Here is a 144,179-nt window from a genome sequence, read left to right as displayed (position 1 = left end):
TTTAATGGTCACAGTGATATCTGAGTTTTCTGAGATGCAAGGCATTCCCTTCAGCTTTCCAGTACATGGCATGTCACAGAGCTTGGAGGTGATACATATCTTGGTCACAAATCCATGAGCCTATTCTGGAGAGTGGCCAGAATTTAGGAAGCATACAGAAACTTAGGAAGATAGTAGGTTTTGCCCATCAATAAGGCAAGCCACAGTACATTCATAAATTGCGCAGGATGAATGCTGGGAAGCTTTCCACTAGACAGGACACATCCATTGATGCATTCTGTTTTCTAATGTCTACAACCACAGACACATTGGGATACATAGAGGTAGAAACACTGGCCTTGAGCAAACGACTCACTAGAAACAGTTCACTCCAAACCAAACAAAGTGCCTTTCCTACATATTCTCAGAACATGAGATAAAACCACAAATTCAAACACACACCCACAAAGGCACCTCCTTTCCCCAAGTAGGTCTGCGACTATCTGTAGTGTCCTCCGACGGTGGGCCATACTATATTCCCCAGCAATGTCCTATCCTGTCTTAGATCTGGTCTCCTTGCCCAACTCTGTGAAGTTGTCAGGAGCCAGTGATGAGCCACTACCTTCTTTCTCAGGAAAGGACTCTCTTCAGAGCTTTCCTGGCATTTGGCCATCCTCACATCAGTAGGTACCAAGAAACGCTGACTGTCTCCTTGGTAAACCCAAAGAAGTGAGTCCACTGGGACTGGGACTGGCTCTGGGTGCCTCCCTACCTGGATTCCAAGTTCAGAGAGTTCCATTACCAAGGAAGTGTGGTGAGGTCACTTCCTGCAAGGAACTGAATGAGGTCACTGCCTTGGCAACCACTTTGTCCTAACAGTTGCTTCCAAGGGTCCCATGAGATGGAGGCTGCCCAATCTTCCTGTGACTCTTTCACAAGTTAGAATGGTATATAAACCATTGGCACCTGGGAACAGCTATCCACTCAGGCCTGGTTTGGTCCATCTTCCCTGCATTGAGAAGACAGAGGCTGATTCAGACACATGCCTTCATTCTGATCGGGTTGTTTGCCATGGAAGATGACTTTTGCTCTCTCAGGTCCTACATAGCTGCCTACCTCTTCTCCAGGAATAATTTCTGCATCAAACTTTGAGGTTTTCAGGAGGTGTAGGATCCCCTATATTCCTTTATTGTAAGATCAACTCTGTACCTGCTCTTCTGTAAAGTTAGATTGAGAGAACACTGTATGGTTAGGGTTAATAACATGTTTGATCTGGGTTAGGAATCATTCTGCTGGATGAATACTGGTATTGGGTACCTGCAATATTTATAAGAATATATAAGTAAAATATAAGTATGAAAACAGAAATCTGGGTAAGATTTGAAGCACAGAAGGGCATTGGGCCCTAGATTGGCATACAAAGGTTTGAGTTAAGTTCTGTACAGCTGTATCAGATAAATCAATATACAATGGCAAAGCATCTTGTACCTCAGATTATTGAATGTAGAAGAGAACATCCAGTCAAAAAAGGATAGTCGGAAGGATTAGGAAGAGAGTTGGTAGGTTTAAGAAGAAGAGTGACTATAGCATTTGGACAAAAAAAAAAAAAAAAAAAAAAACAGGAAAAAAAGTACCTGGACTAGTCACAAAATAAATAATGTATAAATTTTGAACAAATTCCATTAAAATGTTAAGTCAAATGTTAAAAATTAGAATTAGCCAAAGACCACAGAGAACTTAGAAGAATTAAAGTATTATTTTAAATAAGAAAAATATAAATATATTTAATAACCTACAAAACCAATGTGTTAGCTTGCATAATGTCAGTGTTAATTTTCAGTGTTTACCATGTTTTCATTTGAACAATATTACAAATGTACAACATTTTTAATAGGGTAAGTATAAAGGGTTAAAACAATTTTTAACTCAATCTCACAGAGATGTCTAAAACAAATTTAAATGTCTGTTACTGAAATCAAATTTATGAATGAAATGAGCTTTTTAATGATTCAACTATACTTTAAGTTGTCCTTTAAGAGGGGCACAGTGGCACTCGCCAGTAATCCCAGTAGCTGGAGAGGCTGAGGCAGGAGGATTACTAGTTCAAATCAATCAGCAACTTAGTGAGGCCCCCAGTAATTTGGTGAGGCTCTGTTTCTAAATAAACTACAAAAAAGACTGGAGATATGACTCAGTGGTTAAGTGCCTCTGAGTGGTACTGAAAAAAAATTTCCTTTAAATGTTAAAGGAAGAAAATAAGAAAGCAAGAATATGTTCAAAAGCAAATACTAAGTCTGATCTAATTATTTCTAAAATATTTCTTGATATCGTGGAAAAAACACATAAATTGGAAATCTAAAGAACTTAATACCACTTCCAGCTCTGCCACTAACCGAAAACCTGGCAAAGTTACTTCTCTGGGCTTCATGCTTCTTAGTTTTTATAAGGATTTGAAATGGACCATTCCTTATGGTCAAAAATCTGTGCTTTTAATGACATGGTTTGTAAGCAAATTAGGGAATAGAGTAAATAAGGACAGAAAAATAAGGGAAAGCATGACTTAGGAAATAAAGAGACAGGCATGAAAATCCAAATAGATTTTGGCTGAAGTGTATGATAAGCCATCGATAAGCCATCTTCTAATTCTGCATTATTTTCTACCAATATCATCAGTCCCCCAACATCAAATGTCCCTCGTATATCCTGCAAAGCAAGCTGATCCTACTTCCAATGGAAGTACCTCCAATTTACACTTTCTGGATGACAGAAGTTAAACACTATTTCTGCAGAAATCAATGATAGTTTTCAGCAGTATTCTTTAAAAGAAAAAAAAATTAAATAAAAATTTCACTCAAAAGAAATAAAATATAAAGACCATAACAACTCAAAATAAGCTAACAAAACTTTGAGTAGATGACCCATATGTTATGATTGATAGGTACAATTCCTTGGCATGACTGATAGGCAAGGTTCATTCAAAAATATCTTAAATTGCTTCAAAGTTAAGTAAGGAAGTAGTCATAAGAAATGTCAAATTACTAAAAACATGAAAAAACTTTAATCCATACAAATAATTATACCCTGCTATATGCTTAATGGTTGTGGTAAGAGCTTTATATTTATTATTTTAATCTGTTCTTGAAACAAACTTCACAGTAGTTATTATATACTTTCATATGTAATAACAAACTTGTATTGAGTTATTTCTATATAGTAGGCCATATCCTGCTATTGATTTAGACCTAATAATAACAATAAGAGGCAAATATTATTCTCCCCCTTTCACTGATAGTGACTCTCCTTACAAGTGACTTCTATAGTCTCTAGAAAAAAATGCAAATGAACTCTGCTTTACAACTAACTTACTCTACCAGTGTTTTCCAAGTTGTGAGTCTAAAGTCAATTTAACAGATTATAATTGACTTTCATAAAAAGAATACCATGTTTTGAATAAATTAAGATACTTTTTCAACTATATATGCATATATACATCTATGCATAGGTTTATATTTATGTTCAACATGAAAAAAACAGATTTCTCACTGTGAACAAATAATTTTCAAAAACACTACACAAAGACTGATGAACAGTGGTAGAACCCTTGCCTAGCATGTGCAGGTCTCTGGGTTTGATCCCTAGTGCTCCAAGAAAAAAAGAAGCAGGAAAAATAAAAGCCACACTAAACATTGGATCTAGTAATGTTAAAAGAACTAGTAATGTTAAAATCTAAAGTTGAAGTAATGGGAAGAGACTGGGGTCTCAAAAATAAACATTAATTCTGAAAACAAATTTAAAAAAATTTTCTCCATAGGCTAAGACTAGCAATGATAGAAATGCCAATACCAATACAAACAAAATCAGCCATCTTTATACTTAGTTTCATTTAATCCTCACAAAAATTCTATGACAGGTACTATTTTTCCCACCTTGTCCAGATGGGGAAACTGTAGTATAAAAGTCTGAATAACGTGGCTAAAATCACACAGCAAGTAAAAAGACTAGAACTGGAGCTTTTATAAAGCCTGGCTGAAACCAAACCACAAAGTCTTTTTCAAACCCTGTGCTTGCTAAGAGGAAATAAGCACTACTCTCAGTGTACATTTCCAGGAATAAATTTGTATTCTAGAATAAAAAGTATCATGTAAAATGGAAATGCCAGAATATACTAATTTACACAATCATTTGAATCATTCCAAGTGTCCTGAACAGATGATTGCCTACCTGGTAGAAACCCATCACAAAAATAATGACTAGTTTCAAAACCAATATGAAAAATTTCAAGGAAGATCATAAAGGGCAAAGAAAGTACAAAGCTTTAGTCCCCATGATTTTTTATAATAACATGGTTACTAACAGGCTGAACAAAAATATCCAACCATAGTGTACCATTTTACTATATTTTAATATATATTAATACATTTTAAATATACTTTAATAATAATAAGCAATCTTTTTCTTTTCTTTTGTGGTGCTGGGGATTGAACCCAGAGCATTGTGCATTTGAGGCAAGCACTCTACCAAATGAGCTATATCCCCAGCCAATAATAAGCAATCATTTTAAAGTGATGTTGAAAAATGTTTAATGAGGGCTGGGGTATAGCTCAGTGGTAGCATGTTTTCCTAGCAAGCACAAAGCCTTGGGTTAGAACCCCAATGCCACCCCCAAAAATAAAAAAAATAAAAATAAAATGACATGGTAATATATTAATAATATAATAGGAGAAAAAAACGATTGAAAAAGATTGAAACTATTTCATTAAAAACAAGAAGTATCTTTCACCATTTCTGTGATGAAAAGAAATCAGAGAGTGAGTCTGGATAGGGAGCTTCGGAGATGGCAAGTTATACAAATTTATTTACTTGCCAGGGCACATGCTCTTTGGTAGGTAGAATAGATTCCTGTCTCTATTTCAATTTTTCTCTTCTTTCTTAAAACTTTTCCTGAGTATATAGTTGAATTTACCTAAGTGCAAAATTCTATTGTATGTCTCTCTAGATATACATTTGTACATATAATCAGCCCTCTGTATCCATGGGTTCTGCAACCATGGATTTAATCAAGCATAGATCAAAAATATGCCAAAAAGATTTCTCCAATGCATGTTGAAACATAACTGATGATGATTTTGCTCTGCCTGCCCCACATCACACAGTAGCAACTCTCAGGAAACATGTTTTTAAAAAAGCTTGGATTAAGTCTGTATGTGATAACTAGTGATAATGAGCAATGATGATTATCATCTGAGTTTACTCTATGTGTCAGGTGTTATGGTAAACATTTGATATTCATCATCTCCTTCAATTATTATAATAATCATATAAGGTAGGTTCTATTACTATTTTACAAACACAAGGACAGTCTTGGCATAAGTAATTTTCTCAAATGATATAGCTAGTCAGTGGGGAGCCATTAAGTGGATACAAATCCAAAGGCCATGTTTTTACAACTATGCTCTACTAGAATCTGAAGAGAAAGCTTCCAAACAATGGCACCAAAATAGACATATGTGAATTATTTCTTAAATACAAACTCGAATATGAATTGTATTCCGATTTGACAAGAATTTCTTAGGACTGGCAAGTATCCTCATTTATAGTGTTTAAATTGACTCACTCTTCGAATAATCTTGTTATTAGAGCCACTGTTTCCACTAACTTCATTAACTCCCACTAACTGATGCACCAATCAGGAAAGAATGAAAAATTCTAGTGAAGGGAAGGGCATCACTGACAGATGGGCTATTTTTTTATTCTTATTTTAGTTGTCAGAGTTAACGGGCAAAAATTCATTTTATTGATTTTAGGTATATATATAGTAGGACAAGATGTAATTTTAAAATGAAAATTTTATGTGCTTGTAAATACTTTTCAATAACACAAGAGACTGATTACTGTTAAAAGCAGATACTATTTTCTACTGAAACAGACAGTTCTTACAAAATAATATAAACTCAGTAACAATCTAGTCTTTGAACTTCATATCTTGTATCTCCAAAATTCATGAAAACCCCCCAAAACCAAACTCACGGGCTGTCTGCAGTGAACAGCTAGAACTCTCTGCTGTCTGACACCAACAGGTAGAACCTGTTGAGTATTTAACACATTTTACCCAATTATTCCATAGTTTAAGTTGCAAACTATGGAATAAAATTAGTTCTCATCAGATCATTTTTTTTTTTTCACAAGAGTAGTTCAAGTTAAAGTGCAGCAGCCTGTTTTGGTTTCTTTGTAACAAAGGGGTTAATTAACTCCAGAAGTCTTGAATTAGAAACCATAGGACTGATGCTCAGCGCTCACAGGCACTCTCATTTGCAGAGCACTTTGCCAGTGTATCTCTGCAAGTCCCTTAGGTAGTCAGGACAGGTTTTACCTTGAAGCAACAACTGGGGCTAGGAGCTGGCTCCCAATGGAGCAATAGCACAAAGCTAATAGCTGAGGCTCCCCAGCCAAAAACTTTATGCGGTCATGAAGGAAAACTCCTCATTTGACAGTTAAGCCCAGAGACACACTTACATCTGCATCTGAAACAAAACATTCCAAATTTGGAGTCCAGGAACCTCACACTGCAAGGTGCTGGACAGTTACAGTCCTATGCCAAAGTCTGGGAATGAAGCCAAGATACCCTAGAAAACTTCCTCTCAAAACTGAAGGCAGAAGATCGCTGCACCTCCTGCAGAGAAGTCAGGCTAACCAATTCTCTTGGTTAGTACTGGAGTTCTTTCCGACTTTCACTTTCTCCCAAGTGACTGGCCCTCTTACCCCCTCCCCACCACCACCCACCCCCTCACCACCCCCCCACCCCACCCCCTCACCCCCCCACCCCACCCCCTCACCCCCCCACCACCTCACCCCCTCACCACCTCCCCCCCCCACCCCCCCACCCCCTTAACGCTTCCGTTTGTCAATAAGACCATCTGGTCCTCTAGACTTGAGGCGGCGGCTGTACCCCCCCCCCCCAGTAAGACCGGTCATCAAAAGCAGCGTCAGAGGGATCAAAGTTTTCTCCTCTAGCACTTCTCAGTCACCTCAGGCCCTGAAGAGTTTACCGCGAGTACTTCACTTCAATGTCCGCCTCCTGGCGCTTCAAACTTCACCACAAGATTCAAAACCAAGCCAGCGGCTCTTTTCATTGGCTGCCGTTCTCGTGAAGTCACTTCGTCTGAGGTTGCCTCTTGGCGCCAGGAGGCTCAGTGGTGTGGCAGGTTGGAAACGGCTTTTCTGTGTGTTGTGCTGTCCACATGCAGCGGTTTCCAGAGGCGGTGGCCGAGGTGGGCGGGGCTAGACCGGAGGTGCAGGTGGGAGGCAGCCACAGGGATCTTCACTTGGCCAACAGATCAGCAGCAGCAGGGCTGGGTCTCAGAGTTCAGGGTGTGAGTGAAACATTTTACTGTCAGGGGTTGGCGTGTGCCCTCTGTTATGTGGAGAGGCAGAACCTGTTGGGTATGGATTAATGGGTTTTGGATATTTATTTTCTTCTTTTCCCTCTCTGCTTAGTGAGGCAGGGCTCATGCCTCTGGGTGCCTTTCCCCCCCTGAATTAATTAGAAATCCAGGTCCCATGTTTAGAGGGGCCCACTACTTCATTTCTCAGTACTCCCGGGCCTACTACCTGGTTGAAGCTATTTGGTGTTTGCTTGCTTTTTACAATCTTTTAATGATGGCATTTGAAATAAATTTATTTAAAGCTATTGGCTTAGTTTGTTATTGGATGAAGTGATAATTTTTAAGTCTTAAGATTGTAGGTATTAATTCAGAATGTACACTTGAAAAAGACAAAAAGTACTTGGAAAAGAATGAGAAATATTTTTGCCAAGGTAACTCGTCTTCCTTTGTAAAGATATTTAAATTTTAATTTTATTGTATTTTTGCAGTGCTGGGGATTGAACCCCCGAGCCTCATGCATGCTAGGCAAGCCCTGTGCCACTGAGTTACTGAGTAATTTGAATTTTATTGTTCTTCATATTACTGTTATTGTATCCTTTCAGCAAATATTGATTGTAGATTTTAGGGACCCAATAGTACACAGTAGGGTGAAAATTCCTACCTTCTTGGAGTTCATATTCTAGTGATCCAGTATCACTGTATGCAAATAGGATGCAACAATGCAGACAATTATAGTGAAACAATGTATGGGAATATCAACAGATTATGGACCCTATGATTCTTCAGTAGGCTGAAGAAAATAGAGGCATTGTGTATTATATGTGATGCATGTTATATGATTGTCTCTGAACACTGGGAAGATCATCAATAAAGCTACTATTTATTTCTCACTAATATATCTATTTTAGCTAATGGAAGTTATTTGAAGCTGCGTTTGGCAATAAAATTGAGAAACCTTTTTATTTCATTTTAAATATGTCCTTATTGTATGGTACTTTAGCTCTGACATTTCAGGTATTTTTTTAGTCACTTTATGTATTTTCTTCTCTCATTTAATTATAAAAACATTCCATTCAATGTATATATCCTTACTTTAATTTTACCAAGAGAAAACAGAAGTTTCAGAATACCCATAAAGTAAAATACTTGAATTCTACAAACAAGCCAACTCAGAAGTCATTTGTTGCTGAAATACTTTTTAGGATAAGTGACAGTAAGATGATATCCTAATCTGAAAATATGCATTTCTTACCATATTCTTATAAAATTGCATTTATTTTTGGTGAATAAGTAAATGTAAGTATTTTAAAATTTCATCAGTTTTGACATGCACATTGTGTTGGCTTATCAGTTTTATTGGTGTTTCTACACCTCATTCAAGTATTAATTTTTCATTTAACTTCAGTTCAGCTACACTTGCCATATAGTAGTGTTGAGATGTAGACTGTATTCTTAAGGAATCTTATATTGGATTAAAGCAGACTGGTTTTGACATTACAATCTGCCACAGTCTGGCTGGGCACAAATAACCGGGAGGTCAAGAGCCACTTGTAGATTCAAGCAGGAACAAACTTTATTCCAGAACCCACTCGAACTCAACGGGAACACAACGGGAACTCCATAAGAACTCAAAAGTAGCGGGCATCCTAGGTAGCAGGAGCCACCTTATTTCCGGACAGCAGAGGTTTATATACACAACTGAATACACAGCTTGTTTCAATTTAGCATCATCCAATTACAGCAATCAGTCATTATCTTAATAATTATACACAGATTAACTTAATTATCATCATCTTAATGGCTCACTGGCATTACTTCTCAACCACTCCTTCTGGCAAAATTCCAGACACCATCTTGACTTGGTTGTGGCTCTCAACAACAATCAATGGCATACTGTGCCAGCTGACTAGTCTGGCAAGATATTAAGATATTAAGAAGGTGTAATATAGGAAAAGAAAATGAGTATTTTGTAATGAAATGAAGAAAAATAGAATCCAATCTTTCCAACCAGAGCTATGGAAACATAAGTTTCCACATTTTGTTAGAAATTGGAGTACTTTATAATTTACAGTCATGTTATTGGACCACTAATATATTTTCATAATAAATCAAAGATTAAAGGAGAAAATGGAAAATTAGATTTAAAGTTGCCTCAGACACTTAAGATGTAAAAACGAATTTAAACATGGCAATGGTGAGGTCTTATTTATTCCCCTCAGGAAGGTCCTTTGGAAACTTCAGTGCCTGCAAGAGTCTTTCACAGCTGGGGCTTCAAGCAACAGAAGGAAAGGCAGATGGTCCTCGGTTGCTGGGGCGGACCTGGGCTCAATTTGTCTGTCCTTGGAAGATTCCCCCAGGGCTGGGAACTAGACGTGTAGCCCTCTCAGGTTGTCCAGCACCATAGTGGTCGTCACTGGCCCAAGTTAGAGGCCAACTAAAAAATCTTCGTGCTTCAGGTGAGGAGAATGTGGCCGAGTTACCGGTGCTCTTTTGGAAAGCAGTGTGCCTTAGGGGAACTCCTAGGAGGTCCCTTGATTCGCCTGGGTACAGAATCCACGCCCCTCCTCAGCATGTTCCTTCTGGGTTTTCCCAGCAATTTTCTCTTGTCAGAGCATAATTCTTGGGCAAAAGGGTGTATTCTTCCAATTCTTTAGAACCTCTTTCACTTTCTCAGCATTTGGGTGCCAGCCTCCAGGTCGCGTTTTTTGCATTAAGCATTGCCTTTTGAAACAGGATTTCCATGCAGAGGAAAACTGATTAATGATGCTAATTTTTAGCACTGTGAGGAAGTAGTCTTCACAGGCATCACTTATTTTTTTTTTTTTGTTCCCACAATTAAAAAACTCACCTCGAAAATTTTGTGTCCTTAATTGCTAAACTGAAGTTTGTGGTAGACAAAAGTTCAATGAATTTGCTTTGGACATCATACAGTTTACTCCTGAGTCTAGATTTACTGATTGGGCTTGGTTCTCTGACCACAGGAAACTTAAAACAATCTTAAATGATTAAAAGTGGTGGGTTCTTAGATGAACACAGGAGGACTCTGGATAGTCTAGTAGGACACTGTTACAGAAAATTAACTCAATTTACAGCTTTCCCTCTTACATTTAAAAGAAAGTATTCTAGGAAACAACCAAAGAGAAAATTAATCATTCGTAGCCCTTTCTCCATGTTGACCAAGTTAGTAGGCAATCAATTCATGGTTAAATTTTGAGGCTTTGTGCCTTGAACAATGAATAAATATATAGAAACTGAATACAGTAGAGAAGAATCATATGCTGGCTATAGTATTTTTTGAAAATCTATTCTTGTACTTGTTTTTTCAAAAAATCCCATGCAAACTGAGAAATCCAATCATGCCTAATTTTGACTATTAGGAGCAATTTAATCTTAGTAGCATTATTATCCTTGCGTGTTCAAACATCTGCCCAATTTCTTTTTGTGTGTGCATGTGTGGATTCATGGATTTGCCTTCCTTTCTCTGGGGAGATGTATTTATGGACAATGCTTTAAAACAAATATGCTCAGCTTGCCTGTGTCATTAGGTTTTTGTATTATTTTGAGTATTTCAAGAGCAATTGCATTTTACAAATGACTCTTGTGTGCTGCTGAGCTATGGGGATGCATTCTCAGTAATGCATTTTTAAAAGAAGATTTTTAAAAGAAGATTTTTCAGCTTTATGGCTTATCTTTCCTTATCTGAGTTGCATTTCCAGGTAGCAAATGCAAGAATCTATTCTTTGCTGGCTTGGTATTCTGTTCCAACACCCTCGCTCCCAGCATCTCCCTGGATGGCTGGAGTTCAGACCATAAACTGGTGCATGAAGGATAAAACACTTAAAAGAGACCGAGTTATCCAAGGACATGTTGGAAATGGTTCACAGTTGGAGGAACAAAGTGTGCAATAATGTGCAGAGTTAACAAATCAATTACCCAAAGAAAGGGGTTGGGATTTGAAAGAAGTCACATTTGAGTGGCACCTGCTCATGGCCAATCATGTTCACTAACTTGCTACTCAGCTCCTGCATAACCCCACAACCCTCATGGTTTGCAATATTCGTGGCGGGGGGGGGGAGGAGATTGCACCCCTGGTCCCAATTTGAAATAAGTTATCATCAGACCTCAGTCTACCAGGGAGATTTCTCTGCCGTATTCTACAGCATCCCAGGAGCATAGGGACCCTGGCCAAAGACATAACCCACATTCGCTTCATTCGATTATTTAGGATGAAAGATTCCACCTTTGCGATCAAGTTTACATTCAATGCAATAACTGCAATAACTCTCTCTGCTCTCTCCCCCAACCTCCCAAATCCAGATTTCTGTCTATGTGCATGCTCCTAAGTGAAAAGAAAATTTAACAGAAATTTTAGTCACTTTTTGTACTCTTGATCCTCAATTTTATTTGAGATCCAAGTGGCGGTGAATGGAGCATGCCTTATCCAAAATGCACGAGGCCAAAAGAGTTTTGGATGTTTTAGAGGGCAGATGGGGTGACAGGGATTGAACCCAGGGGCACTTGACCCCTGAGCCCTATCCCCACCCCTACTTTGCATTTTATTTAGAGACAGGGTCTCACTGAGTTGCTTAGGGCCTCCCTTTGGCTGAGGCTGACTTTGAACTCTTGATCCTCCTGCCTCAGCCTCCCAAGCTGCTAGGATGACAGGTATGTGTCACCATGTCTGGCTAATCATTTTGAATTTTGAATATTTTTCAGCTTTTAGAATTTTTTCATATGCATCATTAGATATCTAGGGATTGGGACCCAAGACTAAAAACAAAAGTTCCTTATGTTTTGTTTGCATCTTATTCACATAGCCTAAATGTAATTCTGCACACATATTTTATACACCTGTGACCTGTCTCATGAGGTCAAGTGTGAAATTTTTCCTTTGTAGCAGGAAGTTGAAGCTTAAAAACTTCCCAATTTTGGAGCATCACCAATTTAAGATTTGGGGATTAGAGATACTCAACCTATAATAAATTTTAATTCTGTCCTTCCAATGCAGGGAATTGTTTTTCAATCCAAATTAAGTGTATCTTAGGCACTAGCAGAAACAAATTAATGGTTTGAGATGTGTTTCTGGCTAGGTGCAGTGGCACATGCCGGTAATTCTAGCATCTTGAGAGGGTGAGGCAGGAGGATCAAGAGTTCAAAGCCAGCCTCAGCCAAAGTGAGGCCCTAAGCAACTCAGGGAGACCCTGTCTCTAAATAAGATAAAAAATAGGGCTGAGGATGGGGCTCAGTGGTTGAGTGCCCCGGAGTTCAATCCCTGGTAAATAATAATAATAATAATAATAATAATAATAATAATAATAACAACAACAATAATAATAACAGCAAATTATAGCTGTGGTCCAAAATGGACATCGGAAATGTTCTTCCAATACTACATTACAGAGAAGAATAGTTGGTTTTTATTTCTCTGGGAAATGGTCTGCAACCTCAATTTATCTTATCGGCAAAGGTGATCCATGCAAAATTCAGTCTGGCATTTGGTTGTGGGCTGTGTAGTCAAACTTCACATTTCTTTCATTCTCTTAGGAGCCATGAACCCTTAGATTTTTTTTTTGGGGGGGGGAGGATTCATTGAATAGGAAGAATATCCACTGCGGAGCCCAAACTCAGAGAATGTCTGAATTCTTCACTTTCGTCTCATCAGCAAGACGCCACAGAGAGCCTCCTGTCTAATTTCCTTATTTAACATCACAGACACCGAGAGGAAGATGAAAGGCACAAATGCAGTGTTTCTAGGAAAAAAAAAGCATCACAAATTGGTCTTTTATTATATGAATACAACCAGTATGCTGCACTCCATGAGGCACTTGTGGATTCAAAATAGGAACTCCTTTATTATCTGAACTCCCACAAATGCCACCCATGCAGCCCTTCCAGGAACACCACACACAGGAAAATTCCTCCTCCAGCACTTCCCCAACCAATGTGAACTCTCCAGGAATCCCCACAGGAGAACTCTAAAGTAGCAGGCTGAGGCAGACAGCAGGGGTTCTGATATACAATTGAATACACAGCTTAACATAACCATCATCATCTCAATGGCTCGCTGGCCGCACCTCTCAACCAATCCCTTCTGGCACAAATGCCATGAGTCATTCCAACTCGGCTGTGGCTCTCAGCACCTGTGATTGACAGAAGCAGATCTCCATGTAATCTCTTGGGTGACCTGAGCCTTTGTTCTTCAGAGATGAGGGACCCCTTGATCCATGCCATATCGCCTGGTGCCAATGGAACTGGGGACCAGGGTTTGACCACAGGCATATTTTAAATCATTTCCTTTCCTGAGAGGGAGACAGACAAGCCATGTGTGTTTTTCCCCTAGTCCCCACGCTGGCTCAAAAGGTGAGTGTCCTTCCCCCTCCATTGGTTCAGCCTGCAGGTTGCTTAGCAAAGAGGCTTCAAAGATTGGAAGACTTCAATCTTCCTAGGACACAGACAGAGAAGCTCCTCTTGCAGTAGCTCTTCATGGGAGGGTCTCTGCTCCTGGATGTCTCTTCCAAATGTGTACCCCTGAGAGGTCCCCTGCACCCACTGTCCCCCAAACAGACAAGCAGGTAGGCTAGTTGGCAGCCTGTCACTCTCTGTGATTGCATGTCCTGTTTGGAGTGGCCAGGAGACTTCTTCCCACCAGAGGAATCCGGTGAAGATATTGGACTTGGGTGCTCTGAACAGAGGAGTGACCCACAGGACCATGCAGTTTGTGCTCTGAGCAATCTCCTCTTAGGGATTTTTATATATTTACATATGAATATGTGCAAAATTATATGAAAGTAATAAAATATAAATATGTTATACAATTAAATACATTAATTATACAATCATGTATTATTGTAATAGAATTTTATATAAATAACAAAATGAGATTAACACAATTGCATATATTAATAATGCAATTAGATATTGCATTTGATGTTTTTGGCACTGGGGAGTAAATCCAGGGGTGCTTAACCACCTAGACATACCCCAGGCCCTTTTCTGTATTTATTTCATTTGGAGATAAGCTCTCATTGAGTTGCTTAGCACCTGGCCAAGATGTTGAGGCTGGCTTTGAGTTCCCGATCCTCCTGCCTCAGGCTCCCAAGATGCTGGGATTACAGGCATGCTCCAACGCATCTGGCTATATATATATTATCTTAATGGTGTAATTGTATATATAAAGAATAAAATGATATATTAATGCAATTTCATATATTAATAATGTAATTAGGTGTTATCTTAATAGACTTTTGCATAAATAATAAAGTGTAATATTAGTACCATCACATACATTAAAAATATCATAGATCATCTTAACAATGCAATTATATATTGTATTAATATGATTAAATACAATATTAATAATACAATTGCATAATATTAAAACACAATTATCTGCCATAAAACAATAAAATATCCAGTGTTCAGATATACAGTCATATATAATTGCATATGAGGTTATCATATTAATCATATGTGATAATCATGCAAAAATTCTTTATAATATTAACAACTTAATCAAGGAAGATATTTTCTTTGTGGTATTTATTTTTATGCACTTTCTTTCTGAGGTAGAAACCGAAGCACTTCATGGAAGCAAGCTCACTCCACCCAGAACCCACATCCCTGAACCATTTCCAAGGCACCCACAAGGTCACACTGGGGCAGATATGGATTCTCCTGAGAATCATGCAGTTACTCACTTGGGGTGTTCAGATGGAAGAATCGGATTCCTTCTTCCTTCTTTCTCCTTTCTATACTTCCCTCACCCCAATTTCCTCGTCTCCCCGCTAAATATCCTCTGAAGGTATCCCTGAGAGATGAAGGAAAGGAGGACATAGATACATATTAGGGCATTTTTGTAAGATTTTTTTTTTTTTTTGCAGGAGGGTACCAGGGATGGAGCTCAGGGGCACTTCACCACTAAGCCCCGTCCCCAGCCCTATCTTGCATTTTATTGAGAGACAGGGTCTCCCTGAGTTGCTTTTGGCCTCACTTTGGCTGAGGCTGGCTTTGAACTCGCCATCCTCCTGCCTCAGCCTCCTGAGCCACTGGGATTATAGGACTGCACCACCACGCCTGGCCAGAATGTCGTTTTAATGCTGAATAGAATTCCATTCTGTAGCTATAGTACATTTTCCTTATTGGGTTATTTGTTGTTATTCTTGATATCAACATTATTCAAAGCTATACTATCACAGAAAACAAAGCCACATAGAACATGTGCTGAGTCTCTCTGCATTAGCATCTTTGGGATCCATCTAGTGACATGGACATGGTATCATTCAACCCACAAAGAGATCAGTTGACACCCGTGTAGCAAATTCCTCATCTTCTCATTATTGCCCCAGTCACGTAAATCCCATTTTTTTTTTTGCTAATATAAGAAGACCATAGTATAAAGGACCACTTGCATATTCCAGCTCAACTGACATGTATGTCATCTCCTACAAGAAAACCAAAGGTGGTCTTCTCCTTCCTCTGGCAGAGGTGACTTTTAATGGCTCAGGGTGCCCATAAGCCATATCTACAGCTGACCACGTGCATGTGTGCAAACGATCTAGTACAAGAAAACAGCATGTATGCCACACGAGGATAAATTGCATGGATTTACAATCATGCATGATTTTATCTATAATTACATATGTGCACATATAATCATTGATAACCCCATTTGTTCCAATGATTCAAAGCGGAAGGTCAGTCTAAGACTAACTATAACAAAAAAGGATTTCCTGGTAAAAACATGTTCTTTCCGCCTTCCATAAGCCAAAGCCAATGTATAAACCAGAAGCCATTGGTGTATACATCAGGGAACAGAGTCTCACCTCTTGTGGGTCTGGAGGGTATTTTCTAAAGCCATTAAAGATACTTTGTATCACTTTATGTAGGTCCTATAAATAGCTGTCCCAATAAGAAGATGGGACAATGATTTGCTCATTCATTCTCATCTCCCCACATCTGGAGGCAATATTTTGGGAGGGAGGAGAGCGCGTGGTCTGGATTCTGCCTGAATTCCATGTTCTCAGCTGCTTAACTTTGGATAATTGACTGACCTTCTTCATTGATTCCTCATAAGATTTTAGGATAGGAATATCAATAAGATCCATTAGTGATATCAACATCCTATGCATATTTATCTGTTTCTATTTTTTTCATGCCTATACATCCATATTTCAATGAGAAACACCTTTTAGCAAAGAAATAAAACAAAACAAAACAAAACCCATCAATCAAACACCAATTCCATGCCACGGGTTCCATGAAGCAACCAGAGCCGACCAGTAGGTGGCGCCCTCTGCTCTGTGTCCAGAGAGCAACCTTCTGAGGCGGGAAATGAGGCAATTGCAGGATAGCAAGATGGTGTGCCTGGGAAGAGTGTCACCAAGGGCCACCCTAGCGGCCAGATGTCCGGTGCCCATCTTCCTGCACACTCACCCCTGGCCCTTGCAGCACAGGAGAGTGCGCTGTGGAGTTGCATGGCCCAGGAGCACCCTGTGCTTGTGAAGAATCCCTCCCAGTTCCCTAGGCATTGCCTCCATCCCATCTTGGATCTTTTCCACCATCAGTGAAGAAGTGGAGATTTGGAGAAAGACGCGCCTGGGTCCGCCCCCTTTAATTCACTACAAATCGTCCCGAGTATCACACTGGGAGCTGGCAACGAGTCAGCCTGGGGTAATGGCCACTCTGCAGAACTGAAGGTGGAGATTTTGTTTTTCTTTTCTTTCTTTTTTTTTCTTTTTTTTTTTTGTATTTGCAGGACTGGGCTTTGAACCGTGGACCTCGGGCCTGCAAGAAAGGGCTTTATCAGGAGCTAACCCCAACTGCCCTATTGAGTTAGTCATCCTTACTGAACCCACTTGTAGAAAAAGATGATGATGACTTTGAAATGATGGGACGTGGTGTATACAAAGGTATCTATACATATAGTTTTTATACATATAGTTTATAATATGTAAATATATAAATAGATAAATTGACAAATACATAAATAGATAAATATATAAATAGTATTTTATACATATAGTTTTTATACATATAGTTTATAATATATAAATATATAAATAGATAATACATAAAATACATTCTATATTAAATATATGAGTATATATGATTTATAGATATGTTTACCTATTACATATCTATATATTTAATATAGAATGTATTACATATTACATATCTATATATTTGATATATAATATTTTATATATTCAGTATCTCTATATAAATGTATTTCTATATTTTATGAATTTATATGACATATAAAAAATACAATATATGATATTTATATAATATATAAAATCCATCAATGATAAATTTATCTAATATTTAAAATATATTATATATTTAAATATATAAATATATTTGTATATTTATATTTTTATATAAATATATTAAATATATAATATATTTAATATACTAAATATATTTAAATATATACTTTTATTTATATATATATATATATATATATTTAATATATTGTGTATCTACACATAAAATATGGGAACATTTATATTTTGATATATACACATTACATATGATTATATATGATGTATAAAAGTATTATGATTATAATTTATACATGTAGTATATAAATATGTATTACATATAATATGATAATATGATACATTACATAAAAATATATACAAAATTTAATGATATATTTTAATATATTATATAATAAGTGCTATTATATATGAATACATGTTCATATATAAATATTACATATTGCTCAACTATAGCAATATAATATATAATATTGCACATTGCATATAATATATATTATATTGCTGTAGTTGAGAAGTAAATATAATGCATATTATTATGTCATATGCATCCTATAAATACACATATATATCATATATGTATGATACATATTTTTTTTCTTAACTACAACAGTTACAAGCAATTGAGAACCAAAATAGGGTTTTAGTTGTTTTGCATCACAGTGAAAACTCTGATGTCAAAGTAATTTCTTTTCTCCTTTTATTAAAGATTCCACTTGAAAATTTATTATGTCTTATAATATATTGTTTTCCACTAAAGGAAAAAAAAAATTCGCCTTTCATTAGAATGTACTATAATCCTTTTTGATTCATTCTTTTAAAGCTAAGAGAGCAAATTCCACTACCAAATGATTTCTTAGAATTCTTTTAACTTCAGTGCAATCGAGGGACGTGGGTTCAAGTATTTTTGTTTTGTTTTGTGTTTTTGGGAGGGAGGTTTAGGTACCAGGGATTGAACTCAGGGACCCTTGACAACTGAGTCCCATCCCCAGCCCTGTTTTGCATTTTATTTAGAGACAGGGTCTCCCTGAGTTGCTTAGGGCCTCACTTTGGTTGAGGCTGGCTTTGAACTTGTGATCCTCCTGCATCAGCCTCCTGAGCCACTGGTATTGTCGGCATGTACCATTATTACTGGCTCTTTTTCTTTCTTTTCTTCTTTTTGTCATTCATATGAGTGCAGAAATGAAAGGGTGATTATTTCTGCCATATGCTGATTCTCAGAATGTGACCACCCTCGCCCCAATCAAGTTTTTAAAAGAATCAAGCTTTTAACTCATTTGTGCTTAAACGTGAGCCTGAGTTTCCTCAATTCACCTTTTGCAATAAGGGGAAAAGTCTGGCCTCTCCGGCCTTCTGAATACCTCCTCATGTAGCTAAATGCTCGGAATGACACTTGTGGTCACTACAGATGGAGCCCCCTGAAGAATAAATTAGAACACTCTCCTTTGCTCTTTAACAGGTGGAACTGAAAAAAGCCACTTGCTGCCATTCAGTTCTTTATTGTGCCCAAGGCGTCGCAAGCTTGGAGCTTGTTATTGCAGAAACCAATGAGGAAGGGAAGTCAGGTGATTGATGTTTTATTGAGCACTACACCAATCGAGTCAGCTTTGATTAAAAGTGTGAAATTCAGAGTATTACTCCAGTGTGTATAAATGCCACTTTTTTTTTATCCATTCATCTATTGAAGGGCATCTACCTAGGTTCCACAGTCTAGCTATTGTGAATTGTGCTGCTATGAACATCGATGTAGCAGTATCCCTGTAGTATGCTCTTTTTAGGTCTTTAGGGAAATTAGGAACAATGTAAAGGGCGATATTTTGGTTTCGTGAGTCACTAATTCAAATATTTGCACATATTCCATTTTTCTGTACTAACACATTTTTAAAAAATTTAAGAAGTTGAATCTGTTCAGTAGGCCTTTACAATCTAAAAAGGGAGGTAAGACACAACCATACAGAAGTTAAGTCATGTTACTTAGAGTAAATGATTAAATGGTAAGTAATAAGAAATCAGAGGGGGTACTAGGAGTATGGGAGCAGAGATGGGGAGGTAAGGCAGACCTTTAGACCAAGTTACAAAAAAGCTGGAGGAGTCATTTTGTATTTGAGTGATTATACTTTTGGACTGCCACTGATTAGTATAAAGGGGACAAAGCTCTATCTCTAGTTTTAGATCTGAAACTGTACAACTTTTTAAATTCAAAAATTTAAACAAAGCTCATCTGTTCTCAGTATTTATCAGAAAATTACCACTTCTAGGGAGGAAAAAAACCAAATCTATTGTAGAGTTAAAATATAGTTATAGTAAATTTAAGAAAAAACTTAATTATTAAGTTTTATACTGAACAAAATTGCAGGAATTGTAGGGAAACAGTTATTCCCATTCCCATTATGTAGGTGTGTTGGTCAGCTTTTCATCCCCGAGATCAAAATACCTGACAAGAACAACTTGAAGGAGTAAATATTTGATTTTGGCTCATGGTTTCTGAGGTTCAGTCCATGGTCCACAGCTCCAAGGCAGAAACATCAGGTGGAAGAGTATATTGGAGAAAAACTGCTCAGCTCAAGAAGGTGGCAGAAGTGGAGAAGTGGGGGAGGAGGAAGGGGCCAGGGCCAGATACAGTTTTTTAATCTTTTTTATTTTTTGCTTATAAAACCCTTCCCTGAACCTTGCTGCATGGGGGGATCATGATTTCACCACAAAAGCTTTTGGGGTACATTCCACATCCAAACCATAATGGCATACCAGATAATGTAAATGCATAAGCTTACAGGGGCAGGATGATAAAGTAATTATCACTGCCTGGATGGGAGGCAATAGGCAGTGTTAAGAACTGTGTGTCTGTGTTTGTGTAGGGGGCTGGGGATGGAACCTCTGGCACTGTGCACATTAGGTCAGCACTCTACCAGTGAACTATATCACCAGCCCTGTGTTTTTAAAATAGAAGATCCAATGACATAAACAATAGGCTGTTTTTTCCCCCACTGACACCATGAAATTACAGTTTCTTTTCATGCATTTAGTGTGAAATCAAGCATTGTTCTCTGTGAATAATATTCTATTGGAAATATTTCAAACACTTGTTCTTTTTGGCAAAAGCATTATGCGGGATGAAACATAGTCACACATGTACATTCGTAACCTGTTTTAGTCTTGATAAATTATTCAGTTTGGTTTTAGTTTCTATTTAAGACCTAAAAATAAAGTTCTTTCTTTAGTTAAATTCCATTTATATCTATGTATAAATGGTCTTCTACCAAATGACAACCTATCATGTTAAAGTAGAAGAATACCAAAATATCCAGTATTTACTAGAATCAACAAAGCCTAACTTTTAAATTTATGGATTTTGAGGCAGCACTTTTTAACTTTTTATATGAAAATAAATTTGGTCTTACAACAGGTGAGCACATACTATTATTGAGAGTTTCCCTGCACCTTTCACCCATATTCCTCTTAGTTATTACCGTGGTGCATTAACACATAACCATGTATTAACATTTATATAACCAAGGCACATTTATCAAAACTAACAAACTAACATGGCACAACACTGTTAACTCAACTGCAGACTTCATTTGAATTTCTGCAGTCTTTCCATGGATGGCCGATACTATCCTGGGCTACTATACTGCTTTTATCTTCCTCCTAAGTCTCCTTTGATCTGCAATGGTTTCTTAGTCCTTACTTCTGGATCCTTTGTACTATCTAGATGAAACATTGTTTCCCAAAGTTATTTAGGTTAAGTCCTTTCTTCCATGTCCCTTCCAGAGAGGTTATTTTTGTAATATATTTTGATCCATTTGTTAGTCTGCTTTCCATACTGGTTAATTTTTAAAATTTGCATGCAAGAAAAATTACTTTTGGGGTATACAGTTCTATGTGTTTTGAAAAATGCAGAGTCATGTAATTCAGCAGCATGGCACCAGACTAGCCCATCACTCCCAAGACCCCTTATAAAATGGGGCATCATTTTTATGCAAACACTTTACTCTTTAAAAATCAAATATAAAATTGACTATAATAATTATTTCTAGACTAATATTCTTTCACATTCACTACATTTAGTTTTTTCACAAAATATCATATTCTACTTAAAGGAATCTCCATTTATCAAATTCTAAAATTCTCTCTTGAAGAGATATCAAGACTTAATCACTAATGACACATATAGATCAAATAAATACACTTAGAATCCCAAAACAATTTCCCAACACATCTGATTTCTCTCTTGAAACAGTTATTGCAAAAATATTTTTATGCTAATTCAGAGAAAATAAAATCATAAAATACTTACAAAAACAACTTCATAATATAAATCACAGTCAAAGATAATATTTTTTTATTGCCAGTTCTCTGAATCTCTCACATCACTGCTCTTTCCTTGAACTAAGATTGACAAAAGTTGATTGTCACTCTGTTCCCCTTTCCTTTAAAAATTTAATCAACTATTTCTGGAAGCCAGAATGTTTTCATTGCTTTCCTAAATTCTTATATTCAAAAAGGGAATAAATGAAGGTGAGTCATTTAAAAGGAGGGGTGCCAAAAGCCAGACATGGATGAAATAAATTATTTTCTGGTTAAAATTCTAAAGGAGACCTCTTAGGAAGCCAAGGCTTGTAGAACCACAGTAGCTAGAAGCCTAAGTTAGTGACTTGGTTAGTCAATAGGTAGAAATCCAGAAAATGCTCAATTGGCAGGCTGGAAAGACTAGCAGGCACCAAGGGATACTTCTTCTCAGTCCATTGCTCCTTAGAATGGTAAGGAAAAAAAGGATTTCTCCTAAGGCCTCCATGAGTTTAAACTTACTAAGGGTTGAACAGAGATAATAATTCTTAATCCTCAAGCATATCACCTGTCCTCAGAACCCAAGCATTGTTTGTGATCTGATGGTGGAACCATACTTGTAATGTGGAAGTCCATTTAAAAGCTTGAGTGGAGATGGTTTAGGGGTAGTGGTAGAGAGAACCATGAGAAATTATAAGTAAAATTGCACATGTATGTGTACTCAGGTGCATTTTCCTAAGGATAGATAGTCTTTAGATTTTATGAGATTTTTCAAAAAGTTATGTGTCTCAAAAAGGCCAAGAACTACTTGGGTTTAGATTATGGCTAAAGGGATTGGAGCCTTCATAAATTTATCCAGTTTGACTCCTGAGGATGTTGGTTCCTTTTTTGTGGATGCTGCTTCCCAGAGTAGGTGTCACCAGAGAGAAACTTCACAAGATCCCTTGCCACCTGGAATACTAGTTCCATCACATCTTTGCTTTCAAAACACTCTTTTTTCTGTTTTTTATACATTATGCTGGCTCTCCTTCTACAAATATTTTGTCTACTTAACTCCTGAATGTCTGCTTTTTGAAGGCAGATGTTGCCCTAATGATTGGTCTTCAGTCCTTTGTTCTTCCTATATATACTTTATTTTTGGAGTTTCACCTACCTTTTTTTTAATTAAATTCTCCAGCATATAGTGTAATTTCATATTTTTAAAACATGTTGCAATGTTTCCATTTGGATAGATGGCAGCCTCCCCAAATTCAACAAGTATAAAACACACTTTTGTGATTAAACAAAATGAATTACTTTTGTTTTAGGTCTGTCCAACCTAAAACAGCTAATCTTATAGAAATTCATAGTAGGTTGGAGGTTACCAGAGGCCAGAGAGAGTAGGGGAGAAGAAAGGATGGGGATATTAAGTGCCATTTGATAAAAGAAAGATATTCTCATGAGCTACTGTATAGTAGTGTGACTATACAATAATGTACTATACATTTTAAAAAGCTAGAAGATTTAAATGTTTTCACCATAAAGGAATAGTAAATATTTGAAGAAATAGATATGCTTACCTCCATTTGAACATGACACAAAGAGTGTGTGTGTGTATGTGTGTGTGTGTGTGTGTGTGTGTACAAAAACATCACATGGTACGCCATAAATATATATGGTTTTATGTAGCAGTTAAAGTTTCTTTAAAAATATATATATTTTTTAATATTGACGTATTTTGATGTTAGCTTCTGTTAAGAATAATTCTCTGAATTTCTTGAAGTCAAAAAACTAAATTAAATCAAAGTATTATAAAATTTTAAAATCTAGAGGACATAGGTAACAATTATAGACCTATTAAAACAATTAATTATAGTATAACACAGCAAGATTAGTAAGAAAAATACATAGGAACCTTGATAATAAAAAAAGAGTCCCAACCCAGTAGAGTAAGGAGTCAGAGTAATCTCCAAGGAGATAATCCCCACATTGAGAGATTTGATGATTGCTTTCAAAACTTCAGTTTTTTTTAAGAGAGAGCACTAGAGTGGGGTGGGTTGTGGCTCAGTGGTAGAGCACTAGCCTAGCATGTGTGAGACCTTGGGTTCAGTTCTCAGCTCCACATATAAATTAAATAAAAGGACATTTACAACAGAGAGAGAGAGAGAGAGAGAGAGAGAGAGAGAGAGAGAGAGAGAGCGGGCGCACTGGAGAAGATAAAATGGTGAGGCATTCTAAAAAGACAGGAGAAAACTAAGCATAGGCACACAATTTAGAAATAATTGGTCTCTTCTGGAAATTTTCAGAAGTTTGGAGTATGAGAAGTTAAAGTAACAAAATAGAGCTTGGTGAAAGATGAGATTAGAGAAAGAGGGATACTTCATAAAGTGGTTTTGTATACCATATTAATGGTCAAGCCCTTTGGTAGAAGAATATGTCTCAGAATGGAGAAAAGGGGACAGGGGAAAAAAGAAATGGTGGAGAGAACAAAGACTTTCTTTCCCAAGATTCTAAACACTGTACCACGGAGTATACATCCAAGTAGGCTGAAAATCACCATGTATAATACTCATCGAAGGACCTGCCTGTGTTATACTGGTAAATGTTGTGGAGCCAGGAGGTAAAAAAAGATTGAAGATGTTGGAAAAGATAAAGGCAGAAGCATTTGACATGGTCATATTTGTATTGCTGGGAGATCACCAGGTTTGCCTTGCAGAGGATAACTGAAAAGGAAGTAATTCAAGTGACCTTTGACTAGTGTCATAGTAGTGGGTACGGAGAGAAGTCATATTTGAAAAATTTTAAGACAGTGGTTTCTAAACTTGTCTGCACATACTACTTAAACTGGCATTCAAACATCTTAACATTCTGATTCTAACTTACTTTTGTAGTCCTACTTTCTATTCATACCCAGTATGACACCAATTTTTTTGATGATTTCCCAAATATATTTTATACTTCCTTATCCTCTGAGCCCTGAATACTCTACCTATACCCTGCAAGCCTACCATGTGCCTTTTTCTGCCAAGCCAAAATCTACCATCTTTCAAAATCTAGGCCTTGCACCTGAGGGCTTCCTTGGCCACTCTTTAAGAAACTTTTGGGGTTGGGGTTGTGGCTCAGCAATGAAAGCCCTCATCTAGCTGGGTTTGATTCTCAGCACCACATAAAAATAAACAAACAAATACATAAATAAATAAATAAATAAATAAATAAAGGTATTGTGTCTAACTACAACTATAAATAGATAAATAAATAAAATAAAGTAATTTCTTCACTTTTTGAAACCATATAGTACTGAAACATTAAAGCCCTTCAGTATCTAGCATTCCCAAAGATGCTCTTAAGTACATTCCTATGAGGAATCTGGAGAGAAAAACTGTACAACTTTTTTTGGCACACTTTCATGGCTGGAATTAAAAAGAAGAGAAAAAGGAAGCCTGGCAGTGACATTAAAGTTTGGGGGTGTGATGCCTGGAGTCGTCTGTCCTGATGGGTTGAAGTATTTATCAGTGACATCACTTAGAATTGCCAGCACATGGTGATAAAAAAAGACCAGAATATTTTAGTCAGCTTTATTATTTTCAAATTCTTTAGACAGAAATTGTTCCTTTATTTCCTGATCCCAGAGTGGACTCAGCCTCAGTTTGCAATCACAAGTGCTTTTGAAATACTGTCAAGTATCTCAATAATTTTGTGAACCAATAGCTGAGAAAATATTAATTACATAGAACATAAGACTGTAACATAGGCTATGGGAATCAATAAAAGTGTAGTGGCCATTAAAATGGAAGTCTCATATCTACTGCAGAAGCAGTATTTTATCTGAGGCCACCCTGCCAGTGGCCTACTTCTTGCTTGTGGTTCAGCACAGAAGGGATTCTAAAGCAGGCCCATAACTGCAAGTGGACACCTCTGCAATTTGGGTTGGAAAACTCATCAGACTGGTGGAACTTTTCTTAGAACTGCATTGTAATAAGACTTTTACTACCAAACTGTAATCCTTCTCTTCTCTCCTCCACAGGGACCAGACTTGCATCATGGTCTCTTGGCATTCATTGGCTTCATTCCCATTTACCCCCAGGCCATGACCCAAATAACCTCTTAAATGATTAATATTATTTTAGTGTCTGTTTCTTAGAGTATCGAATCAGACATAATAAAGTGATAACTTTTGAGAATTTTTTTCTAATTCATTCTTATGAAATGTGAGGAATAATTTCCCATCATTTCCACCAAAGACAACTTACATAAGTTTCCAAGAGACATATTAACCAAGCATCAAATTTAATGGGGTAAAACAACCTAGCCAGAGAAAACCAAAATGTTCCTGAATTACTTTATGAAATTCAAATGGAAGAGTACTACAAAATAAAAACAAGAAAACTGGTTATACTAAATGTTCTATCTACATCATTAAAAGATAGTCAATCCTTAAAGCATCACCTATTTTCAGATAGATAGCTGATCATGCAACTTCCAAAGACCCAATGTCTTACAAAACAACAGCAAAATGACACTAAAATTGAGTGAAGAAAATGTCAAATACTTGACAGTATTTCAAAAGCACTTGTGATTGCAAACTGAGGCTGGGTCCACTCTGGGATCAGGAAACAATGGCAAATTCTCTGTAACTGCACAAAATATTGGGAAAATTGTACATGGGTATGTCTGGTGAGCATTTTACTGAGAGATACTTTCTCTGATTCACCTTTTAGATTTAGCTGTGTGGGCACTTTGCATCTCATCCTATATCAAGGGAGGAAAGCCTTTGGCTGAAGGAGTGGGAGCTGTAGACACATAGGTGTTAGGTGGTTGTTTTGGTAAATTTATTCAAACTAAGAAGGGCGTATACTACTTCCGTTATTAATAAGTACAGTCAAATGACATAATAAGCAATTCCATGTGCCAAACATTGTATTAGGTACTTTACATGATTAATCTTTGCATCCACCTATGGACTAAGCTTTATTGGGCCCATTTTTTAGAAGAATTAACTGAGGCTTAAGGGGTTTAAGACTTGTCTAAGTCCCCACAAAACATGTACTCAAACTCTGGTGAGTCGCTACTGCTCTCCTGAGTCCTACTACCTCCCAGCAGGAGCTGGGCATGGCCCATAGGAAGACTCCCTGAAGGAAGCTGTTTTTATTTCACACATACCCTTCTACAAAGGAAATGATGCTGCTCTCACTGTCCTTAGTAGAGATTAGTAACCAACATCTGCACCCTAAAATTACAAAAATTAATCACTCAGAATAATAAAGTGTTAGCATACAAAAGAGGTTTTGAGATCATCCAGGTTAGGGTCTTTATTGAACAGATAAAACTGGTGAGCATTTTACTGAGAGACACTTTCTCTGATTCACCTTTTAGATTTATCTGTGTGGGCACTTTGCATCTCAGCATACACCAAGGGAGGAAAGCCTTTTGCTGAGGGAGTGGGAGATGTAGACAGGTAGGGGTTAGGTGGTTGTTTTGGTAAATTTAATCAAACTAAGAAAACATTCCACTCCTACACCACCCTTTGTTGCCACTAAAAAGGAACAATGAGAGATTCCATCTCCCTCTGGCCCTCAGGTGTTTCCCAGGGCCATAAAAGATAGGCTGGAGAGGCTTATCCTTTTTCTAAGTTCTGTGCTGATTCTATAAGCTAGAAGAACATGAAGGAGAAAAGGGAAACAGGGTGGGTGGAAGGGCTCTGCAGTTTCTAGGCAAAAAGGGTCATGTTCCTTGCCAACTTTTGCCCCTGTTCATATAGCACAGCTTTCTTATGGTTGACAGATAATTGAATGTATTTTTAGTTTTAAGAGAAAATCCATGACACTGCTGTCCTTTCTGAAAAAAAAAATATTTTCTATCAGGCATACTGCCATTATTAACAGTAGGTAGGTAAAGTAGCTTGGAGGGGCATGTTTTTCTCAAGCCAACATTTGATTTAATTTAGGATATTAATGGGCAATAGTAAGAACACAAATATTGTTTTCTGTTTGAATAAAGAAAATTTAGTTTTTACTTATAAGGTGTAATTGTTGTAAACTACTCCATACTTTTGTTATTCACCTGGGCCATGGGTATCATAGTAAGCAAGTCAATGAGAGTGTAAACACTGAATTGCCAATTAGTTCACTGAAAATTTGTTTTTCAAATAAATAACCCATTTTTGTCACCTCAGACTTTGAGGTCACAGAAATATACTATTTATATTTACAAAATATACTATTTTTAACCTCAAAAGCCTCAAAGTATAATTTCCCATGAAATGCTTAAGATTTTCTTTACAAATGACTAAGAATTTTCAAATTTCCTTTATAATTTTGTATTAATATGTCAATGTGTACAAACCCTCTGAAAATCCCTTTGTTCTTCAAAAGCTAACATATCATCTATGGAGTTCTGAGTCTATTACTAATTCTTCAAAGTTCTGTTTAGTTGGGTGGCTCATCCTGAGTCTGTTTAATCACTCTGAGTGCCACTTACTCATAGGGCGAGTATAAGATTAATTGTTGTTATCTCTGCTGGCATGTAATAAGCTCTTACAGTTTCCAGATTAGGACAGTCTTGTTCACCCAGAATCTAGCACCATGTTAGGGATTCAGTAAATAGTAGAAGTTCTCACTCACTCATTCTCCCTGAACCTTAGCTTTACTTGATGCTACAGAACACCTTTCTGAAAGTACCCACTCTCACTATAGGAGAACTCTCTTCATGTTCTCCTCCCATCACTTTTGGTACTCTTCAATGCTTCTTTCCCTCTGCCTTACTTCTATGCTCCTTCCTCACATTCCATCCTAGTCCGTCATCTTCTTGCCAGCACACAGTGGACGCTTGATAGTAACATGTTGAGTGAATAAATGAAATAATGTCATGCTTCAGACTTCTTGGGATATGCTTCAATAATGATATTAATCTGATTAGGTCTAAATATCCATCACTAAGTGAAGTTTCTCAACTCTGGCAACAAACCTCTATCTCCACAAGCATATCTATAGTAATATGTTCAAAATGAAACTTAAGAAGTCCAATTAAACATAGCAGATTAATCACACACAAGTATCTCCTTTCTGTCACATTCCTTAGGATAATAGCTAAGAAATTTTCTGAAGAAAAAATATACAAATTTACAAAGACAAAGATTACAGAAGAGAATACAGTAGTTAACTAAAAATTCCACCAAATGTTTGTAAGAAAGCAGATAAAGGTGAAATGTCTGAATTAGAAGTCAGTATGAACGCAGTATTTTTTTCTCATCTTTAAGGACATTATAATAATTTATGTTTTTTCTTCTTTTTAATTAGTTGTTTCCACTGAGTGCCTTTTTCCTATCTTTTCTCATTAACCATCTAAACTTTTCTAAGAATTGATTTCTAAAGGAAAGAAGAAAGGAAGAGTAGGAGGAGAAGGAGAAGGAGGAGAAGAACAACTAATTTGGCCTATTGAACCAAGGAGAGGACAGTTTATGTACTGGCAAGTCTGAAACCCAGATAAACTGACAGTATATAATTTATAATAAACTCTGAGAGACAGAACCACAGTTCATTATGTGTTATGGACTGTCAGTTTATCTCATTTCAGGCCCTGGAACCAGGCTTATGTCCCCTTAGAAAATTAGAAGCTGCTTCTCTAAGAAACTTTACATCCCCAGGGAGAATGACTTCTAACACGTTGGAGGTACCAGAAACAACAAAAATATCCACCACTGACAAGCCCTACCTATGCCCATATGGCTTCTATTCAGCTCTTTAAAGACCTGTTCCTAAATACCAACAGACAGGGATTCGTATTGTGAATATAAAGTCACACAGAGATTAATAAACAATTGAGGGAAACTTCTGAATATGATAAAATGAAAGGGAAAAAGGTATCCAGAGCAAAAAGAGCCAATTAAAATAGAAGAAAAATTGTAATTAATGTCTTTAGAAATGAGAAGATGTTATATCCATAAATAAGTATAGGATGCTATGAAAAAGAAATAAACAAAAAAATGCTTGGAATTTAAAAATAAGGTACCATAAAAATTTATCTAAGAATTTGAAGATAATATTAAAGAAATCTCTCAGAAAATAGTCCCCTCACTAGGTAGAGAGTCATGGTGGTAGGAGTAAGATAAAAGAAAAGCAACATTTAAAATACAGAATTAAATCAGAAATACCGACAACTGCCAAACAGGATTCTAAGGGGGAAATGAACAAAAAATATTATAGGAGAAAATTACCAAAGAAAAAAAATAATATCCTCCTGAGAGAAGCACTAAGAGATAGTGAGAAGTGAAACAAAATACTATTTTCCTAACAAAAAAAATTTAGTACTATTTGACTTAAAAAAAAAAAAAAAAAAAAAAAAAAAAAAGCTGGGCACGGTGGTGCACACCTGTAATCCCTACAACTGAGGAGGCCCAGACAGGAGAATCAAGAGTTCAAAGCCAGCTTCAACAACACCAAGGCTCTAAGCAACTCAGTGAGACCCTGTCTCTAAATAAAATATAAAATAGGGCTGGGGATGTGGCTCATTGGACGAGCTCTCCCGAGAGTTCAGTCCCTAGTACCCTCCCCCCAAAAGACCTTCAGTTTCCTCCCCCCAAATCTGTCCTTCATTTTGGTGTTCTCTTTCTCTGCCAATATTATTACCAATTATTTTACCAATTTGTTCTAAAACAGCCCTCCAAGTTCTGCTACTAATGGATCTTTCAAACATATCTCTCCAACCCTATTGACCTTGTCTGATCCTCACTCACCTCTCCCTGAAATAGTTCCACAGTCTTACTACTGGTGGCTCTGCCTTTGGTCTCTACCCATCCGAAACATCCTACTACAGGCATGCTTTTGAAAGTTGTTCATGCCTGTAGTAACCTCCTGAAAATACTGTTTTCCCTCTGAAACTTTGAGGCTTGATACTGGTAGAAAGGTGTCTTCCACCCCTATCTTGTTTCCAATATTATTTCCAAACAACTTCATCCCCCCTTCTTCCTTCAAAACTGCCAGATATTCTGAAGATTATTTCATCTGACCATACAAGCCCATACTGTTCCTCTTGACTGTCATTTGGGTAAGACATGACCTCACTTCACTGAAATTCTAGTACCTGGCTTACTGTCTTCCTCTTTCCACTACTTGTGCCACATTCTCAGCAATTTTAGTACCCATCTTTAAAAATAATAATTCTCTTCCTCATACTGGGGCCTCCCAAATACTTAATTTCCTCAACACTCTCTCTCTCTCTCTCTCTCTCTCTCTCTCTCTCTCTCTCTATATATATATATATATATATATATATATATATATATATATATATATATTCTACCTGGACCACCCACTGCCATGGTTATACTCTGGATACAGTCACTGCTACTCTCTACCACAAGCTCCTGCCTCTCCAGTCTCCTTCCAGTTCATCCAACCTTTGTGACATCTTAACAAACACTTTTCTATTAAAGATCTCCTCCTCTATTTCACCCCTCTTTACCCATCCTTTGTGAAACATCATGTTCCAGAACTATAATCACTCCCTGAAAACTCTTTAACTCCTTTGTTCCTCTTTCTCTCCATCCTACTGTATACTTGTCTAATCATGAATAAACCTTACTCTGGGCCTAAATCCACATAGCTAAACTCCTCTTCATAAATGGAGAAAAGCATGATAGAACAATACTAATTGGTTTTACCCTATAACCAAAAATATCAAATGGAAAGCACCATTGCCAATTGGCTCTTCTGATTTCTCTGAAAATTCTGTTTTTCTCTCTCCAAAATGCTTATTACTCTATTGCCTTTTCCTCCAACTTATAATATAACCTATTCAATTTTTCTGCAGATGATCTTGCCTTTACTTCATACCTACATCAACTTCCTATAATACTCTCAATCCAGCTACTTTTCAATCTATGAAAAATGTGCTCTCTATTAAAATAGAAGAAATTTCCTTACTTCTATATAGGCCACCATTTTTGCTATTTAAGAACTGCATTTCTCAAATCATCCTCTAATTCTCAAATCATTTCTCTAATCTCTCCTAAATCTTCAAGTCACCTTTCAACTATAGCATTACCATCAGCAGAAACACATTTAATATTACTTATCTAATACAAAACAATATGACCTTGACCTTACATTTCCTTCCAGCTCACATCCCATTTAGCTTCTCCTTTCACTATAAAACTTTTGCAAAAAGTGGCTTTAACTTGTGGGCTCTGCTTTCTTACCTCCAATTCTCTATGAAGTCTACTTCATTATAGTTTCATTCCAGTTTTTCTTCATATATATTATATAGGAAAGGAAATAAATTTGATTGTTAAGCTTGAAACTTAACCTCTTGCTCTCTGATGCATGTTCCATGATTTACTATCAATAAATGCAATATAATTTCTCTGTATCTCAGTTTCCTCAAGTATAAAATGAAAATAATGAAAGTAACTATCTCATAAGATTGTTTTGAGGATTAAATAGCACATATGAAAGCATAAGAATACCAGGACTGTTGAAATAATTCAATACATGTTCACTATTGTGTTAACAAAAAACTTCTTTCATCTTACCAAATCCAATAATGAAGGCTCTTCCTTGTCTTAGTTCTCAAGAGGCAGTCGACAGACTTCATAACTCACTTCTATTCATGGCTCCTGTGACATCACACTCTATTGGGTTTCTTCTACTCTACTGGCTGCTGATTCAGGATTTGGTGACTGTTTAACATCTAAAAATTAGAATATTCAGCCCACCCTTCTTACTATCTAAACTCTTCGTAGGTATTCTGATCAAGTTTCATGTTTTTAAATACCATCTATGTGCTGATGTTGCTCAAATTCATATCTCCAATCCTGGCTTTCTTCTGTGCATCAGATACATATATTTAACTACCATCTCCACTAGGGTATTAAGTTGGTACTGAAAACCTAACAAATCAAGAACTGAATTCTTAAAGACCTCCCTCATTCTTCATCTTAGCCCATAAATCTGCTCTATTAATCTTTCTATTTCTGTCATAATTATCATTATTTACATAGTTATCAGGCCAAATAACTAGAAGTCATATCTGATTCTTCCTCCTTCTCAATCTGATATCCAAATAATAGCAGGCCTGTTTGCTTCATCTCAAAAATATAACTCAAATACATCTCTACTTCTTATTACTGCTGCCATATTAATCCAAGTTATCATGATCTCTTTGCTAGATGATAAAAAAATCTTCTAAACATTTCCCTCCTCCATTCTCCCCTCCTCCCAATTAAGTAATTTTCTTCAGAGCATCCAATGTAATCTCAAAGAATAAACCACACGTTATCAATTCCCTGTTTAAAATCTTCAGAAGCAATTACAATTAAATCCAGGCAGAGTGGTAGTCAGCTATAATTCCAGCAACAAGGGAGGCTGAGGCAGGAGATCACAAGTTTGAGGCTAGCCTCTGCAATTTAATGACGCCCTAAGCAACTTAGTGAAACAATGTCTCAAAATAAAAAAAAAAAATAAAAAGGGCTGTGGATGTGACTTAGTAGTAAAGCACCTGAAGGTTCAATCCTACTGAAAAAAGAGAAAGAATAAAATTCAAACTACTGATATCTATTGAACTCAGGATATACACTAAAATGATTAATGACTGAATGAAAATTCTTGCTAGAATAGTTATATTTAACAGTTAATCTCAGCTGTGAAATAGAATGTTTATTATAACAACTACATGTGAAACCCTCAGAAATTCAGATGCTTCAGATACACATCTCTCTCTCTCTCTCTCTCTCTCTCTCTCTCTCTCTCTCTCTCTCACACACACACACACACACACGCACACACACACACACACACACGCACACACACACACACACACACACAGAGTTATATAAATCTAAAATTGCTTTTATAGAGAAAATGCACATATATTTTTTAACAGAAAAATATTGCTACCCTGAAAAATTCTACGTTTTCTCTATAAAGGCAAATTTACTCAAATAGAATGATTATCTGGAAGTATCACTATTTCAGGAGTTCTAAGAAATATGTTCAAGGTCACAAGGGCCAGAAACATAGCTCAGCATAGCTCAGTGAGTGTGAAGCTCTAGGTTCAATCCTTAGTACTGCATAAAAACAAACAAACAAACTAAACCTAAATCTCACCAACATTTTGACTAAACAAACCGTACTGATTGCTAACAAATTGTTCTATGCTTAGAAGTGCATTTTTCTAAAGGTGTGATTACATGAATACGCTTAAAAAATTCTGCTGTCCTTGCATTGTTCAACATACTACCTGATCACTAGAAACTTGGCTGGTGACTAATCTGGCAAAAATATGGAATATATTCTAAATATAAATCACTTTCAAATAAATAAATTTTCATTTCTTTCTCAGGCCCTAAAAAAGATAACAGGCTTTTCCTAAAAAGCATATTTAATAAAATTTAATACAAATTGTGTGCTATTTTAGTAATCATTTCAACTTTTATCCTTAAAATGTGTTTATTAATAAGATCTGTGATTTCAACCTCAGCAACATAAAACTTAACAATTAACATTTCAATATTAAAAAATAATGCAATGACAATCCTAATTTCAAAGCTAACAAAAAAGTACAATTAATGCATAAGTATTTTTACAAAATAAAGCGCAATATTACTAAGGTCTCAAGACACATCAAACTAAGATGCAGAGCATGAAACAATGTATTTAGATTTTCATTTGAAAGTCCAAACTCTTATTTCTGTAACAAAATAAACTTTTACTCAGTTATTTTTAAAATATCTAAATGGGAAAAGTATACTAAAAGCCATAAACAAAGACTGTTTTTGATTATTCTTGGTTTCTAACCCATTTAGAAAAGCATGCAGTTTAGAAATGCATATTTGGACAAATTAATCTTAATTTTATGTTCTTAAACATAAACATCAGCAAACAATATAGAGTATGAAATAATACAAGAAAAAATTTTGGTTTTATGAGGATTACAGTGTGGTTTTAATACAAGCTAAACAAAATTGTTAGATTTATCATGCAAAACAATATGCCAAGATAAATCTTAAAAGAAAAACCAAAACGTAAAAAATACCTTTCTCAGTTAATCCTTCAGACTCCATATAAAATACAAAAATTAGTATGTCAATAATCACATCAAGTACTAACTTGCTGATTGGAAGGTAAAAAATCTTTTTGATTTCAAAATTAAGTAGCTTTAGGTAAAAGCATAGTATTTTCCACATATACTATCTTTCCATTTTGCACAGAGTTCCAAGGCAAAGATTGCTTCTGGCTTTATGAATTACGAGAGATGACCTGTGTGGCTCTCTTATCACAGGTGTTTAATTCTTCTTTCCTGATAGATGGTTAGCTTCTTTGGGAGGTGGCATATGAATTGATTTCCATGGAATTGGATTACAAAAGGCTGGTTCTGGATAGGAAGTTCCACTGTAAAAACCTACAATCATTGAAAAATCAGAACAAAACAAAACAACTAAACTTCTTGAGAAAAATTACTTATTTGAAAATTCCTAGAAAATGTTAAACTGTCAAAAAAGCGAACTATCACTGACACACCAAGCTAATCTGAATACTTTTAAAAAACTAGCACTTCAAATATAGCAATGTAGTAAAAGATAATTCTGAGAAGCCAAACAATATTGTTAAAACATATACAAAAAATAATGCTGAGAACACAAATAGTATTGTTAAAATCTATGCAAATAATAATACCTGCAAAGTTTTTACTATGGAATTAATTTCAGAACCATAAAATTGAATAAAACCTTTATTTTCTTAACCCTATCTAGGAAATGAGTTATTTGTGAACTAGATTCCCCTTGTCAGAGACTAAAATTTACAGAAATAATTATTTTGCTCATACAGCTAAAGTGAATCAAGATTTTTGTTTAGAACCAGGGAATTTTGATTTACTGTTATTCAAGTTAATATGATTTCACAGAATCAGTGCAATTTTATTACTAATTAGAGAGCATCTTTTGATGAACATACTATTTAAAACTTGTAATTCCTGACAATAATAACTATGTGAAGGAAGAACATTCTGTGAATTATCTTTAAATCCTTTGGTCATTATAGGCACACAAATTCCTTTATTTCATAATTCATAAAAATGATAGGATAAAAAATAAAGACTTAAGGGATGTACAGCATGCAGACAAATATGTTGCCTATTAGAATGAAGGGAAGGGATGGGGATAGGAAAAGAAAAGAGTGAAATGAATTCAAAATAATTTTTATATAAAGTATATAAATACACCATCATGTACATCCATAAGAATGGTATGTCCCATATTTGTATAGTTATATCAAAATGAATTCTTCAGTCATGTATAACTAAAGAGAACCAATAAAATAAAAAAGAATTAAACTCATTTAGAAAGCAAAGTAATTTAATAAAATAGTTCATCGATTTAGCAATTAATATCTAGTCAAAATGTATATTCCCATCTAAAATCTTAGCTTTACTATCTAATCATTAGGTTAAAATCACTGCTTATTGACCATTTTTTAAGCAAGGAAGAAAGAGATGGAGGCAGGGTGGCAGGGAGGAAGGTGGGGATAGGAGGAGGAGGATAAGGAGGAGGAAAAGCCATCCTCAGTAGCTAAAATGGATTAATGGATATAATGAATGACCCCTATGACATATAAGAGAGGCCTAATCCTGACAGCAGGAATGTGTCTTTCAGACCCTGGCAGCCCACTTTGACTGCATAATATGTCAACTCACACTTCACCAAGATGGTCAAAACAAAGTCTGGAATATGTTCCATTGTGTGAACAAAACAGAATGGGAGTATTTTTAATAATAAATCATTTATTATTGCGAAGACAGCCGTCATCAAGGTATGAGCTTTCAACATAAAGCACAAAGAAAAACATGCAATGCCATTTATCATCAGATCAAGCCTAAAGGCCAATCGGTTCTGTTTGATCATGTGCTATCTATATCCCACCCTGTAAAAAGAATGTGCCAAAGACACTGGAAGCTCTGCCTTAGAGAAGGTTAGAAAAAGGGTAGGCAAGATGAACCATTAAAAACATCCTGAGTAAGGCTTTTTCATCCAAGAATGTAAGAGCACTACCAGGGATGCTAGCAATTGAACCCAGGGCAATATGCATGCTAAAGACATGCTCCGTGACTGAACTACAACTTCATCCCTGAGAATTTCATTTATTTCCTAATGTTAGAAATCATTGCTTAAGCTATGGTTTACAGAAACAAAAGCCAGCAGACAAGACAGATATAAACTGAGCCAGGTTATAAACATGCCAGAGAGCTGGCCACAATTCCTGTTTGCTAGATCACAGGATAGCTTCTCAGTTTCCATTCTCAGGATGAGAAGGTTCAGAGAGGAAACGATAACTTTTATCAGGAAGTTGAGGGGAAAGTAACAATTTGAGGCTTCAAATTTTAATTGGACCCTTTTACGATAATGCTCCTACAAAAAACTTGATAAGGTCCACAAAAGAAAAAAATGATGCTAATAAAAAGTCTGAATGCTATGTAACACAAATGACATTAATAAAAATCAATGTGGCACATTGAATTTATATTTTTCCCCTCTAAGTAGACAATACTTTTCAGAGATTGACCATCCTCTTCAAAAAAAAAAAAAAAAAAAAAAGAAAGAAAAGAAATCATTGCTTAAAAGTGTAAGTTTGAAGTTTTACAACTATTACTTTTATATACCATTTATGGAGAATGAATAAATTCCTACCAACATAGTATAATTTTCTAAAAGATAGTAATTTGAAAGAAAAATAAATTTTATGAGTTTCTATTTCTGTGAAAAAGAAACAAAATGTATAAAATTTGCTTCTGCAAACCATACTTATGTAAGACACATAACATAAAAACTAACTTGTAAGTTTTCCATTTGCATAACCATAGCTCTTTACAGCTGGACGAGGTTTACTTTTTGCATTTTCCAACCATTCCTTAAACTTTTTATAGGCTATTTCCTTTTTCTCTTGTAATTCAGCTTGCTGTTGTTTTTCTTTTTCCTTAAAATGACAAGACCAAAGCATTTCCAAGGATATTCTATAAGTAAACATTCCATTCAAATTCTACTGAGTCTTTTCTCCCAGTTGCTTCCTCTCTCAATGGTTTACTGGCCACAATATTGAATAATATTTCTATAATTTGAGAGTAAAATTGAACATGATCAGGGATGTGATATTAATGTGTCTTCCTCTAAACAATAAGATAAAAAAACAAGAAAAAGAAAGCAATCTGCCTTCCTTTTAAAGTAATTTATTATACAGTAATATGACTAGATAAAAGTATATTGAAAAATATTTAAAACAACTAACAACAATTTTGAATATGACTAAAAAATATATAGGCTTATTGAAATTACTCAATGTAAGGAAACCAAAAATACATATTCATTTTGAAGCTTAAAGACAGCATAATCTAAGTAAGGATATTTTCATATCTTTATGCTATGATACAGTCAATTTTCTAATCATATACTTTTTTCTAAAATACAGTTGCCACCTATGAACACCAAAAACACATATTCTAACTGGCTACTTTAATAAAAATACCTTTTCTTTCTTCTTCTTCTCACATTCTTCAGCAATTTTTTTTAACCATTCTTGATATTTTTCTTTTGCTTTTTCTTGCAAATGTTCTTTCCCTAGTTCTTTCATTGCTTTCTCCTCCATTTCTTTATTCATTTTTTGTTCTCTTTCTTTCCTTTTCTTAAATAAAAATAGAAATTTTAATTGAAATACCTGTAATCATTCTCACATAAGGAAGGATTTTTATGTGCAATAATTTTTTAAACTTCTATTATTCTTAAAATAAGTGGTGTAACAGTGGTTGGCACAATGTTGTTTATGAGAATATATAACATACTGCAATTACCTGTTCAATGTCAATAACAGGTAGTTACTGCTTGGCTGTAAGTTTCATTAGGACACTGACAAAGATCTTGCTCACCAATGTATACCTGATACTGGGATAGTGCTGAGTAAATAATAGGTGCTCCATAAATATTCTTTAAATAAATTAGTGAATAAATATTACTATCTGTTAGACTGCTGAATTCTAGTATTTTTAATGGATATTTACCCTCATGTATGTAAACATTTCCTAGATAGACAACTTGTCAATACAAATACTTCGATAAGTATTCACCAAAAGTGAGTTATAGAGTTCAAATGAATAATGCCTGCTGAAGATTGCATATAAGGACATAATTGGGCAAATCTTTAGGTATACTGTTTTATATAGATCAGAGGCTTGCAAACAAGGCTAAATGTCAAATTCAGCCCACAGGCCATCTGTATTTGTAAACAACATTTTATATAAGTATGGCCAACTCATTTCTCTTATATATTTGCATATGGTTTCTTTTATTCTACAATAGCAAAGTTGAATAGTTCAAACAGAGATTGCATGGGCAGAAAACCTGAGATGTTTAAGATCTGGCCCTTTTCAGAAAAAAAAAATTGACATAGACTATAACTCAATGCTTTTCTTCTCCTTACTCAAATGATAACTTACCAACTGTAGTTAAATTCTAAATAAATAATGGCATAGATAGTTCTCTTTATCAAAGTTTTAGAAATTAATCTGAAAGGTATAAAAGAAATATGCAATACAAATATACAAATATATATATATATATATATATATATATATATATATATATATATATATATATATATATATGTCAGTTTTCATGGAGCAAAGAAAGATGATCAAAAAAGAGAATTTCCTTCCCTGAAAGTATCTTGTAAAATACTGTAATATAAATTAACACCCAATTAACAAACATCAGTTACATACAATATATGTCCTGTTCAGTGCTGAGCAGCAAAAGCAAGTCTTGAAAATCAGGGCTTGCACCATTCATCAAGTTGGTATATTTCTTTCTTGCTGTGCAGCCATTAGCTGTGAAAAGGAATCTTTTCATAACAAAACCTCAATAGCCAATGGAACAATAATGGGTTTTAATTACTCCTCACTGGCAGAAAACCTACAAACTGAAAATGGTCTTCGAATATATCTCCCTTAATCTGTGTGATTTATGACTCTCCTGCCTAACCTCACCAACAAGAAATCATCCAGTCCCTACAATGATTTCAATGACAGAAACTAACACTTTATTTGTATCTATACCTCACACTATTCTATGTACTTTATTATACTTATGGACCATCAGTTAATTCTTACAATCGCAGTATGAGGTAGGTACTATTATTATCCTATTTACAAAGGAGGAAAGGAAGGCACAAGAGGGTGAGTAATTTGTCTAAGATCACACAGTAAGTAGTAGATCACTATAGACCACAAAGACTTTAAAATGGAAGAATGCTAAAAAGAATGTTATGCCAAAAAATTTAAACCAAAGTGATATGTCAAAACTCCTTAAAACATACTACTTCTCAAAATTAATTCAAGAAGAAATAGTATCTGGATAACCATTTATTATAAAATAATTCAAAATTTACCACAAAGTACTCTAGCTTCTGATAGCTTCATTGGTAGTTTGCAATGCACATTTAAGGAAGAAATAATACCAAATGACTACACAAATTAATTTTATGTTACAAGATAATATCAGAAACAAGGCAAAATCACTGCTCTATAGTCCCAAATATGAAATAATTAGAAATACATGTAACAAATGATGCATAATACCATCATTAAAACTACATAAAACTGATAAAAAATAAGACAAATAAATGGAAAGAAAAAGCATATTCAAAGAATTTAAATTTGATATTACTAAGAGTCATTTTCTCCAAAACGATCTACACATTTAACAAAATCCCAATAGTGCCAGGCACTATTCAAGCAGGCGTAATTAGCAAATCTCATAATCAGATGCTGAATTACATATAGAAAGGTGCAAAGAAACTAAAATAAGTTTGGAAAAGAAGACAAAAGTTGATTTATATTATCTATTTTTTAAAAAGTATAAGTTCAAGGATTATAGAGATGTAGTAACAAGTTATTACTGCTGACACAGGATATAAATCAATAGAAGAGAATAGAATTCAGAAATAGATCTGTGTGTGTGTGTGTGTGTGTGTGTGTGTGTGTGTGTGTATGGTCAATTGATTTTAAACAAAGTGCCAAGGTAATTTGATAGGGAAAGGATTATCTATTCAGTTAACAGTGGAACAATTAAATATATGTATGCAAATGAATGAATCCCAACATTTAACTCAACCAGATATTAAAATGAACTCAAAATAAACATACAGGTAAAGCTAAAGTTATAACTTCTAGAAGAAAACAATAAATAATTTATACTCTTGAACTACACAATGTTTCTTAAATAAAGACATACAAACCATAACCATAAAAGAAAAAACTGAAATATGGAATATTGTCAAAATTTAAAACTTGTGCTCTTTAAGTTGGGCACAGAGGTGCGTGTCTATAATCCCAGTGAATAGGGAGGCTGAAGCAGGAGGATCAAAAGTTCAAGGCCAGCCTCAGCAACTTAGGGAGGCCCTACATAATTTAGCAAGATTGTGTCTCAAAAAAAAAAAAAAAAGGATGGGGATATATCTAAGTGGTAAAGTCTACATGGGTTAAATCCCCAGGGAAGGAAGGATGAAAGGATGCTCTTTAAGATATATTATTGAAAAAAATAAAATGGGCCATGAGTAATGGCACACACCTGTAATCCCAATGACTCAGCAGACTGAGGCAGGAGGATCTCAATTTCAAAGTCAGCCTCAGCAACTTAGCAAGGCCCTCCTAAGCCACTTCGTAAGATCCTTTCTCAAAACAAACAAATAAAAAGTGGCTGGAGATGTGACTCAGTAGGTAAATATCCCTGGATTTTGTCCTTGGCAAAAAAGAAAATTAAATGGGAGGAAATATTTTCAATGCATTTATCTGACATTGGACTTGCGGTCTGAATATATAAAGAATTCTAGGGCTGGGGATTAGCTAATTGGTAGGTGCTAGACTAGCCTGATTGAAGCCCTCAGTTCAATCCCCAGCACCACATTAAAAAAAGAAAAGAAAAAGTGAAGAGAAATGTACAAATTCACCCAGTGTCACATATACCTATATTCCCAGCTACTTGGAAGGCTCAGACAAGAGGATCACCTGACAAGCCCAGGAATTTGAGGCCAACCAGTGTAACAAAGTGATATCACCAAGATCCCCATCTCAAAAAAAAAAAAAAGAAAGAAAAGAAAGAATAATTTCTACATGTCTTTTGATGTAGGAGAGGAGGCTTGTTGAGGACTGGACACAGAGCCTGCTAAGCATGCTCTCTGCCACTAAGTTTTACTCAACCGTGAATTCTTACAAATTCTTAGATCTTGATAAGAAGTCATATAACCCCTTCAAAAAATGGACAAAACACTTAAACCGATACAAAACAAATCCAAAAGAAGCTAACAACATATCTAGTTCAGTTGTAGAGTGCTTGCCTACCATGGTCAATAAGTATAATAAACTGAATTGTGTCCCTTTAACTCCTATGTTGAAGGCCTGTCTCCCAGTGTGAGGAAATAAAACCTTCCAAGAGTTAATCAAACTTAAATGAGGTCTTCATCCAATAAGACTGATGTCCTTTAAAGAGGAAAATACACTAAAGATATGTGTGCACAGAGAAAAACCAGAAGACAAGCCATCTGCAGGCAAGAGGCCTAAAGAGAATCCAAACCTGCAGACACCTTCATCTTGATTTCCAGTCTCTGGGACATGAGAAAATTTTCGGTTGTTTATACCACCCAAGTCTGTGGTATTTGGTTGTAGCAACCCTGAAAAACTAATACAATGAGCTTATAAAAAGATGCGAAACAGCATTAGATCTCAGGGTAATGAAAATTAAAACAATGGTATATACTATACACACACTGGAAGAACTAAAATGAAAGACTGACAATATAAGGTTTGCCAAAGATGTAAAATATTTGGAACTTTCCTAAATAGTCATGGGAACATAAATTGGTATAAGCACCTTAGAAAATACTTTGGCAATTTCTTGTAAACACATTCTTACCACATAGCCCAGCAATTCAGCTCCTAAACATTTACCCAAAACAAATGAAAACAAATGTCCACAAAAGCCTTGTATATAAATGGTCACAGAATTTTATTCATAATATCTCCTAATGGAAAACAATCCACTGACCATCAACAATTCAATGGATTAACAATTTGTGCTATTCCATTGGAGACTACTAATCAATAAAAATGAATCAACAATATATGAAATATCAGGATATATTTAAAAACAAAAGAAGTCCAATACAAAGAAGTCCAACACATTCTTTCATTCTGCTTTTAAGAAACTATAGAAAGCACAATCTTATTTACAGAATAGAAAGATAACCAGGATATTTGAAGCTGGGACTGGCTATGTGAAGGGAATGGGGGTTGGATGCAAAGGGAACTTTCCAGAGTGATGAAAATGTTCTATTATCTTGACTCTGGTGCTTATTAATTATACAGGTACATATATCTGTCAAACTCATAAACTTAAAACAGGTGTATTTTATTGCACAGCAGGCAGTCAGAATAGTCACTGTTAAAATTAGCTGAATGAATATAGAAGATAAGAGAAGCTTCTAGAGGAGAGAGCACACCATACATGGAGCACTGTTTTCATATAAACTTCAAAAAGGTGTCAACCAAAATTTTGTAATGGTCATATAGACTTATTTTGATTGTGACATTTATTCAAAGTACTCTTTTGGGGATGAAGTAAACAAACACAATCCATAGTAATTGATTTCTAAACAAACACAATCCAAGTAAGAATCAAATACTTTTATGGTTATAACACACACACACACACACACACACAGACACCTCTCTAACCTATTTCCTTCTTCTAATGCCTGGATGATGAAGGTTATGTTATCTTCAACTTACTGAAATTATTTGATACTTATAATAATATCACTTGGCATCAGATTCAACGATAGGTAAGGACAAAAACTATAATTAAAAATTTAAAACTTTGTCCTATAATTTGAGCATTTATCTATATTCATAGTTATATTTTAATAATAAAATCAATATCATTCTAAACTTACAAAATCACAATATAAAACAAAGTGATAGCAGAATAATTTTTAAATGGGGGTTGGGGGGCAGTATTAGGGATTCCACTCAAGCCCTCATGCATGGTAGATAAGCAGTTGCTCACAGAGCTACACCCTCCCGTAGACCTTTTTAAATTTCATTTTGAGTCAAGGTCTCAGAAAATTGCCCAGATTGCCCTCAACTTTGTGATTCTCCCATCTCAGCTTCTAAAGTAGTTGGAGTCAATAGGCATGTGCCACCATGCCCAGGTATTTTAAAATTTCTAATGTATCAAGCTGGGGTTGTGGCTCAGTGGCAGAGCACTTGCCTTGTACATGTGAGGCACTTGGTTCGATTCTCAGCACCATATAAAAATAAATAAACAAAATAAAGACCTTTTTAAAAAAATTTCTAATGTGTGATCCAACATAAGAATGTATTAAAATTGAAAGTAGGGATATGAAGGATAGCTCAATGGTTGCATGCTAGCCTAACATGCTTAAGGCCATGGATTCAATTAGCACCATAAATTAAAAAGTAATAATAATAATAATAATAATAACAACAACAATAAAATTGAAAGGAAGAATAGGAATATAGCTCAGTGGTAAAACCCAGCATGAGAGAAATCCTAGGTTTGATCCCCAGCACTCCAAAAAAGAAAAAGAAAAAAGAAAATTCATTCACTCATTCAATTTACAAATGCTTACTATATACAAAGAATTATAAACCTTGTAATGGATAAAACATAATATAAAAAAGAATTCTTGTTCTTAAGGATCTTAAAATTACAAGGAAAGCAAAGGGATGTACATACTATAAAAAAAGCCATTTTTTTTCTTTTTTATAAAACATACACAAAATACAAAGGACCATATGATAAAGTGCTATAAAAGTTAATATTAATTGAACAAAGATTCACAGGAAAGAATCTCTAACATGTGAACAGCCAATCTGCATGTAGGAAGTAATCTGAGTTAGATGAAAAATGGAAAATTAGAAAAGAGGATATGATGAGATTCCACCCTGATAAAATACCATATGTAAAAATTAGGAAATGAAAAATAGTAAGAAGATAAGTATTCTCAAATTTTCTCAAGAATACATACTCTTGAGGCCGGGGCAGTATAGCCAAAAGCTCAAGATTTCTAGAATATTTATTTGTACCTTAAAAATAATTTAAAAATATTCAGTGCTCTCTTAGTATATGCAAGGCCTTGGGTTTGATCATCAACACTTTGAAAAATAAAATAAAAATAAAACTTACAGTCTACTTCTTTATATACCTATGTTTGCTTTAACATAAAAATATAACATTTTCCTCTCAAAAAGTTTCCCGTAAAACTAATACTCCAAGAAGATGGGGGGCAGCTGTAATTATCTTGTGTGAGCTCCCTAAATAATTCCAGTAAAAAGAATCAGCATAGAATAAAGAGAAAACAGATGGTATACGTGACTGAAATGCTACTTTGGCTCAGGGAATAGAGTGGAGACTCTTCAAGCAGTCAGTCTAGAGTTTTCAAAATCTCAGTCAGAAGACAGTACAGGTGTGGAACATGAAAAAAATTAGACATAAGGAATGACAGTCAGATCTATTCAGCAAAGTTTAATCTGGCCAGAGACATACAGGAAGGCTTTATTCATTTAACAAATATTCCTGGGTACCTCTAATGTGTTGTAATGGATAAGCTGTTGGAGAACTGAAAAAAAGAAGCAAAATTCCTGATCTTATAAGAACTTATATCCTAGTGTGGAGAAGTAAACAATAAAGTTGAAGGAAGTAATGAGACTATTCAGAAAATAAAAGAGAAGCAGCAATTATATATAGTAAAGGAAGGGATGTTTGGAGCAACAGAATTATTATTATTATTAAGTGACTGAAGACACAGTAGAAGTAATAGAAATAAAGGAATAATAGGAAAAAGTCTATGAAGAGGAATGGGGCAAAGGTATTTTTTTTAGGTGTACACATTTGGAGTTGCCTGTTGATCTAATGGATAGAAATCCAAGACTCAAAAAATTCAAGTCTAAAGATTCAGACTCGGTGGGACTGGCATTGTAGCTCAGTGGTAGAGCATTTGCCTAGCACATGTGAGGTGCTGGGTTCCATCTTCAGCACCACATAAAAATAAATAAATACAATAAAGGTTTTGTGTCCATATACAACTAAAAAAATATTTAAAAAACTATTTAGAATTGCTGAATGCAGGCAGACACTAGTAGAGGTCAGAGGGATAGAAAAGAACAAAATTAGAGGGCATCCAGGCTCTGTAGTGCATGCATTTAATCCCAGTGACTCAAGGGGACTAAGGCAGGAGGATGGCAAGTTAGAGGCAGTCTCAGGAACTTAGTAAGACCCTGTTTCAAAACAAAATAAAAAGGGCAGAGATGTAGTTCAGTAGTAAAGCATGCCTGGGATCAATCCTTAGTACCAAAAACAAAAGAAGAGTAAAGGGCAAAGGGCAGAAGACAAGAGACTTGATAAATATTCATGAGGGTAGGGGTAAAAAACAAAAGCAAAACTCCAAAGAAGAAAGAACCTAAGAGAAATATAAGAAAAACTTAGCTAAGGACTAATTGGAAGAAAGACTTTGAAAAGAGATGTTAGAATATGTGTATGCATTTTTTTTCCTTTTTATCTGTCCATTCTTTTTCTGAACCCATTCCTTGTGCTTTTCTTCAGCAATTACCTTTCTTTTTTCACGTTCTTCCATTTTTTTTCTTTTTTCTAGCTGTTGATTTAATTCCTGTGGATTTCATTTAAACAAAAGGCAATGTTTAATGGAAGTACCCAAATCACATATTTTAAAAAAGACTAAGCTTAACCAAATTAAACAAGAATATAGTTTCCATTATAGAATATATACCACTACTGATAATAAATTAAGTAATTAGTCTACAATGAAAGAAAGCATTGGTTGAAAGTATAAGTCATTTTATAGAAATGCAAATAATTGCTTGGCAGCAAAACACTAGTTTCTTAGCTAAACTTCAGCTAAAATCCCCTCATTGAAATCAACTTTCCCACACATAAATTTTGGCACCACTGTAAGCTATTGGCAATAGCTCAAGAGAATTGCAACTTTTTTTACAGTTATAAAAAGCTTCAAAATTCTTGCTGAAGATAAACAATAGGAATTAAGTAATCCCTAAATAAAAATTTTAATTCAGAGTTACACCAAAGAAGAAATATAAAGAAGGTATTCAGTTTTCCATAGAGAAAAAAAGAATCAGAGTTTTCTTCACAGATTTTATAGCTGCTGGGATATAAAATAAAACCAAATTCATACCCCAGATTATTTAACTGCCTTGCTGTCACCAGAATCTACATGTCTGGGCATTTCCTCAGGAGAAAGAATGTGGAAGGTATGACCAAATAAAACTACAAGTTGAATGCCACCACTCTGTCACTCATCAGCTAAATTATGGCATTAGTTGAGAAAGCTGTTCAAACTAGACTTCTCTAGGACTCTACAATCATAATTACTGGTTAGTTTTCTTCCTTCCTTAGATACTAATAATCAGATACATTTATGAATCTTCCATTGGTCCCCCTTTCTCTTTCCCAGCTTTCCTTTCTTCCCAAATACTTACCTCCATGAGAAATTTTCCAACTCTCAGGTTAATTCCAGGATCTTAAATGAAGATAAAACTTTACACCATGAACATATGTTTTTGCACTTTAGAATAACTAATCAAAAGTTACTTGTTTACCATGACTTCTGATCTTAAAATTCCACTGCAAAGAAAATAGTTGCCCTATCTTGCTTAGAAAATCTTCAAACTTTGAAATACCATATCCCACAAAACAATTATCCACCTTGATAGGATTCTTCACTAACTCATAGCTGTTATTCCTTCATTACTCACTCAATACACTTTAATTGAGTGCCTGCTATTGATCTAACAAGAACTGAGTGTGTACACACACACACACACACACACACACACACACACACAGAAAGATGAAATCCTAGAAGTCTCTCATCTAATCTTTTCTCTATATACCAAAGAATAAAGAGCTACACTGTGAGTTACTGCGTATAAAAACAGGAGTTTGGAGAAAAGAACGAAAAGGGAAGACAAAGAGAAATGGTTTGAACCAGGATAGTCAGAAGTGAGCAGTTTCTTAAAATAGTGAGAGAAGATGACTTTAAAAGAAGTGAAAGATGTGGGTGGGGATAATGTTTAATTTAAAGTGTGATACTAATTTCCTTTTTAGATAGAAAGAGGTTTATTGAAGACAGTAAATTGAACACTATGATGAAGAATACAAGTCAAAAGGGATGATTTAGAGCTCTTATTAAGACTGAAGGCTGAGTTTGAAATGATCAGTACAATTCTGAGGGAGATTGATTAGAAGGTTACGACAATATACCTTATAAGGGGAAGACAAACTGGACTTGTGCCAGAAAACAAGTAAAAGGAGAAACACACAGAGTGTGTGTGGGTGTGCAGATACGCATGTGTGTATGTATGTGTATATACATGTGTATAAATATACATATAGTAAAAGGCTAGATATAAATCTGTCAACTATACATTTGAGATTCTCCAAACCAGTTCTAAATTTTCTTTTAAAGGAAAGTTTAAATGTATGATTAAGCATAATTGATTACATTTATATACTTTTTAAGAGTCTTCAGGTAACTCAAAAGGGGGAAAATTAAGATGTTGCATTACTATTTTATGAATGCCAAGTTTTAGTTAATGTTGATATAGGGGATAATAAAGAAAAGATCCAAAAGTACCTAGAAAATGCTACCACTGACCTGAATAGTACTGTATTCTTATAATGTCTATTTAAGTATTTGCCTACCCAGAATATACATCACATTTTCAGACACTACCCTCTCTTCCAAGGCTAGCTCCGCTTAGAATTTCCCATGCTGAATGGCTCCATCTGTTCACCACTGAGGCAGGCCTCCTAAAAGATACAGCAGGAGTCTTCTTTCCAAAAGCCCCTGCGTGGTCTTCTGGTACACCACTGAATTTTAACAGAATAATAGCTATTTTCCCATAGAGTAAACATTTGGTTATGGAAAACCAAACTCCAAAGAGGGTCCTAAACATGTATCATTATTTCAATACATTTTGCCTATTTTCAAATTTTTTTTTTACTATTGAAGGTAACAAAAACAAAAACAAAAAACAAACTGACAATTTTGAGTTTCACCAGCTCTATATCCTACCCTATTCCTTCCTTAAGGGCTGATAAATTAAATAGCTGAAGATTAAATGGTGAGGTTAAAAAAAAAGGAAAAAAAGTACCTGGACTAGTCACAAAATAAATAATTTTTTATAATTTTGAACAGATTACATTAAAATGTTAAGTCAAATGTTAAAAATTAGAATTAGCCAAAGACCACAGAGAACTTAGAAGAATTAAAGAATTATTTTAAATAATAAAAATGTAAATATATTTAATAACCTACAAAACCAATGTGCTAGCTTGCATAGTGTTAATGTTAATTTTCAGTGTTTACCATGTTTATCATTTCAACAATATTACAAATGTATAACATTTTTTAATAGGGTAACTATAAAGGGTTAAAACAATTTTTAACTCAATCTCACAGAGCTGTCTAAAACAAATCTAAATGTCTGTTACTGAAATCAAATTTATGAATGAAATGAGCTTTTTAATGATTCAACAATACTTTAAGTTTTCCTTTCAGTGGGGCATGGTGGCACTCGCCAGTAATCCCAGCAGCTCGAGGGGCTGAGGCAGGAGGATTACTAGTTCAAAGCAATAGCAACTTAGTGAGGCCCCCAGTAATTTAATGAGACCCTGTTTCTAAATAAACAACAAAAAAGGACTGGAGATGTGACTCAGTGGTTAAGTGCCTCTGCATGATACTGAAAAAAATTCCTTTAAATGTTAAAGGAAGAAAATAAAAAAGCAAGAATGAGTTCAAAAGCAAATACTAAGTCTGATCTAGCTATTTCTAAAATATTTCTTGATACCATGGAAAAAGCACATAAATTGGAAATCTAAAGAACTTAATACCAGTTCCAGCTCTGCCACTAACCGAAACCTTGTCAAAGTTACTTCTCTGGTCTTCATGCTTCTTAGCTTTTATAAGGATCTGAAATGAACCATTCCTTATGGTCAAAAATCTGTGCTTTTAATGACATGGTTTGTAAGCAAATTAGGGAATAGAGTAAATAAAGACAGAAAAATAAGGGAAAGCCTGACTTAGGAAATAAAGAGAAAGCCATGAAAATCCAAATAGATTGAATTGCCCATAATTATTTCTTTTATTTTTTGCAGATAAAGAATATTTTCTACCACATTAGCAGCTTTTTCCCTTGGACTCTGCTATACACAGAATTAGAGTTCTAAGCTCTGGCCTCCAATCTTTGGTTTATAGCAAAAATCATGCTGGCATAGGTCAAAAGGTAAAATGAGAAGTAAACTACATGGAGCCCAAAATTAAAAAAAATTCATAAGATTAATTAATAGTTTTTTAAAACCTCAAAACCCTAGGTTTAATTTAAAAGTCTTACTCTGTGATTACTTTTAAAAATGGCTTGTTAAGCTGGATTTGTGGCTGAGTGGTACAGTGCTTACCTAGCATATGTGAGGCACTGGATTCAATCCTCAGCACCACATAAAAATAAATAAATTAAATAAAGGTATTGTGTCCACCTACAACTAGAAAAATATTAAAAATGGCTTAAGTGAAACACTAAGTATTCTTTATGCATTAAGACATAACTGATAACAAAAAGATAATTTTCTTGGATCATGAAAAAAAATTTAGAAACAGATTCCTAAGAAATTAGAATAGATATGTCTTGTTAAAATGGATGCCGTTCAATATTATTTGAATAGTGTCCATGGAAGCAGAGTGAAGAAAAGGAATAGAAAATTCAGGAAGGGTCAACTGGAGAATCAGAAAAGTTTAAGACGTCTAAGTCAGTGGAAGCTGAGGGATCATCTGGCCCAGCCCCCTTCTTCTGTACTCAAGGCTAGCTGGAAATGGAACATACTGACTTGAGCTCAAATTACATGATAGCTGTTAGTTTATCTCATTTGCCATTTAAAACCTTATTAATTTCTTAGGTAACTTGTTTAAAGTCACAGACTGGCAAATGGCAGACCTGGAATTCCTACTTTAAACCTTCTGACTTCAAATACTGTCTTTGAGCCTAGCTTCACTCACCTTCTTTATTTGAGATGAGGATAATAATGGTGCCTTCCTCATAGGTTTGATACAAGAATTAACACATTAATATATGTGAAGTTAGCACCTATATATGTTAGCATAGCACCTGCCACATAATAGGTACTTAATAAATATTAACTGCTATGATTAATGGTATTAATATTAACCTCTATATTACACAACAGTGAGAAAGAATATTTAAAAGTGAACCCAACATTTTAGTTGATCTATTCCCCCCACCCCATATAAAACTCCAGGTTCAGTCTTAAGAAGTTACAACTGAACTCCTTCAGGAGGGCTGATTACAGCCATCAGCAAGTGGCAATGACTCTAGTCCTGCTCCCTGTCACATTTTTTTTTTCTCTTAGATGCTTCATTTTCATGGAGAAATATATAAACAGGCCTATGTGATCATACTTGCAGTATGGCAATGTACTGGGGCAAGACATTTGAGGCAAATGTGGCAGTAACTGTGGTGGACACAACCCTTGTAGAATGGGGGTAGATGCAAAGGAACAGAATAAAAGTAATACTGCCTACTTTCTCCATTCAAATTACTTCATTTAATCCCCCCATGGACCCTATGGTGCAGAAAGTTTTCTATGTTGTACATAAGAAAACAAAAGTACAGGGGAAACAAGTGACTTGCTTGACTACACAAATGGATGAAACAGGCCTTTGCCACACCCCTCCCCCTCCCCCTCCCCACACTCTATCTCCATCTCCCATCACATTCCACATCAACCCACATACAGCTCTGCTGGACTCCTGTACCCAAGGGTAGAAAAACTGGATAACTGAAGATTCTCCATTTGAAAAAAAAAAAAAAAAAAAAAAAAGTTCAGGCAACTATTTGTCTTGATCTGGGTGTTTAAGACAATGATTTCTAATTAGATTTCATAGTTTGTAATAACGTTCCAATCATGATTTTTCTTTTAATCTCAACAATTTTTGTTTGTTCTGCCTCTGAGGAATCTGCAGGCCTCTGGGAATGTAACTGAACTTCTTTGCCTCATTGTCCCACAGGTTGGGGAGCAGCACTCAAAAACATGCAGGGCAGGCACACGACCTTGAGGGAGAAGGGCCCCCGGTAGGCTATTCGGGGTCCCTCCTACATGTTCAATGAGAAGGGCACGTGCCTGACGCCTGAGGAAGAGCGCTTCCTAGACTCAGGCGAGTATGGCAACATTACAGTGGTCAGGAAACTGCTGGAGGAGTCCAAGACCCTCAATTTCAACTGCATGGACTACATGGGACAGAATGCGCTGTAGCTGGCCGTGGGCAACGAGCACCTGGAGATCACGGAGTTGCTGCTCATGAAAGAGAACTTGGCGCGGGTGCGGGCTGCGTTGTGCTGGCCATCAGCAAGAACTATGTGCACATTGTGGAGGCCATTCTCAACCACCCGGCCTTCGCACAGTGCCAGCGCCTGACACTTAGCCCGCTGGAGCAGGAGCTGCAGGAAGACGACTTCTACGCCTATGATGAGGATGGCACACGCTTTTCTCACGACATCACGCCCATCATCCTGGCGGCCCACTGCCAGGAGTACGAAATCCTGCACATCCTGCTGTTCAAGGGCACCCGCATCAAGCGGCCCCACGACTACTTCTGCAAGTGCATCTAGTGCACCGAGAAGCAGCGGAAAGATTCCTTCAGTCACTCGCGCTCCTGCATGAATGCCTACAAAGGACTGGCAAGCGCTGCCTATTTGTCACTGTCTAGCGAAGACCCCGTCCTCACCGCACTGGAGCTAAGCAACGAATTAGCCAGACTAGCCAACAATGAGACTGAATTCAAGGTAACTCTCCCACTCTTGAGGGCAGATGACCCAGTGGGCTCTTCTACATGTGCCCAGTATCAAAATGGGTTGTCTTCTGGTCTGAGAAAGGGTGAAAGCCTCAGGCTTTTGTCATTCAGGCTCACAGAGGGAAAGGAGGGAAAAGCAGCCCACTAGGTGAAATATTAAAAAACAAACAAACACATAAATGTAAATAAAAGGTGACTTTGCACAAATCAATATGGTAAAAAACAAGGAATTTGTGGTGCTGGGGCAGATACCTCAGCCCTATCCATGGTCACTTAGGAATGTCTAGGATATCAAGGTTATTTCCTGGTCTGGTCTTAGACTTCATGATTGTTTCATCTGCATGGTTTTGATTTGTCTCATTCACATCTCTATCCCATGCTGAACTGTGCTAATCTTAGGTTCAGTCTCAGCCCAATGTTAAAAGACACAGGATCGCCTTTCTTAAACCTCACCAGCTATTGCTATTTTCTTGTCAATGGGCTGAGATGGCATCTCATGAAAAAGCAAATAAAATTGTACAGTTGCTTGTCATTCCAGTAAATGGTCTAGGGCAAAGCCCTACAATTTAGCCACCCTGAGAGCACCTTACCTATCTGGCCAAAGGATGGATACTCATTTCCAAAGTCCATTATTTAAGAGTGGTCCTGTGCTTTTACTGTCAACTGACACTCCCCTGAAAGAGAAGACTAGGACATAATGTAAGAAACTCTTTTGACATGATGTTTAATAAAAGTAACAACACTTAGTGGGCATTTACTATATGCCATGCACTAACTGCCTTACTTATTTATCTTGGTTAACAATAACCAGTATGCTGTGGGTACTACTACTATCCCCATTTTGTATGAGAGCACAGAAGTAGACAGAAAGCACACAGTAAATAAGTAATGAAACCATTGTTCTAGTCTAGGCATCCAGAGCTGATTCAGTCACTCCAGCAAACCTGTGCCAGAGGTCTTGTTCATACATTGAGCTTCTCAAAATTTTATTGGCCTTTACGTGAATGATGAAGGGATTCCTCACTCCAGGTGTGGCTGGAAGAGTAGTAACTACAATTGGGCTCATTATTTCCCCTTTTGGCTATGGAACACACAAAAAGGCATCACATGGGGGCTGGTCATCAAACTGAGAAAAGATGTCATTTGCAAGTAAAAATTTCATTATCCAAAAGTGATGCAATGCAAGAGCTATACCTTCATAGAATACAATTAGGTGACCAAGGATGTGTACCATTTCATAGCAAGGAAGGCTCTCCTGGGACATGTTGTTCATGGAGATCTCAAAGGATGGAATGAGATCAGGTCTTACTGAGCAGTAGGAGGTGGACACAGGGGGAAAGAAGTATCTGGTGGCATTTGGATGAACAAATGAAGATGAGGCCCAACAAAGCCCAGAGCAGGGAGGAGATAGATGAGGAACTCCATGTGACCAAAATACCGACTTCTTGCTGGGGCACCCAAGAGGAATGCTGAAGAGATGAAGTGGGGGGCAGATCTCAGAGGGCTCTTCATGTAAGGCTGAGCACTCTGAATGTTATTCTGTAGGAGGAAATGGAAAGCCACTAAAAGTTGATGATTCAGGTACTAAGTAGTGAAAACCAGAGTTTTGGAAATTTATTAACCTAAGATGAAATGGAGGATTTGGACTGGGACTGGGTGGGGCACTAAGACTAAAGAGAGGAGCAATTCAGGAATGCATACATAAAGCCAGAAAGAAAAGGCTTGTCCCACCAGCTAGGGATAGATAAACTAGGCCAAGAGAAGGTAGCATGGCACCACAGATTGTGAATAGATAAAACACCCTATAATTAAGCTCATTTTATTTCATCTAATTCCTTAACATTATTCATGGCCTCATCTAGAAAACATGGTGGCTATTGATGCCGAGATTACCCAAAGAAACTCCAAAGAAATATAGCTATTGTCTCTTCTTTTCTCACACCAAGGGCAATGATTTCCCAAGCAAGGCTACTGGAACTTTTCTTATTCCCCAGCCTTCAGACCAATCCTAAACAGGCTCTATAAAAGAAACAGCTAAGCCAATTACTTCAGATATTTCTGGCCAAGAAGGAAAAAAAAACAAGCAAAAAATGTGCTTTGGATTAGATTATCTGGATAATTGCACAATTCTCTACTTATCTCACATCTGGGAGCATGCCACCCTAAATAAAACAATGCTACACTAACATTTGTAAACACATCTGAGCCATTTGTTTCATTTACTAAAACCCAAAGTCTGACATATTTTAGTGTACATAATATCTAAAACTGGAAGTTTGTTGAAATAATTTTCTATAATTTCAAAAGTAAATTATGGAAATTGTGAACAATTAAGAACACTACTAACATTATGGCAAATACTTTCTATAATGCAGTCATTTACTCAGAATAAGAGCTAGCATAAATACATTTGCTGGCTGTTAACATCCACCTAGTAACGTTTGTTTGAAATAATGTCTTTCAGATTGTTGACAAATGGTGCATTATAAATTAACATAACAGTTCCTTTAGAATTTTATTACTTATTCAACTATCCTTGTTTGTTCATTCCTGACATTATAAATCTTCTTAGAGAGCAGTTTAGCAGGAAAGAAGTCAAACTGTCATGAAAGAATAAAGAACCAGTGAATGTATTATAATTGCACTCTTGATGAGTCTGTTCTGCTTTCTAGGGACTACATGTGGCTGCTTGTTCTCACATGTTATGGAGATGATCTAGTGTCATCAATTATGTAAAATACTATCAGTGTTTCATTGGAAATATGTTACACGTCATCCTCCATATCTTCTAAAATGCTCACTCTGGAGTGACATGTCCTGACTAGTACATATCATCCAGGATAAGCTTGAATTTGGGGAGTCATTTTAATTTACTACCAGAATAGAGGCTAGTCATTCACAACAAGTGCAGCCAATGTCAAGGTCTCCAGTAAATTGTGTCTGGAATCAGATGCCTACTAGAAAGCCATATTTTTTGGTGGGGAAATTGTGTAGTTGTTCAAGGATTGCATATGTCTCTCTTATATTCTTGGGTCTAGAAAGATATTAAAATTCAACTGGTCAGTGGAGTATCCCAGTGCCTTAAATATACCCAGTAAATTAGTAAGCATTCCAGAAATACGTGATGAAAGGAATGAAATAAATCCTAAAAGAATAATCATTCCAGCTGCTGAAGCAAATTATTACTTTTATCTATGGCTCAAACTTAATACATTTATGGATTTCATAGTAGTATTTGATGAACATGGTGAAATGGTAAAGTTCTAAAGAAGACTACAGCTGGTAGCCAGGGATAAAACCTTCACATTCAATGACTGAAGACTAATCATATGTTGCGTGTCTTCTTTGTCTTACCTAAAATAGGGTTTGAGAGCACTGCCCAAAACTGACATTTTGATTGATTGGTTTATCTATACACTAGGAGCCAGAGAAAGGGAAGATTGGTGTGATCTGGACTATTCAGGTTGCTTTACCCTGGTGGAATGGGCTCTCTCTGTGTAGAAGCATCTGGGTTAGCAAGAAAAAATAAAGAATATGTCTATCTCGGTTGGGTTGTAACTCCTGCCACCAAGAATATAGAGGCCTCTGTATCTTTCCTGAATTAGTCTGCTTGGTTTTCTTTGCTGATCATTCTCTTATAAAATTGCTCAAGGTACCCCTTTATTTTGTTGATATCTTCCTAAATGCATTCCTAGGCGATTTGTCTATATGTGTTGCTCATCTGTGGAAATGATGTTTCAAAATGATTAGAAGTCAGTATTTTTTCCATTTTAGAGTAGGTGACAGCAGTGCCCTAGGGGCAGGGTAGGGGATGAGGAAGAAAAGGATGGCAAGGGAATACTGCAGGGCTTAGGAAAGAAAGGAGGATGGGATGGAGGGATCCCTCTTGCTCCCTTAAATTTTGCTTCAATTTGAAAGCATCTACTGTCACCAAGTCAGAGAACTGTGGAAGCCCAACAAACAGTGCAGCTCAGTTATTTAACGTTTGCCCATTCTGAAGGCTAGAAAAGCTGCTGCTGAGGAAGATCTTCCTGTTGACACAAGAGCAGCATGGAGACTTGTGCTTCAGTCACAGCAATTTATTCTGACAGACCTCAGAGAGGAATCAAGAAAGCTAATGTTGTGACTGATTCTCCTTAAGTGTTAATGACCTTTGTGTTTTTCAATGGATAGTTAACCACGGATATTATGAAAAATAGATAATAAATTATATATTGATGTTGTGCTGTCATTTTAAGACCCATAAAAACCCTCCAGGCCTGAAATACCACAAATTAAAAATGCAAATAATGATAAATCAGGCCAATTTGCCACCTGCTATGATTTTAGTGAGATCCCATTGTGGAAGGTGAAGATGTTGAGATGGCAGTTTGTAATCTGCTTGCAAACTTATCAAGACAGAAAAGGGAAGAGCTGGAGAGAAAGAGGATTTACTTTGAATTTTGGTGCTGAGTGCTCAGAGTACACTTGAACTCTGGCCATCTGGGGCTAGGAAGACAAAAAGCTGAGTGAAGTCCCAGCCTAGGCTGGAAGCAGTCCCCAAAATTGAGTAAGTCTTATGCCCCACCCTCCAGTGTTTGTAATAGTTTCTCATATGGTTCGAATACTTTCAGGATTTTTAAATATTATAGACTAACACCCTAGGAAAATATATTTCCTTGAAGTTTGAAAGTTTGGCTGGTAGTATAAAAAATGCCTGCTTAGCATGCAGGAAATGATTTGAAAATCATTTCTTTTTCCACTGGGGAAATATTTTTCAAGCTGTGAAGGTGCAAGTGTGTGGTGTATGTGTGTATAAGAGAATCTGGCAGAAAAGCCCTCAAAGCACTCACTTATGTATCATCCCTGATACACTAAGGAATCTGACTAGGCCACTCTAGGCCTGTGCTTGAACATCTAATGATGCACAATGAGCAGAGGAGAGAATGCCCACAGAAGGCAGGTGATGAGTGGAAGGGCCTGGCCCTCACTAAGCACATGCAATGAGGTATGCTCTATTGTTGGTCTACCTGGGGCTACGGTCACAGGCCCTGTACTTGAGAAGACTGGCTTATTTCATGAAAAGGGATAAAGGTGACTCTGCCCAAGGTAGCTTTGTGTTTCTATTTCATTGCCTAAGTATCTGGAGAAGCACTTTTGATAGAGCATTCATTAATGAGTCATAACAGGAAAATTAGCTAATTAATGTGTCCTTTAGTGACAGTTTTTTGAGATCACAAATAATGCCTAAAATTCGAATGCTCTTCTAGCTTTCTGCCAAGAGTATCAGCCTCTGAAATACAGGGAGATAGTGAAAATTGTGTTAGAGGTATTCAGGTGAGATGAAGGAAGCTATTAAACTAAAACATAGGTAGAGTCAGGCTCCAGTGATCACACAGTGTAGTCATGCTTCATTTCCTGGACACAGAAGAGTGGAGAGCAAAAAGCTTGGCCCTGGAGCCAGTCAGACCTGGGTTTCATCTCCTACAAGTCATGTAATTTTGAACAACTACTTGAAGTTAATTGTCGTATTTCAAAAATGAAGGATGGGAGGGAAGGGCTATATACTTCAATCATAACTTCTTCAAAATGGATTGCTTCTTCCCCCACCCAAACATTTTCTCTTACCCTAATCTGCTCATCCCAGGGACACCATGATTTACTAAAACTTTGTGTACTTCATCCCATTTAACTTCAAGAAAGTGCTGGCACAAATGTCGTGCTCAGTAAATAAATAAGTTGGTAAATTTATGAATAATAGCCTCTGTGTGTTGGTAAGGATTAAATGAGATCAAGAATATATCTGTGAAGAGAACTAGACACATAATAAGCATTATTAATTTTTCACTAGAGAGCTCAGTGGCAATTCCTTTCCCAAAGCCCACTGAATTGTAAGCACTGCACTTTTTTTTACCATTAATACAGCTTACATTTCAGCACCTCCTCTATTCATAGGGTCTTTTTGATTTTGGCTAAGCTTCCTATCCCCTCAGCAGAGCTTTTCAGAAAAAGAAAAGACCTAGGTTGTACGTGTGAGCTCTGTGGTTAAAAATAGGCCAAAGGAGATGTTCTCCAATTGGAAAAATGCAGACCACTAAAACCAAATAAACTAAGAATGCTACTCAAATATTACTGTGAAAAGAAGTGATGTGGGCTAGAAAGATAGAAAATCAAAAGAGAGGGGGAGGAAATGGGCAGGCAGAGCTCCCGACAAATGCAAACAGAGATTTTAAAAAATATCTGTGGAAAAGATTCATCACCACACACTAAAAAAAGGGGAAAATCATTTCCTACACAAGTGAAACTATCTGTCTGAATTATCAGAGATACAGAGAAAAATGGAGATGGTTCTTCAAGAAAATTAGCCAATAAATAGTAGCACAAATTAAATAAAAAAAACACAAGGATTATTTCTCTGAAAGAGAAAAGTCACAATGCTATATAAATTAATCATAATGGGGGTAGCATTAATCAAGTATGCTGCACATATCATTGGCATGGAGGCATGCATTTTAATTAGCAATAAATTCACACTCAGATTAAATGGGGAGATACATGTCAGGATGTTGGGAGAGGGGAAGAGTCTATAGACTCACAGAGTATCAGAACCAGATGAACCCTATTTATAGAGCTGTCTGAAACCCAAGCGCTCATGCCATAAATTCTTTTTTTTTTTTTTGGTACCCAGTATTGAACCCAGGGTGCTTAACCATCAAACAATTTATTTTTTATTTAAAGACAGGGTCTCATTAAGTTTATTAAGACCTTGCTAAGTTGCAGAGGCTGGTTTTGAATTTACAATCTTCCTGCCTCAGCCTCCCCAGCCACTGGGATTACAGGCAAGAGCTATCGTGCCCAGCCATGACAGATTCATTTTAAGTCTCTAGCCTAAGCAAGTCTCTGGGTTAAGTGCTCAAATAAATAATGAAGGTAAAGTTCCCACCATCAAGGAGCTCATTGTCTAATGGAAGAAACAGACATTCTTCATACAACCACAAAAATAAACACAGCATTACGAATTATACACTATAAACCATAAAACTATAAACTCTATAGTTTTCAGAGAGTTGAGTCAATGATGCAGATGTGTGTGTGTGTGTGTATGTGTGCATGTGCATGCACGTGTGTGTGTGTGTGTGTGTGTGTGTGTGTGTGTGTGTGTTTACATGCACATATTTGAAGATTTTCAAAGAAGGCAATGTTTTACTGAAACCCAAGGGCATAAAAGAATAAAACAGACGTCAAGGAATGGAAAAGAGGGTTCTGGGCATAGAAAAGTTACATGAAATAACACACTGCTGAGAGGAAAAAGGAGGCTCATTCAGAAAATTGCAGGTTACATGGTATGGATTCATTGCAGGGAATAAAAGGAAAATTAAGCAGGTGATAGGGATGCTGACCAGGACCTCAGACAGGGCTTTACCTTTAGTGACCATGTAAAAAGCTGGACTTCATTGTAAGGTGAATCTGGAGAGCCATTGGAAGCTTTCAGCAGGTGAAAAAGTGACTCACATCTACAGTTTGAAAGATCCAATCTGCCTACTGTAGAAAATGGATTAGAGAGGAAAAGAAAGGAAGAAGTTAAAGATTGCTGAGGAAGATGAGATCATCCCTGAACGATGGTGAATGGCATGAGTTTCCAGAAGGACTAGCACATCTCAATCAGTGGGTGAATCATCACAGATGGACCCACAGCACAGTTAGAGGATGTGATTGCCTCCTAGACATCTTTGTTGTTATGAGCTTCCCAAGGCCCTGCTTCTCTCATCTCTGGTATCTATTGGGGCTACACAGGGGTGCACCAGGCAGTGGAGAAACACAGGAAAAGGAAACAGAATATACCAGGGCTTTAACTTCTCCTCTAATTCAGAAGCCCAATGGAATAGGAAGAGGGCAAGAGAGTAAGGTAGATCCCAATCTGCCACCCTGACCTTTGAAGGAAAAAGATGTTGACTTCCAGACTTGGCCAAATTATTCTCTGCAAAGCATTGGCAGCACAGAGATATTGGAAGGTGGAATCAAAAGTGATAATCCCAGTATTGAAAGGATCCCACTGATTTTTAATCTTTGCACTGCATGTTCCAGACTCTGAATACATCTTTGTCCCATTTTAATTTTTCATTCAAGTGAGAGAAATTGTTGAGTCATATCTATAATTTGTGTTAAACTGGAGTTCATTTTAGAATAAATATAAGCATGGAGTAGACCTTTTCTTCCACCTCCTTTCCCCTTGAGGTTTTTGGTGTTGTGACAGACTAAAAGGAGACAGAATATGGGCAAGGCTTTCTGAGCACCCAAAATCCCAGTTTAGTCAGGGTGGGTGTATTGTTTTTCTAGTGCTACCATAACAAACTATTAAAAATTTGGTGATGTAACACAAGAGAACTTTATTGTATTACAGTATTTAAGGTGAGACATTAGCAGGGCCATGCTGTCGCCAAAGGTTCTCAGGGAGAAGCCTTCCTTTCCTCTTCCTAGTTTCTGGCAGTTGCCACTAATATTATCTCATCAACACATCCCTCCAGTCTGTGCCTCTGTCAGCATGTGGTGGTTTTCCTGGATATTTCTATGTCTCTTCTCATAAGGGTGGCAGTCATTTTGGACTAAGGGGCCACCCTACTCTAGTAGGAATCCATCATAACTAATTATACCTGTAACTACCCCATTATCAAATAAGATCACCTTCAGAATTTCTACTAAGGATAGGCCTTAGAGTATGGGACACTATTGAGCAATACACTGGGAGAAGTACCAGGTTCACATGAATTAGAGAAGGCTGAGACCAGGAAACAAGGCAAATCTTCAAAGGAAAGGAAGAGAAAAAGTCATAAATCAGTTATTCTGGATAACCAAAGTCAGTCCTACACTAGGAGGTCAGTCTGAAAGAAAAGGGTAAGGCTGCTGGTACCACTCATTGACAGAGACACAAGCACAGCCAAGGATGCTATACTACAACTCCATACAAGTGAGTGGGGGTGGGAGTGCTGGGGGAAAGAGGCAGGGTGGATAAAAGGTGGGAAGGTAGGGACAGAAGCAATGGAAGGAAACTTGGTATTGAGGGCATTGGTCCTTTCAAGTATGAGGAAGGCATTTTCTTTTTTTCTAAATATTTTTTTATTTGTTGATAGACCATTGTTTTATTTATTTATATGTGGTGCTGAGAATTGAACCCAGTGCTTCACATGTGCTAGGCAAGCGCTCTACCACTGAGCTAGCCCCAGCCTGAGGAAGGCATTTTCAAGTGTTGGATTTTGGGGTAATAAAAATAAAATACTACTAATTCTAGAATTTTTAGAAAATATAAAATGTCAGAGGGGACAAAGAAGTGAGCACTAATTCCAGCACCTAAGAATATTACATGTTTCAGATTGTTCTGCCTAGAGTTTCTCATATCCCAGGTGCAAAATTTGAATCATTACTATGAATCAGATGATGGAATATTACCACAATATTTTTGTTACCCTTCATAATTTCTCTCCATTCCCATTCTCTCATACTAAAAGAGTCAAACATTGCAATGTATTTATATGTTTAAGAATGTTGATATGTATCATTCATTCAAGGAACATATCTGATGCCTCTACAGTACTCTCAAATTCTAGATACTGTGAATACCTCAAGATCATTAAAAACCACATCATCTCTGCCCTCTTGAAGTTTATATTTTATTGCAGATTACAGAAAAATAACTGTTGATTGGGTATGTATGTGTGTTTATAAATTAGATACAAGGGTATTATGGCATAAAAAGTTGTTCTTTTTATTCTCTGTCACCCAGTGCCTTTTCCCCTGTTGTCTCTATGTTGCTGTGGGTAAAAATGGTTCATTTCTTCTATCTACCATCTAGTCTTTCATCCTCTGTACAGTCTTAAACTTATTCCTTCCCACAGGGATAGCATATATTGCTTCTAAATTCTTCTTGTCCCTACATTGCTTCTAACTTCTTATTACCACAAATGACGCTGCAAAGCCATCACTGTACCCTCTTACAATCTCATTAAGGTACTCCAGATTCAGGAAGGAACATCCATGTTTAACTTCACCAAATACACTGCTGCCAAGAAGGCCTGCCCTGGTTACACTCTCTTGGGGCTGCAGTTTACCACATGATGCCAGCACTGAGTATTATTCTGCTTTCCATTGTCTGCCAGTTTGAGCAATGTGAAGTCACTTGATTTACATTTCTCTAATCATTAATGAAGCAGAGTACTTCCTAGACTCTTTAGTCATGTGAATTTCTCCTTACCATGAATTGCCTCTTCCCATCTTTCCTTCACTCACTTTAAAAAAATTCTTTATTTGTTCTTTTTAGTTATACATGATTGTAGAATGTATTTTGACACATCATACATGCATGGAGTATAATTTTCTATTTTTGTGGTTGTACATGATGTGGAGTTACGTTGGTCATGTATTCGTATATGAACATATGAAAGATATGTTCTATTCATTTTACCATCTTTCCCATTCCTACCCCCACTCTCCCTGTCTAATCTGGTGAACCTCCCCCCTCTCACCCCCTCACCCCCACCTATTGTGAGACAATATTAACATATGAGAGAAAACATATGGACTTTGGCTTTTTGGAATTGGCTTATTTCATTTAGCATGATAGTTTCCAGTTCCATCCATTTACTGGTAAAAATCATAATTTCATTCTTCTTTATGAGTGAGTAATATGTGTATATCTACCACATTTTCTTTAACCATTTATCTGTTGAAAAGCACCTAAGTTGGTTCCATAGCTTGCTTATTGTGAATTGAGCTGCTATAAACATTGGTATAGCTACATCATTATACTTTGCTGATTTTACGTTCTTCGATATAAACCTAAGAGTGGGTCATCCATCAACAAGTGAATTCACTTTCTTCTCAGCAGCACATGGATCCTTCTCTAAAATAGATCATATATTATGCCACAAAGCAACTCTTAGCAAATACAAAAAAAGTAGAGATACTACCCTACATTCTATCATATCATAATGAAATGAAATTAGAAATCAAAGATAAATAAAAAAATAAAAGCTACCCCAACACCTGGAGACTAAATAATATGTTATTAAAAGAACAATGTGGTGCAGTGGACATTAAGGAGGATATTAAAAAAAATTCTTAGAGGTAAATCAGAACATTGATACAACATACCAAAATCTCTGGGACACTATGAAGGCAGTACTAAGAGGAAAGTTCATTGCATGGAGTTCATTTCTTAAGAGAAGAAAAAGAAAAAGTCAACAAATAAATGATCTAACATTACATCTCAAAGTCCTAGAAAAATGGAACAAATCAAAACCAAAAGCAGTATAAGACAGGAAATAATTAAAATCAAAGCTGAAATCAATGAAATAGAAACAATTTAAAAAATCGACAAAACAAATTTTGGTTCTTTGAAAAAATAAATAAAATTGATAAATGCTTAGCCATGTTAATGAAGAGAAGAAGAGAGAAAACTCAGTTTACTGACATCCATGGTGAAAAAGGAAATATCATAACGGACACTACAGAAATACTGAAGGTAATTATAAATTATTTTGAAAATTTGCACTCCAATAAAATAGAAAATATCAAAGGCATCAACAAATTTCTAGAGTCATATTACTTGCCTAAACTAAATCAGGAGGAGATATACAAGTTACAAAATTCAGTTTCAAGGATTGAAATACAAGATGCCATCAGAAGCCTATCAACCAAGAAAAGCCCAAGACCTGATGGATACACAGCTGAATTCTATAAGACTTTCAAATACTCCTCAAATTATTTCATAAAATAAAAAAGAGGGAACACTTTCAAACTCATTCTATGAGGCCAATATCATCCGGATTCCAAAGTCACACAAAGACACATCAAAGAAAGAAAACTTCAGAACAATATTTCTAATGAACATAGATGCAAATCTTCTCAATAAAATTCTGGCAAATAGAATACAAAAACATATCAAAGAGATCGTGCTCCACAATCAAGTAGGATTCATCCCAGGGATGCAAGGTTGGTTCTACATATGGAAATCAATAAATGTAATTCATCACATCAATAGACTTAAAGATAAGAATCATATGATCATCTCAATAGATGCAGAAAAAGCATTCAACAAAATACAGAACAGCTTTATGTTCAAAACCCTAGAAAAACTAGGGATAAGAGGAACATATCTCAACATTGTAAAGCCCCAGGCCAACATCATTCTAAATGGAAAAAAATTGAAGGCATTCCATCTAAAAACTGTAACAAGACAGGGATGCCCACTTTCACCACTTCTATTCAACATAGTTCTTGAAACTCTGGCCAGAGTAATTAGACAAAAGAAATTAAAGGGTTATGTATAGCGAAAGAAGAATTTAAATTAGCACTATTTGCTGACCATACGATTCTATACATAGATGACCCAAAAAGCTCCACCAGAAAACTTCTAGTACTAGTAAATGAATTCAGCAAAGTAGCAGGATATAAAATCAACACCCATAAATCAAAGACATTTCTGTAATCAGTGACAGATCCTCTAGAAGAGAACTAGGAAAACTACCCCATTTACAATAGCCTCAAAAAAATTAAATACTTGGGAATCAATGAAGGAGGTGAAAAACCTCTACAATGAAAAATACAGAAAGCTAAAGAAAGAAATTAAAGACCTTAAAAGATGGAAAGGTCTACCTTATTCTTGGATAGGCAGAATAAATAAATTGTCAGAATTAATATTGTCAAAATGACCATACTACCAAAAGTACTATACAGATTTAATGCAATTCGAATCAAAATCTTAATGATATTCCTCATAGGAATAGAAAAAGCTGCTACACCAATGGTACAGAGTAGAGGACACAGAGATGAACCCACATAAACACTGTTATCTCATATTAGACAAACATATATTGGAGAAAAGATAGCCTATTCAACAAATGGTGCTGGGAAAACTGGATATCCATATGTAGCAAAATGAAGTTAAACTCCTATTTCACCAACTCAACTCAAAGTGGATCGAGGACCTAGGAATTAGACCAGGGACCCTATGCCTAATAGAAGAAAAAAAAGGCCCAAATCTTTATCATGTCAAATTAGGCCCTGACTTTTTTAACAAGACTCCTATAGTGCAAGAAATAAAATCAAGAATCAATAAATGGGATAAATCCAAACTAAAAAGCTGCTTCTCAGCAAAAGAAACAATCAGTGAGTTTAATAGAGAGCCTACAGAATGGGAGCAAATTTTTTCCAACACACATCAGAAAGAACACTAGTATCTAGGATATATAAAGAACTCAAAAATCTTAACATCAAAAAAAACCCCAAATAATCCAATTAATAAATGGCCAATGAACTGAACAGACAATTCTCAGAAGATGATATATAATCAATTAACAAATATATGAAAAAATGTTCAACATCTCTAGTAGTTAGAGAAATGCAAATCAAAAATACTCTAAGATGTTAACTCCCTCCAGTCAGAATGACAGCTATTAAGAGTATAAACAACAATAAGTGTTGGCAAGGATGTGGGAAAAAAAGGCACACTCATATATTACTGGTAGGACTATAAATCGGTGCCATCAATATTGAAAGCAAAATGGATATTCCTTGGAAAACTGGGAATGGAACCACCATTTGACCCTGCTATCCCACTCCTCAGTTTATATCTAAAGGACATAAAAATAGCCTACTACAGAGACACAGCCACATCAATGTTTATTGCAGCACAATTTACAATAGATTAATTGTGGAACCAATCTAGATGCCCTTCAGTAGATGAATGGATAAAGAAAATATGGCATATATACACAATAGAATATTATTCAACATTAAAAGACAATAAAATCATGGCATTTGCAGGTTAATGGATGGAGTTGGAGAATATCATGCTAAGTGAAGTAAGCCAATCCCCAAAAAAATAAAGGCTGAATGTTCTCTCTGATTAGTGGATGCAGATTTATGATGGGGGTGGGGCATGAGAATAATGCAGGAACATTGGACTGAGCAAAGGGGAGGGTGAGAAGGGATTATGGAGGTAGGAAAATGATGGAGTGAGATGGACATCATTACCCTAGGTACACATATGATTGCATGAATTGTGTGTCCCTACATCATGTACAGAATTGAAATGTTGTGCTCCATTTGTGTACAATGAATTGAAATGCATTCTGCTGTCATGCTCAACTAAGTATAACAAATGAAAAAAATATTAAAAAATAAATAACATTTAAAATAAATAAATAAATAAACAAACCTAGGTGTGGGATAACTGAATCAAATGGTGTTTCCAAGTTTTCTGAGGAATCTCTATACTGCTTTCCAGAGTGGTTGCACCAATTTGCAGTCCCACCAGCAATATACGAGTGTAGTTTTTTTTCCTCATATTCTCACCAACATTTATTATTACTTAAATTCTTGATAATTTCCATTCTGACAGAAATGAGATGAAACCTCAGTGTAATTTTAATTTGCATTTCTAATTGATAATTAAATCTAATTGCTAGTGGTGTTGAACAGTTTTTCAAATATTTGTTAACCAATCATTTATCTTCTTCTAAGAAGTGTCTGTCCAGTTCCTTTGCCCATTTATTAATTGGGTTATTTGGGTTTTATTGTTAAGTTTTTGAGTTTTTTATATATGCTGGAGATTAATGCTGTATCTGAGCTGCATGTGGCAAAGATTTTCTACCATTCTATAAGCTCTCTTTTCACATTCTTTATTGTTTCCTTTGCTATAAAGGAGATTTTTAGTTTGATACCATCCCATTTATTGATTCCTGATTTGACTTCTTATGACTTTTTATGCTTAGGTTCAATGGAGAATGGGAAGTATGACTGAACAAGAATATGATCTAATAGTAATAGTAAGGCCTGTCTAAATTCTTTGTGGCCTCTTCTGTGTACCATTCCTTCCCTTGAATATAAGGGATGACTCCTCTAGCATGAGGGTCTGTGATTTAATTTTAAGGGGTGGGTTAGAAGTCTTGTTAAAAAATTTGGTTCCTAAGCCAACATGATGGAGATTTGAGCCTACTGTTTCTTCTAGGAGGAGCAGGATCTCTGGTCTAATGCCGAGGTCCTTGATCCACTTTGAGTTTAGTTTTGTGCAGGGCCCTTTATCACTCTTCAACGTTATTTCTGTCTTGCAGTATTTTTTTTTCTTGGAAATATAGGGGATTGAACTGAGGGGTGCTCCACTGAGCTACCTCACCAGTTCTTTTTATTTTGACACAGGGTTTCACTAAGTGGCCTAGGCTGACCTTGAACTTGAGATCCTCCTACTCAGCCCATGGGGTAACTGGGATTACAGATATACACCATCACACCCAGCTTGTCTTGGGGTATTCAAATTTTTCTTGCAAGAGTTCCTTACATATTCTACATAATATTTCCTGGCCTATTTCAGACATTGCAAATATCTTCTTATAGTCTGTCACTTATCTGTTTTGGAGTAAAAAGAGTGTCATGTCTTCTTAACCTATCACAAGGGTCACAGCTGACATTCCTGTAACATAAGACAGGTAAATAAAAGAAAAGCATGACAAATTTATTTAACAGAGTTTCACAAGTCATAGGAATCTTACTAAATGTAGACTCAAAGACCTGGGAGAACCATTCTATTTTTATGCTTAGGTTCATTGGAGAATGGAAAGTATGACTGAACAAGAATAATATCTAATAGTAATAGTAAGGTCTTTCTAGATTCTCTGTGACCTCTTTTGTGTACCATTCCTTCCCCTTAATATAAGGTAGGACCCCTCTGACATGAGGGTCTATGACATAATTTTAGGGGGTGGGTTAGGGCAGGAAATTACTTGATGGCCAGCTCTCACACAGAGAGAGGGGAAGGTATGATGTCGTTCTTGCCTCTGAGGTCCTCCCAATCTCTTTTACTTCAAAGTCTTTTGGGATAGTGTCTTTTTAGCCCTAACTTCTGATAAACATCTTGCATCATTTCTTGAACAGAAACCCTTATCTTTTTGTAATGTTTGTTTTTTTTAAAAAAAGTTTTAGTTGTATATGAACAGAATGCCTTTATTTTATTTATTTATTTTTATGTGGTGCTGAGGATCAAACCCAGTGCCTCACAGGTGCTAGGCAAGCTCAGCTCTGGAAGCCCTTAGTTTTGAAATTTTTTATGTGTTTAGTTTTGCTGAAACATTCTTCCCCACCCAAAGTCATAAAGACATATATTTTTTCCTTTCTTTTCTTTTCATAGATTTACCAGTCATTTAAGTCTTTAGTCAAATTGGAATTTCCTTTTGTTTACAGAGCAAGTTTTTACAAGGTTTTCTGTTCCACATAGTTTCCCAGCATCATCTATTAAATAATCCAAATTTTCTCCACTCATCTGCAAAGTCGCCTTCATTAAAGACCAATTCCCAAATGCACAAGTTTCTGTTTCTGGGATTTCTATTCCATTCCAGTATTCAGTATAAGTATTACTCCTACAGTTTCATTTCTAGATTCTTTTATAACCTTAACCAAGTAGGAAGAATCAGGGCTTTTTTTTCCTTCTGTGAATAGATTTGTTTGTCTTTTACAATTATGGCAAGACAATATAGACAATTTGGAATCCTACTTTTCTCACTGAATATTTGAACTTTGGCATTTCCCCTGTGTTATGTAAACACTTGATAAATACCAGTTCTTGTCAAATTTTTACATTGTAATCAATAAAACTTTGTGGTAACTTCCTACCCTAGGACATTTCTGTCTCAGGCTAGGGTGAGGGTGGGCCCTAGGTGCTAAAGCAGAGACAAATCTATTCGGGGAAGGATATTCTTTAAGAGGATCAGGGAAGGGAACTTAGTTAAGAAGAATGAAGGGGGATACCAATAAAAGGGACTACTAATTTGCCAATCAAAGCACAGATATCTTTAATTCACAAATAATTTTTAATATTTTTATTTGTGATTTATATTTATATGTAATAGTAGGTTTCATTGTGATATATTTGTTATGGTTTAGATATTATGTGTCCCCAAAAGCTCATGTGTGAGACAATGCAAAAAAGTTTAGAGGTGAAATGATTGGGTTATGAGAGCCTTAACATAATCAGTACACTAATCCCCTGATAGGGATTTACTTGGTGCTAACTTTTGGCAGGTAGGGTGTGGCTGCAAGAGGTGAGTCATTAGGGATATGCTTTTGTGGTATATATTTTGTCTCTGGTGAGCAAGAGCTGTTTCCTGATTTCCATGTCCTGAGCTGCTTTCCTCCACAATACTCTTCTTCTATGATGTTCTGCCTCACCTTGAGCCCCTAGAAGTGGAGCCAACTTTCTTTGGAATGAGACTTCTGAAATCATGAGCTCCAAAATAAACTGTTCCTCCTCTAACGTTGTTCTTGTCAGGTCTTTTGATCACAGCAGTGACAAAGCTAAATAAAACAATATTCCTACCTGTACATGGCAAAATTTGGTCTATTTTATTTCCCAGTACCTCCCCTTCACTTTCACAACTCTCTTCCCCTAGTCCCCATGTTCTACTCTGTTGGTCTCCATTCTATTTTTATGCAATCATTTTTTCCCCTTTTCCCTCTAACTTTCATATATGGGAAAAAATATGACCCTTGACTTTCTGAGTCAGGCTTATTTCACTTATCACATTCTCAGTTCCATCCATTTTTCTGCAAATTATATGATTGTATTCTTCATAATTGAGCAAAACTCCATTGTGTATTTTTCTTTATCCATATTTTTTATCCACTTATTTCTTGATGGATACTGTTTTAGCTAGTTTCTTTGTGGCTGTGATCAAAATACCTGACAAGAATAATTTTAATGTGGAAAAGTTTAGTTTGGAGCTCACAGTTTCAGAGATCTCAGTCCATAGACAGATGGTTCCATTTCTTTGGGCATGAGGTAAGACAGAACATCATGGCACAAGTGTGTGGCAAAGGAAAGCAATTGGAAATATGTCACCCAAGAAGGAGAGAGAGAGAAAGGGAGAAAGATCATGTGAGCTCTGTTCAACAAGGACAACATACAACACCCAAAGGCATGCACCCAAGGAGCCACCTCCCCTAGTCACACCCTACCATTCTACAGTTACCAACAAGTGTCTCCCTATTAGGGGATTAATACACCGATGAAGTTAAACCTTTTGTAATCCAATCATTTCATCTCTAAACTTTCTTGTACTGTCTCATACACAAGCATTTGGGGGACACCTAATATCTAAACCATCTTGATTTGTTCCATAAATTGGCTATTGTGAACTGTGCTGCTATAAACATGAATATGCATATATCACTATAGGATGTTGGCTTACTTCTTCTAGATAAATACTAAGGAGTGGTATAACTGGGATACGGAACCTCCATTCTAATGTCTATGGTGGTTGTACAATCTCAACAGTGTATAATAATTTCTTTTTTCCACTTCCTTGGCAGCATTTATTAATATTTGTATTCTTAATGATTACCATTCTAATTGGAGAGGATAAAATTTCAGTGCAGTTTTGATTTACGTTTCCTTGATTGCTAAAGATGTTGAACATGTTTTCATATATTTGTTGGCCATTTACATTTCCTCCTTCCAGAGATGTCTCTTTAGTTCATTTGCCCATTTATTGATAAGGTTGTCTTAATTTATTTTTTTGGTGGTAAGTTTTTCAAGCTCTTTATTTATTCAGGATATTAATCCTCTGTCAGAAGAGTAGCTGGCAAATATTTTCTCCCTTTCTGTAGGTTCTTCCTTCACCCTGTTTTCTTTGCTGTGGAGAAGCTTTTTAATTTGATGCCATTACATTTGTTAACTCTTCATTTTATTTCTTGAGTTGGAGGAGTCTTATTGAGAAATACAATGCCTAAAACTGTTGAAATGTTGACCTGATAATTTTCTTCTAATACACTCAGTGTTTCTGGTCTAATTCCGATGTCTTTGAGTTGATTTTTGTTATGTGTGAGATATGGGAATCTAGTTTCATTCTTCATATGGATGTCCAGTTTTTCCCAGCAAAACTTGTTAAAAAGAAAAAGCTGTCTTTTCTCCAGCATATTTTTTTTGGCACAATGTCAAGAATCAGAAGACTTTATATATGTGGGTTCGTATACATCCTCTATCCTAATTAATCATGGTCTACATTTTGTTTTTATGCCAAGATCACGTTGTTTTTTTCACTGTAGCTCTGTAGTATAATTACGGAATCACATATATGAGGTTATGAGGGGAAAGCGGGGGGGGGGGGAGGGAGAGAACTGAACAACAACAGATGAGGTAGAGAGGGAAGATGGGAGGGGAGGGGAGGGGGGATAGTAGGGGATAGGAAAGGCAGCAGAATACAACAGTCACTAATATGGCATTATGTAAACATTGTGAATGTGTAACTGATGTGATTCGGCAATTTGTATTTGGGGTAAAAATGGAAGTTCATAACTCACTTGAATCAAATGTATGAAAAATGAAAAAAATAAAATAAAACAAAATAAAATAAAATAAAAAAGAAAATTCTGTATTGTGATGCCTCCAGCTATTTTTGCTCAGGATTGCTTTGACTATTTGATCATTTAATCTTCTATATAAATTTTAGGATTAGTTTATCCAATTCTGTGAATGTCACTGGTGCTTTGATAGGTATTAAGTTGAATCTGTTTATCAGCTTTGATAATATGGCCATTTTAATAATATTAATTCTGCCTATCTAAGAACATGGGAGGTCTTTCAATCTAATATTTTCTCAATTTCTTTCTTTAGTGTTCTATAATTTTCATTGTTATTATTTTTAAATCTTAAATTTTAAAAATATTTTTTAAAATTTAAAAATTTTTTTAGTTGTAGATGAACACAATACCTTTTTTATTTATTTTTATGTAGTGTTGAGGATTGAACCCAGCACCTAACACATGCTAGGTAATCATTCTACCACTGAACTACAACCACAGCCCAATTATATAAAAAAAAATCAAAAAACATCTTTATTAGATTTATTTTCAGGTATTTTTTAGGGGGGACTATTATGAATAAAATTATTTTCATTATTTTTAGGAAATTTTTTTTCATCCACAAATATTAAACAGGAAGTCAAAATCATTATTCAGTTCATTTTTAACATTTTTTTCAGGCTTTAGATTATTTTAGTGTTTGATATTTGTGCAGTACCAGTAATAAGTCATAGTTCTTTTCTTTGCCGATCAGCCCATGAGTTATAAGAAGCTCTTGAATGCCACTGCAGCCTCTAGATCCAAGGTATAGTACTATTTAATGCCAATCAAGAAAAGTGAGATAACTGCAAGTAACTTAAAAGTGAAAAAAATCTCCATCACTCAGATGTAACAAGCCAGAAATCTCTCCTGAGATTGATGAACTAAGTGTATCTCTCTTTACCATTTACAAACTATGTGATTGATATATACCATAGATGTCACAGATTAAAACACAGTGTAGCAATAAATAACTCTGAAATAAAGTCTTCTAATATTCTGGCACAGACTTTCTTTCAAAATATGCACTGCCTGAGCAACAGAAGGTCATAGACTTTTCTATCAGCACCAAACAAAATGTATCAGGTGGTGTGGTACCATATACACTCTTTTCTTGACCCCTAAAGGCCAAGAATTGTAGATGAGTAGGGGTACATGTTCAGGTAACAGTTGAGGCCATGTTGTATAAGATATAGAAAATCAAGAAAATTTAGATTGTAAATATTACTAAAATTACTGGAATATAATAATTATTAAAGCTAAATTTTTCTAAGTACTATCAGTTCTCAAATAGAAATGGGCTACCCAAATTCTTGGTAGCATGATCATTTTTCATATTATTGTGATTTCTCCATCTCTCATACCTATATCATGGAATTAATAATAATAGCCTGCTTTTCTTGACTTCACATAAAGATTGCTAGTTATTGATTGACATAAGCTTTAAAAATTCAGAAGGGACACATTGAAATGCTAAGCACTTCATCTATTTTCTCTTCCCCCTGCCCCTCCTCATATATTCATAATTCATATTCTCTCTCTCTCTCTCTCTCTCTCTCTCTCTCTCTCTCTCTCTCTCCCCTCCTCCTTTCTCTCTCCCTCTCTATTTCCAGTATCATTACTCAGAATGCAATTGCTTGGAGGTCAGTGTTCATGTTTTAATTCTTAGGAGCAGTAGCCTGCAGCTGCCAACATTCTGCATGATGTGAATTAATGTTCTTTACTGTTGAGTTAACAGCTTCTCCTACACACACATTCTTTGAAAACAGTACTTTGAGCCCTTTTCCATCTCACTTAGGACTGCTGGACAAAAAGTCTTTCTGATGACAATTTCTCTTCTCTGGTAATTATTTTGTTTATACTCTAAAGAATCTACCCAGTATTTTCCCAAAGGACATCAGAAACTTCATATTTTATGCACTTAAACATATTTTAACATAAACATGGAAATTGAGCTTTAAAAAGTTGGCAAGAAGAGGAAAAAATATTTAAATTAGGCTGAGAAAAAATCAGGAGTCAGAATTTATTCCTCTAAATAGATTCTCCTCTAAGATTGCAAATTTAGAAATCAGAGATTAAGCATAGTGTTTGGATCTGTTTTTAACCCAAATATTTTATTCAAATATTTGAGGAGCAATTGCATGTTGGTCCTATTAAGGAGATTACTTGAGGAAAGCAAATAGCTTGCAGCCTTATGATCAGACTCTCCTCAGGGCATGGCATATGTCTCAAGTTATTTAGCATCAGAAAGGAAGATCCTTTGGGACAATACTAGGATATGTCCTTGAAGTTTCCAAAAGCAGAGAAATGGAATAAAAAGACCTTGAGTCAGGAGATCCAGGCTCTGCCATGAACTTCTGTGTGAGGTTGGCTGAATCATTTCACTGCTCTGCAGCACATCTTCCTCATTCATAAAGCCAAGTGCATGGATTAAATAATCCCTTAACTCCTTACTTCTTTCGCCCTTTCTTCAACTCCAGCAGAACATTTCCATAACAACATCTAAATTGAAATTTAGAAACAGATTCTCATTACTGTTTTACAGATGAGGAAACAGAATAAGAATGGTTAGAATAGTATTAGCAAGGTAGTCTTACCTCTGCATGCCTAACCTTGTGCTAGGTCCTAGGAATACCAAGTACGAATGAACTCCAGACCCCAACCCCAAAGAAAGGGACAGACTGGACTGTAACAAGACCATCACTATAGGGTAACATGAGCAAACTGCTAGGAGAAAAGAAAAGAGTGCAACAAGCTACGTGGCAATATGAGAGAAGCCTTCTCAGAAGAGATAATAGTTTGAAGTGATTCTTGAAGGATGAAAAGTGGCATCCTTCTGTTTGATGAATGAGAGAGAGAGAAAGAAAGGCATAAAGGTAGAAGAATGAGTATGTACAAAGGCATGAATAGGCTTAGTAATTATGGAGGATAGGTGCTGCTGAAGGGAAGTTGTGTTACAGGAAGGAGCTTGATGTTAATAATGTGTGATAATAAAAGGCCCAAATTTGCTCTTGTAGCTTTTGAATCAAGGGAGTGGTGTTTTAGCATCTGGATAGCAAAAGGAACTCTTGTTAGTAAGTGGCCCAATTAGTAGGCTAGTACAAATGTCTGGACAATAAATGGTGAGAATTTGACATAATAGTGTGAGTATGATGTTTAGATGTCAAACAAAAAAAAGATAATTTGGATAAGAATACATACATCTTGGCAAGTAACTGTCAGAGATACCATAAACCCAGAATTTCTAGCTCCAGAGGCTGAGTATATAGGGACTCTTTCCTTAAACAGGAAACAGAAGATCTGGTTTTGGTGTTAGATGGAATATCCATTTGTTTTGCTTGGAGCATGCAGGACTTACAAGTGTAGATGAGCATTTTCCAGTTGAATACACAAGTTTGATCTTTAAAATACAGTCTGGAGGGGATGGTTTTGTGGCTCAGTGGTAGAGTGCTCGCCTAGCATGCAGGAGGCACTGGGTTCAATCCTCAACATCACATAAATGTAAAATAAAGATATTTGTCCACGTAAAGCTTAAGAATAAATATTTTAAAAATAGTTTTAAAATATACAGTCTGGATTTGGAGGTAAAAGCCTAGGAATAAGCACATAAGTGACCACTAACACTGTGGAAATAAATTAAATCATGTCAAAGCCTCAGTCTCTGAGTTTACACAATAGTTATAAGAACTACTTCCAAGTGTTATTCAGTCTTTCATTAAATAAATCAGTTCAAAGCAAAAATATGAAATCTAATTTTCCTAATTAGATTAAAACTTATTTAAAAGCAATCCTTACTCATTTTTCACCTCTGCCTTCTCTAGGACTTTTAGAAAGTCACTGCAAACATCTAAGCATAACATAATGGCTGTTAGCAGCCAGCTTTGGTTTCAAGATCATAGTTTTGAGCCAAGTTATATTGCTTTATTGCACCCATGTCAATTTCCTTCTAGCCACATACCAACATTTACTTGCTCCTCAGCTTGTGATATGCCCTCAGTTTGGCTATCTCCACCTCTCACACTGGGTAAGTGAATCTTTAGGATTCAGCAATGGCTTTATTTCTTCCAGGGCAACTTCCCGGACACAGACATGGCTGAGAACCTGTCTTTGATACTGACGTCTGAAAGAACGGAGCCAAGCTGTGTCCCTTTTATCAGTCAGTAATTGCCACACTAATACTATGTAACAAACCACCTCAAAACTCAGTTGTCTACGAAATTAACATTTATTTTTATAATTGAAATTCTAGTGTTAGTAAAGGAGGCTGTATTAAGTCTTATTGTGGAGCCCAGTAGATAGTGGATATCTAACTAGGACACATTCTCCTGGCAGCAGTCAGCTCTCAAGGGGACAACAGAAAATCCATGATGTTTCTTAGGCCAAGAACCCACACACCGTCATTTCCACCCACATTTCATTTGCCTAAGCAAGTCTTATGACCAAAGCCAACATCAATGTAGATCCTTCTCATGCAGACAGAGAGGAAGGAGGGAAAAATTTGCCAAACAATTATCTAGCCTATACTACTGCTCATTTCAATGGTAACTCTATCTTACTAGTTGTTCAAGCACAAAACCTCTGATTCATCCTTGTTTCTTTCTTTCTTTTTTTTTATACTTCATATACTTCATATATTTTTTTTATACTTCATCAACAAATCCTCTTTACTCTTTAAAAGACATTTAGAATGGTACACTCCTCATCTCCTTGATTATTTACTTTTCACTTCTCAGATACAAGCCACCATCTTCTCTCCTCTGGATAATTGCAACAGCCCTAGAATTGGTCCTTCTGGTCTAGTCTTGCCTCTATAATTTACTCCATCCCAGCAGCGAGAGTGATCCTCTCTCAGAACATAAATCGGATCATGTAAGCTTCACTTCCTGAAACTTCTAATGACACTCCCATCTAACCAGAGGAAAAACTACAGTCCTGACAAGTACCTATTAGGGTGTGCGCCATCTGCTCCCTGCTGTTCTCCTGGCTTCATCTCTTCCTTTTCCCTCTGGCCCTCTTTGCCCCAGTCACCAGCCCCCCAGCTATTTCTAACGAACTCCTAAAGTTCTCCCTCTTCTCCCTTTACATTCTTCTCCCTTTGTGACTGTGACACTGCCTAGAACATCTCATAAATCTGTTTACTACCTTCCTTACCTCCTTCAACTCTTTATTCAAAATCCCCTAGAGGACCAGGTGCCAGTGGTGCAGGCCTGTAATTCCAGTGGTTCCAGAGGCTGAGGCAGGAGGATTGAGAGTTCAGAAATTTAATGAAGCCATAATGAACTCAGTAAGACCCTGGCTCTAAATAAAATATAAAATGGGCTAGGAATGTGGCTTAGTGGTTAATAATCTCTGGGTTCAATCCCTGGTACAATAAAAGTCCCCCCAGGGAGTTCTTGTTTCACCATCTATATAAAATAGTGATCCCCTCTCTACAATCCCTACTCCCCTATAAAATAAAAAGTACCAAAGAGTAGAGGCTATATGTTTTGCTTATCACTGTACCTCTAAAATGGAACAGCTCCTGGCACAAAATGGTTACTTAATGACCACATGCTGCCTGAATGACTAGCACTCACCACATGATATTAAAGAGATCCGCTTGTGCAATAACTTCATGGGCGAGCAGTAATGCCATCTTACTCCTCCTTTTGTTTCCAATGCAAGGCACAATTTCTGGCACACAGGAGACTCAGTAAGCCCATGTTGAATAGAGCAGAACGTCTCCATATGGGTGACTCCTAGAAGTCACTCAAACCATTGAGCTAACAGACTCGTTCCTAGTTTCTGCAATTTAGCAATTGGGTTTATTTGGAAGGAAATGTCTTCCTAATAAATAAATGTGAGGCTGGATATAGAGGGACTCAAGTCTAAATTGCAAAGAGGAGAGCTCACCATGCCACTTCATAACTGGACTCTCATTGTCTACCTTGCCCTCAAGTCTGCCACATCCATGAGAGCAAAACTATGCCTGCCTCACTATCCATTGCACTGTCAGGACTCCAGCATAGTATTTATCCCATAAATGATTAAATGAATGAATTTATACATGAGGTCTACCATGAGCCAATCCATGCACTGATGTGGCTGAGCTGTGTGCTTTGTGGATGAAAAATTTGGAAGGATCCAGGATGAAGAAATCTTCTACTTTAGCACCACTATGAAACTAGATTGTATGCTTTAGCCCAGTAGAGCAAACTGACCCCCCAAATGTGCCAGTTAAAAGCCAGTGCATCACGAACAACAGTCACCATGCTGCCCCCTGACAGACTGAAGTAACATAAGTAATGCTGTCTCATCCTACCATGCTGTTTCTCTGTGTGCCTGAGAATTGCGCTCCATGATTCCCCAAGTCACATCAGGAGGGACCTCAGCAATCCCTCTACTTACCCCCATCTATTTCCATAATTTTTCACCACCACTGATGGAACTGGAAGACTCATTGCAGAATAGAAGTAACTAACACTCTGATAAGAGTCATGAGACCAAAGAGGGTACAGGGGAGTGGACAGATGGACATTTTTCTCAGAGGTTTAAAGCCTTGGGAACAATAGGATGGGCCTATTTATTAGGGACAGCTTCTATCCCATGTCTTTCTGATCATAAACATACCTACTGGTAACCTAAGAGTATGAAGGTTAATCTCAGATCCCTGGATTCAGCTGGCCTCCCCTCGCTAACCATCTCTTAGGTATATCAAAAAAAGGGATTGCCTTACTTAAATTCAGTACCTTTGTCTCATAACAATAGTCCCTCATCTTTCTCTTTCTTTTCATGAGGAAGGACCTTTAACACCCCTATCACACCCTGGCCTGCAGAGTCATATTCAGGTCATGAGGTAGGGCAGTTGATATTTTTATCAAATAAGTACTTACCAATGTTAAAATTATGGGTTTGGAGTCAGTCATACCTGAGTTCAGATCTCAGCTGCTACTGAAGTCTCCAGGCTTTAGTTCCCCTGTCTACACAGAAGAAACATGATAAAAATTAGTTCCTAGGTTTCCTGTGAGAATTTAATGAGCTAAATATGTAAAACAATCAGCTCAAGGCTTTGTACATAGTAAACAATAAATAATAACTAATAGTAGCAACAATAGTACTATTCATATCTTTTAATGTTGTCTCTTAGCCTGTTTTATGTTCCTATAATAGAATATCACAGATTGGATAACTTATAAAGAAATTTATTTCTCATGGTTCTCTTCAGAACCATGAAGATTGGGAAGTCCAGTGTCAAAGTGTCAGCATCTGGTGAGGGCCTTCTGATTGCGTTATCCCATGGTGGTAGGTAGAAGGGCAAGAGAGTGCCAGAGAGTAAGGAAAGACTGAATTTGGTTTTATAACAAGCCCACCCATGCCATAACTAACCCACTCCCCCAATAATGACATTAATCCATTCATGAGTGCAGAGATCTCATAACCTCATCACCTCCTATTAGACCCCATCTCCCAACGCTAGGGATTGGGGATTAAATGTCCAAGACATAAACTTTGGAGGAAACATTCAAACCATAGTTTCTCACTGTGAGAAGTGCAGAGACCAATAAATCATACTTAGGCCAACCCAGGTGGAGGCAGGCCTGAAAAAAGGTGGAGTTGCTTCTATTTAAGTGAACCACAGGACTGCTGGAGGTTCCTCTTTCAACTTACATGTCCTGGCATATTTCCTAAGTCACAGTTTAGAGAAGTCACTCTGCCATTGGTCACATACCTATGTTGGATAGAGTGAGATATGTGTGGTAACAGCATGGGGCAAAGCTTCCATAGGTAGACCTGCTTCCCAGTTTGGGTTCACTGTGGTTCTAGCAGGAAGAGCAGAAAGCTTAGAGGTTCTTCTGGAAGTTCCATAAGAGACACAAGCAGCATCTTTAATCCGGATAAGTATGTACAGAGTGTACACAAATTACTCTTCAGATACATAGCATATTGATGTTCACTTAATTCTGAGAAATTATGTAAAATATTGAATACTGTGCATATGACCATGCTCTGGTTAAAGTCAGCTAAGCCATACATGCATGAATATTCTCTCTTCATGGAACCTTTGCACTGGGAGCTCCCTTTTTCTGGAATATCTATTCTCTGCTACCTCTTCTTTCACTTGCCTCAGCCCCACTAACATCTACTCATTTCAGGTGTCAGTTCACACTCTGCCTTCTCTTTGAAGCCTCTGATATCTGTACCTAAGCTAGTGTGTCCCCACCCTGTCTTTCTCCCCAAGGCACTTATATCAACCTGTGGCTCTCATCTGGTTACTTCTATCCTCTTCAGGAAGACCCTGAGGTCATCAAGGGTGAGGACTGTCTTTTATCTAGATCTGTATCCCCAGAGCCCAGCACTGTGGGTGCTAAATCAGTAGACATTATACCTGAGTTGCTAATGAAATACCTGAGATGCTTCCTTAAAAGACAGCCTATGTTCTTAGGCAAGCTTCTGAATCCAACAGAAGGGACTTGTTAAAAAATCAACAAGGAGAACAATCCATTACTTCTGGGAATTCACAAATATCATTTTGAAGTGCTAAGAGCTGCTCACAATGTCAGTAGCTGCCAATTAAGTAAACCAAAAACCAGGTGGGAAACTGAAGTGTCTACAGAGGCACTGTCAACTCTGCTTGGTAGAAGAAGGTGGTACACAGTGCCCTGCATATTCAGTGCTCAGTATCTGGGTGCTGCTCCTGCATTGTGAGTTAGCAGAACTCTGCCCCAATCTCCATACTCTAATCTTCTGTCCAACTGTTTCTACCTTTTACCTAAGGACTCACACAGAGTAAACTTTGGGAGTGAATCCAATAAGAGGATTTGTCAGCTGTATTAGAAAAGGCACTCAAATTGACAACTAGCCATCTTGCTAACCTGAAAGTCCAGATCGCTGTAATATTGGCCAGTTGTCACTTATTGTGTTAAGAAATTTATTTAGATTATCTTTTTTCAGTTTTCTCTTTGCAACAAATTACAAAGTAGACATTCTTATCATCCCTGTTATGTAGACTTAACTAGAAAATACTGAGATGAAATTTTGTACTCAAAAATATACATGCCGCATGCAGCAGAGCTGAGATTAGAACCCGAACACTAACTATCCAGCAATCCTTCTCATGAAAAAAACTAATCAGTAAAAATTCCAAAATCACCAATCTCTCTCTCTCTCTCTCTCTCTCTCTCTCTCTCTCTCTCTCACACACACACACACACACACACACACACACAGAGAGAGAGAGAGAGAGAGACACACACACACACACACACACACACTACTCTTTCCCAGATCTTGAAACCCTGATGCACAGAGATGCATTTGGAAAATGCAGGGACTACATTTAGGGTGAACAAAAGAAGACTTCCCGCAGAGAGCATATCAACTCAGGATGACAGTGAGTAAGCAATGGCAGAGCCTCTATGGGGGCAATGATTCCAGTTATAATTAATAAGAATTCAGTCATATTTGTTAAATATTAGCATTCAGAGTTTTCTCATCAACAAAACAAGTGAGGGGATGTGCAGAAGGGAGTGTGCTAGGGTAGGATGCAGCACTGAAGTCCTGTGAGCTAAAAGTTACTGTGTGTGACCTGTGTGTCCAGCACTGTGCTTCCTGCTTTATTTGCCTCACTTCACAAATCCTTAAAACATCACATAACTAAGCTTCTCCATGTAATTGCCATAGGAAGCCACTGTGTCCCAGATCACTCTTGGAACCTGTATTGGATTCTCCAGAAGATTCCTCCTTTCTCATACTCCACCCTAATACCTGCCTTTTTCTTCATTCCCAGATACCCTCTCACCTCATCCACTAGAAGTCATAGTCCCTCCTCACAAAGGACCCTTGTCATTGACTCCTTCCCTGAGAGATACTCCACCTTGTTACTCTTTCTAAAGATTGGCTACCCCTAATGACATAGTCTCCCCTGAAGTCCTCATAACTGGGGCTGGTTTTGTTCCCACAGTCTTCATAGCACTGGGCCTGGCAATGGGATGGGCATCCCCTTGCTATTCCTTGACTCTCCATACCTTTCTCCATCTTTCCTCCCTAAGAGCATCCATCTTTGAGCCATATTTCATTAGAGTACATCTGCCACTTCCCTTTTTGGTACAGTCTGCAATAATGGGTCACTCCCAATCATTCCCCATAATTTCAGTTCCATCTGTTTAAATTCTTGGCATTTTAACATACACATAGATTGTTCTTCCAACACCCTGAGACAGTTGGATTCATCTCTTCATATTCCACACTTCTGTTGGTCATCAGCAGCTTACTTGAGCCTACACGTGTTCTGATCAATGAATGTAAATCCTCCATCATCTAAGCATCACCAATCACACTCTCAGAATAGCAGCTCCAATGTTTCCATCTTCCTTGACTACACCAATTCTGTCAGTCTCTTATCTCCTCCAGTACCCCAAACTCACATAATGCTTCTTTCATTTTTTAACTTCCCCTCAAAGTTCTTCATGCCAGTTTCAGTTCCATGACTGTAATCATAAGCACTCCTTCATATACTGTTCAACTTCTCAGCCCCTCTCTTGATTTGTATACAAAAAACAACCCTGGTAAAATCTTTTTCTATTCCATGCTGGCACCCAAGAAAATGAATGTGGTAGGAAAATAAATCACCACATTGACTGACTTCATTTAAATTGAGGACCATCATTCTCAAATGGGCTCTTATTTTTCTCCATATTCATATCCTAACTGACCAATCTTTGCATTTTTATGTTCTCCTAAACCTATATCAGACCTCCTCTCCTTGAACTTCTACTACAACCTTCTTTATTTCCAATCTCAACTAATCCTTTTTAGTCCTATTTCACTGAAAGAAATTAAGGCAATAGGAAGATAATATCTGTAATCTTCCTCATTCATGAATTAACCCTACTAGCTTCCTCACCTACAAATTGACTTTCCCTCCTGTTACTACAAATAAACCATATGTGATTCTATATAAATTTATTCTTCTATTTATACACTACATTCAATGCTCTAAATTGCTAAGCCTACTGGATTAATATAATGATCTACTAATATCATAGGCAATGATTAGCATAATTATCTACTGAAAAATTTCCATCAGCATAAAAAATATTCTCTCATCAGGAGGAGGAAGGAAAAAAGGAAGGGGAAATGGAGGATGAAAGAAGAAGTGAGAAAAGAAAGGAAAGAAAAGCTTCTCTTGACCCTACTTCTCACATCAGCTACTAATTCATTTCTCTTTGCAATAAAATTTCTCACCAGGGCTGTCTAAACTATTGGCTCTAATACTTCTTTAATTTTCTGGTGATGCCCCTTATTCTCCCAGTAGTACCCCAGTCAAGGTAACCAGTGACCTCCAATTTTAGTCAATTCTCACTTTTCTCATTTAGGGTTAATGGCCTTATCTGCTCTATAAGACACTTGTGACTGTTTAGTAACACACTAAAATGTTTAGAACATATTTATTATTAATTATTGTCATAACAACCATTTATTAAACTTAACCTTAATGTCAAAAGCAGAAACATCTCCAAGGTTTTACAGCATACACACATCTACTGACTTACCTCCTTTTATATTTCACTTGAAGCTTTCCATACACATTCCTTTCAAATAACTATATTCCTTAAGGGAGTGGTGGGGGAATGTATTTGAAGCCCACACTCTTTTAAAATCTAATTTCTAAGGTCTCCATTGAGAAATGAGTGTTAATTATTCTGTATTGTGTGGGTGTCTCTACAGCATCCTTCTGAGAAAATCATTTCACTTTTGACTTGACTCATCAGTGTAATGAGCTTCTCTCCCTCTTTTGTTTTAAGTTTGTCAATAGCTATTACAAAATTGTAGAGTTGGAATTTTTTAACCAAAATCAAGCAAACTAATCATTTCCTTAAATTGATGCTGTCAAAACCATAGCCTCAGCACCAAAAGTTCAAGATATCAATTTACCTTGTTGGATGGTTTCAGCTTGTCCTTTGTATTAGGACTAGAAATGCATCTCAGTAATAAATAAGCTTGTGAAATTTAAGAACACAAAAAAAAGGAAAAGAAATTCTAGGCTACTAAGAACCAAAGAATTTCAGCTAATATCTGTTGAACAGAAAACCAGAAATAAAGGGTGAGTAGTTTTAAAACCGTTTAATGTGTTGACTACATAAAAAGTATGAAACTAATAAGTTTGAGTTGAAAGATAACAAAAAACAGGGATGAGGGGTGACTCAGTGGTAGAGCACTTGCCTAGCGTGTGCAAGGCCCTGAGTTCAATCCTCAGCACCACATATAAATAAATAAAATAAAAAGATCCATTGACAACTAAAAAATATTAAAAATTGAAAGAAAACAAAAAACATTCTTTGACAACATTTTCTTCTTTAAAACAATACTTCATAAGTCAAAAAAATGTGAAATAATCATTCTGAGCATTTTATCAGTCATATCAATAAATGTGTCTAAACTATGTGTTCATAGAAGGTCAACAATCGATATTTTCAGAAAATATGTTTGTTCATATGGAAAAATCTCAAGAAACCAACAAAGCACCAATAAGTGAATTTAGCAAAGTCATAGGACATAAGGAAAACAAACAAAAGTTAATCATATTACTATTTAATGAACAATATAAAAGAAAAAAGTAAATTTTAGTAGTTGAAAAATTAAATACTCAAATACAAATCTTACAAACATATGTAAAACCCATATGTTTGAGACCACAAAACATCAGTGAAAGAAATCAAAGAACACCTAAGTAAATGGAGATAAATATCATGTTAATGGTTTGAAAGACTCAACAAAGAAGTCAATTTTCCCACAAATGATTTATATATTCAATAAAATTCCATTAAAAATCTCAGAGTGGGCTGCGGATGTGGCGCAAGCGGTAGCACGCTCGCCTGGCATGTGTGTGGCCTGGGTTCGATCCTCAGCACCACATACAAACAAAGATGTTGTGTCCGCTGAGAACTAAAAAATAAATATTAAAAAGATTCTCTCTCACTCTCACTCTCACTCTCTCTTTAAAAAAAATCTCAGGGTAAGTTATTTTACATATGAATAATCTTATTTTAAAAAATTTATATAAAAATGGAAGGAATGAAAAAAAGTCAGAGCAATTTTAAAACATAGAGCATAGTTGGAGGACTAAAAGTATTTACTTTTGATAATTGACAGAAAGCAACAAAAATAAAGACACTGGGTATTAGTGAAGGTAGGAAAAGATAGGGTATAGGAACAGAATAGAGAGACTGAAATAAACACATATTAATATAGTCAGTAATTTTGGACAATTGTGTCAAAGCAATTCAATGGAAAGAGGATAATTTTTCAACAAATGAGACTAGAACAAGTGAAAATCTATGTGCACATATTATATAAAAATTAACACAAATGGGTCATGGCTAAATATGTAAACGAACCTATGAAAGTTCTAGAGAAAAATTTTCTTTGTTAAGGAAATATTTCTTAGTTGTGACATCAAAAGCATAATCATAGAAAAAAAACATGATAAAATAGACTTCATCAAAATTAAAAACATCTGCTTTTTGAAAGTTACTGTTAAGAGAATAAGTCACAAAGAGAAAAGAGTTGAAAACTTACATAATTCTTATATAAATATATAATTATATCCATAATATAAAAAGAACTCTCAAAACTCAACAATCAGAAAATTAACAATTCAAGTTTTTTAAAAGGACAAAGAATTTGAACAGATCTTTCCTCAAAGAAGATACAGAGGTGGTAACGATGCACAGAAAAAGATGCCCAACATCACTACCCATTAGTGAATGCAAATTAAAACCACAATGAAATACCATGACACAGAAAATAATTTGGCAATAGCTAATGCTGGCAAGACTATGGAATAGGGCTGGGGATGTGGCTCAAGCAGTAGCACGCTCGCCTTGCATATGTGTGGCCCAGGTTCCATCCTCAGCACCACATACAAAACAAAGATGTTGTGTCTGCCAATAACTAAAAAATAAATATTAAAAATTCTCTCTCTCTTTCTCCCCCTCACTGTCTCTTTAAAAAAAAAAAACAAACAAACTATGCAGTAGCGGGAGTTCTCATAATTTGATGGTGGTAATGTAAAATAGTATATCTATTCCAGAAACAAACTTGTAGTTTCTTACAAAGTTAAACATGCACTTACCATATACTCAACAATCCCACTCCTATATAGCTTTTCTAAAAATAAGAATTTATTTTCACACAAAAACTTATATGTGAATATTTATAGCAGCCTTCTTCTTAATTGCCAAGAACTGGAAACAACCAATCAATCAGTGAATGAATATATAAATTGTGATAGAAACAAATAGTGGATGTTAAACAGAGAAAAAAATAAGTTTTTTTTCTTTATACATGTACTTTGGATATTAATGATCATCATATTTCACCATCATTTATAACCCCATGCACACTCCCTTTCCCTCCAACCCCTCTGCCCTATCTAGAGTTTGCCTATTTCTCTCATGCTCCCTCTCCCTATCCCTCTATGAATCAGCCTCCTTATATCAAAGAAAACATTCAGCACTTGGTTTTGGGGGATTAGCCAACTTCACTTAGCATTATCTTCTCTAACTCCATCCACACCTTCAAAAGCCATGATTTTATTGTCTTTTATTGCTGAGTAATATCCATTGTGTATATATGCTACATTATTTTAATCCATTCATCTATTTAAGGGTATCTAGGTTGGATCCATAATCTAGCTATTGTGAATTGTGCCACTATAAACATTGATGTGGCTGTGTTCCTAGAGTATGCTGTTTTTAAGTCTTTTGGTTATAGACCGAGGAGAGGGATAACTGGGTCAAACGGTGGTTCCTTTCCCAATTTTCCAAAAAATCTCCATATTGGCTGCACTAATTTGCAGTCCCAGAAGCAACGTATGAGTGTGCCCTTTTCCCCACATCTTTGACAACACTCATTATCATTTGTATGCATAATAGCTGCCATTCTGACTGGAGTGAAATGAAATCTTAGAGTGGTTTTGATTTGCATTTCTCTAGTTGCTAGTGATGATGAACATTTCTTTCATATATTTGTTGATTAATTGTATATCCTCTTCTGAGAAATGTCTGTTCATGTCCTTGGCCCATTTATTCATTGGATTATTTGGGTGTTTTTTTTTGGGGGGGGGGGGTGTTTACCTTTTTGAGTTCTTTATGTACCCTAGAATTTAGTGCTTTATCTGATGTATGAGGGGTAAAGATTTTATTAGAAACTTGGTCCCTAGGGTGGTAATAACTTTAAAAAGTGAGGCCTAGTAGAAGGTCCTTAGGTAATTTGGGGGCATACCCTTACTACCACGCTTGGAACTGAGTCTAACACATGATCCAAACCATAGCATTCCTCAACTCCCCATTATCTTTCCTTGATTTTGTTTTCTGGAAATTGGATCCAGGAATATGCTACCACTGAGCTATATCTCCATCCCTGTTTTATTTTTCATTTTCATACAAAGTTTCACTAAGTTTCCAGGTTATAAGAGAAAGATTGACATCAAGGCTAGATTTAAGAATTGTTTGTCTAGAATAACTGAAACTGTGGGGGAAAGAAAATAAGATGAAGACTCAATTCAAAATTTTTGTTAAATTTGAAATATGCCTATTAGACATTTGAGTGAAGATATAAAGTCAACAGTCAGATATATGAATCTTTAGTTCAGGGGAGAAGGTTGCATTAAAGATATAAATTTCAGATTTATCAGTATATGTACATTACTGAAAGCCATGACACTAGATAAGATCACTAAAGCAATGAGTGTCAATAGATAAAAGGAGACTTTAGAGAACTGGACACATCTTTGGGGTATTCCCAAATTAAGACATAAGGAGAATGAGTATAAATCAACAAAGAGTGAAAATAAAAGTAGTAATTCAGGAAAAATAAACACAAAAATATATGTTATACTTGAAGCCAAGTAACTGTATTTCAAGTAAGAGGAAGTGATCAGCTATTTCAAAGCACTTGATATGTAAAATGAGGACTGAGAACCAACTGTTGAATTTAGGAACATGAAAATCCTTTATGACATTACCGAGAAGAGTCAAAGTAAATTCTGTGGGTAGGAAAGCCTTATTAAATGGAACAATAAAGAGTACAAAAAGGGCAATTGAAGACAATAAATGTAGAAAACTCTATTGAAGAATTTTGGTGTAGAATGGAACAGAAAATTGGAGTAGCAATTGGAGGAGGAAGTGGGGTCAGGATAAATTTCTATTTAAGAAAAGAAAAATAACCACATGTTTGTGTGCTGAGCAAGTAGGGAGAGGAGAAGTTAACAGCACAGGAGAGAACAAGGAAGATTGTAGGAGCATCATCCTTGAGTAGGCATAAGAGGATGATTTCCAGAATGCAAGTGGAGGAGTTGATCTTAGAAAGGGGCAGAGGCAGTTCATCCAAAGTAAAAAGAGGGAAAACAGAATACATGGACACAGATGTGTGTGGGTACATATATGTGATGGTGTGAGCATGGGGAGCTTCCCTGCTGATAACTTCTATTTTCTTAATAAATAGAAAACAAGGTCCTCATCCACGAGTTAGGAAGAAGTAGAGATTGTTGAAGGTGTAGGGGGGAAAGGTATGAAATGCTTGCTTAAGAGTAAAAGAGTAAATTGCCAGGAGCTCTAAGGACTACTTGAGGTTAGAGACAGTTAACAGGAAGATGCATCAGGGCAGTTGTCTCTTCTCAGACACATTTACTGTACAGAGGCAGGACCAGAGTGGTAGACAATTAGACTCAACTAAGACCAGGCTTTTATCCAGTGAAGGCTAAAATAAAGTGAAGCCCAGAAAAGTTGATGATGTGTGCAGAGGTTATCATATAATTAACATTGAAATATAACCTTTTTAAGGAGGAGAACAGTAACCTAAAGAGGGGAGTATAAATCAGGGTAAAAGATAATGGTCAATTGCTTGTAGGTCTGGTGAAATTAAAAGATTACTAATTGGGGTCCCAGAAACAGTGAGCTGGATATATAGGGAGGCGGTGATTGGAAAGAAAGATATTTGTAGTTGCAGTCATGGATGATACACAACTACTGAAATAACTAACACACTGAGTGGCTGAGTTTGGATTAAGATGAGCTCACTGGAAAAGGATCTGTCAAGAAAGTGAGAGGACAGGGTATTAGGAAAATCATCTTTCAATATACTGAAACTGCCAAGAATAACAAAGGCAGTAATGAAGGGACAGTGGGAGTGAGATAGGAGTTCAAATCACCAAAGGTGAGAGAGTGACCCATAGATCAGTAACTAATACAAGAAAGAGAAGTGTATTCAGCCTGTTTATCTCTCTGTCTTAGTTTCCTCATCTTTAAGTTGAAAATGGTGATAGCCTTTCCATCATGACTTTTTATAAGAATTGAGCTAGATGATACTCCTGTCACCCGTTGGGACTGGGGAACCCCAGAATATAGGAATATATTTTTTAAAAATTTAAAGAGCATGTCTGATGTCTTGAACATGTATCTCATCTACCTCAACTACAGTGAGTGGTATGTCTTGTAAGGCTCAAGAGCTCAGGGTTGGCCCAATTAAGCATACTCATCATAATTCTTTAGAGGTTTCACCTATAACCCTCTGCCACCATACATGACCATAGATTCTCCTCTCTGGCAGGCCTGAGTTCTCTCTTTTTCCTCCAGCTACCTGCAGATACCAGCATTATTGACATACAGCCTGTGTCTAAGAAGACAAAAATGTATTTATACACTTTGGCTGCTCTGGTTCCTCCTTTTTGATGGGCAGGCTAGGTAAAAGAGCCCAGGAATTGGACAGCTTCTAATGAAGGAGCACTTCCTGCTTCAAACTCTGCAGAAACCAAACATGTATAGTGCCATATAGCCTGACTTGTTCCCAGTGTGGGAGCTTAGATCAGGGCTAAGGCAAGCCTTTTCTACTTAATCTACCCATTCATGCATTCAGTTACAGGTAGGAGTTTCCACCAAGATTTGATGTATAGTCTATCCAACAGGTTCCATTTTACCAGGAAAACTAACATTCAAAGACAATTCTGGTTCTCATTGAAGAGGCAATAGGTTGATGCTTCAGGGCAAGGAGATTCAGGAAAAGTCAGTTGTAACAGAGGGACTGCCAGAGTTGAATGGGTCAGGGTCAATGTGGTGAGGTGAACCATCTTCTCCATTTTGCTGAGCCCAGTGTATTATACGTTGAGATTCCCAACTTTGGCTCATTGGCACTCTGCAAAATGTTTTAACCAGGACAAACTTTGTGCAAGTTTTACTTGGCATTACCCTTTATGGGACCCTAAGGATGGATCCCCAGCCACCTTCAGCCCTCACTATTTAGAAATCACATTGACCTCGTTCTCTGCTAACTTAGTGTCTGGTATACAGTAGCTCCTCAATGATGAATGAATGTGAATGGATGGAGAAGCACAGAATTACAGCTCTTCATGTCACCACCCAACCACCACCCAATAGATGGCCAAACCTAGGACACTCTAAGTATCTTACCCCAATTTTTCTCCATCACAATCTGCCTAAGCTGAGCAGTCCTTTTTCTACTCGTAATTTTCAAATTTCCTTCTCGTACCTAAATTATACATAAAAATGAAAGGTATCCATTCTCATCTGAAAATATTTTCATGATCATTTTCCCTTTCCAGAAAGCAAGCATTTACTTACCTCTTTCTCTAATGTGAAGTGACATTTTAATGCAGCAGCCCTGGAAGGAGATAAAAAACATTAACTCAGAAAAATAGTTGAGCTCCTGCAGTTTGCCAGGCTCCCACCTATTTGCTGAAGAATCTGGGCTCCGAATAAGCAAAACTGCTCTCCTATTGCCAACTACTATTTATGAGTCTGAGGGTTGTTGACATTGATTAACATTGAAAGTGACATCTGGTCCTTATGTAGTTTCTAAATAGACTGGTTTCAACCAAGAAAGCAATAAGGAAGCCTCAGGAGGATATGTTTGGAGGAAAGTAATGGTATGAGAGTGACATGAAACACTCTTTTGTCCAAAATTTTGGATCATTATCTAGAAATTAAGCTGTGTGTTTGGGAGGGAGAGAAGTTGGTGTGTTGCTAAGAAAGGAAGGGAGGAAATTTCTCAAAGATAGTTGGAAAGATATACCTAGGGGAAGGAAAAGAGTATACCAGGGAAAACTCATTAAAAAAGTGAAACAACAAAAAGTTCAAGACGAAAAGTGTCTACTCATCAGTCAAGTAATTTAAGGAGCCATGATTTGCCATACAAATGGATTTGTAATAAAAAAGAATCCTGTAAAGTGTAAAATGCATTGGAGTTTTAAATGTGTAAGTTACAAGCAATTTTCTAGCACATATAGAAATCATACCTGTGTATAAATTTCTTCCAACTTCAGTGTGTCAGCCTTATCTTTCTAGTAAATTCCTATGCAGAGCAGTCACTATTTTAGGTTGGTGCTAAATGAGTAAGGTATTATTTCTAGCATCTTAAAAGTTCATTTCTTTATTATTCCTCCCTTACAATTGGCTAGTAATTAGGCCCAAATATTTGCTGCTTTGAAAAAGCCTGGATGGGCTATGGCGGGTACTCAAATCATTTAAAGAGCAAACTTAAAAAAATACATTCCTGTGTCTCATTCCCATGGATTCTACAATTTTAGCATGATCTAAAGTAACTCTAATGCAAGTGATCTGTGGACTACACTCTGACAAGTGCTGACTTAGAGAAGATGTCCTCTAGGTTGTGTGTCAAGAGAAACATCCCTGTCTTCTGAATCCAGCAATTGCCCTTGGTTCCAATGTGTTCCATTAAGTTCACACTTGGTGGACAATTGCTGATTGACACTGCTGTGCTGGACAAGCTTATCTGTGGGGCTCAGTGTGACACACCCCTGATTTTTCTTTATTTTGTTAGAATGATTACAGGAAGTTATCTATGCAATGCAAGGATTTTGTGGTGGGCGTGCTGGACCTGTGCTGAGACACAGAAGAGGTAGAGGCGATTTTAAATGGTGATGTGAACCTCCAAGTCTGGTCCAACTACCACCATTCAAGTTTGAGCCGGATCAAACTGGCCATTAAATATGAAGTCAAGAAGGTAAGATTTCCCATCTTTCTTGGCCTTCCTGCCTCACTTCACAGGGCAGCTGGCCTAGCTTTGTGCTCATATTTTATGTTCCTGTAAAGTGACTGTGATTACACCCAAATTCTCTCCAGACAGGGATCTGACAGTCTCACAGGGCTGCTAAGATCCCACCACCTTTTCCCACCTCAATTCCCAGCCTCCAAATAGAGAGAGAGGAATCATGAGTCAGCCCATGACTAGACCTTTAACCTGGAGAACAGAAGAGATTTTCAGACTCCAGACTTCTGGCAGTAGTGTCACAGTGAGGAATCCCATTACTAGAAAGCCAGTTCCAAATCTTGAGAAACAAATAACTCAGGTATTTCAATAGCATTTATTGTGTTGAAAATGGTTTGGAGTAAAGGATTTATGGCATCCATGGTCCTCAAAGGATTAGAGAAATTTACTTCAAAGTCATATGAAATCCCTTAGTGGGAAGCTTAAGTAGACTTTCCCAAAAGTAAGCTTGTTCCACCTACTCAATAGATATCAACATGTCTGTAATGATTCTTGTCACCCAATAACCCTTGCATTGTAGTGTCTGATCAGATTAGGTCCTAAGGAGAAAAAATCACTTGTATTTCCATTTTTTATATATTTTAAGTCTGTAGAATCTGCTCTGTTGGCTGACATTATTCGTCCTGATGAAAACTGGAAAGCTCCAAAAACTTGTATGGTTAAATGTCAGTGGACTTTCTATATGAGCAAGGCAGAGTGGATCTGTCTTTGAGGATTTGTTTTTATTTGGGGGGGGGGTGGCTATTTCACATGTAAAACATAAAAAGTATTTTTAATACCTCCCAAATTGGCCACTTGAAGTGTCTCCTCTCCCCTGATTATCTTACTTTGTGTGAGGTCAACCAGTCTTCAAGAAATGACATGGATCTTTGGGATTCATCTAGAAAGAGCTTCCAAGTTTGATAAAATCTTTCTGCCATTTTATTTCAATAATAGTCACAAATCCGAAGAAAAAAATTGATTTTTTCCAAGACTCTGAGTCCCGAAGATCATATTGATAAACCATGGAAAAGGTAGCCTTGAGATTCATATTAGAAAGCAGAGAGTTTATTGCGGTGCTTGGAAAGGTCAGATTGTGGTTTCAAGTATAATAATATTTTCTTAGCTCAGGGAAATACATTTTTTTTAAACTAAGCTAAGAACTCCCTGATGTTTTTTACTAAAGCATGGCAATCACTTCCTGAAACTGCTGAGATATCCATGCCCTTGAGTTCACATAAACCTGCGGTAGAGGCTGCACAGCACTAGTAAAGGTGAGCTTGAATTTCCAAAACTGCAAATATTTTCTTCCCTCCCCAAGCCAGAGTGTCTTTTTGCCACTTAGCACATGGGAAAAGTGAAGATGTCTTTGAAAAGGCAGAGAACAGGAGATGATGCTTGATGTTTGAAAATTTACAGTCACAGTTTCAGCTATTCATGAACAATTTCAAGAGTCCATGGCATGCAGATATTAGCCATTTTTCTGAAACATAAAATAAGTCTAGCAAAACTGTCACCAATGGTAGAGTGCACAGCAAAGCCAGAAGTCTTGCCACTTCCTCACAGCTATATGTTCCCTCTCATTGTCAATTACCAAGTACAAATGGCCCTGATAATTAATGACAAGAAAAAGTGAAGCCCTCCATAAGCATGATGGTTTAGTTCAGAATAAAAATGTTTCATGAGGGAAATTATTTGCTCTAGGGGTATTTTCCAATTAGGAGAGTCAGAAAGGTCTCAGGAAATATCCATCATGAATGTCAAATGTCTGTTGTCATCCATAGGCAGAAAGATGATCAATGACCAGCATAAAATGCCAGCCTTGCTCATTTCCAGGGGATAAATTCTTTCAAACCATGTATACCATTATGCAATAGTAGGCAGACTCGAAGCTTTCCTTGACATTTATTCTATCATGAATTACTGGTGAAAATATATAATACCAAAAGGCATACTAATATTATAATGCACTTCCATTTTTAATTTATTAACTTTACCATGCTTGCGTAGGCACAATCTAACCTGGATATTTGAGTTATAAACTAACTAGCACCAAGGCCTAATTACAAATATACTGCCTTTTATACCTGATAAAGCTAGAGTATTAAACCATAAAAAATTCCTATGGCTCTGTCTACATGATGTAAAAATCAACCCATTAATCCAGTATCAAAAAAAAAAAAATAACCTAGTTTATCTTGGCAGTTCCTTGTGTTGCTAATAAGGTGGTACCTTAAAAAGAAAAAGATAGTGAAAGAAAATGTGTTGTGTTCAAATAGATTTGGAGACCTTAAATTAACATAGTCAAACAGATTTCTATGCTTAAAGACATTATTGAGTCCTTAATGTACATCACTACTCTAGACCTCCTCATCCAGGGCTATTTTGGATAACAGTATTCTCCATCTCTCTATCTTAGCCCCGGGGAATCATACCTAAATCTCCTTCTCAAAGGCCTTCTTCTCATAACATAAACTGTCTCTAAATAAATGCATAGGGGATTTCCAGCCCCACCAATTATGAAGACCCAGTCTGGATCCCAATTTGGCTCATTTGGACCCAGGCTGTACCCCTAAAGTGAACCCAGTGTGTGTTGTGCTCAGTGACATGTCACAGACATCAAGACCCAGGTCTTGGTGTCCTGTTCAACTTGTTCAATGTACCAGTTGTCTATGGCATCCATGGTCCTCTATTGGACAACATGTCTATTGGACATGTTGTCTATTGGACAACATGTCTCAGTCTTCTTTGTTGCTTCTCCATCTCTGGACTTACCATAATGATGTTTTCCCTTCCTTTCCCTATATCATCTCTTCTCATTCCTTCCTCCAGTCTGCCTTAATTAGGATCAGGTGAATATCCTAGTCACTACAAGAGAACTATGTGGTCATTAGTCCTGTAGGCTCAATTGTTCAAGGAGGATGGAGCAAAGAAACTCAGAATGTCCTGTTTGCATGACAGAAGGTATAACTTTATCTTAAAAGGAGATAGACATAATTAAGTAAAAGCCTGCTACTGAAAAAAATTACAAGAAGACATGAAAATATTTTTGGTAAAATAGATTATTATCAGAACAGAAAGCATATCTGTTACCATGCAGCATTTCCAACAAGGGTAATTAGTTCCATCTAATCAATCATTTTAGCCACCACCCATAGGATCTACAGACACTGACCTCAGCCTCCTAGAAAACCCAAGGAGAATAAGACAGTGTGTAAGCTATCAGTCTAGTGAGTTGGGACAAATATCCCATGACTTTAACAGCAGCAACCTGTGCACAGGAGGGAGTCCCTTAACTACTTAACTATCTGAGCAAAGTTAAATTCACTGTCTAATCTCTGTTTCAGACTTCCAGCTGGTTCCCAGTTCTATCATTGTGGGGTGCAGCTTGGCTTGGACTCTGATCATGGTATGAGCCATCTTTTCATTCAGCTGAGAGGCTCCCACTCTCCTCAAGAAACAGTTTCACTGCTCCAAAGTCTTCAAGACCCAAGAACTTAGGGGTTATTCCTGACTTCAGAAGCTATTCTCACACAAAATAAGGGTCTGATACATGTCCATGGGGAGGAAGATAAGCGCACAGGGTCCTGGGAAGGCCCTACTGTCTCTACCTCAATAACACACTTCCCTTTTTCCTCATGCTACTGAATTAAGGAAATAGTATTTTCTATGATTTTCATTCACTTACATATTCCTCATTTAACAAACACTCAATGATGTCTACATATCACCAGTTCTGTGCTCATCACACTGGAAGACCAAGGCCCAGGCTTTGCTCTTGAGGGGCTCATGTAGTGATAGCAGAAATAGTGAACAAATGATACAATCCTGTCTGAGCAGGGCACAAAGGAATGGGAAAGGTGCAATATAGAGGCCAAAGAAAATACTGGCTATCACTGTTTGGGACCTTAGTAAAATTTTCCCAATGATATAGTTTCACAGAAATATCTGTGGTGGGGGGCAGTGGGGGAGGCTTCATGAATGGGAAGTGCTAAATAGAATGGCAATTTAGGCAGAGAGGTAAAAGTAAAAAGCCACAGATCCCTGAGAAAGAGAAGCATATTCAGGTAATGTGTTTAGAGGAGTGATCCTTCCCTGTGGCTTTATCGTTACAGGGAAAGAAATAGGCTGAAAGTTTGCCAAGAACCAGACACTTGAAGGCATTCATGCCAGGTACTGTCTCCTGAACTTGATAGTGCCAGGACTTTCTATGATGTTGGAAATGTTCTATTTTCTATTTTCCAATATGGGAGTTATAAGCCGCATGTGGCTAATTAGCATTGGAATTGAGGTTGGTGTGATTATGGAATAATTATTTATATCTTTATAAATTAATTAATTTAAAGTTCAACATGTGGCCTGTGGTTACCAAGTTGTACAGCATGGCTGTGTATCCTCATTTGTACCTTCAACAGGCTTTTACTGAATGATTACAAAGTGTGATTTACCAAACACTGGGGACATAGTAATGAATGAAAGTAGCATGATCTTGGCCATCAAGAGGGAAGACAGACCTTAATCGAAGCATCACACAAATAACCTGTAATACTCCAATTGTAAGTATTATGAAGAACATGAAATTATGAGAGCTTCTAAAAGCAGATATGACATAAGTAGAAAAGTCAATTAAATTTCTCTAAGGAACTCATACTTCAAGAGCAAAAGAATATAAACAGTCAACCAGTGGTGGGGATGGCATTTCTGGCAGAAAGATCATACTTAAAGTATATCCAAAGGTCCTGAGGTGAAAAGAAACCAAGTAAGAGGAACCAAAAGAAAGAGAATGTGACCAAGTTAGAGGGCATGGGAAGTGAGGTGTGGGATGAGGCTAAAGACAGGCCAGACAATGCAGCCTTCCAGACAATGCAAAGTTCTAAATAATTTGGTTTTTATTTTTGTTTTGGTTTTTGTTGTTGTTGGGTGTTTGCTTTTTGTTTTCTGGTTTATTTTATTTTATTTTATTTTTTGAGGGTTAATCAAGAGTGATTTTTAAAGATTGGGATATCCAGGGAGACAGCTTATCATCTGAGAAAGTCTTAAAACAAAAAAGGATGGATGTGGATACAGCATTTTGTTGGATGAAAGGGACAGGATATTAGTCAAGATAGGCTAACTTGTGCTGTGTTGACAAAGAAAACCAACATTGCAGTGACTTTTCAACAAATTAAGATTTATTCATTGTTTATCCTATTTCCATCTTAGAACAGGATCCACTCCAGGAATTCAAGCCGATAGAAGAGCCAACATGTCAAATGTTTCCACTATGCCAAGAGGTAGAAACCTAGAGCCTAGACCTAGAGACTCACCCCAACAATCACATGCTTTTACCTGGATGTGGCACTCTTTGTTCCTGTGCACTTTATGAAGAATTAGTCAGACCTCCTACACTACCTCCAGAAGGATCAGGGAGTAGAATCATGCCATGGTTTTAATGGAGAGAAAAACAGAGCAATTTGGGAAATAGCAGTAATGATCACCACAGGAGAAAAGCTGAGGGAATTCATACTGAGAGCTTCAACCTCTCTAAGTAAGAAGCAGAATCACCACCTGAGGTAGAAGGCAGACTGAGAAAGTAAAAAGAAAATAATGTTCATGAAAAGTTCTGTGGGATACTGCAGAGAGAGCTGAATACGACTGCAGACTGTAATCCTTTGTCAGTCACCTGCATTCTTAATAGAAATGGAAGGAATCCACAAAGGATGGTAACATGTCAAGCCAGTGTTCTCCATAAACTTCTATTTCCTGATGCCAACTTCAAGATTCTTTTTATACATTTGGAGCCAGAAGAACAGAAAATGTGTCCCATGGAAGGTTTCCCTCAGCGAAGAATGTCAAGGAGGGAGGGCAGTGGTGGAAGGACCATTTCCATCTATATTGCCTGTCTAACATTGAGCCAAATGATCATCTTCTGCACACTTTACAGTCATGCCATAAATGGCCCCATTTTCTACTTGGAAAAACTCCTAGTAGAAAGCAGAATTTGTTGAGTAGAAGTATAGTGTTATGGCTGGAAGCCTGGCTGCTTGAGTTCCCACTTAGTAGATACGTGGCTTCAGACAAGGCATTTCATTTGCTAGCCTGAATGCCTCACAGACAGAGCGGACACTGCTGTAACCCTCAAGAGCCTCTCAGAGACAGAATGATGCCCAGGAGCAAATACACAACTGGCATACATCCTCTCCCTAGTGTGGTGACCATGGGTAGGACACTGGAGAGAGGGTAAATGACCTCTGCTGGGTCCTGTTTCATTTTCTCTGTCTGCACAAAGCACAAGGCAGAGCCAGTGAGCACAAGAGACCTGGGGACATCAGGCCTTTCTAGAGGACATCTGAGGGGCCAGTCAGACACTCACATGCTCTGAGCAGACATTCCCCACTGTGCTGTCCTGCTGAGGTATCATTCTAACAGATGCTCAGAGTTAAGGAGATCAGAGCTGTCACAGACAGTTTGGCTGGTCAGGCACTACCCCAACTGCGCTGCATGATGCCAGTAGCTGCCAAACACTGTTAGTGTCAAAAGCATCAATCATCATCCTCTTTGGGGATTCCTCTGAGCACTTTCATGGCTCTAGCCTGGTCATGTGGCATAAAAATGATCAGTCTATTAATCACCTGGCTCAGAAGGGCTATCTTTTACATGAGGAAATTTTGTTTTCATCCAACAAAAAATCTTGAAAAACAAAAGAAAAAATATATTATGTAATTGTGATACCCTTTTGCCTGGAAAAATTCCCCAAAGAAAAATAGAACCTATTGGGCAGTGGTAAACTGTTGTGGCCAGAGCCTGACTGCCCATGTTTGAGTTACAAGTCTTTTACTTACTAGCTATGTGCCTTTGAATAAATTATTTAATTTCTGCACCTTGATTTTCTCATCCATATAACAGGAACAAATTATAGTACCTAATAAACAATGGTCAATGTTTCTTACCACACATAATGTCCCTAAGACATGGTAAGTACATAATAAATTAGATAAAGGAAGCTGTTTGGCATCTTGGTTTTATAAGAGAACTACCTTTAAGACTAAATCAGCAATTCCCAACCTCAGCACTACTGATATTTAGGCCATATAATTCTTTGCCATGGGGATTCTTCTGTGCATTACAAGAGTTTTAGATGAATCCCTGGCCTCTACCCAATAGCACCCTCCCCTCAATTTTGTCAACCAAAAAAGTATCCATCCAGACTATCTCTAATGTCTTTGGGGAAATTGGGAAGCCAGAATCATTCCCTGCTGAGAACCTCTGGGCTAGTTTTCAGGATCTAGGCCATGACCCCTTAACTTTAAGGCCCTGGGGGCAGGGATTGTAGTTATATGGAATATATTGTATCTCTCAAGACCAGTGGCTCTCAAATGATGGGCCCAAATTCCAAGTAAGAAAACTACTTGGGAGCTTTGTTAAAAATACCACTGCCACAGACTGCCTAATCCAGTTTGTCTGGGTGGGCACACAGCAGCTGGTATTTTCTAAAGATGTGCTAATTATTTCAAATTTTATAAAGATGGAGCTCCTACAAGGTGGGGGCCTCTCTTCATTTATCTTGATCTCTGATAGCTGATAACAATACACATTCTATATATAATGTAAAGCCTCCAATTTGACTAAATAAATAGTTGGTTTATTCAGTGGGACATCAAAGGCTTTACTGCTTCTCCAATTGTAATTCCCACTTGTGATTAAAACCCATTAGAATCCAGGTGATGTTTGAGACTGGCCCCAGAGTTTGGGTCTGTCATATACAGTCCTTCCATTGCCAACTGCATGCACATCACTGAGTGAGTGCTTCACTGAGTGCTATGCAGAGGATCTTGAGAGTGCTCCCTCCTCTTATTAGCCTTCATTGCTGCCCCATTCCCACATCCCACCACACTTAGAGTGAAGAGGAAGGGAAGAAAGAGTCTGATGCTTTCTCTCTGCCCTTCTTCAGGCATGCTGCAAATCACCTGACAAGACTTTCTCTAATACACTGATAGAACTGTGAATTTGCAAAAGAGATTTCAGATCTTTAAAGTAAGGGTTGTCACAGCAGGGCAGAACATGATTACCTTTGGATATTTTGCTGCCTTTCATTCAGTTCTTGTCATACATAAATATTTGTATGAAAGGATAATTCTTCAAAGCATTGTTTTTCTCCTTGGATATTAGGTTTCCTAAACCATGTGGACTTAGCTTGTTTAATCAAACTATATTCATTGTGTGCTGTGTTTGTTAAGAAAGTCAGAGTCTGATTACTATTACCTCCTTATTTGTGGATTATCAGAAAGAGAAATTTTTATTTAGCATTCAAGACAGGAACATATACCCACTTACTGCCCTCCAGAAAAGATGCAGTCAGAAATATTTACTAGCCCAAAGTGGGAAAGATAACAAAAGCCATTTTAAAATTGTCACATTAATCCCAGAATTAAACAGATCTTAGAAACTACAATCTCCCCCAAGGACCCGTGACTAACTCTAGTAATTAAGCTAAAGATCAACTGCACATTTCTATCACATTATTTTTGTACTAAATGCTCATAAATAGATTTAGACTTTTAATGAGCACTTTAACTTTCACATATTCATCTCATTATATGCCAAAGTGCATTATTCTTTTTAACATTCATCTTGCACATTTTCTTGATAGAAGGCAAGTTTTGTAAATATAATTGTAGATGAAAATTTCTGTTTAATAAGGATACTTTATGTAATCTAAGTCATAGTTATATTATGCCTAGAAGATGACAATAGCGTATAATTAACAGGTCTGCCTTCCTCTTCTCTTTTCCCTACAAATAGACAGACAGACACATACCTACACACACAAACACACACGCACACACACACACACACACACACACATACATACACACACACACACACCAAGAAAAAAATTAAATAATTGAATTATTTCATGGCCCAGCTTATATCTTTCATCTATAAGCCAGGTATAGTCTGATACTAATCACTACTGGAAGCAGAGCCTAAGATAAGGACTCTTGAAAGTACTGTTTTACTAAATCATGATCTCATGAGAAACCTACATTGATGGGGCAGAGTAGGATGGGGAAGGAGAAGAAGCTAAATTAAGAGGTGGTTTCAAAGAAGTCAACCCTCAGTTTGATCTGGAGAGGTGCCTCAGAGTGGAGTGTGTGGTAGGTCCACAAATTTGCATGTTATTAAGGCTAAGGGTTGGCCTTTACCTATTTGTATACCTATATCAGTCAGTCACCAGTTGCAGGTCTCCCAGGGCGGGGGATGGGGGGTTACATAAATATTTCTGGACAAAGTGGTTCCCATTGGCTGGAGGGAATTTCTGAAAAAGAGTGTATCTATGAGCCCTCAGCATCCAGCACCCCAGCATGTAGGGCTGGGTGCTCTTTGCTAGTAAGAGGGATCTTGGCAAGAAACCAATATCCTCATGCTCTAAAGTACTCAGGTTTCAACCACTAACTATGGCCTATAAGCTGCTGCATGATTTGGCTCCTGCCTTCCTCTTTAACTCATGTTAGAATAAACTACTCACGTTCCTAAATTACACTAACAGAGGTATACTTTTGGTAAGAGGGCAGGGGGAATTAGAGGCCCCTTTGGAACTTGGAGGACTTTGTGGTAAAATGCACAGCACAGAGCTCTGAAGAACCCAAAGAAGGCCTAGGCCCATAGTGCATGGGAAAAATATTGGAGCAAAGAACAAAGACAGAGGAAATGGAACTTGGGAGGGTTGCTTACAAAGAAGGGAGGTTGAGTGGTTCTCTCTGATTAAGTGCCAGCAGGAGCTGTGTCTCTGCCCTTCTTGTACATGCTGCATCCTCACATCAGCCATTGTCATGCTTTCTCTGTTTTACTAGTGAAGCAACTGAGACCCAGAGAGGAGGAGCAAGTCACTTAAAGTCCAAGAAGCCAAGCAGAGACTCCAACTCATATCCAGCTTGTTCCAAAGCCTGTACTGAGTTTTGTTCTTAACCTGGTGGACCAGTCATGTAGGCGGCCAGAGGAATTCCCATGGTGGGGAGAGACATGTGAACCTGCAGAGCAGGACACTCTTTCTCCAGTCCACCGAGATCCTCAGAATATTACACTCACCAGATCCTCAACTATCCTTCCTTATCCAGATTCCCCCAGATACTTGAAATTAAATAAACATAGTACTTGCTTTTCTAATAAGGTCCTTCATTCCCTTGGTAAAAAGGAGATGTTAAAGTATTGGCTAATTTGGAAGATACTTCCAATGGCTATCAGGCTGAATTTAGTGAAATTAAAACCCATTAGGGAGGGTTTTCAAGAACAAATTTTCAACAAATTCATTAGCACCAGTTACAGATTCTTAGCTGATAATAAACCACTACCCAGACAAAACTGACCTTGTACTATGGGGAGGGAAAAGAATATATATATATATATATATATATATAATATTACATATAATATTATATTATATATAATATTCTATCATAATTTTATGGGTTTTTAAATTTACAAACAGTATACAAATATCCTGACATTTCTTTACATGGTAGTTAGAGATGCCTTCCTGAAATAACTGACTCCTTCCAAGACAAAGAATTCATGGTCTCCCTTAGCATAGCCATATTGAGCTTCCTCATAGCATGGTGGTCTCAGGGGATTTGGACTTCTCAGAGGCTTTCTTAGGAATAATGGCAACTGCTGGAAGATCTCTAATGCTTTTACCTAGTGAGTTTTGCAGCATTACTTCCGCAGCATTCTATTGATCAAAATAGGTCACTGAATGTTAAGCCAACTCCAAGAGCATGAAGATAGAATTCCAGAGCAATTGGAATGGGAGATATTGCTGCCATGTTTAGAAATGCCATCCCTTCCCGGAGGAGAGAAAAGTTAGCATTCCTACTTGTGGGAATGCACTGTGGAATCAGTTACATTAGCCACAGGATTCATTCATGAATTTATTCTTTCAACAAATATTTGTTGAATTTGCTACCATGTACTGGACACTAGATAAAATACAGTAAGCAAAAAGAAAAAGGTCCTTGGTCTTCTATTTTAGTACATTTAATAATCACAGACTTTAAATGTATAATAAACTGCGGTAGTTGCTAAGTGATGAAAGATAAAGCCAGGTGAAAGAACAGAAAGAAAATTAATAAGAAAGGAGGAACTTATATTTTAGACAGGATGGTCAAGAAAGGCCTTGGTGTACTGGGTAAGGTGGAGCACGACTGTAATCCCAGTGGCTCAGGAGGCTGAGGCAGGAGGATCATGATCAAAGCCAGCCTCAGCAAAAGTAAAGTACTAAGAAACTCAGTGAGGCCCTGTCTATACATAAAATACAGGGTAGGGCTGGGGATGTAGCTCAGTGATCAAGTGACCCTGAGTTCAATCCCTGGTAAGAAAGAAAGGAAGGAAGGAAGGAAGGAAGGAAGGAAGGAAGGAAGGAAGGAAGGAAGGGATGGGGGAGAAAGGGCCTTGGTGCATTTTAGGAATAGTAAGGAGGCCAGTAGGGCTGGATCATAGAGAGCAAAAGGGAAAATGACTGGATGTAAAGAACAAAATTACCAAAGTCTTTATAGACATAGGAACAAATATGAACTTTTTTCCTAAGCATAGTAAATAGCCATTTTTCGGGCCTCTTGGACAGATGAATGAGACTTAGTTCTTAACAGAAACCCATCCTTACTAACCAAATAATTCTCCTTCCCAGGACTTGGAGAGGCAGGGGGAGGGGGAAATTATAAAATCCACCACAATCCTTGTGTAAACTCATCCACAAGCCACCATGCTTCCTTCTGGATCTCAGAGACTGAGGGTAATGCCTTTGCTATAGGCTTGATATCATAATGACTACAAGCCATACAAATTTGGTCTGGAAAAATGTAAAAAAGAATTTTGCATAGCTCCAAATGGCTTTGTAAATTAAATTAAACCCACAACTGGCCCAGGAACTTTCCCCATCATAATTATATTATTGGTCATTAACATTTAAAGAGTCTGCAAACAGAATACTGGATGCTGCAATAAATTATCATTGTCCACTGGGCAGGTTCCATGAAACAGGTGTCCCTGGAGCCTTTTAAGACTGTCTCATGCTATAATTTAAATGGAGGATGTTGTTCTGCTCTTTAGTACCTGAGGGTGCAGCAGGGGCAAGTGTGGGTGCACAAAACCCTACACTATGGCCATCTAACCCATATATCAAAACGTAAAAGTCTACTACAAGTTTTAACTCCCAGGCACCTGGCTTTTTCATGTCACATTCAGTTTTTGTCTCAGCATGACTCACAAGTCCTTCAGGGTTTCCCAACTTCTTTCATTCCTGCATTGACCCTGAGTTACCTATAACTTTTCTGACACTCTGTGCTCTAAGGCTTCAGTAGCAACAATGACAATTTATTAAGTGTTCAATCTACGTTCTTTAGTATGCCTAGTGCTTCTCATTCAATGAGCCTGATAAAACAGATGCAGCTCAGAGGTAACATAACTTGTTAAATATCAGTCAGTCACAGTCAGAGGCAAGATTTAAACCAAAATCTGTCTCCCTTTAGAGCCCAAATGCTTTGCTGCTCCTTCTTTTCAGCATGCTCTTCCCAACTCTCTTGGTGGCTTGAGTATAGCCTTCATTACTCAACACAAAAATTCCTCCCCTAGCAATCCTTTACTAACTGACCCTCTTCATCCCAGCTTGGGCTGGGTTCTTCTTCTCCGTGAATTCACGATATCCTGCCATGGCACTGAATGAACTACATTAAATTTGCCTGTTGGACTGTTTCCCTAACTATATTTAGAGGACCATGAGTGCCGCAGTCTCTGGCTGGGCACAAATCACGAGTCTCCACACAGCTTGTAGATTCAAACAGCAATTCTTTATTCCCGAACTCACACCGGCCGTCTACAAACACGTTCTGGGGGAATCCACGTTCTCTGCCCAAATCCACTCTCTCCCAAATTCACTCTCTGCCCAAATCCACTCCGCATGGGCTTCTGTCTCCCAAAATATACTGTCTGACCCTAAGAACTCAAGAGGAACTCAGCAGCAGGATACGCCCTATTCTAAAGGGGGAACACCCTAATCTCCTATTATGCTAAACCGCCTTATTCTAAAGGGGGAACACCCTAAACACGGATCCTGCCCTGGTCCTTGAGCAAGGTCACCTTTCAGAAGTCCTTCCACTAGACAGCATGGGAGTAAGCTGGCAAGGAATTTGTCATACCTACTTGGCTGATGGCTCCCAGCACATGAGAGCCATGACATTATTATTGACCTTAGTGTTCCTAGTGCCTAGTTCAGTAGATATCTGCTGAGGAAATGAAACACAAATGATTAGATAAATCTGAGTGTAGGCAGATGTGACTTCAAATATATTGCAACATTTTGTGAGACTCAATCTCAGTTTCCTATTAAGAAGAATATGAATATGATTATGAAGAGAGAAATTGTATTTATAATAGCTTAATAAAAAAACATTAAAATATCAGCACAATTAATCCAACTCATAAATTTTATGTACTGTTTATATCATGGCACCGGACTGGCTCCTAGATGAAAAATGGAACTACTTAGTCTTCAACTAGCAATCCCAAGTGGCTAGGGGACCTTTGCATTGGATGCTGAATATTCATGTGCTCATTTGACATCTAAAAGCTAGAGGTCATCTGCATGACTAAGATGTACCTTCACCAGAAATGTTCCCCAGTGTTTGGGATGTGATAAATTTCCACATTTCTTGAGAAAGTGAAGACAGCAATTAAAATTGTCCAATCTAGAAACCCCAGGTGGCACAGTAGCCACAAACACTACAAAAAGAAGGAGGAGGAGGAGGAGGAGGAGGAGGAGGAGGAGGAGGAGGAGAATGAGGGAGGAGGAGGAGGAGGAGGAGGAGGAGGAGCCACCAACATTTACTAAGTGTCACGCTTAAATATGTGTCAGGTTCTTTGTCTAAGTAACAATGTCTCTTAAAGTATTAGAATAGGAACAGGGAGCATGACGTAGAAAATTAGGAGACATCCCTTAAAAGTGTTCTGCGAGCAATGTATGTGAGGAATTATGGTGGTTGTTGGAGGAGAAGGGATGTTCATTCCTCTAATATTTGCATAGAATCCAGACCACATGAAAAAGAACTTGAGCTGGGTCAAATTTATTGATCAGGTTGGTGTTAGGAAGTAGAAGAGCAGGACATAAAGTTAATTTTTAGGGAAAATTTGAGAGAAAAATTCCCAAAGTAATCGATCTGGACAAGACTTAAGTGGGATAGGTGAACAGTGGTTCTGAACTCAGAACTCTCCTCAACCTCCCTTCCTATAAGCCAAGATGAACTCAGTGTGCATCAGGATTTTATACCTCTCTCCATCCAGTCTTAGTGGAAGGTGACCACACATAGTAAGATAGAGGTAAAATGAAATTAATCAAGTAAAACCCCACTTGGCATCATTGAAAGCAAAAACATGCAGGCCTGAAGCCTGGGAAGAAGAAATTATGGAACAACAGATCATACTTTACTCTGGGCATCACTACCAGCAATTCCGTTGGAGGATTGCCCTTTAGAAAAAAAAAGCATGAGAAGAGACTGTCATTCTGTACAAGTAGTGGAGATCTGGAGGTAGGAACAAAGGAGAGCAAATCTAGCCAGCTTTGCAGAGAAAGAAGATATCACAGGCCAATGAGACATCAAGGTCCAAAGGAATTCAGCACCTAGCACTACAGGGGTTCCTGCTGGCCCATCAGTAGAACTGCAGGAGAAAACCTAAGGGCAGAGCAAAGAGTTAAGGGCTGGTCTACTTGGCCAGCAATATGGGCCCAGCCTGTGAAAGAGACTTCAATGCAAACAGAAGCACCAAGAGGAGAGGGGATGCTGGGGCAATAGAGCAAAGTTATAGACAGAGCTGCAGCTATTTCTAGTGCAGCGCTGGCCTACTTAGAATGAGAAGGGAGTTGCTGATGTCTGCACTTAGTATATTTAAGGATAGGTAAAGTGACTTCAGTGAGAACTTTAAGTCAAATGTGAAAACATAGGAGAAAGCTGTAATTTAAAAAACTTCCCTGCCATCTAGTTTGGAAGGACTCAAGTTTGGGGGATTAAAAACCTTCCCAGACACAGCATTGACCATCTTGTTTACAGTATCTTTCATTCCCAAAGGCACACACCTGTTATCAACAAGCATGTACTGTGTGTCTGAGGAATAGAAAAATGACTATCAACCACTGAAACTAGGTTTTTTTCTCACCTGCTTCCAAGACCTACAACAATGGGGTTATACGTGTTCTTCCTTATCCTTAAACCAGTAACTTTGCCATTATTTCAGCCTTTAAGTCTCATAAGATCAAAATACTGGTAGAAGTAACATTTTATAAATTTGAAAATTCAAAATTTAAATTTAAATTAGTAGCACTAAATCTTGAGTATATTTCCATCATAAAACTGCATATGCACATAAAACATCAAGTAAAAATAAAATATGTGTAAAATATGTTATATATACATCAGCATTATAATATAAATTCAAAAAGATGAAATTAATTATAAAGCATTACTTTAAAATGTAAATTTAATAATAAAACATAATGTGGTTTTTAAAAGGAAAATTAACAAATATATTATTCTCTGCAAAAATAATTTGTTAAACTTGGAATCACAGAGAGATAAGAAAGCTCCAACTATTGCCCTCTGATTTCTTCATCTGCTTGCAACTCACTTAATATTTAATTTGATAATATAATTAAGTCTTTTTCCCCAATATTGGAATTAAATTCAGGGGTGCTCTTACCATTAAGCGACATTCCCTGTCCTTTTAATTTTTTATTTTGAGACAGAGTCTCACTAAGTTGTCCAGGCTGGGCTTGAACTTGTCGTCCTCCTGCCTCAGCCTCCCAAGAAGCTGGAGTTACAGGTATAAACCACCAAATGTGGCTGAGGAAGTCATTTTTAAAACCATATTATTCTCAGTTATATCAGCCTTGAACTACAGTTTTTGTATTGCTTGGAAGCTCTGGTTTATATTTGAAGAAAGCATGTGCAGTCTATTTCTGTCTTCTTTCATTTAATTAAATATGGACACAAATTCCTATGTAGATTTCTTGTTTGGATATCAGTAACTTTGGATTTATGTTATCCTTGTTGATAAAGTGTTTGAACTACAATAATAATTATTCCTTTTATTGATGACCAAGTTTCTTTCTCTACTTAAGAACCATGAAAAATAAACAGGTTCTTGGTTAGTGACCATATTTTTATTGATCAAAACTTTTAATGCATGATATAAGTGATTTATACTTATGATTTTTATTTCATAAATAAAATAGCCCACCAACAAAAAATTACCATATTGCTACTTAAGAACTGCACCATAATTTGTACCAAAAAAAGGAATATGCATTTCCTAAGCCCTTGAAAACTCCCTTGAGTTAGTCATGTTTATGGTCACTTTATAGAAAAGTTAACTGAGAATTTAAGCTAGTTGGTCCCTCACAAGACAGGGATGGAGCTAAGACTGAGCAGGCTGACCACAGAGCCCACATGTCCTCAACTCCATGAATCTTGTTACCCAAAGGACAGAACAGCCAGGAAGGTCTGCAGAGTTATGCAAACAACAAGTAATTACCCAATCAAAACTGAGACTTGGGGAACCACCTGGAACTGCAGCTCTTCCTAGTCAGACATCAGAGTCAGGTGTGATTTGGAAAAGGGCCTGAGACTCTAATTTGCTCCCTCAACAGAGAAGTTTTTTGAGCATCATTTGCACTATTCAAGGCTATAAATCTGGGCTTAGGTGCCTCTACATTAACTTGGTTCCTGACAAAGTGGTAACCAGAAACTTGAGCCATCACAGAATCAGTCACTGTTACTCCTCTCCACATGTGGAAGAAAAAAACCCAGGATTTCATCTTTAGCATGACCTCTCACTCCTTTTAAGAGGATAGAGTTGTTAAGAGCAATAACTTTGAGTCTTTCTTCTGTGTATTCCTGATCTTTATCTCCACTGAGACTAATAGGTAGAAATGAAGAGACATAGGAGTTCTAACACATCTTGGATGGTGAGATCATCTGCCTTTGCAGACTTGAAGAAATCATGGTCCTTTGTGCTTTGGTATGTCTGACTGAGTTTTTTCTCCCTTGTGGAAATACAGATAATAGTTCAAAACATTATTTTTGAAGTCAAATTGGCTTTTAATAAACAATCAATTTTGTGCCTGATTGCAGGGTAGGTACTTAGTCTGTGTCTTAAGCCCCAAATTTAAAATAAATATTTAATAATATGAACATCAAGGAAGTGATGCAAGGGTTTTCTATGAATTGGATATAGTTTGAGTGTGTACCTGTAGATTTCATGTGCTAAAAACTTGGTTGTCAGTGTGCCAATATTGAGAGGTAGTAGAACCTTTAAGAGATGAAGCCTAGTACAAGTTAATTAGGCATTGGGGACATAACCCTCAGAAGGGATTGAAGTTGGTTTTGCAGAATAAATTATTTCTCAAAAGATTGGGTTGTGATAAAAGAGCAAGTCTGGCCCACTCCCTGGTCTCTGGCTTCCTGTCTCACCAGGTGATCTCTCCTGCTTTACATGCTCCCATGATGATGTCATCTGCCATACTGTGATATAAACAAAAACTCCTCATCAGAGGCAGAACTGATGGGGCCACCCAAGCTTTGACTTACAACCTTTAAAATTATGAACTAAATAAGCCTCTTTGTACCAAGTAGTTTGTTATAGTAACTGAAAGCAGACTAATACAGGATTAGGTAATACAATGACTGTTAAGCACAAAGTCTGGCAGAGAAGAGTGCTCAAAAAAATTAGTTATTCCTTATCATTGTAATTATTATTGTTATTATTATTATTATTATTATTATATAAATATTTGAATTGATGTTAAAGTATTGAATTTATATAAGCTTTCAGTAGTACATAATGTACAGTGAAATTAAATAATCCTCATTTGATCAAGAAATGATCCTCAACACCTATTTTAGAATTATATTTCAATCTTTTGCACAAGACAAGAGCCCCATTTAGTTTTCATCATCTTTCCTATCTACTTTTTAGTAAAGACGTGAAGACAGTTAAGTGTTCATCAGACCTTGAGTAATAGAGGATTTGTCATATTTTGAAACTATTCTGGGATGATGACTCACAGGGAAAATCGTGGAACAAATCTTAAATGGATTCAGAAGAACATTCAATTTATTGATCATTCAACAGAAGTTTACTGAGCACTCCTTACATGCAAAACATAAGACTGCACACTCTTGGACATACACAGACAGTTGGTTCTCTCAAGGAGAGTAAAACAATAGAAAAGACCAGATATAAACACAGGAGTATAGCTATCCACACTCAAGAAATGATGACAAGTGAAGGGGCCACAGAATTAGATCCATGGGAGTCCAAGACATCTTAGGAGATCAAGGTACTTAGTGGATCTGGGAGGTAAAGAAGAAGTTGGATTTTAAAGGCTGATTAGAACCGAATGTTAGAGGAGCTAAATGGAAGTTCTTTGAACACAGTTGGCTAGATACATTTGCCATGTTTGGAAATGGTATTCACAGAAACTTGGCTAGAGGCAAAGTCTCAAAAAGGGAAGTAATTGGAAATAATCCAGGAAAGTTTTCTAGAAGCAACTTCTACTACTTCTGTAGTTTCAGGATAAGTCACAGCACTACATGGGGTAAAAAAAATGCTAGGTAGGTATGCAGAGTAGCTTCTTTATGACACTGTGAAAGAACAGAGGCAATCATCTAGAGCAGTAGGACTCTGGTCATGTCATCTGTACTCTCAGGATTCACTGCTGTCGGAGAACCTGATGAGCACTTGCAAATCACATCATTTCATCCATCTCCAGGAAGTTCATCCATGGCCTGCTGCCTAGGCACCTGTGCTCAGAAAATGGCTCACCCACAGCTCTGGAAGAAGTCCAATGACATTTGTCTTGGTTCCTGCATCTCTGAGATGGAGGAATAGGCTGGTTCATGATTTTCAGAAAATCATTCTTTCTTTGGTGAGAGAGATGCTGCTGAGTCACTAGTCCTCAGAGCAGCCCACCAATTTGGGGCATATGTATAAGTATTTCCTTTTGATTTAGAAAACTGGAGATTTGTTTAAGGACAGCTGAGAGAGATTGTTTTACATTCTGCTAGGGAAACTGGAATAGAGATACATCTTTGAGAATAATGGAGGGAGCTACATAACTAAAATTCAGGTGAAATGAAGTATCTGCAGGAGTTGAAGACCCTTCAGCAGTCCCCATATCCTCTGGCTGCCTGGAAGACTTCCAGAATGCTCAGTGAGCAGCTGCCTGGCCCGACTCTCAGCTGTGGAAATAACCAAGAAGCATGCCACAACTGGGTGAGATTGGGGTCCACACATGAGAGAGGAGTCAGGGAAGGCTGGAAACAAGTGAGAGACATTGACACATGTATCAAAATGGAACCTCCCAACAGTGAGGAGGATGTTTCTGATAGTGGTCCAAAATCAAGAAATTCTAGGGTGGGAATATAGCTCAGTGGTAGAATGCTTACCTAGGATACGTGAAGCCCTGGATTCTATTCCTAGTACCAAAAAATAAAGACCAAAACAAAAAGCAAGAAATTCTAAAGCAATACTGTGAAAAGGGTACAGGCAGAGTGTTTAAGCAGATTATATGAAATAAAGAATCCCAAAGTGTAGCCAAAAGTTAACATGGGCTGAGTTCCAACTCAATCCTCCTCCTTGGCTCATTATTCTTAAAGTTCCTCCCCAGATGGTTCTATATTTTTTTTTCCTGGCAGGCTCTTTAAACTCCTAACTCAACTGCCTTTAGGAATTAAGGAAGTTGTTGTTATTATTTCCAATCTGCTGGCACTTCTACTGAATTCAACAGAGACCTGAATTCAATCATTATCTATTCAGCATGTCCCCTGGAAAGCAAGCAAACCTTCAGCCTTTTGTACCCATGTGGCTCTTCCAGATGTGATGCCATAGCCAGTAGTGCTGAGAATCTGCCACATCACAGGGACAGTGAGTAAGAAGGCTACTTTGATCCTATGGATGATACCAGGTTTGCAGTCTAAAAGTTGAGAACTTCTGACTCTGCCATTTACTCAAATGGAACCCACTCATTGTGCACAACAGGAGTCCTCCAGGAGGAATCTGCTGTCCCGCAGAGGGTCATACAGGCATATGTTTAATGTAAGAGAGACAAACTAAGAATTACATAAAAGAAAAGAAAGATTCTCACCGGACTGGTAAGAATCTTGGTAAGCTTTCATGGAAAAGATAATTGCAGGGCTGGATAAAACTTGAACAAGGACAGATATTAGGAAAAGCATTTAAAGTAGCAGATCCCTTGAGCAGAGACTCAGAGATAGGATGCTTATGGCAAGCTCAGGGACTAGCTTGGCACAGTTTGACTAGACACTAGGAATGAGAAGAAAAAGAGTAGAAACCAAGTTGGAATAACAGTTGGAGGTTAAGTTTTGAACTTTATCTCCCACTTCCATTCTCCCTTCCCTTGCTTTGTTCTTCTTTCTTTTTCTTCTTTCCATTTTCTTTGAGTTACTTCCTTTATCCCAAGCTAAAATTCCATTTATTTATATCTCTATCCTTCCATATATCACAACAGTATAAATGAAGTGGATATGGGATTAGCATAGCAACTTCTACTACTCTGGAGATGAAAGTCATAAATCAACTGTTCAACCCAAAAGGACATAGTTCACTATCACAGGGCAAGAGAAGCATCCAGAACTCTGGCTGAAAAACATACAAGCCTCTCTGTGGCACATCTGAAATCCACAGGCTCACAGAAATGCTCTCCTGCCTAATGGACAGAATGGGACAGTGGCCTGACCCAGAGGAGATGTTGGAAGCCTCAGTTGGGAGAAGCAACATAAGGAGGTGGTAATGAACATAGTGTCTCTACAACATAGTGTCTGTCACAGTGTTTTCAGCTTTTAAATGGGCATGATTGTTCTCACCACATTGTATGACAAGGAATGAGTGAAAAAAAATGTTTATAAAGTGCTCAACCTGAACAATGATAAGTTCTCAGTAATATCTAATTTTTATTGTTTTATTTATGACAGGGAACTAAGACCAGCAGAGGGTAAAATCTAAGTCAATCAGATCAAAAATATTCAAGGGGAGGGTGGCATTTAGTGAAGTGAAAAGAGCTCAGGCTTAGAGGCAGATGAGAATTAGAACCTCAACTTTCTAGCCATGACACTGTGGCTAATTTGATATAGTCTAGTCTCAATTTCCTCAACTGAAACATGGAAATGATAATACAACCCCATTTGTGTATGTGGACATATAAAAACATCCATTTTAGGGGAGACTTACTGAAAAAATTATAGATAAAAATATATCTACTCCATACTAGATCCTCAGTAAATAACAGTACAAACTTAAAGATATATCTTTCAAACTTTCCATTTTGCCTGGTGCTCATATTTAGAGGCACCTACAAAGAGCTATGACTATATGGGTTCCTCACCCAAAACTCACCACCACCATCTCCCAGGACTATCATGGATTATTTTCCTATAATGGCTATTCCAGAACTTCATGGAAAAATAAATAGGCTTGATGAGAATAACAATGTTGGCTCATACCAAAGTGCCCCATAAATTTAAAACTTAATAAAATAATAGTAGTTTTTATTTTTTTAATGAAACACACTATATACTCCAGGAATGTTTAACTCTAAAAGAACATAGCTATTCAACACTCCATGCTAATGGTATAAACTCAGCAAGAGTGAAAGCACTATATAAACAGCCTCTGGAGGAACTGGAAAAGTGGTAATGGGAATAACATTCATACAAGTGACCACCTTCAATACTTACTGAGCACTGTGATACTTCTTGCAGATATAACAAAACTAAGAGCAGTGAGAAGGCTGACTCAGGATCACTCAGATGGGAAACAGAAGATCTATCTTTTGAACCTGGGTGGTTTAACCCCTGAATGTGTTAGATTCTAGCAACTAGATTCTCTGAAGATGTGGGGAACAAATAAAGAGAAACCCATAAGAAATTGCACTAATGCCACCATCTAATGATCCATGCTCCAATGAGCACTTGCTATTCATTCATTCACCCACCATGAAGGGCCTGCTCAGGAATTAATGGGGAGTTGCTATTAAGTCCTGCTCCACTTCCAATAATAAAACTAAGAGTTCCCTGTAGACAAAGACTGCAACCTTTCCCCAGTGCCGAGGACAGTGCCTACTAGAGGATTCCCTTGGGAAGGTTTGTTGAGTGGATGAGGGAATGAACAAGTGAATAAACCAACAAAATAAACCAGTAAATGACTGACCTTTCCAACTCTCTTCTTTCCTCCCAACCAACATGACTTGAGAGCATTGCCAAGAAAAAAAAGAAGGGAAGAATATTAGCACCATGGAACCTAATCCTATATAATGCTCTAAATATGAAATGACACCACACAAATGCTATAATTCATATGGACTTCCTGCCCTGCACTGAGAACAACCACTTGATGGCTGATGCAGTGTCTGTCTTCTTTTCCCTCTGAAGACAGTTTCCAGAAGACAGGATTTCTATAACTAATGTTAGTGAAAAGCAAAGGGGAAAATCTTGACCAAAGTTACATGAGACATAGTCGGGGGAGGGGTGCTTTGATAGCATATCTATATTAAAGAAAGTTATCTTCCCTATAAGCATTGAATCTCATGATTTTTTTTCCAGCTAAGTTATTCTTCAGCTTATCATAACATGCATTGCCACATCTCATTACTATATAAATAAGTCCTAGTATCAGAGAGGAAAATCTATGCTTAAGAGATATGAAAATCATATAGTCTCAAGGCAGCCCTATTCCTTTCCCCCCCAAAAGGGCTACATGCAGGACTTAGCAGCTTTTAAGGTGATGAAGAGGAGAGGATCTAAGGGAGGGAGAAGGAGAGAAGAGCTTTCTGCAGGTTCTGTCTGTAATCTGCGTTGCTCCTCATTGAGAGAGGGCTCCATAATCATTAGAGGAGCTAGTACCAGTGTGTCTGATGAATAGACTTGATGGTAACCCTGACAGCCCCATCAAAGAAAAATAACCCATTCTGACTTAATAGCCTGGATAAGTCAAGCTCCACCTTCAGTGGGGGATGAGGAAAGAGGAATTGGATAGAGAAGGACTGGCCTAACCTGCATGCTTAGGTTACATGGATACTTCAAGAAAATGTCTGCCAACAAAACAGCAGTCAGGAATACAGGCAGGAAGGTGAGGTAGGGAGTGGGAGGGAGGAAAGGAGAAACAAGAGGAAGAGGCGAAGAAAAATGGAAAGGAAAGAACAGCCATTGGCTTGTTTTTATTTATCTAAAAGTAATATACAACTTATTATTGCCAGGTACTGTTCTCAGCATTTTATAAATACTGACTCACTAAATATTTTAGTCAGCTTTTTTACTGCTGCAACCAAAAGACATGACAAGAACAATTTTAGAGGACAGAGTTTTATTTGCACTCACAATTTCAAAGGTCTTAGTCTATAGAGAGATGACTCCATTGCTCTGGGTCCTAGGCAAGAGAGAATGTCAGAAAAGTGTGGTAGAGGAAAACGGCTCAGGACATAGCACCAGGAAGCCAGAGAGAGAGAATTTTTCTCTCACCATTGACAAAATATATACCCCAAAGTTATACCCCCAATGGCCCAACTTCTTCAGCCTAACTATAATTACCACACATTAATTTCTGTTAGAGGATTAATGCACTGATTAGATTAAGGACCTCATAACCCAATACCTCTAAACTTTCTTGCATTGTCTCACAAATGAGCTTTGGAGGACATCTAATATCTAAACTATAACATTAAATCCTCATTATCAGCTTCATTTTACAGAAGAGGGAAAGCTAAGCATGTGAAGAACTAAGAATAACCTAATAGCATCTGGCCAGCCTAAGGAAGAAACAGAACTTAAACCCAGGTAGCACTACAGCAACCCATGTGTTTAACCACCCACCATCATAGAAGTATTATGTCCTGTTTATAATGTATGGGCTATGGGTCTGAATGTCGCATAAAACAGCCCTTAAAAACTCAATAGTGAGTTAAGGAATTTTTGTACCTTCTCCAAAACCGACTAATTTAAAACAGTAGCTACTTCCTTGTGGATGAATATAAGTAGAGAAAAGAGCAAACGGTGGTTTTCCTTTGGGTTATGAAAGTAAAATAATAGCCTATGAGCCAATTAAAAATAAATAAGAGCCAAGATCCAGCCAATATGCCTCCAAAATCCAGAAAAACTAGCATTATATTCTCAGAATGCACCTGTGGCTAGGAGGAACAAGAAGTTTAGATGAGATATTATCAGAAACCAGTACAAATGTTTCATTATCCATGAAGGGTGGTGAAAATGGGCCACCAGGACAATTGAATTGGGATGGTTTCAAGAACCAGCAGCCCACAATATCCAGTCCCTCAGGTCCTATTTCCCAGTCTGGCTAATCCTACATTTTCCCTTCCATTATAAAGAATTTTGTCTCACAGTACTCTTCTATCTTGCCTAGCAGTTGAACTTCCTAAACTCCCTCCATCACCCAGTTTACTGAACAACAGTTCATCCCAGTTATGAATATAGTTTTTTTCTCTCCTATAAAAGCATGCAGAAATTTTAAAATGTTTCATGGGTTTAAGATTGCTTTCAAAAGTTCCAAAGTGACATTTATCTAGTGATAGATTTTTAAAGAAATTAAGGTAATCAACACTCAAGAGAAAATATGACTACAGAGATATTAGTTCCACAAGAAATTTGATCAGCTAATGTGCTTAATAAAAGTGTCATTAGTGAGCTGACCCTCTTGTCAAGTCCATTTATAGAGAACTCAGTTCAGAATAATAGGCCTGAGGCTCCAGGGGTGCAGAAGAGGCCACCTAACCAGGCAGGCAATCATTTGACTGTCTCAGAGTCAGTTAGGAATCATAGAGGGAGGCCAGGCCTCAAACACCATCTCCTATGGACAATATTGAAAATAAAAGCCAAATACTGAATGTTCACAGAATTTGACCTTATATTTATTGAAAATTCTGTTTCTATGCTAGTCTCATGCTATGTACTTCTAAATAATAATACATATGTAGATAAAACCACTTTTGTTCTGAATTTCATTATGGACAAAAAAAGCTCAGAAAACAAAAAGAAACTAACCAGATTTAGAGCTGGACAAGAGCTGGTCATTGGTTGCAGGCACGTGTTTTGATGCTGGAATCATCTAGTATGTAGTGGAAATTGGATCCTGGCCTTTAACCAGAGACTGCATGGATAGAGACACTTGCCTATGCTCTCTCTGAGCCTCAAAACTGATTCTAGGCTTTTCAATAATTAAAATAACAACATTGTGGAGAAAATGCTGCCAATCCTCACTTTGCTACAAAGCTAAATATGACAGCTTCCAAGAACCTGGAACTAGTCAACAACAGCAAATTGATTTGCCTCTTCCTGCCTGGTAGCATGGAAAACAATTCAGAAAAAAAACCGATATTCCAGCTGCTGATGAATTTTTTTTTAGCTTTTTGGTAGGTTTGAGAAGAATCTTTGCAAATATGCATATAAGACCCACCAAAAATGTATATAGTACAGAAAGGGTATTCTGGAATTTCTCAGGCCCAGTAAATCCAGAAAACTGATACCACCCAAAGGGGATAAGGGTCAGATCTGTAGCAGTCTACTGGAATATTCTGGAGGAAATGATTACAGGAAAGTTTGGCCCATGACTGGGGCTTTCTCTCCTTTGTTCAAATATTGTTTTATTGATATTTGATGCTCCCAAAACTTCCATTTAGAGTAAATTTAAAGCATTCAAGATAAACATGGGCTGATCATTAAGTACTTGTCATTTCTGTGTACTTTGTAAATTCAGGTCTGAGCTCAATTCAGGGTTTGGGGCTTGTTGGTGGCTGAGTGACAAGTCTTCATCTGTGGTATTAAGATGACTCTTGGTGGCATTGTTCATAACAAGGAAAGATTGCCTCATTAAAGAGCTTTCGAACATGCTGAGCTTTTCAAGAGTTAGTCAGGTCTCTTTTAAATTTCCCTTGAGGGGATTCCCTGAGCTGCTCAGTGCCACCTGTTGAGATACACGATACACACATTATACATTACATAATTCATTGCTTGCATCAATCCTGTGCAGGAGGTACTACTTTTGTCTCCATTTTACTGAATAAACTAAGACACTAACAGTTTAAGCAACTTGCCAAAAACCTATGGAGCTGTGATTGAAACCTGGGATCTCTGACCCCAGAAATATTCCCATAGCCACTACGTATACACACACATGCACACACACACATGCACGCACATAATTTTCTGGTTACATCAACAGTATTATGACCTTCAATGCCTACTGTGTACATCTTAACCTTAGACTTGATTTGGAATGTTAGAGCTGGAAGGAGTTTTGTAGAAAGGAGAAAAGAAAACCTCTATAGGATAAACTCTATCCTTTCCTTTCTTTCATTAAAAGTCTCACCGTGTAAATTCCATTATCACTCAGCACCTCTTCAGCCCACAGAACAAACTGTGACTTCACATTAAAATGTGTGCATATTCTGATTAGAGACACCTAAATGAATACTCCCCTCAAAAGGAGAGATTCCTAATCCATAGGTTAGATATTTTGAATAAGAATTTAGAAGAAGCATATTGAGGAATCTACCAGTAATTTAACCAGGATCTTTCTAACATTTAGAACAACTAAACTTTAAAGAAGTACATATTTCTCTTTGGAATGATTCCAAAGTTTGCATCTGTTCAACTTTCCAACTTATAAACTGAGCCTTTTTAAACTGAGCTTGAGACCATTGGCATCTGGCTGAAAGTGAGGATGACATTTGGTGAGGGAGACTCTGGTGGTAAAAGACTAGAAAGAGGTACAGGAAACATTCTCCTTGTGATCCACTAAAACCATGGTCACAGGTTACTTTCTTGGCATAGTAGACCCCCAGACCACCAAGTGCTTACACTAGTGGTTAAGGTCAATAGTCCAGTGGCATGGAACAAAGTTATGCCAACCAGTAAATGCAAGTGTCAATCCCTGAGGATCTGTGAATGTAACTTGTTTGGAACCAGTTCGAGGGCATACTCAGTTGCTCTCAAATTCATATATTTCTTAGAGTAAAAGAATAGTGCCCAGGAAGTCTGAGGCAAGCCAGAGACTAGATTCTACAGACATGTATCTTCTGTGATGTTCTCAGCTCATAAGGTCCTAAGCTGCTTTCAGCATGTTGTCAGATTCACAGGTTCTGCACTGCAAGTGGAATGGACAACTACATTTTCCAAAGCTCTAACATCCATTTTAAAAGTTGTGACCTGACCCAGTTTTAATGATTCCATAACTAAAAGTTGTTGGCACATATTGGTTGAATTTATTTTTCTTTTGGCCCATCTGATGGTCTTGTGAAGGGGAACATTTTCTCCAAGGGTAATTTGCTTCAAAAATTGTCTTAATGTGTAAATTAAGAAATTTTACACAGAAAGAAAAAGAAAGCCACTATAATAACTGGATTTCATCTGACCTTTGTCAAAATTTTACCAGGTAAAAAGATGCATTTGTCCCAGAAAACCAAAAAGAAAAAGAAATCAATTCCTAGTCTCACTTTTCTTCACTATGACCTAGATCAAGTGGGAACTGAGCCCAGGGTAAACTTCCAAATCACCACAGGGTGTTATCAGGGTTTTTTAATTACATTTTGCACTAATGATTTATACACACTCATCTTCTGCCATAGGATACCAACTTGAAAGAGGTATCAAAAGGAACATAAATCTCTAGTACCAAGGTCTTCTAGGGAATCCCAAGGTCAGGTTGGATTTAGTCACAAATGTATTCAATCAGATGCCTCACCTGGATGAGAAGATGGAAAGGTGTACCCCAGATCAACAGAAGACACTATGTAGAGTACATAGACAAAGGGTCAGGAAAATTGGCTGACAATCCCTTAAGAGCTGTGTCTTTGTCCAAGTGTCCCATCTTTTTTTCTGATATTCCTGTGGTTCTGTTGTGATATACAAGATATGGGGATACCTTGCCCTCTCTTTCCCTTTCCCACTCTCCTCCTAAGGTCTTTTTATATCTTCCATTATTACTGTGTCCTGAATGAAGTCTTGACACAATAATAAGAAACAATATGAAGACTATTTAAGGATATCTCTTGGGTATACCAAAATATTCCATGGTCCTGATTGGGAAATAGGGCTCCAAGATGCCAACATCATTAGCTAAAATGCTGAGATTTTCAAAATGGATATCTAATATCATAAAAATAAAATTAGACTTGAATTGATTCATATATTTACAGAATTTATGTGAGATATTTTTATTAGTCCTTTCATTTAGTTTCTGCCTTCTGAAATTAGTACATCTGCCTATTGCCAAAACTATACTACTATTTTTGTAAATAAAAAAGATAAGCATTATAGTTTATACAAATTTCATTTGTAAGATGTTTGTGGGTCTTTGAGTATCAGCTAAGCCACTCTTTACATTTCTGAAGTTATTTCAAATATCATACAACAATATGCACGTGAACTCAAGTAACTTCTAACATAATCAGGGATTCCCTTTGTCTGGATCTGAGATATAGGGTTGTTTTTAAATGATAAAAGCAGCTTCTTAAAAATATTGCTTTGCTGGGCATGGTGGTTCATGCTTGTAAACCCAGCAGCTTGAAAGGCTGAGGCAGGAGGATCACAAGTTCAAAGCCAGCCTCAAAAAAAAAAAAAAAAGCAAGGCAGTAAGCAACTCAATGAGACCCTGTCTCTAAATAAAATATAAAATAGGGTTAGTATGCCCCAGTTGCTAAGTGCTCCTGAGTTCAATGAAAGACCAGAATTAAAAGAAGATGATTATCATACTGAAGCACATTTAAAGAACATTATCAGGGAATCTGATTTACAAATGCTATGTTGAACATAGTCATAATTAGAAACATTTTACCTAGATAAGCCCCCGTAGTTGATTTTCTGTTGTACCAATACTCTAGCTCCTGTGTGACATTTCACTCTAGGACTCCTGAATGAGGCAGAGTGTGAACATCAATTAATCAGTCACAGATTATAACTGAATATCTTCTCTGGAGAAGGAGCTGAGCTTCAGAAAATATTTCCCTTTTAACTCTTGTCTTATTATTATACCTGGATGGGGGCTAAGGTTTGGTGCTTAAATGAGGGTGACAACAGTGACCAGAAAGAGAAGCAAATAAGTTTATTAATAGGGATTCAGCAAGGACTCAATGTATATCCCTTAATTTAGCCCTCAAAGATCTAAGTGATCTTCGGATGGGATGCCCTGAGAACTGAGAAAATGTGACCAAAACTTGCTCCCAAATAGGGCAAATTTTGGACCATTTCAGACTCATGTGGAATGAAGAATTAACACTAGGCCATAAGAAAAACTTCAATAAATTTAGAATAGTAGCATAGTCTATGTTCTGTAAATATGCAATAGTAAATTTAGAATTTTTGAAAGCAGGAAAAAATAAAGTCCTACTTGTATGGAAAGAAAATAATACCTAAGTTGGAAATTAAATCAAAAGAGAATTTTAAAATATGCATAATTACCAATGAAAGTGTTCAGTGTCAAATTTTGTGGGAACACAGTTAAAGCAGTACCTAGCAGGAAATATATAGATTTTTAAAAAGTTAATCAAGATAGAAGAAAGGTTGAAAACTTAAACAGCAAAAGAGCATACCTCAAATATATCTTTTGAAATTGTATGTTCTATTCAGACATAATTTTTTTCCAGATCTGAAGGACATAAAAACCATATCCATGCAATCAAGAGTATCTATGCAATCAGATGTAACATGATGACACATCACTGTGTTCCATTTCTTTCTATTAGCCCCTCTAAGACTGTTAAATAGAAAAAAAAATGAGGTCAGTATTAAATAGATTTGGTCAAGCAGCATCTCAAATTTATATATAAGAGAAAACACTGTCTGGGCTCAGTTAGTAGTCTAAGATGAAAGATTCTCTGGTTAAACTATGGTTTGATAAAATCAATGTTTTAAAGAAAGACCTACACCCACCTAGAGCTGCCAGTTTAACACATCTTGTGCACATTTTGTTTTCAGCTAGGACAAACCCTGAGGAGCCCTTTCATCAAGTTTGTAGCCCATGCAGTTTTTTTTTACCATCTTCTTGGGACTGTTAGTGGTAAATGCATCTGACTGAGATGAAGGTGTTAAAACCCTGCCCAATGAAACCTTTACAGACTACCCAAAACAGATCTTCAGAGTGAAAACTACACAATTCTCCTGGGCAGAAATGCTCATCATGAAGTGGGTCTTATGTAAGCAAGTTGCTCTTTCTTTTTGTTCTCCCCCCCAAATTATAATAGGCCATTATTAAACTCTGATTTCTGAACTCAACCTCCCCTCATGAATATACTCTTGGCAGACAAAATAGCAAGTGGATGACCAACAAGAAAGTCAAAGTCAGCTTTTATGTGAGCTCATGTTTAAAATGCATAGGCTTGTAAAATAACTCCCAATTTTAAAAGAAAATGTTTGGGGAAATTTTTGTAAAGTATTTGTCATTAAAAATGTATTAAAAATGATTGAAAAGTGGTTTGCATGGGAAACCTTATTTTGATCATTTAAAAATAGTCTCCTGAAAGCCTTAAGAAATAAAGTTCTGCTTCTAAAAAAGGATAGAAAATTGTATAGTTTTAAAGATATTTTTGTTATGGCAGATACATAAAATCTTGATAATAAATATAAGTATACAATTTAGAGGGTAAAATTTTCTCATTATTTGTGTAAGAGGTTTATTTTGGTTCACACTTTTGGAGGCTAGGAAGTCCAAGATAAGGCAGCTGCATCTGCTTGACAGCCTTGTGCTATGTCAACTTGTGGTGGAACGTGTAAGGGCAAGTGGGCATGCACAAAGGAGAGAAAACACTAGGAGCAATGTCACTTTTATGAAACTTCACTTTCACAGTACCTAATCCAGTCCCACAGAGCAAGAACCCACTTGTGTGAGAAAGCATCAGTTCACTCATGAGGACCCCATAACCCAAATACCTAACTTGGGGCCCCATCTCCCAATACACTGGGGATCATGTGAGTTTTGAACCATACTCAATCATAGCTGTTGTCTTCCATTAAAGAGTGGGGCTGCAGTGTAGCTCAGTGGAGGAGCACTACCAGGCATGTGTGAGGCCCTGTGTTCAATCCTTAGTACACTACAAGGGGAAAAGATTAAAGAGGGTTTTACTTTATTCAGAAAGGATATTTGCACATCATTTTCATTCCTTTCCACTTGTTCTTAGAGTGGATCTGGAGAAGCTAAGGATTATTTACCTTTGTATTATGGAGATTCACTTCTGAGGTCTCTACTGAAAGTCCTGTTGGTCAGTAAAGACTCTCAGCTCTTATGGTCACAGCTCTAGAAACTGTCCAACTTATAGCTCCCTGACCATTGTCTTTGAAATCCACTTTTTGTTTTTATGACTTATTATTCAAGAACATTCAAATTCTTTAAATTTCTGGAATTTTTTGTTTGTTTCCTTCAGGGAGTTTTGTTGATTGGCTTGCTTGCTTGCTTGTGTTTGCACAGTACCCTTCTCTCTGGAGCTCTGTCTGAGCTCTAATCTCAGCCTCTTCACTCAGTGAGACTGCCTGCTCTGTTTCTGGGCCCCCTCCTATGCCTGGCAGACTGGAATGTGCTTCCAGAAAGACAGCCAGTGTCCTCATATGACTTATTTCGTGGTTCCCATTGCTTAGGAATCACAGACTTATGCTATCTCCAATGTCTAAAAATAATTTTCTTTTCTTCTGTTATTGCAGAGTGGCTGTTAACAGAAATCAGCATGGTTTTTTTAAAAGCATAATCAGAAAAACACTATCAGACTTAAAAGAAAATTAAAAACTTCTTAATGTCTTCATACATCCAATTAGTAACAAATGCCTCTGATTGAGAGAGGTATGTTGAATAAGTAACAGCATGACTTGCTTCCTCTTTTCCTTCAGATCTCTGTTCACATTTTAACTTTCAGAGTAATTGAGCAGATAGGAGCAGGTACACTTATCCCCCTTCTCTGATAAGGTAAAAAGCATTCTAGGCAGAAGGAACAGTATAGGTTAAAGCCTAGAATCCAAAACAAGCTGGATATGTTCAAAGAACATCAAGCAGACTAATGTGGCTTGAATACATAAATACAGAGGAGAAAAGTAGAGATGAAGGCAGGAGAAGAGCTTTGCAGAATTCTGGGCACAGAAATAATATCATGTGAATTCAGTAAAGAGTCAGTGACTGCTGTGTTAAGAACAGATGATTGTGGGACAAACAGCAGAAGCAACAGACCAGTTAGGAAGCCATGGCAATTATCCAAGTGGTAAATGATTAATTTAAGGGGGCAGGAGATGGTGATTATATTTTGAAGGTAAAATCCAATAATATTTACTATTATATTATATGTGGGATATGAAATAAAGAGAGCAAAGACAATTCCAAGTATTTTAGCTCAAGCAATGGGATAGCACAAAGCCATTTACTAAGATAGGAAAAGACAAAAATCAGTTTGGACAGGGAAGAGAAATGGAAATCAAGACTTCAGCTTGAGATATATGTATTAGACATTTAAGAGTAAACATCAAGTAACAAATGGATATATATATGTCTGAAGTTCAGAGGAGAAATGAGTATGGAAACAAAAAAATTGGATATACCGATATATTTAGGTAAATTATATGAGATCACCTTCACTTTAAATATAGACAGATGAATTGAGGATCAAGCCAATGGTTTAGATATGGAAAGATGTGAAGTATACAGAAAAAGAGATGAGGTAAAAGGATAACCAAGAGACCTTCTTCACAGACTTCTGGTGACCCAGAAGTAACTATATCAAGAACCAGGGAGTGATCCTTTATGTCAGACACTGCTGATGGATCAAATAACATGAGATCTACGGACCATCAGCTTTGGAAGCAAAGTTCCTGAACAGGTGGAGCAATGAGATCCAGGGTCCAATTAGAGTATTTGGCCTTAACAGGAACATGGAAACTTCATTTATTGTAACAGGAGGGAGGGTGAAGGTATAGTGCAGATGGTGTGTTGGGATGCAGTGATGGGAACATGTAGATGTTCTTTTCTGATATTTTATCCATTTTTCTCAGTAAATATGTTTTAGTTATCAAGCATTTGCATTAAGCATTTAGTTATTAAGGACTACTAAAGAAGCAACTATAAATAAGAGTAGTATTATCTTGTTCTAAATATCTTCTAGAGCTCTTTAATTATGAAAAAAATAATCATGATGAACTTTAAGAGATAACCTTTGTGTTCATACAAAAGGCTCTTTTTCTGGTCCATTATGAGATCTAACATGTATCTAATTCACTCTCTGCTCAGAAGTAGCAGAGCATAAAGTTGTACCAGACCCCTGCTGATGGCATCTTAGAATTCTGTTCCCAGACACTGCCAAGAAGGCCTTGAATCAGTTACAAAGACAACTGCACAAACCTCTCTCCCCATGACATATCACACTCATAACTGTAGTACTTCATACAGAATGGTTATGAAAAGACCCAAGTCATTGTTCCCTCTTTGCCAGAATTAGCTCTAGAATTGAAGAGAAGCTTAGGACCCAACAAGTCCAAACTGCTCAATGCAGGGGTGGAAATTTTAGCCATAGGAAGGTGAATCACCTTATCCAAGTATTCCAGTTTCTGCCATTCCCACTCACATGTCTCAATCTGTTCTCTGCACAAGATAAAGTGATCCATTTAAAAGGTACACAAGTCTTGTCACTTGACCTCAGAAACTCTTCAGTAGTTTCCCATCTCCCTCCGTGTGACAACTAATGTTATCACACAGCCCATGGTGCCCTCAACTCTCTGCCCCATCTCTATGGTTCCTCCTGCCACATTTCCTCTCACTCACCCTGTCTTAGGCCCACTGGTCTCCTTGCCTCACTGCTTCTGCCTCAGAAGTCCTGACTAGGCTTGGCCCCTGTGCCTGGAGAGTTCCTCCTGCAGGGAGCTGGGTGAGTCACTCCTTACTTCCTCAGGTCTTTGCTCAGAAGTCCCCCTTCTGAAAATAAGGCCTTTTTTGAGTCAACCTGTATAAAATTGCAAGTATCCCTACCCTACTTCCTCCTCTTCTGGTTTTCCTCCCTTCTCTGATTTTCTTCATAATAGTTACCACCTCTGACAAGACTATATGTATGCTCACTGTTTCTTGTCTAAATTAACATTATTATTTCTGCAGTCACACAGATTTGCAGCTGCTCTTTTCATATTCTATTTAATTGCAGTCCTCTCTCCATATGGACATTTAATTTTCTCAATGACCTATTTCAGTGGCCACATATAATGCAATACTCTACAATATTTCCCAGCCTCCTCCGATTGAGCATATTGATTATTCCTCTTCTGCTGTATCATTTCACAGGATGGTTAAACCCAATTAGAAATATGTTCTTCCTTCACTCCAAATGCTTTTCATGGTTATCAGCAGAATTTTAGAAACTTCTGTCAACCCAAGATATGTAAAGCATTGGATGGAGAGGTTAAGGCCATGCAGACACTAAGAATATATAGCCAGCAGGGTAGGAGAAAATCCAGGAGGACATAACATCAAGGATGTCAAGTAAGAAGCATGACTGAGTACGGAAGGACAAATTTACTGGTAGGCACATATATTCTGTAGAACTATATATTTGCAGAGTATGAAGTGAACCAGAGACTATAACTCCTTACAGCCTGAAGAATTCCCAATATCAGTGTCCTATTTTATTACCTGATTACACGCAGTAACTCTAGAGTAGTTGAAGAACTTATAATAAGCTTCTCAACTGGAGCATGTATCTGCTCATCAGGGGAGTATATAAAATGTTAGTAGTTCCCAGAAAGCCATTACAGTCTTGGAGGTCAGGAAACCTCGCCTAACGTGATACCTCCATATAGGAATAGAATCATTTCACTCTGCCCCAATCTCCTAGAAAAGCTGGCAGTGTATTCTTAAACAGATGCTACAGTACTGAACACTCAATTGGAATGAGATGTAAATGTCCAGTTCAGTAGCAAAACAAAAAAAGTGTTAGGGGAATGAGCTTGGTACCAGGTGTCAGGAATCCCATCCTGACTGTGTCCCCCTCTATTTAGTGGCCTTGCCTCTCTGGATTTCAGTTTCCACATCTGTAAAATATGAAAGTCTAGCTATTGCCTCACCCAAACCCACCTAGGATTATAAACTCTGAGGGCAGTGCTACATCTTAGCTCCAAAATCACACTCTTAGGCTTGACCAAGAGTAAAACTGTAAAATCATGTGCACTGAGTTATTTTAACGGACTCTGCTTACATCTAGGTAAGTTTTCCTATCAAAATATCCCAAACAATTTTCCAAAGTGTATTCCAGAAAGCCAGGCCATGTGGTTGCCCTGCGTATCACATTTATGGGCTTCCTAGGCACTCAGAATGAACCCCAGTTTCCTTAGCACTGCCTAAAAGAGAGCTTTTCAGTAACTTCACCTGAAGCTACTGCCTAACCCTTGAATCTTATGGAGCACCTCAGTTCCCTGGAAAGACCCACTCCCACTTATGTCTATGGCTACCATCTGGAACATTTTGCCAGCCCTTGCCCCTTCACCTAGTCAACCACTTGTCCCTTGCCCTAAGTTCCCCTTCATGAACTCACACCTTCACTGAGTCAATGGATATGTGGTATGCCAAGGTCATTTGACTGTAATGCTGACTTTCCTGAATATTCTTCATTACAACATCTGTCACCCTATAGCTCTGTGACCTGTGGACACATCTGTCTCCTGCACTAGACTTAAATTACTATGAAAATGTTACCAAAAGCTCAGTCCTTGTCCCCAATGCCAATCTAATAACAAGGACACAGATTTGAGGAAAAAGAAGTTTTATTTCTTACCTAGCAAATGAGAAACACAGTGGACTCTTGTCCTAGAGACAGCAATTCTGCTAATCAGCAGGAATAGGGCCTTTCAAAAAGGTGATGAAAAGGCTACATTACAAGTGTCCTCTGTTAAGTCACTTGTTAATTTGGGAGGCAGTCATTTCTGAGATTTCTGGTGCAATCCCCAAAGTCTAGATTACGTTGCTCCTATGGTGGATGTGTACTCAAGGACAGATAAATCTGCCTAAAATGGGGAAGAAAGGTAAATCAGTTTCCCAGAAACTAAGATTAGGCATGGGGAGAGATTAAAGAGGAGCAGGGAGAGAGGAAAAGAACAAAACATGTCCAGTCTAAAAATCAGTTGCCATGGCAGAATGGCAAGGGCTATATTCAAAAAATTAAAGTCAACCACTGTTACAAAAGACTACCATTATGTTGATTGTTGCATCCCCAGAATGGCGCCTGGCACAGAAGTGAAAGTCAACATCTGGTCCATGGATAAGTAAGTTGCTGACCCATCAGAGTAAGCTTGTACTTAGTGAAAGGCATAGTGGAGTCAGCACAGTGGATAACAAGAAGCCTGGACTGCCTGTGTGACTTTGCACACCTCACTTGCCACCTTTATATATGAGTTTCCTCACCTGTAGAGTGGAGATAATCATAGTACTATCTACTCAACTAGTATGAAGATGCAGTGTTTATAAAGTGCTTAGCACAGGACCTGGTATCTAGAAGGAACTCAATAATTGTTGGCTACTATAATTAGAAAAGAAGACAAAGAAGAGAAGGAATTTCTTGGGATACTTTTAAACCATGAAAGTGTCTAAGATCCAGAGATTTTCAAATGACTGGCTATTGAGATAGTGTTTGGATATTAGGGCCTGTAGATACAGAACTCTCAGGCATATTTGCCCTCCTGTGAGTTCACAGAACCTCGGTATCCTGGACCAATGATAAGAAATTGGCCTGAGGGAACAGAAAAGCAAATGTGGGGCCCTGAGATGGAGAAGAGGAACCCCTGGGAGCAATGACCATTTAAAGACTGGGCATATTTAAGCCACACAGAACTTCGAAGTGGAGCCCTTCTGAATGCCATCTGAGCCTGGATGGAAGTGAATGCTATTTTAGCTCTCAAACTCCATCTCCACAGCCTGCAGGTCATTATTCAGAAGCAATGTACATCAAGCTACTCATTTCCCCTGAGGCTTCCTGGCAAGTCCCAGCCTGTTCCTTGGCCTGGCCCCCTTCTTAATAATCTCAGACCTTGTTCTCTAAGCTCTAGGCATCCCTAAGTGATGAGAATTTGGCCTGAAGGAAGTTCACGTGCCCAGTATCCACAGCCCTTGAACTCTTGGGCTCTGGATACTTTGATTGGCATGCTGGAGGCAAAAGGCCCTGAGGCTCAGCTCCTGTATCAAATCCTAAACTACCCTTGGTAACTTGGAAGTAGGGGGCCTCATTTCACTCACTAAAGTAGTTAATTTTACACATTTCTTTTTCTATTAAGCATTTCTGCTGCTCAAACACTTGGGCCTGTTACTTTTACTTATGGCTTTGGAATAATTTAAATTAGTCTGGGAAAGTTAATATATAAATCTAGGAAAACTGATGCAGACATTTGACCACAGAGAAAGTGATTTGCAATGCCCAATGAGGTGTTACACTACCCATTAGGAAAATCAGTTTTCTGTACATAATTTGCATTTCAGATTCAAATAGCTTTTAAGTATTTGAAGTTACTCCAAAATCTCAATTCATTTATTTTACAAATATAAAATTTGAGGTCCCACAGCAAATCAAGGAACTTATCAAAAGTCACACTGTCATTAAATGTTGAAGCTATAACCTGACTCCAGGATTTCCTAAATTAAAGCCAATCACTCTAAGTGATAGTCTGTGATTCTCCTAAGGCTCAGCTAAAAGCAATTTAACTAAAACATTAGGAATTTTAATTTGGAGGTAGAGGAAATCAATAAACGTTTTCCAGCCTGTAATGGTTTTTCTAATAACATTTTAAAAATACCTATTTGGAAAGGCAAAATGAAAGTATATTTCAGTGTTTTAAGAAAATTATTATTTCATTGAATTATCATGCAAATTTTGAGAGGGTATGCTTTAGAAGTAGCTTTTTTAAAGCAGGGTGGAGGGATGGAGAGTGAGGGAGGCAGCGGTTGGGGGAAGTCTTGTAAACAGATCTGTAGTGTTTTGGGATATTTCCTATTGTGGGAACTCCAATTTGATCTTCAGCACACAATGCCATGACTCTTCTCTAAACAGCTGCTCTCAAATTATTTTTTGCTTAGAAAAACATTTCAATTCTTTTTATTTTATGGGCCATTTCCACCAGAAAAAAGAAAAATTCTGGCAAAACAGTTCCTGTTCAGAGTCCCAGAAGAGTATAGGCAATCAGCTCATCACTCACACAAGAGCAGAGTTGGGCCTATGACCAAGTCAGTCGAACTCTGGCTAGGGTAGTGCCACCATCATCCTCTCTCTGCTCAAGCATCATCTTTGACTCCAGGCTTTTCAGCAGCTGAACTCTCAAAGACCACTGTATTATGATGTGGGTATCTGTCAATGTGTGTGCATTTGAAGTGTAGTGAAAAGAAAAAAAAGTAAATAAGCAAATGACTGGGGGTTGAACTGTTGGGGACTGTTGGGTAGACCTGATCTGCTGGAGTGCAGAATGTATGGAGATAGAGGAAGATCGAAAAGATCAACAGTCTAGCTTTGGAATTTGGATGTTAAATAAGGGCTACATCGCAGGTGTTTGAAAATGAAAGGTAACCATAATGTTATCTGTACTTCATGAGGTAAGAGAATGGAGCTGAAAACCAAAAGGGCAGGAAGGATCTGAGAGTCTACCAGAGAAGGATGTGCAGAACTACTTTGATCACTGATGACAGCCAGAGGAGTCAGAGATGCAGTAGAGAATACTGGGCAATGGAGAGACAAAGTGAGGATGGGAAGGATAGGGAGGCCAGCTTGGAGTAGTTGGTATTTCTGCCACTGGCAAGACAGTCACTAACAGCAGTCTCCACAGGGTGGGAATTCAGCTTTGAAGCTCTTAAGAAGAACTAGGAAGATAGTCACCTGACACATATTTGCAAAGTATCTACAGTATTAGTGCAGATCTAAAAGAATACCCACCAAAGTATTAGCCCAGGCCACCTTACAGGGCTGAACTGGAAAAGGGATGGGGGAACTATTAACATAGTTTATGCCTTTAAAATCCAATAAATTATTTTTCAAAAACCAATAACTGAAAACTAAAAATTAATTGTTTTTTTAATAACTAATAACTGCTAAGTGGGGTGGCTCATGTCTGAAATCCCAGCAGCTTGAGAGGCTGGGGCAGGAGGATGGCAAGTTCAAAGCTATCCTCAGCAATTCATCATGGCCCTAACCAACTTAGCAAGACCCTGGCTCAAAATAAAAAAATAAAGGGCTGAGGATGTGGCTCAGTGGTTAAGCATCCCTTGGTTCAATTCCTGGTTCCAAAAAACACCTAATAACCACATACTAAAGCTCATTGAAACAGTTACAGAAATATAGAGGAAAGAATTCTAATCTGTAAATTAGAAAAACTGGGTTTTAGGTCATATGTGGTACCTTAAGAAATTCCTAGATTCAGTTTCCCTATATTTAATCAATGACTGAATGATCCCTTAAGACGTCTACCATGTGTAAATGTCAGCAATCATATTTCCCCTATTATGCCTCCAATAAACTATCAATGGTTAAGAACTCTTTCCTCTCTTCCAAAAAAGAAGATTGTCTGTAAGGACAGGGACCAGTGAGGTGTCTTCTCCCAATCTGAGGATCTCCTGATTCTAAGCCTTTCTTTGAAGGCACATTTCCCTTTGCTTCTGGTCATCAACATTCCTAGCGCCAAAGAGTTGACCTTTTCTATCATATCTCGGTTCCCTCCGTGCCCTCTTGTGGTTACAAACGCCAAAGAAACTGAAAACCGGGCCTGGTCCTCTCTGCCTCACGCAGGAATGATCTGGTCCTAATGTAAGGAGATCTGGGAGGAGGGGCCGCGGGAGTACGTGTTGCACCTGTGGAACCTCCTGGATTTCAGGATGCTGTCTATCTTCGTAGCCTCCTTCACCGCACGGTTCATGGCTTCCTGAAGGCCAGTGAGGCCCAGCTGTACGTGGACCAGTACGTGCAGGACATGCTGCACAATGTCTCACTTCCGCCGGAAGTGGCCTACTTCACCTACGGTGAGTCTGGTTCAGCCTGGGTGCATCTGAGCCCCTGCCCTGGCCCTTGACTAGGACGGTGTCACAGCCTGCAATTTGCAATTTGGCCAATTTGGGTCTTGTGGACTGACAGCCAGGTCAGAGGCCCCCAGAGTCCCCCAAAATACCTTCTTCCTTCAGTGCAACCAGCTGAACAGAACGTGGAGTTAATTAGTGAGTTAGAAATGCATCTTTCTGTATTAAGAAGAATGAGTTTGTTTTGGAAAGGTTGTTGGGGGTATTCCTGTAGGCTTTTGGCTTTGGTTTTTTAAAAACATTTTTTCTGATGTGAATCCAGTTCTAAAAGGAATGTATATACCAAAAAAATTTTCCTTCCATATTGGATCACTGCTTTGTACAAAGATAAGGCCTTCTTTGCTAGTTCAAAAGTTCTTTCCTCATGGATATAGGTCCTCTAAGTACCCTTTGAACCACAAAGCCATGTGGTTTGAAGCAGTAAATTGTTATTTTAAGAATAATAATGATAATAGTTATTGCATCCATTTATTGAGGACTTACTATGGCCAGGAATTGTGTAGATATCTGACTCACATAAAATCCAGTCCTTGTAATAGTACTACAAAATTAATCTGTTTTCTTTGTTCCTATTTTACAGCTGAAAAAGAAAGTTGTTTTCATGGCAGGGATAATACTATAATCAGAAATAAAGGATTGCTTTGTATAGCAGGGAATCCTGGCCTGAGATGAATTGAAAGTCAAGGTGAAGAGCCTCATACTTATGTCCCAGTCTTTAGTATTAACCAGAATTCAAATTCTAGTTCTGTAGCTTCCTATAACATGTGTTTACTTAACTATTCTGAGCTTCCATTTTTCTCATATGTAAAACAGAAATAATAAAACCTATGTCAAAATGATTGTTTTGAAGATTAAATAGTACCTGTGAAGAATTTAGCACTATGCCCTGAAAAATACTAAATTTTCACTAAATGGTAATAGTTTTATCAGTACATTCCCTTGGGTCATTTTTTTTTTCAAACACAATACTTTCTATGGTGAAAAAGAAAGATGAGAGAGTGAAGGAACAACAGCTATTTATTTTCACCAGTAAAATATAGCTGAATGCTTAATAAGTCTTCCTTAATGGCAGCCACTACACCTTGAAGGGTTTAAGTGTCGAATGTCTCTGTTACACGAAGCCATATGGCTGTTGTCTCTCCAAAATCTTCATGATCAGTACAACAATGATCTATAGAGGATTGTCACTTAAAAAGTCAATTTGCTCTTTACTATCAACATAAATTGTATTATGTGCAAATTTGGTAGGAAAACCCCCCCATTGAGAAATGAAGAGTCTTGTAGTATTACAAATCATCTACTCTTTCCTCGACTACCCACCCGGCTGACACACACATACCACTATTTGTTAATTTGGAAAATTCTGACTTTCTTAAAACACAATAAGCTTGTATATTTTCCCCTCCGTGTGGCTCAAGGTTCACCAAGGAAAGATGAGAGATGTTTCTTAATGCCACGATTCAGGCTGCAGTATTGTTCATTTGTGATTTTTATTTCTTTATGAATTGTATTAAGTCTCACCCAACCCAAAGCATAGCACATTATTGTCCTTGCTTTTTTGGTTCACCCCATGCCCTTGAAAATCATCTGCATCTCTCAGCGTTCACTTGTGCTCCAGTTATGGGAGAACAGAGCCCCCTTGTGGCCAGAAAACCAATGGTTCTCTCCAAGCTCTACAGCTGCAAATTTTCAGGTTGTGATAAAGCCATTTTCCTCATGAAAATGGCTCCTAGATGAAAACACCTAGGTCTAAATCATCATAGTGCTGCTGTTTTACACCCATTATAACTTTTACAGGTCATTCCAGACAGGATATTTTTCACTAAAAGTTCTGACCTGGTCACTAGGATCTGACAACAGCTAAATCTATCTTAATAGATTATTGGTGTAGCTTTTATAGTTATAGCTGAGGTTGAAAATGCTAAATAGGTGGGCAGGAAAAAATCCTTTTTAGTGTCTGTTTAATAGAAGAAGTCACATCCTATTTCATGTTATTCAAATGTGTTACTTATCCATGGAGAGTGACAGATATATTGGAAAACACATAATTTGTTCTCCTTCGTTGTCTTTCATGAACTTTTGAGTTATGGCCTTGATTAGAATATAAAATCTATAATGTTGTTATATTTCCAAATGTAATTTAGAATGTGCTACATGAAACTTTGTGGCCCTGCTTCCCTTACTTAAGGTTTCTTGCTTGCTCTCTATTATTATAATTATTTAACAGAATCTAGCTTTGAAAATGAAGAATAAAATTCTTCCTCTTCCATCTCCCTTGGGGTGCCAAGAATTGCTATGCAATATCCTTGCTAACTGCACTTACTAGGCTCTGAAAAGTACCCCATACCCCAAATCCAACCTTAAAAATGGCAATAATAATATCTACTCTACAGGGCTGTAGTAAAAATTACAGCTAATGTAAGTGTAAGAGCTAATTTAGTTTTCTCAATATTTCTCAATTTAAGTTTCACTTAGCATTTCTCAACAGTAACACTATTGGCTTCTTCAGCAGGGCAATTTCCATGGTGTGGAATTGTCTGGGGCATTGCAGTATATTAAGCATCCCAGAAATACTCCTACCTAGTTATTGTGATGACCACAGACAGCCCCACACACTTCTCTTGGGAGAGAGGTACTGCCCTCACTTGAGGATGACTATCCTGACACATAGTAGGCAGCTGATTTGTGATAGACACTGCTCCTTGTGGCATTAGAACTGCAGTAGAAGCACTTTGCCGGTCTGCTCTGCTGCAAGAATGCCCAGAAAGCAGTTGAAGTCCTGGTGGTCACCAGTGACTGCAAGCAGAGTCTCTGCAGCTCAGGATTGGTCCCAGCCTCTTACCCAGCCAGAATAGATAGCTGTTATGGCTAACATGCCTGACTGGTCACCACATTGTGCGGGGGCTTAGCTAAATAAGGAAGCAACATTCTTGGCACATACCACCTGGGGAACAAAACCCAAGAGTAATTTCTCAGGCATGATCTGATCATTCCTAGTTCTAACCCTGATCCTTATGTGAGCTCATTTGTTCCAACTTGTGGTTATTGTAAACTTGTGTTCATTTAGTCATTTAACAAGCATTCATCAACATCCACTATGTGCCAGGTGCCATGCTGAGCACTGAATATCAGATTTTATTTCATCTTCCTCATAGTACTGAGTTGATAGGATCCTTAATGTACAGATGAGGGGAACGAGGCTCCAGAAAATTAGTTGACCTACTCCAAACCCTTGCTCATAGGTGCTCCTGTGTTACCTCCTCATGCTGCTTCCCCAATGAGTGGTAGAGCACCTGGGTGTCAAGTGTAAACACTGGTAAGGGGGAAGGAATGCCTTCTAGTTATCCTCCAAAATCCTCCCTAAGGTGACCCCTTCCATGAAGCCATTCCTGGCGCTGCCAGGTGGAGTTCAGCAACTCCTCTGGCATGTTGCAGTGGTCACAGGGTGGTATGTGCCATCCTAACAAGCAAGCAAGTCTGCTTCAGTCCTAATAACTGAGGCATGGGAATTCCCATGATTGGCTGAGAGATGCCCCTAAACTTAGCGCAGTAATGGGCCAGCTCACAGCTATGCTGTCTTTTCCCTTGCATGAATGGTGCCTGAGATGGAGAGAACACACTGCAGCACCACATGTCTCCTGGGAGCTCTGAACTTCTCCTCCGCCAGGGGAGAGCACACGTAACCACCTACCTCACTGAACTATGACAAATGCCAGGGATTCTTGGCCACATTTATCTCTGATAAAATGAATAGCTGCAAATCCTTCCAGGTGAAACTCTTATGCACCTGCACCTGACACCCGACCCTCACATCCGAGCAGGAAGGGCCTTCTCCACCATGAGTGGCCCTGCCTGGCTGGGGCTCCCTCCCTCCTGCCTCCTTCACTCTTATTCCTCCTCTGCATGATATATCTGCCAAGCCTGGCCTGTGTCTTCACCCTCTTTCTTTCTACCTAATCCTTCCTGTCAGCATTTAAACATGTCCCTTGATCTTTTTTTAAAAAAAAGAACAACAACAACTAAAAAAATTCTCCCTGGATTTTTATTTTGAGCTCTCGGCTTTTATTTCCCCTGTTCTTTATTGCCAACCTTCTCCAGAGTTGTTTATGCTTCTCTCTGCCTCTCCCACTTGTTAACTCATACTCATTATCTATCCCAAGCATCCCTATTTAATCTGGCTGAGAACTGCTCAGCTCTAACATCAGCCATGGGGCAGCCTTCCCAGGCTCAGGCCAGGTCAGGGCCAGTATGAAATCCTTCCACTGATCTAGCACATCTCTCCATCAAAGGTATTTTAACAAATGTGTCATTGGCCATACCAGATGTTCCACCAGGGTGTGTTCTTCCCTAGCACTTGTCAGGCCCAGGGTAGGTGCTCAATAAATGTTTGCTAAATAACTGAAGGTTGAAAACTAGGCCTGTGATGGGTTATGGAAATTAAAATAATATTACCTGAGAGCTTACTCAGTGGCTGGCACTGTTAAATGTCTTTTTTTTGTATTAATTTCCTTCATCTCACAACTACCTATGAGTTAAGTGTTGAGAGCCTCCGCTGGTCAGAATGATCCCTGGCATTTGCCAGAGGGAATGTTTGAAAGGTGATACCAGCAAACCATTGAGATGATGATTTGAGTTAAGCTATATATAATTGCTGTGATGCTGGATTGATTGTATTGTATATTTGACCTTTTCTGTCTGACAATGTAGTGGCTCATGCTGCCTTGGGCGCCTGCTACTTTGGAGTTCTCATAGGAATTCCTGGAGAGTTCCCATTGGTTGGAGAAGTGCCAGAGGAGGGATTTCCGGTGTGGGGGGTTGCTGGAAGGGCTGCATGGGTGGCGTTGGCGAAAAAGCGTGTGTTCAGTGCCAGTGAGAGTTGAAATAAAGTAGTTGCTGTTTGAACCTACAAAACTTTGTGGTGGGTCAGTTATTAGTGTCCAGCAAGACTGTGGCATTTGGTGGCCCATAAGGGGAATGCCTGAGGGTAAGTGATAAGGTAAATTGCTCATCCCTGAGGGAAGGCAAGAGAATGGGTGACCATTTCAAAAAACAATGTGTTCTTCTTTTGATTTGTTTTGTTTTTGTTTCAAGCTGCCTATCCCTAGAACTTTCTCAGGCAAACTAGGAAAAATGGTTGGCTCAAGGTTTGAATTTGCTCAGCCCTGAGGAAGAGATAGAGATAGATCACGAATACACATTTCAGAAAAACAGAAAAATTGGTACAATTTTTTGTTCTGTTTTTGTTTCATTTTGCTTTGGTTTGGTTTTGAGTTATCTGTTTGAGTTGTGTTATCCTTGTAGCAGAAATATGGGGTCAGAAATTAGCAAAAAACAAACCAAAAGAATGTTAAGTAAATTGTTAGAGGAAGGAGGCACCCCAGTAAAACCAAAAAAAGTCAGGGCATATGTTGATACAATACAAAAAAGTAGCCCATGGCTTTTTAAAGAGGAGTTGTTGAATATATCACAATGGGATTATCATGGTGAAGATTTAAGGGACAGGGAAAAGAAAAACCCAGGAACTCTGCCAGTTGGCACATTGCCATTGTGGATGATGATACGATTTTGTTTGCCTAGTCCAAATCTTTCAGTTCACATTATGGTAGAAGACATATTAGATCAGGAAAAAGAGGAGGCCTCTCGAGATAGTCAGAAAGTAGAAGAAAGTTTAGAGCAGAAAAAGTGATCAGGGGAAAAGTTACAACAGGAGGCTGCTACTAACACCTTTCTATCACCAGATGGCATAAGTGTCCAACCAAAAGCTCCGCCAATGGAGACAAAATATGCTGAGTGGCCCTCAACCCCATAGTTGATAGATGGGAACATGAGACAGGACCTCAAAGATTAGCATGCCCTGTATTTGAGGCGGCAGGAGGGCAGCGAAATCACTATGTTTTAGATTTAAAAACAGTGAAGCAGCTAAAAGGGGATGTAACAACCTATGGTCCTCAAGCACCCTTCACCATAAGCTTGGTCGAATCCATTACCAACTTGAACATGACACCAGCAGATTGGACTAGTATGTGTAAAGCTGTGCTAAATGGAGGACAATACCTATTATGAAAGGTTGCCAATGAGGATTTTTTTTTCTTTTTCTTTTTTATTGGTTGTTCAAAACATTACAAAGCTCATGATATATCATCTTTCATACATTTGACTCAATTGGGTTTTGAACTCCCATTTTTACCCCAAATACAAATTGCAGAATCACATTGGTTACACACTCACCTTTTTACATAATGCCATATTAGTGACTGTTGTATTCTGCTACCTTTCCTATCCCCTACTATCCCCCTCCCCTCCCATCTTTCCTCTTGCTTCGGCAGCACATATACTAAAATTTGAACGATACAGAGAAGATTAGCATGGCCCCTGCGCCAATGAGGAATTTTGCACAGAGACAACTAGGTGAAATGCAGTAGCTGGTTATCCTCAGATAAATCTAGATATGTTGTTAGGAAAAGGACCTTATGATGGTCAGCTGCAACAAATTGCATATAATCCTGCTATATATTCACAAATTGCTGCAGATGCAGTTAGGGCATGGAAGACTTTACAAGGATATGGTCATAATTACAAGGTCAATTATCTAAGCTAATACAAGGAGCTAATGAACCTTACGCTGAATTTGTAGATATGCTTATTCAAAGAGCTACCAGAGTATTTGGGAATACAGAACAAGCAATGCCATTAATTAAACAGCTAGCCTTTGAGCAAGCAAACATATGGTGCAAGGAGGCCATTAGACCATGGAAACATGGAGATTTAAACACATAAATATCAAATTATGTAGAGACATTAATGAACAAGGGAAAGTCCTGGCAGCTGCAGTAAAACAGGCTTTAGATGCCAAGCCAAAAACATGCTACAATTGTGAAGAAACAGGACATTTTAAAAGGAGTTGCCCCGTAGGAGGAGGGTTTTAAAAAGCTAGGTATCAAAGGAGTAGAATACTGGGTATTTGCCCATGATTCCATGAAAGGAGACATTGGGCTAATGAATGCCATTCTCAAACCACCATAGAGGGTACTCCGTTATCAAAAAATGGAAAAGGACCAGGTATTTAACCATGATATCATGGAGAAAAGCATTGGGCTCCATTGCCAAAAAATGGACAGGGGGGGGGCTAATGCTCTGGGGCCCACAACCACAAATATATGGGGCAATGGAGGAACCCAGCAATACCATCAGGGTAGTTCACAGGACACATTATCCATTAGATCCCTCATCAAAGAAATCAGAGGGAGTGCAGGATTGGACATCTACGCCTCCACCAGAGCAGTACTAACTCCAGAGATGAAAGTTCAAATCATTCCCACAGGAGTAAAAGGACCTCTTCCCCAAGGAACAGTAGGCTTATTATTGGGACACAGTTTTTCTACACTAAAAGGACTTATGATAAGTCCTGGGGAAATTGATCCCGATTATGAAGGTGAAATAAAAATTATAGCTAGTTCTCCAAGAGGTATATCAGTAATTTCACCAGGAGATAGAATAGCACAGTTATTAACAATACCCAACCTGCATGATAAATATTCCAGTCTTACTGTACAAAGAGGACCCAGGGGATTAGGCTCCACAGGTGTAGATTGGGCTACACTGTCTTTAAATTTAGATTCTCACCCCATGTAAAACTAAATATTCAAGGACATGAATTTAATGGGCTATTTGATACAGGTACAGACTTTAGCATCATATCTCATCAAGAATGGCCAAAACATTGGCCATTACAACGAGCCACTCAAATGCTTCGAGGCCTAATTCCCATAGAAGTTCAATGGTATTAGATTGGAAGGATCATGAGAGATGTTAAGGAACTCTACAGCCATATGTATTGGATTATCTTCCTATAAATTTATGGGAACGAGATTTACCAAATCAATTAGGTTTGACATTAACAAATAACATCAATCAAAATTCACCCACTATTAGGGCTAGACAAGGTTCTAGGAAAGAAAAAAGATTAGGAGAACAAGAACAAGGTAGAGCAGCACCAATTCAATTAGATCAAGGAATAAATAGACATGGATTATGTTTTCAGACGGGTCACTGAGACAATAAAAATTACTTGGAAATCAGAAAGACCAGTATGGGTTCCTCAGTGGCCCCTGATTAAAGAAAAGATACAAGCAGCCCATGACCCGGTCAAACAACAATTAGTGAAGGGACATATACAACCTTCTGTATCTCCCCATAATACTCCCATTTTTGTCATCAAAAAGAAATCTGGTAAATGGAGATTATTGCAAGATTTAAGAGCCATTAATAATGAGATGGTTATTATGGGACCAGCTCAATCGGGGATTCCCCAATTGTCTGTTTTGCCAAAAACCTGGTATGTTTTAGCTATAGATATTAAAGATTGTTTTTTTTTTCAATTCCAATTCATATTGAGGATAGTCTACATTTTGCATTTACTATCCCTGCAGTAAATCATGAAGGTCCTGATCAGAGATATGAATGGAAAGTACTCCCTCAAGGGATGGCTAAGAACCCAACTATGTGTCAAATTTATGTTAACAAAGTAATCCAGCCACTTAGAAATCAAAATCCTGAACTACAAGTATATCAATATATGGATGATGTATTGTTAGCGCCTAAAGGTAAAAACACATTGCTAGAATGTTGTACCACACTTACAAACTTTTAAAAAAATTATAATCTAGAGATAGCAATAGATAAAGTACAATTAAATCTTCCAATTAATTATGTAGGAGTTCTATTATTCACAACCATAGTCCATCCACCAAAAATTCAAATACAAGTAGATCAACTCAAATCACTTAATGACTTTCAAAAGTTATTAGGAGACATAAATTGGATAAGGCCTTATCTAGGCATACCAACAGGAGAGTTGGGACCTTTATTTGATATCCTAAAAGGTCCATCAGATCCAAATTCACCTTGCATGTTAGCGCCTGAAGCAAAAATGTCATTAAAAATTATTGAAGCATATATGGAAAATATGCATTTAAATAGAATTGATATAAGTTTGCCTTTATTATTTCTTGTAATACCAACAAAAAATATTCCTACAGGAGTATTTTGGCAAGAAGGTCCATTATTGTGGACACATTTATTTTATTCTCCTAACACTAGTCTTACTAGTTATCCTGAGACTGTAGGACAATTAATACTCAAAGGAATAAAAGCAGCAAATTACTCCCAAAAAAATTATTACTCCTTATACTATGGATCAAATTGATGAGTTAGCTAATGAGTTAAATACTTGGGCAATAATCAGTGTAAATCTAATGTCTCATTTGATAATCACTTACCATCTAATCCTTTGTTGTCTTTTTGGTCTTCATATCCTGTAGTTTTTCCAAAAATGACAAGAAAACCATCTATCATGAATGCTCCAAATATATTCACTGATGGGTCAAGTAATGGTACAGCAGCAGTAGTTGCCCCTGATCAAAGTTTTACATTTTTAGTAACAATCAGCTCAAAATGTAGAGCCTAATGCAGTATTACAAGCTTTTGTGATGTTTAACGATTCTGTATTTAATTTATTTTTTGATATTCAGTATATTGTTAATGCTATAGTATCTCTTGAAGATGCTGGTAGGATTTCCCCTTCCTCTACTATTTTCTCTTTTTTTTCCACTATATAAAGCCTAATCTGGGACAGAAAAGATCCATTTTTTATAGGGCATATCAGGGCACATACAGGATTGCCTGGAGCCCTTAGTTTGGGCAATGATTTAGCAGATAAAACTACGCATGACATACATATTTTCTCTACAATAGAAGAAGTTATAAATTTTCATAAAAGGTTCCATGTCAATGCTAATACTTTACAAATGCATTTTAAAATAACTAAGGAACAAGGTAGACAAATAATAAAACTATGTCAAAATTGTGTGACCTTTTTATCACAAGTTAATCTTGGAGTCAATCCTATAGGACTGAGCTCATCAAACTATTAAAATGTGCTTACTAAAGCAAAAAGAGGTAATTGGAAATGGGGTATATATTCCCCAAAGATAAACTTAAAATAACCCTTTTTACTCTAAACTTTTAAAATTTGGATTCATCAGGGCTTAGTGCTGCAGAAAGACATATGTATCCCAAAAATGTACATAAGCCTAAGGTACTTTGGAAGGATATTTTAACAGGACAATGGAAAGGTCCTGACCCAGTGATTGTCTGGAGTCGGGGTTCTGTTTGTGTGTTTCCACAGGGAGAACAGCAGCCAATTTGGGTTCCAGAGAGACTAACTAAAGTGATTTCTATAGACCAAAAAGCAGATGATTTGACTCAAATACATAACAGTTGGTATTCAGAGCTCCAGCTTTGCTACTCTTACATCTGAAACAGTGTTTCTCCAACACCTGGAGGCTAATGAATAATGAACACCATTAAAGTCTATTCCAAACGTAAAAACCCTTGGGGTTTGCTTGTGGGAATACCTTCAGATCCAAAATGCAAGTTACAGAAAAAAGGATGGGATATTCAAAAAAGACTCAAACCCAGTTGGTAACCAGGATGTCTTTTTCAATATCTATTTTATTATTGCCCTTTCCCACATCATAAAGTTCTATTTTATTTTTTGAACTCATACAGACCTATATTAATATTTTTCTGATCAGTTCTATTTTTTGAGTGTGGAGTTTTTAAACATTGCAGTGGAAATTTCACCTGTGTAAAGCTACAAGACCTTTACTATTGCTTTATGTGTTGTATGTTATGTGTACACACTTGTGTTTTGTGTTGTATGTCTGTATGTGCATATGTCCATATATCATATATGAGGAACGCTCATGAATAAATGGATCCAAATATTTTTATTATTCACGTGATTTAAATGGTTTAATTTAAATTGGGTAAACAGCTGTTGAGGATTGTTTTAATATGTGAACAAATAAGGAGGTTAACAGATCTGTTTGTTTACTTTCACCTTTCCATTTCATTATATCTAAATCTATTCAGGATACTAAATTGTTTAGAAAATTGCTTTCTTTTAGTGCCTGCTGGAATGTTACATACTTTTTAGCCATCATTGCCAGTATTCCTATATTCATTCCAGTGCCACTGAAGACAAAGATAAAACCAAACTACAGCTTCTGCGATAGCTATCACAACAAACTGTATAAACTGATGGATCAATGAATAATGTAACTGAACAAGTGATGCTCAATCAAGGAGTTAATTTACTTTGGGAGGAAATGAACATATTAATAGATTCCTCTGCTTTGAACTGCTTGCAGAACTTTCCTGTACTATGTATCACTTGTACACATTGTGAACTATCTGTTGGTGCAGCAAATTGTGGTAGTGCTGTAGTATCTTTGATGATGGTGTCACCGGTGGTACAATTCTTCCAAAAAGAGCTGTCATTTGGCTTGGTGTCATGGCATTTTGCATCCTCCTCCCTTCTGCTGCCACCAAGGCCAAATTTGGGGGCCAACAGAGGTGAGGCAAAGAACCTCACCCCCCCACTGGTGCAAAGGCCTATCCACAAGTACGGCTGTATGCTGGACCAGTAGTCAGTGACAGATAAGATCCAATTGCAGTGGTACAAACCTAAGACAGGAGGCTGACACCTTGAGGTCAGCTCATCTGATGACAGGTAATGACCATATATAGTATTGGACAACCTAACAGACACAGTCCCTAAGCCACATTGCTTGTTGTTTAATTAAACAGAAGAGGGGAGATGTTGAGAGCCATGGCTGGTCAGAATGACGCTTGGCATTTGCCAGAGGGAATGTTTGAAAGGTGAAGCCAGAGAACAATTGAGATGATGATTTGAGTTAAGCTATATATAATTGCTGTGATGCTGGATTGATTGTATTGTATATTTGACC

The 144,179-nt window shown here is 37.4% G+C and overlaps 1 protein-coding gene, 1 non-coding gene and 1 pseudogene across 2 annotated transcripts; 2 read left to right on the top strand and 1 right to left on the bottom strand.

Annotated features, from left to right (window-relative positions):
- Positions 1–35,186: 35,186 nt before the first annotated feature.
- Positions 35,187–38,550, bottom strand: LOC143389751 (coiled-coil domain-containing protein 34-like). Its single transcript, XM_076842588.1, has 3 exons — positions 38,419–38,550; positions 37,731–37,872; positions 35,187–35,302 (listed from the first exon to the last, which is right to left on the bottom strand). Exons 1-3 carry the CDS (start codon positions 38,548–38,550, stop codon positions 35,187–35,189), a joined length of 390 nt encoding a protein of 129 aa, XP_076698703.1.
- A 9,592-nt stretch (positions 38,551–48,142) lies between these two features.
- Positions 48,143–134,103, top strand: LOC143389762 (short transient receptor potential channel 7-like; annotated as a pseudogene).
- Positions 134,104–138,680: 4,577 nt separating this feature from the next.
- LOC143389784 (U6 spliceosomal RNA) lies at positions 138,681–138,783 on the top strand. The gene has a single exon (XR_013090167.1). It is a non-coding gene; the product is annotated as a U6 spliceosomal RNA (small nuclear RNA).
- Positions 138,784–144,179: the final 5,396 nt, after the last annotated feature.

Source organism: Callospermophilus lateralis, unplaced genomic scaffold, assembly GCF_048772815.1.
Source record: "Callospermophilus lateralis isolate mCalLat2 unplaced genomic scaffold, mCalLat2.hap1 Scaffold_62, whole genome shotgun sequence".
Classification (NCBI taxonomy): domain Eukaryota; kingdom Metazoa; phylum Chordata; class Mammalia; order Rodentia; family Sciuridae; genus Callospermophilus; species Callospermophilus lateralis.
Note: the sequence above shows the minus strand (reverse complement) of the source record. Positions and strands in the feature narration are given on the sequence as shown.

Bases quoted from the DNA above. Each gene is read 5' to 3' on its own strand.
- LOC143389751 (XM_076842588.1), bottom strand. From the start codon at position 38,550: ATGAATAAAGAAATGGAGGAGAAAGCAATGAAAGAACTAGGGAAAGAA. The intron at 37,873-38,418 runs GTATTTTTATTA...TGTCATTTTAAG, and splicing joins AGAAGAAGAAGAAAGAAAAG to GAAAAAGAAAAACAACAGCA. The intron at 35,303-37,730 runs GTTAGTTTTTAT...CAATGATTGTAG, and splicing joins TGCAAATGGAAAACTTACAA to GTTTTTACAGTGGAACTTCC.